The sequence below is a fragment of the Schistocerca cancellata genome, chromosome 8, assembly GCF_023864275.1.
Source record: "Schistocerca cancellata isolate TAMUIC-IGC-003103 chromosome 8, iqSchCanc2.1, whole genome shotgun sequence".
NCBI classification, from domain to species: Eukaryota; Metazoa; Arthropoda; class Insecta; order Orthoptera; family Acrididae; genus Schistocerca; species Schistocerca cancellata.
Window position 1 is genome coordinate 362520431 of NC_064633.1, and position 144179 is coordinate 362664609.

Genomic DNA, 144179 nt, shown 5'->3' on the forward strand with positions numbered 1-144179 from the left:
TTCCAGTATATGAGTTACTACTCTTTTTATCTTATTTACTTCTCATTTAAATACCTTTATATCTGTCTCGAAATAATTAAACTTAATTACTATATCAATATTAAAGTTACCTTTCAACTTCGTTAGACCTTCGTTATTCATTTACTGGTTCATTAACAAAACAGTTCTTTAAACACCATTCTAACATAACTAGGTCTGCAAGTAATTATTCTTAACACAAAATTTAATTTTTCATTTCAGGACACTCGGACTGCACAACATTTGGAAAGGACCCTGTCTAAGTTAGTTGTGAAGATAATTAAATGATAGGAAAGTTCTGGTAAAATTTAGGTTATTATTGAACAGTCCACTTTATGGTCCATACGAATACAGTACTAAAAGTTTCAACCTGCTTGTATCGATGCGGCGGTTGGTGGGCGGCGAGATGGCGAGGCACAGAGCACACATACAACCACAGCTATGGCTCTTGACGTATTGGCACTTTAATTCTTCTTAGTGTCGCAATACTTTTCCATTTAGTGCCTATGGAATTTTGCCAAGCTGTGAGGGCGTTGGAACAGCATACCCGAGGCTCAGTGAAACTACGTCTTCCAGGAGAGACTCCTCGCTCCAGAAGGTGTTGCTCAGACCAATGCCAAACTCCAACTACTACTGCTGAGCCCATTGTGCCATGCAGTGCCCGTGCGCATTTTCCCGCGCTCGCCTGCCAGCCACCTTTTACCGCTCCCTGACGGGCCGGGTATTCACCCAAGGTTTTGCATTCTACACATTCTAACACATTGCCTACCTATGGACCAGACGCATATTTACAATTTTAAACATCTTACAGCAGTCTCAACATTTGTTACATTTCAATTCTATTACAATATTGCTTGACATTTGACATAAACATTAATATTCACATTGAAACTTGTTTACAGTTTTCTTAACACAATGACATGAAACAAAAAAGAAATGAAATCAGGACATCAATTACACTAGTTTATCGAAAAATCAGATGGAAAAAAATTTACTTATATGTACAATAGTACAGCGTCATTGTTGTTACAATATCGTATTATTCATATGAATATTATTCCAAACAAATTAATCAGGTGTAAGACGGGGTGAAAACGTTGGCACTAAAAATGTTGGTCCAATGTGAGGGCTAATTAACATTGGCCCTAATCTTGGTACGACTCCGTTTTTGTCGGTATTTCGACCTAACATCAAAGAACATTTGGGCCAGTGTAGATACGAAGACTATACATTGTCGCCAAAGTTCTTTTGGTTCTCATTTTGAAACTCGAGGCTTGATTTCCTCAAACCACGATATCTCTGGAACAGTGGAGTAACATGCAAGTTTCTGAGCTTTTGGAACTTTATCACCAAGAAATAGATGTAAGGATGTATTTGGCTACGATTTTATATCTTATTTACAACTTACAGAATTCGATATGAAGTGTTATAGCCTACCAACTTCTTTCATATGTTTTCCTACCTTTTTGTCTTGCAGTGATGAGATGTAATTATTCACACTCAAAACTAAAAGTGCATTGGCCACGATCATTGCATCATACATATTTACATTGGCTCTATATGAATTCAATTGAAAGGCAGCCTGAATATGTGGGCGTTGTACTGTAAATAATGACCACTGCTGGCACCAATGTGCAGACAAGGGGTAATGGAGATTTGCATTACAATATTGTTTGAAGTTTAACAAGTGTATAGTTATATAATGGTTTTCATAAAGTTAATATGCTCCAGTGATTAAATTTAATTCTCACATTTGGATTGATACAAGAAATGTAAGGTGAAAATATCATTTTTAATATAACATTTAGTAAGTGTTTACAAGGTGTTTTCACAGCCAACTTTAGCAAATACATGTTTTCAATGTCAGATCTGAAATCAACATAAAAATGCATTATATTATCTCATGCAAACTGAAGCTAAGGAATCAGGGTACTATTAATGTAATTTGCTTGAATTGTTGTATAGCATTCCGAGAACACAGCATCCTTTAGGCACCTTATATGAGGCGAGTAGACAGCAATTCTTTGTTGATGGCGCTAAGCTGCCCTTCCTGGTCTAGTTCAGCTGTCCCTACACAAGTACCATATGGGGTAAGCTTTAGCTGCTCCTGACATTTAGTGATCCAGTGTTCTCTTTGATCATGTACAGTGCTTATGATCATCGCTAGAATGTAAATTTCTTTTGTGAGCCTGAGTAGCTTATTACAATCTACAAAAGCATCACATTTTAACTGTGCATCTCCACTAACGACTGGAACTTGTCTCGCTGATGATGGTGAGGTGACAATGCATTCACCAGCAGATACACATCCAAAGCTATCTTTGTTATATGTGCTTGTTGGAGTAGCTTCGTCAACAGTAGCTCTGATCTTCCATTGTCTGATTGCTTGTGATGCAAGAAGTCCAATCCAAGAGTTACATGACAACATTCTGTTAAAACGACAAATTCGGAGGGTTTTGTTCTGCCATAATAGTTATTCTCGCAATAAATGTTCCTGTCGGCCAGACGTGTTTCCCATTTATGACCTTCAGCACGATCACTTTCATATCGCGAAACGAAGTCTTCTTTAGCTGGCGATGATATGCATTCTACATTAGAAAAAAGAAGCTCCTGACCCAATTAGCACCTGGACTTCATGACTGTCGATGATGATGTCAATGAGATTTCACATCATCATGGTAACTGTCGTAAATGGAGGATTTTCATCTGTAGTGGCCTTATCTCAACAGATGGTCGTTTCACTTAATGAATTTGGCTGATTACCTATGCACGGAAATGTACCTCTGTACAGAAAGGGGGAATGGTTTTGATGTATTGAGGAGCAACCTCGTCCAGGATTTGGTGACGAGCTTTGGCCAGTTGACTATTATCGTCTGAAGTTGTTTGTTGTTGTAGTCTTCAGTCCAGAGACTGGATTGATGCAGCTCTCCATGCTACTCTATCCTGTGCACGTGCCTTCATTTCCCAGTACCTACTGCAACCTACATCCTTCTGAATCTGCTTAGTGTATTCATCTCTTGGTCTCCCCCTATAATTTTTACCCTCCACGCTGCCCTCCAATACCATATTGGTGATCCCTTGATGCCTCCGAACATGTCCTGCCAACCGATTCCTTCTTCTGGTCAAGTTGTGCCACAAGTTTCTCTTCTCCCCAATTCTATTCAATACTTCCTCATTAGTTATGTGGTCCACCCATCTGATCTTCAGCATTCTTCTGTAGCACCACATTTCGAAAGCTTCTATTCTCTTCTTGTCTACACTATTTACCGTCCATATTTCACTTTCATACATGGCTACACTCCACACAAATACTTTCAGAAACGACTTCCTGACATTATATCTATACTCGATGTTAACCAATATCTCTTCTTCAAAAATGCTTTCCTTGCCATTGCCAGTCTACATTTTATATCCTCTCTACTCTGATCATCATCAGCTATTTTGCTCCCCAAATAGCAAAACTCATCTACTACTTTAAGTGTCTAATCTAATTCCCTCAGCATAACCTGATTTAAATCGACTACATTCCATTATCCTTGTTTTGCTTTTGTTAATGTTTTTCTTATATCCTCCTTTCAAGACATTGTCCATTCCGTTCAATTGATCATCCAGTCCTTTGCTGTGTCTGACAGAAGTACAGTGCCATGTGCGAACCTCAAAGTTTTTATTTCTTCTCCATGGATTTTAATTCCTACTCCAAATTTTTCTTTTGTTTCCTTTGCTGCTTGATAAATATACAGATTGAATAACATTGGGGAAAGGCTACAACCCTGTCTCACTCCCTTCCCAACCACTCCTTCCCTTTCTTGCCCCTCGACTATTATAACTGCCATCTGGTTTCTGTACAAATTGTAAATAGCCTTTCGCTTCCAGTATTTTACCCCTGTCACCTTAAGAATTTGAAAGAGAGTATTCCAGTCAACATTCTCAAAAGCTTTCTGTAAATCTACAAATGCTAGAAACGTAGGTTTGCCTTTCCTTAGTCTATCTTCTAAGATAAGTCGTAGGGTCAGTTTTGCCTCATGTGTTCCAACATTTCTACGGAATCCAAACTGATCTTCCCCGAGATCGGCTTCTACCAGTTTTTCCATTCGTCTGAAGAGAATTCGTGTTAGTATTTTGCAGTCGTGACTTATTAAACTGACAGTCCGGTAATTTTCACATCTGCCAACACCTGTTTTCTTTGGGTTTGGAATTATTATATTCTTCTTGAAGTCTGAGGGTATTTCGCCTGTCTCATACATCTTACTCACCAGATGGTAGAGTTTTGTCAGGGCTGCCTCTCCCAAGACTGTCAGTAATTCTAATGCAATATTGTCTACTCCTGGGGCCTTGTTTCGACTTAGGTCTTTCAGTGATCTGTCAAACTCTTCACGCAGTATCATATCTCCCATTTCATCTTCATCTACATGCTCTTCCATTTCCATAATATTGTCCTCAAGTACATCGCCCATGTATAGACCCTCTATATACTCCTTCCACCATTCTGTTTTCCCTTCTTTGCTTAGAACTGTGTTTCCATCTGAGCTCTTGATATTCATACAAGTGGTTCTCTTTTCTCCAAAGGTCTTCTTAATTTTCCTATAGGCAGTATCTATCTTACCCCTAGTGATATATGCCTCTACATCCTTACATTTGTCCTCTAGCCATCCCTGCTTATCCATTTTGCACGTCCTGACGATCTAATTTTTGAGTCGTTTATATTCCTTTCTGCCTGCTTCATTTGCTGCATTTTTATATTTTCTCCTTTCATCAATTAAATTCAATATTTCTTCTGTTACCCAAGGACTTCTACTAGCCTCATCTGCAGTTAACTGGTATAGATAGGACTCTTATGACGGTTGACATCTTGCGGAGTAACAGTAGTCGAACACTTGTCTTCTTTCTCTGCACTAATGCACGATGTGTCTAGGGCACCCAACTGAGTACAGATTCGCATGTTGTTCTCCGTCCTTCGTACGTCTGGTCTTCTGTGGGGCGTTGGTTGTACTTGGCTTGATTAGATGCTGGGTTGTCGTTTGGCTTCGCCAGCATAAGCCAGAGTTGGTCGAGTCCATTCTTCATTTCGCTTGTAACTGGCGGGCAAGACTGCTGCCAAAGATCCGTACACATCTAACTCTTGACAGATGGGGTCGACGTTTATAGCCGCTATCTCTTGTGTACTCGTTCCGACAGTTCTTGTTCCCATAAAATGTTGTATCTCTTTCTGTACAATGCAGCATATGAAAGAGGCGAGATCATGGTGATATTACACAAATGTCATAGATACCGCATTAGGGATCAGTCACACTTCTTTCGTCTGACTCTTTTTTTGTTGCATTTCTTTGACGCATTGGCACCACTAGATGAATTATTTTTATTATTTCTAATTACTGTGACAGTTACCACAAGGGCTTCGTACATGTCCTTTGCAACTCCTTTTATCAGTTGCGAGATTTCGTTGGCTTCTGTCATAATAAGATTCTCAATGTTGCAAAGGGCCAAAACATTCAGTATGTAAAACTGTGTCGTTTCGCCATGACGTTGGGGTATGTTCTTCAGTTGTTCTTCTACTAAATGGATTTACTGTTGATTGCCACCAATGTTTTATTCTGTTTTGCCTGGAATTTATCCCAGCTATCGAACTTATCCTCGTTGCCTTCGAAACACTGTTGAGCTGTGATGTCCAAATAAAAGTATACATTTGCCAGGCACATCATATCATCCCACCTGTCGTATTTGGTGACGATTGAATCTTTTCAACTATTTCGTCGGGTCCTAACCAGTATCTCCAGAAAACAGATGGATGCCTGATGCCCAGCTGACTTACTGCTGTTTTGGAACCTAACTGCCTGCTGAACACACGAGTCTGAGGAATAATGTATTGCTAGTATTCCGGTGCCTGTACATGTAAGGGATGATTTTTAGTTAATTGGAGTCACGTTTATGTAGACATTTTTAAACACGAAGCATCTATACCGAACAATGTCAGGTGAAAAGCAAAATGGAGTCCAAAGTCTTGAGTGAAGACAACACTTAGAACTGAAAGCATGTTCATTAATGAGAGCCGGAACAGAACTAATCTCCTGGGCAGAGAGTGTTGATGTTTATTCAAAGATCAAATATTCTATAATGTTGTTACTTATACAAACATTAAATATTCCAAAATATACAAACATTGAAATGGGCATTCTGGTTTGAACTGGCAACCCCTAACCACTACAATACATTATACTGCTTGTGCCACAACTCTAGGATATTAACAGGATGGTCGGATACAGTAGGAAAAGCTTGCAAGGCTAATGCAGGTTAGGCTGTGCTGTGAAATAATTGTTAAAAATCGTTTCTGAGTTAATTAACAATGAAGTTAGCCAATTAGGCTTAGGCGCCCAAATTCAAGCTGCCCGCCAGTTACAGTTGGTTTCAGTTGCCCTCAGTAGCGTAGGTGGTAGCGCACGTGACTGCTCAGCCTTTGACCCATGTTCAGTTCTTACTACCGTCTCATGTTCAGTTTTTGATTCGCTCACTTGTCAAGTTTTAGGAAATCAAATCAAGTACTCGTTTGGCGACACCGTCTCTGCCAGGTCACTTGAATTTGCGTCTGCAACAGCCTGATTGGCTAACTGCAATCCTAATTGGCTCGGAAACGGTACAACATATCGAATTTTTTCTTAACAATTATTTTTTCTTAATAATTATTTTTCAGCACAACCTACCCTGCAACACCCCTACAAGCTTGGCATACTGTTTCTGACCATCCTGTACGTTGTGGCACGACAGTCATGTATCGCCGTGTGATATTTGATTATTTTTCAGCTTATTTCTTGACTAGTTTTCAGGAGAGTATATGGCTTGCCAACTCAGGAAGAATGTCTCATAATTTATTGTTAGAAACGATTTGGGCTACGTGTTCAGGGTGCGGTTTGATTTGAACACTGGAGGTCTTTAGAGAAGAGATGTGGCTCACCAGGGGACTGTTGTTTGCGAAAGTCAAGTTCAGTAAACCCTTACTCCGTGGTTCGTTGGCAAACGCTTATGGCTTTCTTCTTTGAAGGCAGTCTGCTACTAAGCCAAAAATGGTATATTTCTATAGGGTTCCCCTCCGTTCACGTAAATAAAGCCAAATTCTCACTGGTCACTTTGACATTAGCTGGAAGTGTTACTCACTGAATTTAAGCATATTACTAAGCGGAGGAAAAGAAGAAATATAGCCAGGATGTTTTAGAACCATCTCACAGAAATTCCTGAAGGAACCCAGATACACAGGATTTATGGTCGTCATAGTAAAATACAAGGTGATCAATTAGTTTTTAGTGCTAAAGAAGAAAAATGTTTTTACAGAAGTTCGTAAAGCAAATTTTTGATCACATTTTCTTGTCCTTAAAATTTATTTGTATGTTACTTTCAAATTGTATTAAAATTTAATTATTAAGCCACAGTTATTTTTCAATTATTGACAAAGTTTCAGAACAGTCACAGTCACCCTAGAGTCACAAATAATCCGCAATTATTACATAACAGACAACGTCACTCCCAGTTGGGACTGAAAAGGAATGATACAGCTGTTTTAACTGTAATATCTGTTAGAGCAAAAAGTATCAAAGTTCAAAAACATATTACTGCAGCTCCATACCATTGCTGAATACCAAAGAAAAACCATCACATTAATTTTATTGGTTTCAGGAATATTGAAGTTTAAAGTCCAAAATCAATTAACTTCACCCCGTTTGACAGTACTACTAATCATCCCTTTACATACGATCTCTGACGCTGTTCATCTTCATCTTCTCTTCAGGTATTAGGCAGGAATTGCCTGTTACGGTACCAATCTCTGTCGGGGTCTCCCTCTGTCTCTTTTCCCATGACACTTAAAATTTCTTGCCTTTAAGGGAAGTCTCTCATTCTCCATTCTTTTAGATGTTCGTTCCATTTTCTTCTGTAGTCTCGAATTTTATCATTGAGCTAAATATTTGCAGCTCTTCGCTGTTCAAAGGGTTATTACTGTCATAAAATCACTGTTCAGTACGTACTCTGGTCTCAGGTGCTAACAGAAGATGTGTACACCTGAGGGTTATTCGGAAATTTGAAAGTCTGTCACATCTCGCGATTATTCCCTGTAAACCACTCTCCTTACTTCTTCTAATGTTGTCCATTCACTGTGGTGGAGGCACTCAGTCATGACCTCGTATAGAAATGGTGCTGTAATTGTAGTAATCATAGGAAGTCTTTAAATACTTTGCAGTAAGGAGCACAATATTTTTTCTTTTTCAAGGTATGCCTTTTATTAATTCCTGCAGTTTTTTATCATAGCACCGTCAATACCACACATGGTGTGGTGCACAATATGTTTAATCCTAAAATTCGGAACTCACTCTCAAATTAAATCTTTAATCAGTCCAGGCTCACGTACACATCCACACTAATCACTGGCTATCGACTAAGATTTTTTTATCTAGGGAAATAATTAATAACCGACGCTACTTTATGTTGTGGCTCCCTACAAGGAATGTCATCAGAGTTTCTGTCATCACATGAGAGCTTCTGGGGCAAGTGTTTTAGCCAATCACAGCAAAGGTTTTCACATGCAACTACATACAGGGTATAGTAGAACCTTGTTTGACCAACAGCAAACAAAGACATTCTTCCCAAGCGGGTGACGCCATCGCGCATCATCAATGTGACATGCTTGAAACTCCACGACCCTCTTGCCCAGAGAGCAGGTCTTGTGACATTATTTCACCGTATTCCAAATATTCAATATAAATACGACAACACGATTAATTTGACTTAGAATATTTGTAATGTAAAAATTTTTGTCTTTTGATAAGTATGAACAAAAAATTAATAAAATTCGAAAGCAACGTCCCCCAAACTACCGCCACCTGTCGGCTAGACCTTATACCTTCATATAATGTTGTGAACCAAATTGTTAGTTGACATCTGCATTAGGCATACATTTATAATACTGTCACTGAACCTTGTTTAGCAAGTTCTACGTTATCTTTGCTGAGTGAACATTTTTAAAAATATTTTTAATTGTTCCTGTTTTGTAGGCTGATGTTGTTCAATAAATATCTGTTGCTCTTCATGTTTCTTTAGTCTTAAATACAGACATATGATGAGAACAGTAGCCAAAAGAATGAAGACATAAACAAATTTATTAAGGGATTCAGACGGTTTTATCCACAAAATATTCACAATGACCATGGGCACAAACAGGAATTGTTTTCCTTTATTAACAAATCTCACTTACATCTTTGAGTCACTGTAGACATATTTTCATTCATTTAAAACAGGGACAGCGCTGCTGTCAGCACATTCTAAAGATTTTTTAACTAAATTTTTCTGCGAGAATAAAGCACTGACAGCACTGCCGTAGCAATTCAGGAAGTTCCTTTTGTTAAAAGTCAGATGTGTTACAATCTGTTACACCTATCTCAAGTATGCCTTGGGCCCCACGAGGCTCTTGATGCCGTCTCCGATAAGTTTTTCGCCCTCCGCGTTTGCTTCCTCGTAGCCCCGGAATGTGCTTCTGCAGCGTTTCAGCCAGTCACGAATCTTCGGATAAGCACTCATGTCCACTCCTATCGCCTGTTGAACAGAGAAATATGTAATGACAATTCTGCTCATTAAATTGATGAACAGTTATCACTGCTGTTGCACATGTAGTGTGAAGTAATGACAATTAAAATAACAGAGAAACTTTAGGTGTAAAGTTTTACGTTTTGATGTGTTTCTTAACATAAGAGACAATTAGTAAATACACAGTTGCATTCCATTAGGCTGTGTGTCTGAAGTCATTACTTGCCATTTACTCGGTGAAATTACTATATCATGTGGTTATAATTAAAGTGCAGGTGCTCACAGATGTCCAGTTTGGGCTGTAAGCAACGTATGACAGCGAAACTTAGATATACTAATGTGTTAATGCGGAATCTCGGTGTTTATGATGTCATATCTCCTGATCTACGTGAGATAAAGTGAGAAAAAATATGTACATTCAGTGGCATAAGTGGATACTGTCGACAGAATGTGTTGCGCATTGAGTTAGAAGCAAAGAAGTAATAAATTTAAAAGTCATACACAATGCTGCGCCGCGCGGAATTAGCCGAGCGGTCTGAGGCGCTGCAGTCCTGGAGTGAGCGACTGGTCCCGGCGGAGGTTCGAGTCCTCCCTCGGGCATGGGTGTGTGTGTTTGTCCTTAGGATAATTTAGGTTAAGTAGTGTGTAAGCTTAGGAACTGATTACCTTAGCAGTTAAGTCCCTTAAGAAAACACAAACACACACACATTTTTATAATATGTGTGGATTATTACAAGAGCATAAATAATTTTGGACGAATGGGGGAGGGAGGATTGCAGTGGCAGTTGGCGCGGACGGATTCGGGCAGCCCGGTGAAAAAATATTTTAGGAGCTAATCGACAGAATGTGTTCTCATCACATGCCCCTTTTGCTCTCCGCAAATTTCACCCCATCTTTCCGTACCGGAACTGGTTTCCATAACTGAATACCGCCCATGTGACCAGATTAGGCGATATTTTGCCATTTGGGCATGATAGAATACTGAGTAAATTTTTTAAAGAAATGCAACTATCGCCTTTTGGGCGAAGTTTTTATTGATTAACGTGATTTTTGAGCAACAGAGAAAAATCGAAATGTTTTCATGCAATGATTTTAATTATATGTTATTTTTAATTTTATGTACCACTCCACTGCTTTGTGAAATACTGAAATACCGCAGTCTCAAAGTTCTACCAGCCACCACATAACGACTCCAGTACTAACATTAAATTGTCGTAGATAGGTAATTAGGCTATTACAGTAGTGTGTACTTATTTTTGACTCAGCATAACGCCAGCAGACGAATCAAAAGCGGTTTTCCTCTTCTATCTTGTTACAAACATATCCATAATTAGAAACCATCACAACAGCACACAGTACAAAAACTATAAACGGTATCGCATACATTAAATTCAACAGCAAGTAAGAACTGAACTGATTAGCAAAACAACTGAGATCAAACAAGACCATCAATAGGTCTTGACTAAAATGGGGCTGGGCGATAGCCAATACTGCTACGGATGTATAGGTAGTTTGAATCTTTAGTTGGCCTTGCTGACTATCGATAGTTGTATGATTAAAAATCAAAATATCTTTCAGTTTCACTACATGGCAAATAGGCCATGTGCAATTTCATTTAGCTCATTTGGGGAGGAGGGGTTCCGGACGCACTGGACCCTCCTCCCCTTTAGCTACGTACTTGACTGGGAGAGTAACATGGGGTGTTACCTCATCTTCTATGATTACAGTGGCTTAGACGCAGCTGCTCTCTTCCAAAGCAGAAACTGTAGCACGTACATTAAATTCAACTGCAAGTAAGAGCTGAATTGATTAATAAAACAATAGCTGAGCTCAAGCAAGGCCAGCAGTTTGTCTGGTTTAAAACGGGTATGGGCGATAGCGAATAGTTCCATGATTTTTTTTTTCATAATGCGGGGCCACAGTCATAATATGTTTCTTTAAAGTCAGTACCGCCATTAGAGTGTTGTTTATTTACAGTGTTATATTCACACTTACACAATCATTATTTCGGCTTCAAAGTGCCATTATCAAGTGTTTTAAGTGTTATAAATTGCCTGGGGTGGCGTACTGTCATATTAAAAGAATGCTGTTAGACACATTGTCTAAGAGTCGATATTTCTGGCAGAGCCTACTGTTTTGTTTCATTACTGTGTACACCATCTTGACTGCAGTCAAGAAATATCGACTCTTAGACAATGCGTCTAATAGTGTATTTTAATACGACAGTATGCCATCGCAGGCAATATAACACTTAAAACACTTGATAATGGCACTTTGAAGCCGAAATCATAATTGTGTAAGTGTAAATGTAACACTGCAAGCCGGCCGGAGTGGCCGTGCGGTTCTAGGCGCTACAGTCTGGAACCGCTCGACCGCTACGGCGCAGGTTCGAATCCTGCCTCGGGCATGGATGTGTGTGATGTCCTTAGGTTAGTTGGGTTTAAGTAATTCCAAGTCCTATGGGACTGATGACCTCAGAAGTTAAGTTCCATAGTGCTCAGAGCCATTTGAACCATTTTTGAACACTGCAAATAAACAACAGTGTAATGGCGGTACTGACTTTGAAGAAATAGTGCTATGGATGCACAGATAGTTTAAATTTATCGTTGGTCTTGCTGACTATCAATAGTGCATATCGCTTTTTCGTTGTACGATTAAAAACAAAAATATTTTTCAGTTCCAATACTTGGGGACTAGGCCATGTGTAATTTCATTTAGGTGATGGAGGGGATGGGTGTCCTGACATTCTGGACCCTCCCCCGCCCCCCTCCTTTAGCTACGTCCTTGAATGGGTGAGTTACATAAGGTGTTGCCCCATCTTGTTTGCAAACCGTGATTTAAACACAGCAGCGCTCTTCGAAAGCAGAAATCACACGCTCTCATGATAACGTGCAGATGTCATGGTCGACCTGACACGTCTTCTAGGTGTATTCCCTTCAAAGGGGAACGGACTGAGATTAAACGTGCTTCTGAATTCACACCAGATAGTCACCTACGGCAAGTGCAATGGCTCTTGTGCACAACAAAGGCTTTAACAGTACCCCAAATTCAGCAGTTCTGTGTGTTCACTGCAGCCTGTAGTTTAAAATGTGCCTGGCCACATACCATCAACCTCGATCCGTGCCAGAAGCCGGAGAGCAAAATCAGAACGTTGTCGTGGATCATAACGTTTCAATTGCTAGACCACGTGGATCTTCTTACCAGTGTGATATAGACCGCAGAACGTTCCATACTGTTGACGATTTCGTGATACTGCACGAGCACTAGCACTGCTTGGGGCACATGTGGTGTGGTCAGTTACAGCAACACCAACCTCGTCAATAACTTAAACTGGGATAGATGGCACCTTCCTCTTCCAGGTGCCACACCATGCTCGCCCGAGTTTTCGAATTTCATTGCAATCTTTTTTAAACCACTTAACTACATCGGTCCTTTCCTCAGAGATTTCAGACGGCGACACTTTCTCGAAGTAGCACTGTAATTGCTGCCGTTCACACAAAAGAGTGTCACTGACAGTACGCAGTCCCTCTTCTCGATAGCATAATGTTCACTCACGTTATGGCTTGTCAAATGACAGCGTGGATGTCACACCGTCATACAAGCAGTGCACAGCGTCAGATCTGCACCTGGTGACCAAAATTTGAACTAATTATTTCCCAGTGTAAATCGGTTCCACATAAATGCATTAGCATATATACCAAATTTCGCCGCTATACGATAATGATTGCCCACACTGGATCTCCACGAGTAGCTGCACTTTAGTTATAACCACCCGGTACGTCAGTATTAAAAACTCACACAACCAGTCAGATACTGTAATAATTTGTTCTCTCTGCGGTGGAATTCATCCAGCTCCCGTGGTATCCTTTATTAGTAGGTTTATTTAAATCAAGATTACAATATTTGTATGTATATAGTCGCCATGTCATTTGAAATTGTATAAAAAATAATTTTCGAAATTCACTAAAACTTCCTGTTGGTTAGGATATGCCACCCATGCAGGTGCGACAAAGTACACAAAATATACCCTTGATGGATGTAGGAAGAAGCCAGTGTAAGTCTATGCGTGACGTACTATGAACAATGAGACATCCTCCACATGTCTGAATATCGACAGTTACCCATTAGTTTTAGTTCCAAACACTCCAGCTATGTAATTAATATTTTACATGACTCCCTTTTGCTGTTACTGAAACATTCAATCTCTGGGGAAGATTTTCACCATGTTTAGCTTCACCTCACATATAGGATTCACATACCCGTCTGATTGGTCTTCACAAAGTTTATGTTCATCATTTCCATGGAAAACCAATGTTCCACCTTCCTTTTAGGTTGCAGTTCAATCAGTTATATCATTGTTATTAGCCAGTTACTTCAGTTCATTTCAGGTGTTTTCATTCTTTATTAAATTTCTACTTCTGCAGCACTTCTCTCTCCTCGATAATCAAATCTCTGCTTCCTATGCTTTGCTCTCATCTTTATTTTTATTTAGGCAACTCTCGCTTCCATAAACATAGTTTTATGAAGTTTAATTTTTATAAAGTTCCCGGTCTTGTAGCTAAGTGTTACGTTTATTGCACCACGTATTTCCTGAAATCTGGGCATCTTTGCATGTATATCATTAACAAAATCATAACAGCAGAGACGTATTTCGTTGGTAATTCTATTTCCGACCATACTGGGAATATACCGTGAAACACTGTAACTTTATTCTTATGTAACGATGTTTCAAGACTATATTCTGTACATATATGGTTTAGCAGATGTACTGCTGATTTGAGGTGACCTTCAATTACTTTTGTTATTACTTTATCCTCTCCAAAATCAAATACTGGTACATGTATTCCAGCGTCAGAAATATCAGAACGGTTTTCACTGATAACTTTCGGCTCGTTCATTACCAGTGCAGTGGTCCTTACCTGAAATTAACACATTTATCCTTCTCCATCATCCTTGAACGTCTCTAACATCATCACGGAACCACCCGGTATATACAGGGTAACAATTATTGAAGAACAATAAATAAAATCGTCGTAAATTCTGAACCGTTTACGTTAGGAGTTCAAACTGGACGGATGGCCGCGGGGAATGGTGAGAATCAGTACGCGCTGTATGGTTTGGTTTAGCGACGAAGCCCACTTTCATTTGGATGCAAAATTGGCGCATTTGGGGGACAGAAAATCCGCACTGCGCGATCGAGAAGTCTCTTCACCCTCAACAGGTGACTGTGTGGTGTGCAATGTCCAGTAACGGAATAACTTGTGCGATATTACTTGGTGGCACAGTGACTACCGAACGGTACGTGAAGGTTTTGGAAGATGATTTCATACCTGTAATCCAAAGTGACACTGATATCTACAAGTTGTGGTTCATGCAAGAAGGAGCTTGACCCCATCGAAGCAGGAGAGTATTTTATGTCCTGAAGGAACACTCTGGGGACGGGATTCTGGCTCTGGGGTACACAGAAGCCACTGGCATCTGCCTCGATTGACCGCCATATTCTCCCGATCTGAACACATGCAACCCCTTTTTGTGGGGTTATATTAAAGACAAGGTGTACAGCAATAACCCCAAAAACCATTGCTGAGCTGAAAACAGTCATTCAGGAAGTCATCGACGGTATCGATGTTCCGACATTTCAGCGGATCATGCAGAACGCTATTCGTCTGCGCCACATCATTGCCTATCATGACAGGCATATCGAACATGTCATTACTTAAATGTAAATATCTGTAATGAAGTTTATGCGTTGAATAAAGTGTGTGGACGCCGTAGTTTGTAACTAATTTAAGTTTTTTTCATATAGTTCAATAATTGTTACCCTGCATATACATTTACAGGCGCCGGAGCCTGTAATTTTGTCACTCTGTCCCCTCGACAACACCTAGAAGTGTGTAACATGAATTGTGAAACACCTTGTATAAATACAATGTTAGTCCACTTACAGAAAAACAATTACTAATTTTTAAGAACATTGTATTTCAATTTCCAGGTACCAAGATTTCTCCATTAAGCCTGATTATAGTACTCGGCAAAAAAAATTATTTCCGCTTCTTGGATACATAATGGAAGATCAATAAGATGTAACAAGAATTGTTCCGGTATCGTCCTGTGGCGCCCCTACAGTGGTTTCTTTGTTCCTCATCCTGACAGACCGAGGTGGCGAAGTGGTTAGCACACTGGACTCCCATTCGGGGGGACGACGGTTGAAACCTGCGTCCGGCCATCCTGATTTAGGTTTTCCGTGATCTCCCTAAATCGCTTCCAGCAAATGCCGGGATAGTTCCTTTGAAAGGGCATGGCCGACTTCCTCCCCCATCCTCTCCTAATCCGATGCGACCGAAGACATTGCTGTTAGGTCCCCTCCCCCAAATCAGCCAACCCATTCTGAAAATAATGTTCCACTGCGACCAGTCCTTGCCTTTATTAATGCGACCTTCTGCACGTAGGACGATGAAAAGAAAAAATATAGCGTACTTGGGTGTTTTTCTTTCAAGAAAATCATTTAAAAGTCAGTAGTACACAGATTTTTGATAGGGTCGGAACTGGGACGTTTGCATAGCTACTTAAAAGTCCCCATTCGTCTTCCAAAATATTAAAAAGACTCCATATCCCTGGTCTACTCCTCCCCCCTTCCCCCCTCCCGTCAAACCATCAAAAGTGCGTTCTTGTTTCCAGTAACTTTGAGGAGAACGCAAGCAATGAGCCTGGCCTAGTATTATTTACATTTATCTTAGCACTTTTTTTCAGGAGATTTGACAACAGTATGCCTCAGTCTATCTGTGATAGCGATGTATTGCATATTTTGTGTATTTGTAGAGAATAATTTTAGTAATACACATGAAAAACCTTCAACAAATGTGGGTTTTTGCTTTTGAGAGAGTTAATTATATTTTTTACTTTTTATTAGTAGAGAATCGAGTAACTGTAAGATATTGTACGAGCCGGCCGGTGTGGCCGAGCGGTTCTAGGCGCTTAAGTCTGGAACCGCGCGACCGCTACGGTCGCAGGTTCGAATCCTGCCTCGGGCATGGATGTGTGTGATGTCCTTAGGTTAGATAGGTTAAAGTAGTTCTAAGTTCTAGGGGACTGATGACCTCAGATGTTAAGTCCCATAGTGCTCAGAGCCATTTGTTGTATGTATATGGTATTGGCCATGGCTTCTGGTACGTATTCTGTCGCTGTATCCTTTGAACTGTCCAAATTAATCTTCCGCAGTACTTCTAGGACATGATTAATTCATATGTAGCACATCTGAGTGCCTTCACATTATTCCGTAGCTTTCTTTGTAGTAAATAAATTCTCACATTCCTTAACTGATTTTATGGTTTCGCTTTTAACTTTGGCCATATATTCAACTGCGGTAACTGAATTGTTAATCATTTTCATTGAGGCTTCATAGTATATCTTGTAACATGAGACCAGTCCTAGTTCTGCGCTTGTCCGAACTGTTTAATGTAATTTTCTTTCCACATTTGTCATCTACAGTTTTTACAACTACATAACTAACGCTATGCATTTTGAATAGCACCAATGATTACAGTTTGGTCGCATATAGTACACTCATGGTTAGCGGTTACCATAAGAAGTTATTCGTATAGGTGCAGACTTACCACATACGAGTACATAAAGATTCTAAAAAGGCACCCTTCTTCGAAGAAACATTCCAAATCTATTCATCCAGAGAAACTTTAATGAACTGAGACAAACTCCTCAACATACACAAGCTTCTTATGAAGCTCATTTGTGGGTACCTAACAGATTTGTGTGTGTGTGTGTGTGTGTGTGTGTGTGTGTATGTGTGTGTGTGTGTGAGTGAGTGAGTGAGAGAGAGAGAAAGGGGGCGGGTGGGGGGAGGAAGAGAGAGAATAGCTCTGTAACATTATCTTGGAGCAATTAACAATTATAGTTCTGATCTCCTCAATATGTAGCTGGCACAGTGGTTGTTGTTCAGAAATTAGGCTTACATTCAGGAGCATGATAGTTAAAATCTGAATCCAGCCACAATGATTTAGGTTTTCCGTGATTTCCCGCAATTAATTAATGCCAATTTCAGGATGGTTCCCATAGAAACATGGCATGATTTCCCTTCTCATCCATCTCCTGTCCGAGTTTGTGGCCTGTTTCTAATAACCTTAACATCGACTGGACATCAAACATTTAAATTCCTGTTTCCGACCTTCTCCTGCTTCATCCAACCCAAGAAATTTCCAAAACATTTTGCATAGTTCTGTTCGACTGAGATCAATTAAAATGTCATTGTGGCTCTCACCAATAATACTACGGATCCTTAAATATGTGGACCTGATACTAATCTAAATACTTCCGATTATTTCTATTTGTGATACCCTTACCATCTCCTCCTCACCCATAGAGGAGACAGACATGTCTTACCTAACTGATAGTTATTTCCAGTTCATGTACATGTGTTTGGGTGAAATTGATCCAGGCATGTAACTCCTCTACCGTTACCCACAACCTCTACTAGTACTGATCTAGCGAATCTCATCCCCACAGTATATTTTTCCAGACAGTAAACCTCTTGCGTATTAAGATTGGTTAAAATTGTTCGACACGTTCCGGAGTTATAAGATGGTATCCAAACGTACTCAAAATTTGAATTTTGAAATGGTTACGAGTACGCAGAAATACCACTCTGTTTCTCTTCATACATCTTTCTTGAATCAGTATCATCAGCGACTGCGAGCAGGTTGGTTTAGGTAGTTGTTGGCGATAGGATTTTCATTGTGGTTTGCGACGGCTGATCTGAAAGTGCAACTTGTCTGTACAAATTTTTGTTTTTAAAATTATAAAAATCACTACAGAAACGGGTCAAAACATTTGGAAACAGCGCCTTAGGCCAGAAATAGTTTTGTGACTGGCACAAGCATTACAAAAACGGGAGAATATCGCCCAATGATGACGATCCCTTCGATACTTCTGCAATCGCCATCCACGGAAGTGAAGGTGTGGTACTGCCAGATTGTAGACAGGCTGTCTAAGACCTCTTTAACATCTGGGACCTGAGGTAGTGTACGTTTGAGTGTATTCTGTTAGTAGAACTGACATGAGAAGAATTGCGGCGCAGTTTGTGGCACGATGGAGACAAGCTGACCAGAACACAACGCGTGGAAGTCTGTAGAAGGGAACGTAAACAGCTCCTTGGAGACGACTCAAACTTTCTTTCAAAGGTCATTATCAGCGACAGAAGTTTTGTTAATGGCTATGACTCCGAATAAAAAAAAAACAGCAGATGTAGTGTAGAAGTGCTCCTTAATCATGGCCAAAAAAAACTAGACTAGTCGACAGTAAATTTAATTCTTTGGTGATGTGGTATATTGACGAGAACCTTCATAAAGAATTCGTTCCTCCGACTAGGTGGTGAATAAAGTGTTCTACCGCGACGTTCTAAGATGATTGAGGAGGGAGATAAACAGAAAACATCCATATATGTGGTGTACGAAGGACTAGGTTCTCCATCAAAACAAGCACGACCGCATACAGCCTACGTAATTCAGCAATTTTTCACTAAAAAGAAGGTAACAGTTGTTCTCTACGTGTCTTAATCTCCAGACTTTGCTCCGTAAGACATCTTACACTTTCCCAAAATGAAAATCAAACTGAATGGGCAGTGATTTTGTTTAGTGGAGGAGGCTTAAGCAGAACCGCAGAGGGTACTAAACATGCTAATAAAGACAGGCATCCAGGACGCATTTCAAAAGTGGCAGATAAATTGGTATTGAGCATAAAGATGTACAATAAGGTCTAGGTAAGACATAATAATTTTAATCAACATACAAATACATCGGAAACTTTTTCATAACAGCTCGTATTTCCATTTTTCTAACAGAAGTACTGCTCTTCAAGATAATAACAGAGTAACGCCACTGAGTTGTCATTGTGGTGCAGCTTACCTCCAGACTGGCAACTGTAACCGAGCAGGATATGTCGGCCACGGTCGCATGGTCTCCAGCTACCCATCCAGTTGGCTCCAGGTACTTCTCCAGGTTTCCAAGAGCCTCGTATATGGCATCTCTCGCGTCCGCATCCACATTTCTTTTCCCCAGGAAGAAAACCGGATACTGCAATTGATGAAAGCGTCAGCAATATAATGTACAGGTACACAAACTTCGGAACACACAGTAATGGATATTTATAATGACTGGACACTGTCGATAAAAATACAGACATTCACACGAAATCAGAAAATAGGAAACTTCAGATTCTACATTTGCACAGTGTGTCTGTTCTCATCGTAATTTATTCATAATCTACTTTACTGATTTACTTATTACTTTATAACTACACCCTCCGATACAAGTAACTAAGCTGGCCACGTGAGCACATATATCGTTGCTAATGTCAGGCTGTTGGTTTCGGGGTGACCATATGGGACGTTATATTCCTCCTTATGTGAAAGGGATGGATAGAAAAAGCTATGAATATTGAGTATCTTCTATGAAGCAAAAAGAGGATTTTGACTATGTATATCATACATTTGAACATAATTAGGTAAAGACATTCAGCTGTTTCAGTCTTTCTTAAATGGATAATAGAATACAGACCACAGCCTTAGCTTTTTAAGTCACTGGAAATGAGCTCGCATCTCCCTCGAGTAATGAAACATGGAGTGTTCCTCAGGGTTCCACGCTAGTGCTGCTTCTTTTCCAGATATACAATAGTTATCTGTCTTAAACTGTAACTTGCAACTGCTAACGCTGGGGCTGTTTTGTTTGTGAATAACACAAATATAACTGAGGATGATTCAAATATGATCTGTATTCTGTAATTAATAATGTCCTTCAGAGAAACAGATATTGATTCACAATTGAAAAACTGAGTTTTAATTGAAGTATAATACAGTATACCCGATTCTTAACTCTGGTGGAAGGATTGTATTCACGACTTCTTGCAAAAGGCGAATGCAGCTGCCTTAACTGTAAGGTTATTAGCACCAGTGATACGCAGAAACTATTTTTCACACTATCATTTCTTGATGTAACATACTAGAATACTTTAGGTAGATTATCCCATGACAAAAATATTTTAGGTCACAGATCATATATGATGTTAATTAACCGGACTCATGTAGGACTGTTTAACAATCTCGATGTTCTAGCGCTGACATCACAGAACATACGCTCCCTTACAAAATTTGTTGTTGGATCTGTGAACTTTTTAAAAGAGAATAACAGTAACAATGCATATACAGTGGGAAATGTCAAAGCTACTGTTTTAAAGAGTAATCGGGATTCAACCTTCGCTGTTGGCACAATAAGTTCATATTTGTCAATGAAAAACATAAATAGTGGATATTCGCCTATATTGATTTATTTCGTGAACAATTTTTCTGCTTAAAAGGGCATCCTCAGATAATACCGAATATTATATAGCCCAAATTAAGATGGATGGATCAGGTAAGTAAGAAATTCTGAGAGGAACAAAGTGTGAACGTTCTACGGCATTAATGTATTTCGTGAACCGATTTTCGGCTTCAAACGGTATTGTCTGAGGAGAAGAAAATGCCACTTATATTACTTGCCTCTCAGGTTTGGTTGTCTAACGGTAAGTCGCGTGCCTGGAAACCGTGAGGTCTCGAAATCGAATCCCAGTTGGACTACAGAATACTTCAGACTCCCTTTAACATACCCATAACCTCTCAGTGATGTGAAGTTTCAGCAGTAACGACAGGTGATTCCGATTCCACGTTAAACTATAGTTCCACACATGACGCCGAAGTGACGAGCAATTGAAAGACTTCCACCAGACTGCTGCGCCAGAATTATCGTCATCATTTGTCTACGGCACCAAAATAAGTAGAGCCGGGACCGGTTACATGAGCAGGTACCTGAATGAGAAATTGATTAATTCCTCTAATCAGCCTAACATACGTCCGCCCCTGGTAGCTGAGTGGTCAGCGCGACAGAATGTCAATCCTCAGGGCCTGATTTCGATTCCCGGCTGGATCGGAGATTTTCTCCGCTCAGCGACTGGGTGTTGTGTTTTTCTAATCATTACCATTCCATGCCCATCGACGCGCAAGTCGCCGAAGTGGCGCCAATTTGAAAGTCTTGCACCCAGCGAACGGTCTACCCGATGGGAGGCCCTAGTCACACTACATTTACATTTTAGCCTAACATGTGAGGGGCGCTCAATAAGTAATGCAACACTTTTTTCTGGAAGTAGGTTGGTTGTATTCAGAATTGGCACACGCCATGTTATTACCTTCTCTTTTGGTTACAAAACCCTATTTTTTAACATAAACTCCTTTCAATATGACGGTCTTACGCTACCTTACAGGGAGGGCCTGCACGCCCGCACAGTACTGCGCTAATGGTCGACGTCCGAGCTTGTGACGATGTTCGACAAACGATTGCCACGATCAGCCTCGTTACATCCAAGATGGCCCTTCGTGGTCTTTTATGACCTTCTGTTGGGCTGCGAGTAGCCCAGCGGACACACACCTTTCAGTACTCCAACTGTTGGATGAGTTCATTTGAGAGGCGAGCTGTTTGATTGTGATTCATCGATCACCTCGAATGAGAGTGGTCGCACATCCCAACATTGCAGGGGTCACAGCTGTGTGCGGCCGGGCAGCGCGCGGGAGGTCAGACAATCTTGCATGACCTTACTGTGATAGACGGCAGATGCCTCGCCAAAGATTCACCAAGCTTTTGTTCACTGACAGGTCCGTAGTCATCCTGAAAGCGCCTATGAATATCTGCGATGCTCTGGTTTTCTGCTAAAGGAAACTCAATGACAGGTCTCTGCTTGGAATACACCTCCGTTAGAAAAGCCATTATGAAGGCTACGTACAGCGCCGTCACCTATCGGAACTTCATTAAACTGTAGGGGCGAAGTTGATGTTCCACAACAAATTCTACATTTCTTCAGCACCTGAAATTTGCCAAGAAAAAAATTGTTCCATGTGTTACTGAATTTGTCTCTGTTCTAAAAGGAGGGAAGGCAACGGCCTTGCCATAGTGGATACACCTATTCCCGTGACATCACCGAAGTTAAGCGCTGTGAACATCCAGCCGCCATGCGCTGTTGACATTTTTCGGGGTGCACTCAGCCTCGTAATGCCAATTGAGGAGCTACACGACCGAATAGTAGCGGCTCCGGTCAAAGAAAACTGTCATAACGACCGGGAGAGCGGTGTGCTGACCACACGCCCCTCCTATCCGCATCCTCAGCTGAGGAAGATACGGCGGTCGGATTGTCCCGATGGGCCACTTGTGACCTGAAGACGGAGTGTGTGTGTGTGTGTGTGTGTGTGTGTGTGTGTGTGTGTGTAAAGGGAGGGAAAACGGAGACAGGACGCAATGTCCCTTTGTTCCATTTTTGGGGATGTTAAATGAGACATTAGTCTTTTATGACTGGTTTGATGCGGCCCACAAAAAATTTCTCTACTGTGCCAACCTTTTCGTCTCAGAGCAGCACTTGCAACCAAAGCCAAAAGTTATTTGTTGTATATAGTCCAATCTCTGTCTGCCTGTACAGCTTTTACCGTCTACAGCTCCCTCTAGTATCGTGTAAGTTATTCCCTGATTTCTTAACAGAAATCCTACCACCCGGCCTTTCTTCTTGTAAGCTCATTTGTCCGTCGCTGACATAGAAGACCGAAAACCTTCTTTCCTTCTCGTCTGGGCAAGCTGTGCAGTGAGTAGAGTACATGTAAAGCTTACTGGGACAGGGTAAATGCCAGCTACAATGAGGTCGATAATTCGATTATAATACTGGCATTTTAATTTGATATTCCCCACAACTGACAAAACTTACACAAAAAATGTGAATTTCTTTGTCCACCCACACACTCCTGAGAATGACACATTAACAATTTGCAATTACACGCCCGTTTCACTGGCAGCTCCGTTCATAAATACTCGGCACCTCGCAAGGATAACTACCAGATCAAGAATATTAGGTAAGTTGATGGAAGTGGTTAACCGTTGGTGAAAATCTCGCTTCTGAGCACACAAAGAGCTCTAACCGCAGAACTCTGCACGGAACACGCGTTGGTGCAGTGCTGCGATACAGACCGTATAAGAGGATGGCCAAGACGCCGTCTCCAAGCCCTTACCGCTCGATGGTTGAAGGCAAAGTCCTCTCTCCCCACAATTCACCCGTCTCACACGCGTAATAAAACACGGAGGAAGAATAACCCGTTTCGGCCAATGTCGAACGCTCTATCATCGCCGCGCGGGATTAGCCGAGCGGTCTGAGGCGCTGCAGTCATGGACTGTGTGGCTGGTCCCAGCGGAGTTTCGAGTCCTCTCTCGGGAATGGGTGCGTGTGTTTGTCCTTAGGATAATTTAGGTTAAGTAGTGTGTAAGCTTAGGGACTGATGACCTTAGCAGTTAAGTCCCATAAGATTTCACACACATTTGAACATTTTTTGCTCTATCATCGCCGAAATCCTTCCAACGGCATTTCTGAGATCTACCCAATGATCGAGTAGGTCATATTGCCCCTAGGCAAACGAAATTCCCGTCTTCGCCACGTGTTGCCCAGCACAGGTGGCTCCGGATGCCGGGCTATCCCCAAAAGCGCCGTATTGTTCCGCGTTTCCCGTGACCGCTACCTGCCGCCCACGGCGGCCCGGCGAGCTACGGCTAGCTGCAGACTTAATATTCCACAATTCTCCACTTCCGACACTTTTCACCAACGCTTTAAGTTAGTGACTTAATCATGTAGACATGCAGGGAATACTGCTCGAGAGTGCCTCATATTTACCATAATTCAATAGAGTCACCATCTGATGCCCTTGCCAGTCCCCCTATTATTAAAATGTTGGTAAGCTAACGTGTAAGTGCCCATGTCATGGCACCCTACATTCTTGTCAGTGTTTTCCATGTATTCCTTTTCTCACCGTTTCTGCACTGTATCTCCTCATTCCTTAGCTTATCAGTCCATCTTATTTTCAACATTCTTCTGTAGCAACACATCTCAAATGCTTCGATTCTCTTCTGTTTCCCTTTTTCCTCAATCAATGTTTCACTATCATACAATGCTTTGCTCCAAACGGACATCATCAGATTTTTTTCCCCTCAAAATAAGGCCTATGTTTGATACTAGCACACTTCTCTTGCCCAAAAATGCCCTCTTTGCCAGTACTAGTCTGCTTTTTATGCCCTCCTTGCTCCGTCCGTTATTGGTTATTTCGCTGCCTAGGTAGCAGAATTCCTTACTTCAACTGCTTCGTAATCACCAATTCTGATGTTAAGTTTCTCGCTGTTTTCATTTCTGCTACTTCTCATTCCTTTCGTCTTTCTTCAATTTACTCTAAAACCATCTTCTGTTCTGATTAGACTGTTCATTCCATTCAAAAGATTATTCTACACTTTCACTGAGGGTAGCAATATCATCTGCAAATCTTATCACTGACATGTTTCCACCTTGAATTTTAATTCCACTCTTGAGCCTTTCTTTTATTTTCGTCATTGGTCCATCAATTTACAGATTCAACAGTAGGGGCGAATGACAAAATCGCTGACTTAGGCCTTTTTAGCGTGAACACTTCGTTCTTGGTCTTTTATTGTTCCCTCTTGGTTCTTGTACACGCTATGGTTCAAAAGGCTCTGAGCACTATAGAACTCAACTTCTGAGGTCATCAGTCCCCTAGAACTTAGAACTACTTAAACGTAACTAACCTAAGGACATCACACACATCCATGCCCGAGGCAGGATTCGAACCTGCGACCGTAGTGGTAACGCGGTTCCAGGCAGTAGCGCCTAGAACCGCTCGACCACCCCGGCCGGCTACACGCTATGTATAACCCATCTTTCCCCATAACTTACCCCTATTTTTCTCACAATTTCTAAGCTATGTATTACCCATCTTTCTCCATAAATTACCCCTAATTTTCTCATAATTTCTAACATCTTGCACCATTTTACAATGTCGAACGCTTTTTCCAGGTCGACAAATCCTACGACAATGTGTGAACATAAATTCTGCGTAATGCTTCTGTTCGCAGTTCCGACAGCAACCAATGTTAAAAATCACTTATGCTCCACGACATACTCGAACGAAAAAGACGTCCACAAAAAACTCGCCCTACAAGGGAAAGCTTAAGACAACGCTCTACATGCAGCCACCTCGGTCAACGTCTGACCACAATCTCCCAACGTTGTAATCGTCTTTCCCACAATCTTAGTTACTAGTACCGTCAAATAATTTCTGAGTAGTCACAAATTCGCCCCGATACCCTCTGTAATAAAAAACTGAGTGATCGGATCAACGAAGAACCTGAACGGGTGTCATCGGACGTTCGCCCCGAACAAATTCAACGAACAATAAAGAGCAAAAATGAGATTAAAAAAAATATAGTTGAGTGGTCAGCGTGACGGATTGCCGTCCTACGGGCCCGGGTTCGATTCCCGGCTGGGTCGGAGATTTTCTGGGCGTTATGTTCTCTTCATCATCATTTCATCCCCATCCGGCGCGCAGGTCGTCCAATGTGGCGTCGAATGTAGACCTGCACCAAGGCGGCCGGACATGTCCCGCAAGGGACCTCCCGGCCAATGACGCCAAACGCTCATTTCCATTTTTTTTTATTGCGATCCTAGTACCATTTCCGGAACCACAGTACCGTAGCGTGCTGCTAGAGGTGCCTAAACAAAATAACGCAGCCCACTGATAAAATGGAGATCAGTCATGGCAGTTTTTATTGGCTCCACTAGTGATGTGCTGCCGGACTGTGGTGTAGGAATTTCAATGTGTACCACGAATGCAGAAATGTACCTACAAACAAACAAAAAATTAATCATTTAACTTTATTTTCTTTTCGAGGTACTAATTTAAACCTCATGACAACCCCTCCAACTAAGAGAACTTACAGTGCTGTTTCACACAGATCAGACCTGGCCAACATTTGCACTCTCAGAGGGCGCTCAGTTGCACGAGCGCGCTTGAGTCTGCTGAGCGCTCCAGCTGAAACGTCCCCTTAGAAAAATTATAAATGACTGCTTAAACTGACACACAATATTTTTAGCGCAACACAATCTGACTTTCAAAAATCCCGACAAAAGAATGGCCCTGACTAACATTAACCTATACCTTTCACAAATCACTTACCTCACCAAAAATCTTCGTTACTCGAACTACTGCAATGCAGCGAGCGCCACTACTGCCAGCTAAATAAAAGATACAAACTACTGAAGGCACTAACTACTAATAGGCATAGTTAGCAAATGAAAGATTTTGATAGAGAACAAACAATGTATTTACCTCAATAGTGTTGAAAAATCATAATATACATAGCAGTTCATGACATCCAGTCTTACAAATTTCAAAACTCCGCCATCTCTCTCCCCACATCCACCACTGCTGGCAACACTACAATGGCAGACAACAATGCAAACTAGCCACAGACTGCACACAGCACAGCCAGTGATTTTTCATATAGAGCGCTACGTGGCGTTACCAATAAGAAAACCTAAACAGCCTACTTACACAGCTTACCCCACCGCTTTGCTATTCTGAGCAGCTGTGAGTGAGACGGCTATACTACTAAAGGCTACACATGCAGGAAACTTAGGAAGGCGTGTTTGCAGCAAAGTGTAGCTACCTCTAAGAGAAGAATATTGCAGCATGCTTTTATAAGCAGGCATTTATGCTGTGTGTGTATTTTTAACTTTTTATTTTTCTGCCAAAGCAATTACTTTTATTCAAATATGGCTCTGAGCGCTATGGGACTTAACAGCTGAGGTGATCAGTCCCCTAGAACTTAGAAATACTTAAACCTAACTAACCAAAGGATATCACACATAAACATGCCCGAGGCAGGATTCGTTCCTGCGACCTTGGAGGTCTCGCGGTTCCAGACTGAAGCGCCTAGAACCGCTCGGCCACTCCGGCCGGCTTACTTTTATTACTGGATTAAATAACTGTTATCTAATGCTATTAAGGTGACCATATATACAAAAAGCATTATATAAAGGCATTTATCTTTACGTTGCGATAATGAATTACAAATGGGTCCACCTTTTTGCAAGTACACAAATTATTGTTTTATCACCCAAACATGTTTCGCCGGTTGTGGCATTCTCAATGGCTTTTTTCGTATTTTATTTTCCTTTTGCTTTACATTGTGTGTGTCCTGTACCTGCCGACCAAAATGAGCCACAGGTGTAAATTAGCACACCATGTCATCATTGTAGTATTTGGATAGTCCTGAGCTGTCACAAGTTTGTTTGTTCCAAATACATTTTTGTGTAGTTGAGCTGAACGTTTTCTCCTGCTAGTTTGTAAACACTGAGTCTCACTATGTTGCTGTGGCTTGAACACATGTGTCCTAGCCATAGCAAATTAGCAAGATGCAGGAGGTCACAGCACAGGACTATCCAGACACTACAGTGACGACATGGTGTACTAACGTAGACCTGTGGCTGATTTTGGTTGGCAGCCACAGGAGACACACATTCTAAAATAAAAGTAAAATAAAATTTAAAAAGCCACTGAGGACCCCACAACTGTTGTGAAACATATATGGCTCATAAGACAAAACAATAATTTATGTAATTGCAAAAAGGTGGACCCAAGCACGCGAGCACGCAAGCACGCGAACGGAACTCAAAATCTAATATGATAGTTACGTAGTAATGTTTGTAAATCTACACAAGTTTTAACTTTAGAACATATAATAATTCTGGAAGTATGGTTCGTGGTACAGTCAAACACACGGAGTTACGCAGTTATGACCTATTATGACGTGAACGCTGGCGGGACTTAGTCACTTTCATAAGAAAAGAAAAAAGTTCACACTGATTGTTGAACCGAACCTCAAAATAAGTTTAGCGGCTTGTCTGTGCAGTTGAGGATACTGATTTTGGGGTAACACTTTATAAAAGCGTTGTAAATTTCTGGATTGGACAAACAGGTTGCTGATCTGGGTGCTTCACTGTACATCTATCACCCCACGTCGGAAGTAATGAGGTACATCAACAGTGAAAAGCGAAAGTGGCCTGACAAATAAATCGAAATCCATCTACATTTGTGCAATTTCTTGGATTCTCTTTGAGAAGTCATAGTGAAATTTTCAATTACTAAAACGTAGTCATCATGTCTGGTCCACGAATGACTGCCTGTCGCGCGGAGTGCCCGCGCGGTTAGAGGCGACATGTCACTGAATGCGCGGCGACTCTCGCCAGAGGGTCGAGTCCTCCCTCGGGCACGCGTGTGTATGTTGTTCTTAGCATAGGTTAGTTTAAGTTAGTTTAAGTACTGTGTAAGTCTAGGGACCGATGCCCTCTGCAGTTTGGTCCCTTAAGAACTCATACACATCTGAACATTTTGAATGACTGCCTCGAGTTACAGGAAATGTTTCACTTCATGAACTTGAAGTTGACATTTCCACAGGATTGCTTTTTATTGATATCACTAATCTTGTCCGCCATTTCTCTTACCAAATGATTCTTCCCTTGCATTAAGACACTCAATGAATTCATATACGTTATGTAATCAAAAGTATCCGGACACCTGGCTGAAAATGACTTATAAGTTCGTGGCGCCCTCCGTCGGTAATGCGGGAATTCAATATTGTGTTGGCCCACCCATAGCCTTGATGACAGCTTCCGCTCTAGCAGTCATACGTTCAATGAGGTGCTGGAAGGTTTCTTGGGGAATGTCAGCCCATTCTTCACGGAGTGCTGCACTGAGGAACGTTGTCGGTCGGTGAGGCGTGGCACGAAGTCGCCGTTCCAAAACATCCCGAAGGTGTTGTATAGGATTCAGGTCAGAACTCTGTGCAGGCCAGTCCATTACAGGGATGTTATTGTCGTGTAACCATTCCGCCACAGGCCGTGCATTATGAACAGGTGCTCGATCGTGTTGAAAGATGTAATCGCCATCGCCGAATTGCTCTTCAACAGTGGGACGCAAGACGGTGCTTAAAACATCAATGTAAACCTGTGCTGTGATAGTGCCACGCAAAACAATGGGTGCAAGAGGCCATGAAAAACACGACCACACCATAACACCACCGCCTCCGAATTTTACTGTTGACACTACGCACGCTGGCAGATGACGTTCACCCACACGCTGCCATCGGATCGCCATATTGTGTACCGTGAGTGATTCGTCATTCCACACAACATTTTTCCACTGTTTTATCGTCCAATGTTTACACTCCTAACACCAAGCGAGGCGTCGTTTGGCATTTACTGGCGTGTCGTGTGGTTTATAAGCAGCCGCTCTACCATGAAATCCAAGTTTTATCACCTCCCACCTAACTGTCATAGTACTTGCACTGGATCCGGATGCACTTTGGAATTCCTAGAGAGATGTCTGCCTGTTACACATTACGACCCTCTTCAACTCTAGGCGGTCTCTGTCAGTCGACAGTCAAGGTCGGTCTGTACGCTTTTGTGCTGTACGTGTCCCTTCACGTTTCCACTTCACTTTCACATCGGAAACAGTGGACTAGGGATGTTTAGGAGTGTGGAAATCTCACGTACAGACGTATGACACAACTGACACCCAGTCACCTGACCACGTTCGAAGTCCGTGAGTTCCGCGGAGCGCCCCATTCGGCTCTCTCAGGATGTGTAATGACTACTGACGTCGCTGATTTGGAGTACCTGGCAGTAGGTGGCAGCACAATGCACCTAATATGAAAAACTTATGTTTTTGGGGCTGTCCGGATACTTTTGATCACACAGTGTAATTAGTGACGTCGATCATAAAAGACTTTGTCACCACTCTTCTCACTGTAAACTCAGTTTTTTTTCCCTAATTGCCGCTTTCAGTTCAGGCTGCATTCACTGTCGTTCATGAGAAGGCAAATGAGTCATATCCTCTTTCTGGCTGGTGCTGTAATGACGATCCAGTGAATGTTTTTCCTCGTCATAATAGTGCCACGTCATATTAAGCGTGTAGCGTGGCCTTTAAAGCATTCGAAAAAATAATGTAATTTCCACTTCTCACTGCCATACATGCAGTTGTAACCACATGGCAGACAGTTTCAGGCTTGTTTTTAGAAAGTGAGCCTTTCACCTTGCATTTTATACCATACTGCTTCTCAAAGGAAATGTGGCTACACACACATAAGACGTGACTGAATTCCAATGCGTACCAAGCAACTCGTGGCGAAAAATAAGTGACCCATGCGCCACCACTGTGAGATTCGCACTCTGTCTTCCCATGACCACGCACTTACCCACAACAACAACGACAACAACAATGCACTGCACAAGCTCCCACCAACCAGTGAGTTTACAACTATGACTACAAGTCTATTCACCGAGAGCTGGGACGAAACATAAACAGTGTCACGTGAGTGACTACGCTAGTTTCCAGAGAAAGCATTCGGTGTTCACGTGATACATAGGGGTGTGGAAAATCCTTGGCGCACGCTTTGCGGCTGGCGGCGTTCAGCTGGCTGCCGAGATGTTACAGCGGACCGTGAGAAACCTGGGCAACAATGTACGAAATAAACTTAACAATAATGTTAAAATAATGTTAAACTGAGTTCATTCTGTCGAAGCAGATTTATTTTCATTCAGGTTGCTAACGAAACGCTCCATTCACACACAATTGTTAATTTTAATAACAATACCAGTAATAATAATGAGAAAGGACGAAACAAGGTTCACTCAGTCGAACTTGAACTGTTTTCATTGAGGTTTATAACAAACCGCTCTTCTCTCTCTCCTCTATAATGCAGTCTAATTTCCACATTTGAGTTTCCACTCGTAAAGGACAAACGGTTGCACCCATCGCATTCGAAAAAACTACAAAATTAAATTCAAACCTTTCTGAAACTTTTCTCGCTTACACCCCAACAAAAAAATTTAAAGGGGAAAAGTTTGTCGCGTACTATATTTCGGATGATGATTTGGTAAAAGTTCTGCATCAGACGTGAGATTTTAATTTATTACTTCACAATTACTGACTCTATTGCGCAGAAAATTTGCGGACGTCATCAACATATAGTACTGAAGGCAATTATAAAATTATTTTGCTGTGCGACACACAGTTTAGGAGATATGGCGTGATGAATATAGAGTAACGCGAAAAAACAACTTTTCCTGAAAGCTTAAATATTTCTCTTTTTCAGTGACAATAAATTTTAATGTAATGTAAAAAAGGGGTCGGTAGGTAGTTCTCGGATCATTTTATCATGCTCAGGTGCCAAATTATAAAAAACACGACTTTCATTTTTTAATTTCTGACCTCACTGCCTTGTACACCCCTCGACGGGAGCGCTGTGGTCACGCGCCTTGCTGTGTTTACAATACGTTTCTTGTTTCGGTGAATGGAGTATACATACATATTCCGCAGCAATATGGTGCCTGGCAGAGAGCACTTTGTACCACTGCTAGTAAGTGCTATTCGACTTGCAAATGCCGGCCGAAGTGGCCGTGCGGTTAAAGGCGCTGCAGTCTGGAACCGCAAGCCCGCTACGGTCGCAAGTTCGAATCCTGCCTCGGGCATGGATGTTTGTGATGTCCTTAGGTTAGTTAGGTTTAACTAGTTCTAAGTTCTAGGGGACTAATGACCTCAGCAGTTGAGTCCCATAGTGCTCAGAGCCATTTGAACCATTTTGACTTGCAAATGGAGCGAGGGAAAAACGACTGTCTGTATGTTTCATAACAGCTCTAATTTCTCTTATCTTGCCTTCGTGACTCTTGTTCGAGATGTACGTATGGCAGTAGAAACGTTCTTCCGTCTGTCCCAAATGCCTGTTCTCTAAACTTTCCTGGTAGTGTTCCGTGAAAAGACAGACTTCTTTCCAGTGATTTTCAGTTGAGCATACGGAGCATTTCCACAATACTCGTGAGCTGATCGCAAATATCGGTAACAAATCTGGGAGGACGCCTCGTAACAGCTACTAAGTCTTGCTTGAATCTGACCTGGTGGGGATCCAAACAGACGAGCAGTACTCAGCAGTTCGTCGTATAAGTGATCTGTAGGCGTTCTCCTTTATAAATGAGCAACATTTTCCCGTAATTCTCCAAATAAACCGAAATCGACCGTTTGCCTTCCCTACAGCCGACCTGACGTGCTTTTTCCGTATCACGGAACGTTACACCAAGAGATTAATCGACCTGACAGAGTTTATACTGTAACATTACAGGATCGTTGTCCTACTCATCTGCATTAACCCAGGAGTGGGCGCATGGGGTACACCTGTCAGCCAGCGGTTTTACACTGTGATTATTTCCGTTACATTTAAAGTTGCAGCGTTCCCACGCTCAGTACCTTTCAAATTGGTGCATTGTTGAAGTTCCGTTTGCAGTTAACGTCAGTTGAACAGCTAAACACAGACACCAGGACGTTGAAGTGAATTGGGGTACAACTGTCCACCACGCGCCTATCTACGTAACAATTTTTTAAGGTAGGTGTTTTCCTTTTTTTAACATTTTTCAAAGTAAATTCGTTGTAAATACAATATTTACAATTTTTATTAATCTGAATAAAATAACTATGTTAACTAAAGTGATTACTTACGCGGTCTTCAACATGCCTATAATTTACAGAAACTGATACTCATAAATATGTTTTTATTTTAGTGATGTCAGATCCGAAGAAAAGAAGAGGGGATGTGCCTTCCGACCCTGAAGTGTGGATGAGGTGCTCGAAGAAGATGCAGAGAATGATGAAAATGACGTATTTGATTCTGAAGAATCTAATTCAAATGAAGATGGTCAACTAATGGAAAGCGATCATGATAGTGAAACTGAACAATCTGCAGATGAATACGATAGTAAGAACTGTGAGTCTAGTATTTCCTTATATCTTGGGAAGGACGTAGGGGGATGGGGTCAAATGTTAGCTCCGAGTAACAGCTGGAAGTAGACTAACTACGCTAAAATCGGGAGAAAAAAGCTGGACAGAAGTCGGTTTCGCGTCTCGTACAAGATAAATTATCACTCCTATCCATAGATTATACAAGAGTACAAGAACATCTTTTTAATCTAGTCTGTTTGTTCATTATAAGTGTAACACTGAGAATCATAAGCGCCCTATTGTTGTCACTGGTAATATCTACTTTTTTTTAGACCCATTTACATCATATTAAACACGCTCGGAAAAGAGATTGTTTTATTGAGACAGATTCTGCATTTCCAGAATGCTGAAAGGCGCTGACACAGTGCAGCATCGTCAACTGCTAATAAAGATTCGATCGTACGGAGTATCTTCATAGACATGTGATTTCCTCCAAGAATATTTGACTAATGGAGTCCAGTATGTTATACTGGACTGTGAAAGTTCTACAGAAACAAAAGTAACATCACGTGTGCCCGGTGAAAGCGTAATAGGACCTCCGATGCTTTCAATCTACATGAACTGTTGAATAAATGAACTACTTACCAGCTAGGATCAGCAGCACTATAAGGTAGTACAGAAAAGTATCATCGCTGGACAACCGTAGCAAATTTCAGAAAAATCTGAACAAGATTTCCACTTGGTATAATTAATGTGTACAAGGTGGATACGTATAATGCTCAACAAATCGATTTATTTCTTTAAATTTTCATTAATGGGTAACTCGCTAAGTCGTTCCTAAGCTTCAACAAGGTCTGCCTTGGTTGACACCGGATATTAGCCGGATGCCAGCCGCTTCACGCTCTATTCACGTGATATGTGAACTTGTGCTGACAAAGTAACGCCATGGACAAACATCGCTAACGCTGTCAATCAACTATACAGGACGAAACCAATCACAGGAACAGAATCGGTCACGTGGGGTCCTGGGGGCGGCCTGAGGAGTGTGGCCAAGTGAAGTTCCCTGTTCGCAGACAGTTCAGACCTTCCTTCCGCTCCTCTCCAGCCATGAGGGCCCCACCTTGTACAAAAGATTTCGGACTTCATGTGATTCAGTTTCAGTAGTAAACTTTGGCATTTCTGGTTCCACACCCTGCAGCCATTTCCTAAACAGCGGAAGCCCAACCGCTTCTGAAGTCCATCCTACCGGCCAAATCTTCAAGCACTTGCACAGATAGCAGCGCTCATTAAAGCTGGACACGTGTGAGATAATAGCCTCAATAAAGATAACGAATCCGATATTATCCGATTACAAGGTTAAAATGCAATGCATGTGTAAAGGAAATCACATAATAGGCAGTAGTCCGACCAGTTCTAGTGTACTGGTGCAGTATTACATAACAGGCGGTAGTCCGACCAGTTCTAGTGTACTCGAGCCGTATTTGGAGTATGCGTGACAACAGACATGTAACAAATCCAGACATGCGTTGTCTGTATCGTAATAAGGTCGGTAGGCCCGTACCCAAGTGTAACAGAAAGGGTCGGGGAACTTAAAAGAAAGAATGACGTCATAGCTCTAGCGAAACACTGTTTAATGAATTCAGAGAAGATTTATTTGCAGAAGACTGAGCTATAATGATGCTGCGATCATAATACACTGCATAACAAAATATGTGAAGCACCCAAAAGACATGGTCGGATGTCTTTAGCTTCGTATATGTAGACGTCATCGGCTGGTATTTGATAGGTAGAGCGGGCGCCAGACTGCATTAGTGTTGTTACCAGTCCCGGTAGGGTACATAGTGGCGTCAACAGCTTCAGATATTGAGGTACAGGTACACAGATGTGCCCCATAAGACATGGTCGGATGTCTTTAACGTGGTATATGTAGACGTCATCGTCGGGTATTTGACAGGTAGACGGCTTGGGGTACTATGGGACTTAACTTCTGAGGTCATCAGTCCCCTAGAACTTAGAACTACTTAAACCTAACTAACCTAAGGACATAACACACATCCATGCCCGAGGCAGGATTCGAACCTGCGACCGTAGCGGTCGCACGGTTCCAGACTGTAGCACCTGGAACCGCTCGTCCACTCCGGCCGGCTGACAGGTAGAGAGGGCGCCAGAGTGCTTTAGTGCTGTTATCAGTCCTGGTAGGGTACATAGCGGCGTCAGCAGCTTCAGGTATTGAGGTACACAGATGTGCCCCAAAAGACATGGTCGGATGTCTTTAACGTCGTATATGTAGACGTCATTGTCGGGTATTTGACAGGTAGAGCGGGCGCCCGACTGCATTAGTGCTGTTACCAGTCCTGGTAGGGTACATAGCGACGTCAACAGCCTCAGATATTGAGGTACACAGATGTGCCATGAACTCATATTAGACAGCGTTATCAGCACTTGCCATAGTTTGAAAGGATCCGCACCGTAGGTCCCAGTTGGTCGAATAGTGCAACATCCACATTTGTGGGAGATTAGAATGTGACAGTGGCCCATTGCTGGTCTGCATCGGAACGTGAGGGCTGCATTCTCGTCGTCAAGGCTCCGGTCGGCCACGGCTGACCACCACGTGGGTGGATCACCGTACTGTGTAACAAGCTAACAGTAGCCTCTTCACATATGCAGTTGCCATCGTAAAACAAGTTACAGTCTGTGTCATCCCGCACCATTGGTCAGAAACTACCAGCAGCCGGACTGGGCAGTTACTGTCCCAAGCGAAGGATGCCGTTAATACCACAACACAGACAGCTGCGTCTGGAGAGGTTCAAAAATGGTTCAAATGGCTCTGAGCACTATGGGACTTAACATCTATGGTCATCAGTCCCCTAGAACTTAGAACTACTTAAACCTAACTAACCTAAGGACATCACACAACACCCAGTCATCACGAGGCAGAGAAAATCCCTGACCCCGCCGGGAATCGAACCCGGGAACCGGGGAGCGGGAAGCGAGAACGCTACCGCACGACCACGAGCTGCGGACCCTGGAGAGGTTCCGTGGCCAGGAAACATGGACTGTTGATGAATGGCATCGCACTGTGTTCAGCGATGAATCGTGTTTCTGCAGTACCCAGGACGATCATCGTCGGCAGTTACGGCGGCGACCTGGGAAGAAGTCCCACACCTCCAATGCTTTGGCGAGACACAGTGGTATCCCTCGTGGCGTCACAGAGTTGGTGATTAAGGAAACTAACGGTAAATCGCGAACATCTTGGCTTTGCCTGTGTTACCTCTTATGCGATAGTATTTCAAAGACTCTCTTCCACGGTTCACATAAACTTGACCATTTGTGCTGCCTTTTTTTTTTGTATAAATTCTGTATCCCCTATTAGTACTATCTGATATGGTCCCTGCACACTTGAGCAGAATACAACAGTGTTTTGTAAGCGATCTATTTTGTAGACTGACTGCATTTTCCAAGTATCCTGCCAATGAAACGAAGTCGGCTGATTGCTTGCATTATAAACGACTGAGCTACATCTACATCTACGTGATTACTCTGCTATTCACAATAAAGTGCCTGGCAGAGGGTTCAATGAACGACCTTCAAGCTGTCTCTCTACCGTTCCACTCCCGAACGGCACGCGGGAAAAACGAGCACTGAAATTTTTCTGTGCGAGCCCTGATTTCTTATTTTATCGTGATGATCATTTCTCCCTATGTAGGTGGGTGCTAACAGAATGTTTTCGCCATCGGAAGAGAAAATTGGTGATTGAACTTTCATGAAAAGATCCCGTCGCAACGAAAAACGCCTTTTTTTTTAATGATTGCCACTCCAATTCACGTACATGTCTGTTACACTATCTCCCCTATTTCGCGATAGTACAAAACGAGCTGCGCTTCTTTGTACTTTTTCGATGTCATCCGTCAGTCCCACCTGATGCGGATCCCACACCGCACAGCAATACTCCAGAATAGGGCGGACAAGTGTGGTGTAAGCAGTCTCTTTAGTAGACCTGTTACGCCTTCTAAGTGTTCTGCGAATGAATCGCAGTCTTCGGTTTGCTCTAATACGATTATTCCATTTCATATCCCTATCAAGCGTTAGTCTCTGATATTTGTGTCAGTGTTGATTCCAATAGTGACTCATTGCTATTAGGCCCGTTTCCCACTGGGATACTGGTGACGGTCGCCAGTGATGGTCACCAGTGACTGTGATGAACACTGTCGGATCACTGGTGCCCGACACCGCAGGTATTGCTAGCTGATTAGTTAGTGAAATGGACTCGTACAGGGGTGGCAACTAAATTTCGCTAGAGTTTTATGGTCCGAAAAATAGGTGCTAAATTTAAAAAAAGAACATACTACTTACCAATTTTGTTTTTCTCACCCATGCTCTTCTCACTGAAATCAGGCACAAACTTCGTTATAATTTCTTGCCATGCACTCGTCTTCATCACTTTGTCGCTATAGTCAACGCTTTTCGCATCCCAAATAGCAGGACGGTTTTCTACTTCACTTATAAAATCTTCTGTGTTAATCAAATCTAAACTCATGGCTACAGTGTGTACAGTATGATGTACAATGAATGTTTCGCGTCACTGTCTCAGAAATTACTGCCTGTCGTTTGGCAAATCTGCAGCGCAGTGTCTGTGATCTGTGTCCCAGTGACTCCAGTTCAAACTAATGCATGTCCGGCGGTGACTGCTGTGATCACAGTGACCCTGTCCGTCACATGTGGCGAGGCTGAGTCACTGCTGGGTCACAGTGGCTCGGTGAGGCAGTGTAGTGTCCCGGTGTGAACGCTCCAGTTCAAACTATTGTATCTCTGCCTGTGACCGTCGCTGGTGACCCCTCCACGGAACGCAACCAGGAAAGAACTGGTGAGCTCATTACGGAAGACACGCGTGTCACAGTGAACGAAATCGCTGCTAAGCGTGCATTAGGACACAGTGCATGCGCAAAACGATACAAAGCTTAAGTTATTGCAAGTTTGTGTCCGATGGGCTCCACGATTATTGTCCGAAGACGGTAACCTACAGAGAAGAACCATCGGCCAAAATCTTCAGAGATTTCAAAATGAAGGTGATGATTTTTGGACGAGTATTGTGATAGGCGACGAAAGCTGTAAGGATGGGAAGCTAACACTACGAGACGGCGAAGGATATTCAGAAAGCAGGGCATCACTGTCTTCATGCAGTTGGAACATAGTTCTGTCGGAAGGGTATGTTCAGACTTGCAGAACATTGGCGAAACCGTGTGCAAAGAAATGGAGATTATGTTGAAAAGTGAGAGAAATATCTCTAGATTACGATGATGCACTTGGCTTCTTTTAAAAAAATTAAGAGATTTAAAAATTGTTGCTTTGTTGCTCACTACTTTTAGCATGATAATTCCACGTTTTTGCTTTCGAAAGTGAAAAGTTTGATACTTTATACTCTTGAACTTTTACAGGCAGATTCCAATGTTCGCATCACTTTGAAATTTTAGCAAGATTCATTCAAATAACTGTTCGCTTCGTTCATAACATGTTTTGTAACAAAACCTTGCAAAATCTATATAAACACACTTACTGTTGTAGCCCTTAGACGAGGCAAAAGTATTGTCGCTTCGAAATACAGTCTCTGGTCGACCAGCGCCCTCTGCTTCACATCCTTCGGATAGAGAGATTCATCCTTTCCGTAGCGTGACACCAGGTAAGTGGCGATTACGTGGCTGCCACAAGCGGAACGTTATTACAGTGTTACAGAGATTATGAGAATGGAATAATGGAGTATATGAGACGACACAGAAAATCACCGCTGGACATACCTGTCGTGAAGAATCAAACCATTGTCGTCCATGGCTGGTACCGTGTGTTCTGGATTTATCTGAAATAGAAGAGGCAGTATTTAGTAAAAATCAGAGCTTTGGGGACTAACAAAGTCAAATGAATACTAAAATACTAGACTGTTCCACTGGTTCAAATGGCTCTGAGCACTATGGGACTTAACATCTGAGGTCATCAGTCCCCTAGAACTTAGAACCACTTAAACCTAAATAACCTAAGGACATCACACACACCCATGCCCGAGGCAGGATTCGAACCAGCGACCGTAGTAGTCGCACGGTTCCGGTCTGAAGCGTCTAGAACCGATCGGCCACAGCGGCCGGTTGTTTCACTAGTGACTGGCGGAAATCTCATAGCATGGCTACGACAGCTTGGTGTCGACAGTGATTCACTACCAGACATGGATGTAGCTGCAGAAGAAGAACGCAGCTCGTGGCTGCAAGAAACTCTTTATTGCTGTTTATTTACGGTCATTCAGTCTTCGATGGTGCTAGTGTTGATCCCTGGCGAGCACGACAGATACACCAACACCTTATCTCTCGGTGTGATTAGCTTTCAATCTGCTCTGGCCAGCAGTGGCGCAGGCCGCGTGCTGCCGTTACTACTGTATCCGAGTATGTGTCGAATTTCCCACCTGTAGCACGATGGCCAAGAGTCGGCTGCCGTCACCGGGAAAGCGGCAGACAGCATCTTGCCCCAATGTCACAGAGCAGAGGAGTCCTCGGTTTGGACCTTGGCACATTCAGAGATGCATGGATCCCAGCATCGCAGACCTTTGAAGGTGGCAGAGTGCAGAGCTGCCCACACACCCAGTCAGGCAGCAGTCGAAGGCTGGTGCTAGAGAAAGATGGCTACCTTCCATTCCTGGATGTTTTGGTTAAACGGAAAGGTGACGGCTCGGTGGGACATTCTGTCTATCGTAAGCCCACTCACACTGATTTGTACTTGTATTCTAGTTAAATAGAGAAAGATGGCTGCCTTCCATTCCTGGATGTTAAACGGAAAGGTGACGGCTCGGTGCGACATTCTGTCTATCGTAAGCCCACTCACACTGATTTGTACTTGCATTCTTCTAGTTTCCATCATCCATCCCAGACCATCAGTGTACTTAAAACCCTTGTGCATAGGGCACATTCGGTGTCGGATGCAGAGAATTTGCCTAAAGAACTTGCACATTTAAGGGCGGTGTTCAGAGGCAATGGATACTCGACCCGGCAAATTAACAGGGCCTTCTCCACTAGAGCCAGGAACCGGGAAGTAGATACAGAGGAGAACGCGCCAGCCAAGTCCCTAGCTTTTCTTGCCTTCGTTGGAAATATCTCCTTCAAGATAACGAGGATTCTTAATAACTTTCATGTGAAAGTGCTTTTTCGTCCACCTTCGAAGATTTAGGATTTGCTGGGATCGGTGAAGGATGATTTGCTACTGCGGGAGGTGGCAATTTACAAAATACCGTGTCAATGTGGTATGGCTTATATACACTACTGGCCAGTAACATTGGTGCAACACGAAGATGACGTGCTACAGACGAGAAATTTAACCGATAGGAAGAAGATGTTGTGATATGCAAATCATTCAGAGCATTCACAAAAGGCTGGCGCCGGTGGCGACACCTACAACGTGCTGACATGATGCCTCGTGTAAGGAGGAGAAATGTGTACCATCACGTTTCCGACTTTGATAAAGGTCGGATTGTAGCCTATCGCGATTGCGGTTTATCATATAGCGACATTGCAGTTCGCGTTGGTCGACATACAGTGACTGTTAGCAGAATATGGAATCGGTAGGTTCAGGAGGGTAACACGGAACGCCGTGCTGGATCCCAAAGGCCTCGCATCACTAGCAGTCGTGATGACAGGCATCTTATCCGCATGGCTGTAACGGATCATGCAGCCACGTCTCGATCACTGAGCCAACAGATGGGGACGTTTGCAAGACAACAACCATCTGCACGAACAGTTCGACGACGTTTGCAGCAGCATGGACTATCAGCTCGGAGACCATGGCTGCGGTTACCCTTGACGCTGCATCACAGACAGGAGCGCCTGCGATGGTGTACTCAACGACGAACCTGGGTGCACGAATGGAAAACGTCATTTTTTCGGACGAATCCAGATTCTGTTTATAGCTCCATGATGTTGCATCCGTGTTTGGCGATATCGCGGTGAACGCACATTGGAAGCGTGTATTCGTCATCGCCATACTGGCGTACCACCCGGCGTGATGGTATGGGGTGCCATTGGTTACACGTCTCGGTCACCTCTTGTTCGCATTGACGGCACTTTGAACAATGGACGTTACATTTCAGATGTGTTACGACCCGTGACTCTACCCTTCATTCGATCCCTGCGAAACCCTACATTTCAGCAGGATAATGCACGACCGCGTGTTGCAGGTCTTGTACGGGCGTTTCTGGATACAGAAAATGTTCGACTGCTGCCCTGGCCGGCACATTCTCCAGATCTCTCACCAATTGAAAACGTCTGGTCAATGGTGGCCGTGCAACTGGCTCGTCACAATACGCCAGTCACTACTCTTGATGCACTGTGGTATCGTGTTGAAGCTGCATGGGCAGCTAGCTGTATCTGTACGCGCCATCCAAGCTCTGTTTGACTCAATGCCCAGGCGTATCAAGGCCGTTATTACGGCCAGAGGTGGTTGTTCTGGGTACTGACTTCTCAGGATCTATGCACCCAAATTGCGTGAAAATGTAGTCACATGTCAGTTCTAGTATAATATATTTGTCCAATGAATACCCGTTTATCATCTGCATTTATTCTTGGTGCAGCAATTTTAATGGCCAGTAGTGTAGTAGGACAGACAACGCGTACAGTGGAAGAGCGTTGTACAGAACATCAACGCTGCACGCGCCTACTGCAACCCAGTAAGCCTGCAGTTGCGGAATATTGTATTTCTAACGGACATTCAATGGAGGACGATAAAACTTCGATTTTGGCCACAGCAACATCTTTTTGGGACTCCATTATCAAAGAATCTGTTGAAATAAGCATTGCGGGAAATCTAATGAACCGTGACAGTGGTTACCAATTGAACAACGCATGGAATCCCGTCATCTCCTAAATTTTCTCGAGACGAAGACGCCAGAAGACCTCGATAGCTGCGGCCAGAGACAATACCGACGGCTCCTGAGTATTGCAGTTCCGCCAGCGAGGGCGCTATCGCTGGGTGGTGTGGTCCTCCTGTGTCCGCAACTGCAACGCATGCGCGGCAGTACTATCAGCTCATTATGTAAGACGCAGCGGAGAACGCCTTCGTGAGTCCTCATTCGGCTCACCTGAAGATGGCTGGCAGTTGTCCAGCCGAAATATCGTGCAATGAAGTTTACGACGACCGGCTGCAAACCCGAACTCATATTGAACACTGTATATGTGGCTCATACACGATGATGCACCAGAACATTTTCGCAGCAACGTGCATGTGCATTTGAAAATGCCGTCCAAGACAGTTTCGATTGGTCGGAGAGGCCCCACAGCTTTGCCTGTACATTCTCCAGACCACATTTGACTAATGTTTTCACTAAGATTCTTCAAGGAACTGATGGTCGACGTCACTCACGTCGTATTTTATAACATTACTGATACTGTCAATAATGTTTCAAATTTAGCATACTTCATGTGATTCATTCATTTAGGTACTGTGAAATGGTAATCATAATTATTTCTAAAGAAATAATGAAGTATGTGTAAAACGCGATGATATGAGTTGTACATCCTCAAGCTGTCTCGTACGCAACTCTTTAAAAAGAAGTCATGGTGACAACAAACTGAGTTACGTGACGTAGTACGAAAACAATGAGATTTATAAATAATAACTAGGAGGAAATACATCAGTCATCGACTATTTAATTACTTTACTAAAATACATTTATAGCCTTCCAGTTGAATTAAAAATGATGCACGAACAAAGCAAATTTTAATAAATTACAGTCATTTCCATCTTTCTACTTTCTCCATGGGAGAATAAGTAAACATGTAAACACGTATGTGTGTGTGTGTGTGTGTGTGTGTGTGTGTGTGTGTGTGTGTGTGTGTGTGTGCGCTTCAAAAACGCAGAACTAATTTTGAAATTTATATAAATACGACACGTTACTGTAAATAAATAGCACACAACCATAAGAGAATGAATGAGCCACTTAATACGGATCTGGTGTTTAGGAGTCTTGAAGGACACAACGAATATTTACTACACTACCAGTGTCTTACCTTAAGATACTCCTCTTGTAAGTGCTCATTCTTGAACAGATCGATGATTTTGACGGTGACATCGATCCCAAGAGCCTTAGCAACAGTCAAGGCTACTCTGGACGGTGGGCTGGGAGAAAAGTGATACAGAACTACAGGCATGATTCACGGGTCGTCTGAAAACAAGCAAAATATATTATCCCTTTATAAGAAAGGTGACAGGAAATTTCTAAGTAACTATCACATAATTTCTCTGCAACAACTTTGTCCATAATATTTCAGAAGGTAATGTGCTCAAGAGAGGTATAACACTGAAGTACAGACAATTTATTTATGGAGTCACAGTTGCGACTTTAACAGGATTGCTCAACTGAGAACGGCATTTCTACATTTACTCACCAAGTACACACTGAACACAACGAAAAAGAAAAAAAAAACGCACTACGGCGGAATTATCCGAATGGGAGGAAATCGGTAGAAGTGATGTACACTACTGGCCATTAAAATTACTACACCACGAAGATGATGTGCTACAGACGAGAAATTTAACCGACAGGAAGAAGATGTTGTGATATGCAAATGATTAGCTTTTCAGAGCATTCACACAAGGTTGGCGACGGTGGCGACACCTACAACGTGCTGACATGAGGAAAGTTTCAACCGATTTCTCATACACAAACAGCAGTTGACCGACGTTGCCTGGTGAAACGTTGTTGCGATGCCTCGTGTAAGGAGGAGAAATGCCTACCATCACGTTTCCGACTTTGATAAAGGTCGGATTGTAGCCTATCGCGATTGCGGTTTATCGTATTGCGACATTGCTGCTCGCGTTGGTCGAGATCCAATGGCTGTCAGCAGAATATGGAATCGGTGGGTTCAGGAAGGTAATACGGAACGCCGTGCTGGATCCCAACGGCCTCGTATCACTAGCAGTCGAGATGACGGGCATCTTATCCGCAAGGCTGTAACGGATCGTGCAGCCACGTCTCGATCCCTGAGTCAACAGATGGGGACGTTTGCAAGACAACAACCATCTGCACGAACAGTTCGACGACGTTTGCAGCAGCATGGACTATCAGCTCGGAGACCATGGCTGCGGTTACCCTTGACGCTGCATCACAGACAGGAGCGCCTGCGATGGTGTACTCAACGACGAACCTGGGTGCACGAATGGCAAAACGTCATTTTTTTGACGAATCCGGGTTCTGTTTACAGCATCATGATGGTCGCATCCGTGTTTGGCGACATGGCGGTGAACGCACATTGGAAGTGCGTATTTGTCATCGCCATACTGGAGTATCACCCGGCGTGATGGTATGGGGTGCCATTCGTTACACGCCTCGGTCACCTCTTGTTCGCATTGACGGCACTTTGAACAGTGGACGTTACATTTCAGATGTGTTACGACCCGTAGGTCTACCCTTTATTCGATCCCTGCGAAACCCTACGTTTCGGAAGGATAACGCACGACCTTATGTTGCAGGTCATGTACGGGTCTTTCTGGATACAGAAAATGTTCGACTGCTGCCCTGGCCAGCACATTCTCCAGATCTCTCACCAATTGAAAACGTCTGGTCAATGGTGGCCGAGCAACTGGCTCGTCACAATACGTCAGTCACTACTCTTGATGAACTGTGGTATCGTGTTGAAGCTGCATGGGCAGCTGTACCTGTACACGCCATCCATGCTCTGTTTGACTCAATGCCCAGGCGTATCAAGGCCGTTATTACGGCCAGAGGTGGTTGTTCTGGGTACTGATTTCTCAGGATCTATGCACCCAAATTGCGTGAATATGTAATCACATGTCAGTTCTAGCATAATATATTTCTCCAATGAGTATCCGTTTATCATTTGCATTTCTTCTTGGCGTAGCAATTTTAATGGCCAGCAGTGTAATTGTCGTACCGTATAGCGGGCGACAGTCAGGTGGCATCCCACCATTGTCCAGGGCATCTCCATACACGTCTTCAGTCTGGAATCTCCTTGTCTGAAGTAGGATTGTCTCTAGTGATGAGCCCCGATGACCAGTGAAGACAAGTCTGGAGACGTCCCAGACAACGTTGGGATACGAACCAGACTCTCGTCCGCCATATGGCCCGATAAGCAGGAGTCGTGGTCTGGGGTGCCATTTCTTTTTATAGCAGGACCTCTTTGGTTGTCATCGGCGGCACACTTGCAGCATAGCGACACGTCAACAGTATTCTACACTCCCTTTTGTTGCTCTTCGTGGTAAATCATGCAAGGGTTACACTCCGACAAGATAATGCCCGCCCGCACATGGAAAGAGTTTCTACTGCTTATCTTCGTGCTCGCAAAACCTTACCTTGACCAGCAAGGTCGTCAGATCTCTCAATTGAGAATGTTTGGAACATTATGAACAGTGGTCTCTTAACCATTTCGGGATTTTTACGATCTATCGCGTCAGTTGGACAGAGTTTGGCTGGATATCCTTCAGGAGGACATCCAAAAACTCTATTAATCAATGCCAAGCCGAATAATCGCTTGTATAAGGACCCTGGGCGGACCAATGCATTATTTACTTGGTCCATTTGTGAAGCTCTTTCTCCTGAATAAATCATCCAATTTTTCTGAAATTGTTTGTCTGTACGTGTACATCACATCTACTGATATCCACCCCATTCAGACAATTCCTTCGTGGTGCGTCTTTTTTTTCTTGGAGTATATTGCAAGCTTGATATATTTGATTCTTTTATGATCTTGCCAAGACATTTTACCTCGCAACAAGAGCTCATATTTTATGAAATATATGATGTTGTGAACAACTAGTTTGAATAAGTAAGCAAAAAGTTGTGCAGAATACTTATAACACCGCTAGAAGGAAACAACAAAATGGTTCTGAGCACTATGGGACTTAACTTCTGAGGTCATCAGTCCCCTAGAACTTAGAAATACTTAAACCTAACTAACCTAAGGACATCACACACATCCATGCCCGAGGCAGGACTCGAACCTGCGACCGTAACGGTCGCGCGGTTCCAGACTGTAGCGCCTAGAACCGCTCGGCCACCCCGGCCGGCAAGGAAACAACATTTTGGTGACAGCAAAGACGCCGTGAAGGGTGTCCCAAGGGTTACATTTCAGGTGCGTTGTTACTGCTTACATGAGAGACTAACCTTCCAATTAAAAAAAAATCACGAAAGTTAACATTTTTCCAGGCAACACAGGCATTACGAGCTCACCGGACAAAAAAAATCAGTCACTTCCTTAAAGAAAAAAATAAAAGGTCACCGGTGGCTTTGGAACACTGTGGATGTCACAGAACTATTAACAGGTGGACATGTGACCCACAACAACTAGCGCAAATCTTGACACTGAAGTGATGTGTATGTGCCCAATGAATTGTATGAAATTTACACAGTAAGACAGGTCGACGTCGAGATGTGAAATAATATCAGAAAGGAGCTGACGTGTTTGGAGGCGCTTATGATCACACCGTGAATGAAGCTGCCAGATTTAATTGTGTATCAATGCAGAATCCCCAATTTGTCTACGAGAAATGATAAGAAGAGCAGTCAAAAAGCGAACAGGGACCAGAGGCGGGCGTCACGCCTTGTCAATGAGAACCAGTTATGAAACCGACAGAAATTGCTGTGGTCGGTGAATTCGAGCCCTTCTCAACCAGCTTGCGAAAGAACATCGTGAAGGGAACTGCATGCACTAGCCATTAGGGAATCAGGTACCTTGCAAAGGGCCACTGCTCACAGCGGTGCATACAGCGACGGGTCTTCAACAACACAGAAACTTTATAGTATTTGAGAATAAAATTCAGTCATCATTTGCACAATTATTTTTATTTCACTTTTTGAACAGATTAATCTACCATCTTTAGAAGCCTACAAAACCTGGGATGTTATAAATCATTAGAACTTGGCCATACACTTATGTAAAGCTTGCTTGCCCGCATCTCGTGGTCGTGCGGTAGCGTTCTCGCTTCCCACGCCCGGGTTCCCGGGTTCGATTCCCGGCGGGATCAGGGATTTTCTCTGCCTCGTGATGGCTGGGTGTTGTGTGCCGTCCTTAGGTTAGTTAGGTTTAAGTAGTTCTAAGTTCTAGGGGACTGATGACCATAGATGTTAAGTCCCATAGTGCTCACAGCCATTTGTAAAGCTTGCTTAATATTAAATTTGTTTCGCAGATGTCAATGTTTTCTTCACACACACATAAATCCATGACACACCCAAAAATGCACATATTGTATATGATAATTATAAATACTATAAAAATTGTAAGTAAGGTATATAGAGGCAGTTTATGCAGGATGGTCAGAAACAGTCTGAAAAAGCTTGTAAGGGTGTTTCAGGGGAAGCTATGCTGAGAAATAATTGTTACGAAAGAAATTCGATCCGTTGTCCATTTCCGAGTTATTTAGCATTGAATTTAGCTAATCAGGTCGTTTCGCGCGCAAATTCAAGCTTGCACGCGCTAAACTGCGATCAGGCACAGATATCGGTGGGTCCGTGAGTTACTACTTGCTCAAATGCTCATTACCATTTCAAATTTGCCTTTTTCGGAAGTGATAAATTTAAGCTAGGTGAGCAACAGCTACGTTTGTACAGTTTGAAGAAACAAAACGGAGAACACGTTTCGCAATACTTTTTCCGACGGGCTGCTTAAATTTGTGCGCGACGACCCGATTCGCTAACCTCAATGCTAAATACTAACTCTGAAACGGCACAACATATAGAATTTTTCTCTTAGTTATTTCTCAGTACAGCCTCTCCTCCGACACCTTTACAAATTCTTCAGACTGTTTCTGACCACCTTGTACATTGTATTGTATTGTATTGTATTGTATGTGAACTGGGGGCCTAGAAACGACGGAGAGGCTCCGCCCCCGCCACAGCTGCAGTGGTCCACAAACCCACCACGACTACCGCGGTCCACTTCACCCCTCCGCCGCCTCACACCGAACCACTCTTTCAGGGTTATTGTGCGGTTCGGCCCCCGGTGGACGGCCCCCAGGGAACTCCTCACACCAGACAAGTGTAATCCCTATGCTTGCGTGGTAGAGTAATGGTGGTGTACGCGTACGTTGAGTACTTGTTTGCGCACCAATCGCCGACATAGTGTAGCTGAGGCGGAATAAGGGGAACCAGCCCGCATTCGCCGAGGCAGGTGGAAAACCGCCTAAAAACCATCCACAGACTGGCCAGCTCACCGGACCTCGACAGAAGTCCGCCGGGCGGATTCGTGCTGGGGACCAGACGCTCCGTCCCAATCCGGAAATCCGTGCGTTAGACCGCACGGCTAACCGGGCGGGCTACCTTGTACATAGTATATTTGAAAAACTTGGCACATAGTTCCAAATAAGCTATTGCTGACTTTAATATCTGTAAGGAATGGGTTACAGAATGAACCTCTTGGAAGAGACTGAAATATATAAACATTCCTACCTAAATTCCAAACATTTGTTGAACGATCAGCTTGCATTGAAAAATAAACGCTATTTTCATTTTATATCAGCTCTTATAAAATGGAGAAAACTAGCCCATTCTTTGAGATATTAATATCAGCAATAGCTTATGTCGAACAATGTGCCAAGTTTTCCAAATGTATTATATATAACATCCTTCATATATTTTATGATTTTACACGCTTTTACACACGTTAGTTGCTGCTATGTCAACATTTCCACTACATAAATAAATGTGATTCATTTACTGTAGATTATCAATCTATCTTCATAATTATCACATACAATACTGTGTGCACAATTTTGGACATGCCATGACATTAGGCTTTTGTGAAGAAGATACTGACATCTGCTAAAAAATATTAAGTAAGTTTTTGTAATTAATTTCTTATACTTTACATAATTCTATGGCCAAATTCTAATGGTTTACAATATCCCAAACTCTGGAGGCTTCTGAGGATGACGGATTAATCTATTGAAAGCCGTAATGCGCAAAAAAGTAACTGTGCAACTCGTGACTATTTTATTCTGAATTACATACCACAGTTTCCGAGAAAATAAATGCTATGAATAAAATTATAAAACTAGATAATAGCTGACTGATGCATGTGTTGTGATTCGATGATTCATAATTTAGCCTCTTTTCAAATAAAGTAAGGAGTCAAGGGTACCAATCGTGTAAAAAATCGTTTAAACCTGTGTGTGCATAAAGGGTGTAGCCCGGGCCAGAGATTGTCTGGAATGTTGTCCGGCTGTTTTCTTGTACCGTGACCTGGGCAGATAAATTCAGATTACAGTGAACCTAAACCAGGAAGCTAACTTCAGCATTTCGGTAATCAAGCGTTGACCTTCCTTCCACATCATCATGATGAGTATGCTGCGGACAGCCGCGCCTTCCAAGATGACGACAGCCATGTTCGCAGGGCTGCACGCACGCGTTCCTTGTTTGATGATCACTCAGGTAACATACCACATCTCGAATTACCCGCTACATCAGCCGAACTTAATCCCAAAGAAAATTTCTCGGACTGCACGAATGCCTGGTCTCACAGTGATTTTAACGAATGGAATTTTCTCTAGCTTCCAAAAAAATGGCTCTGAGCACTATGGGACTTAACATCTGAGGTCATCAGTTCCCTAGAACTTAGAACTACTTAAACCTAACTAACCTAAGGACAGCACACACATCCATGCCCGAAGCAGGATTCGAACCTGCGACCGTAGCGGTCGCGCGGTTCCAGACTGAAGCGCCTAGAACCGATCGACCACACCGACCGGTCTAGCTTCCAGCTATGTCAAGCGGTTAAGTATCCAAGAGATGTCGGACAAGTGTTCATTGGCCGTTGTCAAGTGGTCACTACTTAGGCGAGGTGCTTTCGCCCGAAAGTTCATGGATATCACCTGACGCGACTGTGCTACAGAATCTAATCATCAATGAGTGGCTTGAGCTGCATATTGCAAAGAAACTTGTGGACTCTCTTCCTCGCTGAATTGCGGCTACTATCAAGGAAAGAGAAGGTCTTACCCTGATGGCCCTTTGGGGTGATTAACTTTTACTTAGTTTACTTACGAGGGAAGCTCAATAAGTAAGGGGACACTTTTTTTCTGAAAGTAAGTTGGTTTTATTCAGGGTCCCAATGCGCCATATTACTCCCCACTCTCGTGACTAAAAAACCCTATTTTCCAGCATAATCTCCGTTCAATGCGACGGCCTTAATCCACTTTACTGGGAAGGCATGTATGTCCACACGGTACATGATACTGGTCGACGTCAGAGCCAATGTCTTGATGCATCAGTAACCTCCCCATCATCTACTTCCAGCAGAGTGCATCCTTCATTGGGCCAAACAGATGGAAACTGGAATGTGCGAGATACGGGCTGCAGGGTGGATGAGGAAGAACAGTCCATTGGGGTTTTGTGAGCTCCTCCGGGGTGCGATAACTTGTGTGAGGCCATGTGTCGTCCAGCAGAAGGAAAAGTTCGTTTCCGTTTTTGTGGCAACGAAACGCAGAATTTGTTCCTTCAGTTTCCCGAGAGCATCACAATAAACTTCAGAGTTGAACATTACCTAACCCCTTCAGAGTCCCAGAAGACAGTGACACAGTGACCACGACTTGACCGGCTAATGGTGCGGCTTTGAACCATTTCTCTCGAAGAGAGATGGTGTGACGCCACTCCACAGTTGTCGATTTTGTCTGATTCGATGTGATGACCCCATGTCTCATTGCTTCTGACAATGCTCGACACAAAACTGTCGCGGTCAGCCTCGTAAAACGCAAACAATTCCGCACAAATGGTCTTTTGTTGCTCTTCATGTTCTTCTGTTAGGCAGCGAGAAACCCAGCTGGCACACACCTTTGTGTACCCTAATTGGTGCCCGCCCGATTAGTCGAGCAGTCTAACACAGGGCTTTCTGGAGTGGGAAGGAGCGCCTGGTCCCCGGCACGAATCCGCCCAGAGGACTTGTGTCGAGGTCCGGTGAGCGGCCACTCTGTGGATAGTTTTTAGGCGGTTTTCCAACTGCCTCGGCGAATGCAGGCTAGTTCCCCTTATTCCGCCTCAGCTACACTATGTCGGCGATTGCTGCGCAAACAAATTCTCCACATACACGTACATGCGTTCCCTGGGGCGGGGGGGGGGGGGGGGTCTCACAAGGAGCCGAATTGCACAATAACCCTGGGTTTCGTTGTGGGGCGGCGGAGGGGTGAAGTGGACTGCGGTAGTCGTCTTGGTGTTGTGGACCACTGCGGCTGCGGCGGGGACGGAGCCTCTCCGTCGTTTCTAGGTCCCCAGTCAACATACAATACAATACCCCAATTGGACGGCGAGTGTGTCTGTACTACCAACAGAGACAACCAGCTGTCAAGTGAGATGTTCGATTGTGATCCCTCGATCACCTCGAATGAGAGTGTCCGACGTTCCAACATTGCACGAGTCACCGCTGTGTGCGGCCGGCACGCGAGAGATCGGACAGATTTGTGCGACCTTGCTACGATGATGACAAACGCCTCACCCATCGACTCACCGTGCTGTTGGTTCACTGCCAGATCTCAGTAGACATTCTACAAGTGCCTATGAATACCTGCGATGCTCTGATTTTTTGCCAAAAGAAACTACGTGACAGCTCTCTGCTTGGAACGCACCCCCTTTACAGACGCCGTTTTCAAGGCTACATATAGCGCTGCCACATACTGGAACTTCACCAAACTATAGAGGCTGACGCGCGAATATTCCGTGACGAGCAAGAAGTAGTATTTAACAGGTGGATGACATCGACGATGGAAGGAGATACAACAGACTGAAGGAAGAAGCTGAAGACAGGGAACATTGGCATCAGAAGTTTGACATACGAAGACACGGACCTTCCACTAGCATAACACTACATAATAATAATAATAATAATAATAATAATAATGTAAATAAAATTGATTTTATTTACTTCTTTTAGAATAAAATACAGTATACAAAGCGTAAAGTAGTTCCTCCAGGAGTTCCAGAGTTATGCTTAAATTTCATCCTTTTTCATTCTTTATGTCCACCCCCATTCCTAGACGCGTGGGGTAGCCCTGGTTCGATGGTATTTTTTACAGGTAGTAAGTCATATTTGTGCGAAATTTCGTTGAAATTATTCTACGCGTTACAGAGTTATGCTAACCCCTCGTACACCTCCATAGCCCATAATATGTAATCCCGTATAAGGTGTGATTCAGTTGTCACACAGGCGAAAACGCTCAATTGTCACACAGGCGAAAACGCTCTGAGGAAATTTTATTCTCTGAACAGCCAGCGAGTATTTGTTTTTCTCAGCCATTCTCTCACTGTGAAGGTTTTGACCTGACACATTTATGATTCTTTCTACTACGTTCTTCAGACCGTTATATCTACATCGTCAGGTCGATTTAAGTCATTTAATATGGCATGTGTGTCTTGTAACTACAACTTATGTGCAGATTTGCCAGTGTCTTTCAATGATCACAGGTTGCTTTTACAATCTTACCTACGACCTAGTCCGCCCCGGTAGCTGAAGGACAACGAGACGGGTTCCCGTCCTAAGGGCCCGGGTTCGATTCCCGGCTGGGTCGGGGATTTTCTCCGCTAAGGGACTGGGTGTTGTGCTGCCTTCATCATCATCTCATCCCCATCCGGCGTGCAGGTCGCCCAATGCGGCGTCGAATGTAATGAGACCTGCACCAAGGCGGCCGGACCTGCCCCGCAAGGGGCCTCCCGGCCAACGACTCCAAACGCTCATTTCCATTTACCTACGACCTATACCCTCACACAAAACTCGTACTTACAATATATCCATGCCTTATAAACTGATATAAATTCACTTCATGGTGGAGGTATAATCCTCCGAAATATGTACTGGAAAGTATAATATAAAAAATGTGACTCATTAGACTAAATTGTGGTTTCCATTCATATTCATAACGGTCATGGTCAAACCAAACCTAAAATGCTCACTTTGAAATTATTTTTTTCTTCATTTTGTTTATGCTTATTTCCAGTGGTTGAGTCGATGTAATAGCAGACGTCAGAGCTTAATCCACCAGACGTCCCATAATTCTCTTTCAGGGTTGTAGCACGTTTTAATTGGCTTTTAGTAACCAATTCAGCGTCCAGGTCATAGAATTAACTTAACCCCTTCAGCATTAACTAACTCCAAACAAATTAATTATTGTATAAATACAAAACTCAAAGTGTATTTTATCAAATGGCAATATATTTGAGTGTACGGAAGTCACCTTTATATGGGTAAGGTACTAGTACCAGCATTACAGGCCAAACAGTGTACTTCTTCATTTTTCTTTACTCTCATGTAGGTCATCTCTTTGAGACCTTCATGTACTGGCACAGCCTGGTTTACCCGTTTTCATTTGGAGAACTTATTCCAAAATCGTTTCACTTCGTCAGAAACATAACGCTGATTGGGCGATATTAACATTTACAGAAACCGTTATTACAATAAAATCAAGGCCACCGTGTAGCGTTCCGCCCCAGGTCTTATCATCAGCTTGGGTGAAGATGTGTTCTAAGCAGTTCAATCAGTACGTTGAGGACAATTTGGTTGAGGTCTACTAAGTCAGCCTTAAGCGAGTCTGAGGGAGAAAGTCTCCTAGGATGCTTAGTACAGGTGATTCTGGAGCGGAGAGGAGAAAATTTGATTCATGGGAAGTGCAAACACAATTTAAGAACAATTTATTTTCCCACTATTATGTTAGGCCCTTCCAGTAACCCAAGGTTCATGAGTTCTACCTTACGATATCGGAGACAAACACTCCGCTTGCAGCTCGTTCCGAAAATACCCAGTCAACTACCTTAACTACAATTGGAGACAAGTGCGAAACAGCGTTTGTCCCTCTTCATATACTGACATAAAATATCATCTACTAGCTCCGCGCCGCGGTGTTATCCGAGGTTAATCAGCAATTTGTAATAAACTGTTACTCCCGAAACTCACTATCCAAGCATATGCGCCATCACAAAAGTTATGTCTTGGAAGTCTTGCGGCGCAAATCATTTGCGACCCAGCAAACCGCGCGACACCAAAAAAAATCTTCTAAATTTTGGAATAATGGGAAAACCTGACAGCTAATATCATTCGCAGCTCACTAGTTTACTTCATGGAAAACATTTTTATGCGACCGTGTAGCGATTTATAATATGTCCCAGAAACAGGTGTAACTAATTTCAAAACTGTTTGCGATATGCTTAGCACGGGAAACCTCATAATTGTCTGGGTGTGCATGGAGAGCCACAAATATACTGCAATACGTCGCTGTGAGCAACTTTCCGAAACTTGTTTTTCTCCGTATATATGTAGAGAAAGCTGAGTATGTCAAGGTATATACAGAGTGTACATAAAGACCGGGAACACTTTCAATTATTTATTGCACAAGAACCAAACATTGTACAGATATCATACATATGTCATTTTGAAGAGAAACCCTGAAAGTTTTTATCATGTATACCCCCACAACGTAGTTTGGTAATTTGCCGACAGTCAGCGCTAGTCGCAAACACGGCGAGTTCAGGTGCGGAGCAAGCTTTCTGTGTGTTGGAGTTCGAGAAAAACACGTGTGCTACAGCTGTTTAACAGATGTTTGTACCGTAAGAAGCCACCAACAAGGAAGGCCATTTACCACTGGCACAACAAATTCGTTACGACGGGTTGCTTTGGCCCGACAAAGAGAAACGAACATTCCAGTGTGAGTGAAGTGAATGTGGAGCGCGTACAAGAGACATTCATAAGGAGTCCAAAGAAATCGGTGCGTCGTGCATCCCGTGAACTCGAAATGGTTCCAATGACAGTGTGGAAAGTCCTGTGACAGAAGCTCTCTTGAAACCATTAAAATTGGAGTTAGTGCAAGAGGTCAATGACGACGACAAACACAAGTATTTTGAGTTTTGTCCGCAGTTGCAAAAACTGAATGAGGATGGAGATGGCATTGTTCATCGCTTAATTTTTAGCGACGAAGCCACTTTTCAGACTAATGGGAAAGTGAACAGGCATAATTGTCGAATCTTGGGTATAAAGCATCCACACGAATGCACTGAATTTGAGCGTGATTCCCCAAAGGTAAATGTTTTTTGTGCCTTGTCACGTCGAAAACTGTATGGACCATTCTTCTTCGCCGAGAGCACTGTCACTTGGACATGTTGCTGCAATGGCTGATGCCTAAAATGCAATCGGACTCTCCGTTCATCTTTCAGCAGGATGGGGCTCCACCCCATTTTCATCATGAAGTTCGTGGGTACCTGAACACCGAGCTGCCGCATCGATGGATCAGCCGTGCTACAGAAGGGGACAGCTGTTTCATGAAATGGCCTCCCCGATCACCAGATCTCACTATGTGTGACCTTTTTCTGTGGGGACACATTGAAGATCTGGTTTATGTACCGCCTCTACCACATGATGCAGCAGAGCTCCAGGAGAGAATACCGGAAGCGACTGCCACAGTCGACGATGCCATGCTGGGACGGGTGTGGCAAGAATTCGATTAACATATTGACGTCTGCCGGGTCACTCATGGTCCGTACATCGAACGTTTGTAAAAAAAAACTTTCAGAGTTTCTCTTCAAAATGCAATATGTACATCTGTACAACGTTTAGTTCCTGTGCAATAAGTAATTGAACGTGTTCCCGGACTTTATGTACACCCTATATTTTTCCAGTCTTCTATCAGTCCATCTCCTCCTTCCCCCCCCCCTCTCTGTTCATCTCCTCCACCCCCACTCTCCATCGATCTCCTCCTGCCCACTCTCTGTCCATCTTTTCCTCCTCCCTCTCTCGGTCCATCTCCCTCTCTCATATCTCTCTGTCCATCTCCTCCATCTACCCCGCTGTCCTTCTCCTCCACCCCTCACTCCCTGCCCATCTCTCCTTCTTTCCTTTCTCTGCCCATATTCTTCTGTCCCCACCCCTGTATATCTACTCATCTTTCTCTGTTCTTTTCCTCATCTCCCTCTCTTGTTCATATCCTCCTGCCGCATTTGTCTGTCCATCATCTTCTGCCCCCTCTCTGTGTCCATCTCTTCCTGCTCCCATTTGTCTCCACGTTATCATCACACCCCAATAAGGGGCTGGCGGTTCTTATCTTCACAGGACATCTTTCCATTTCGTAGCTGTCTACCAAATTTGGTTGAAATCGTTCTGGGGGTTTAGAATGACATTCTATCTGTGGTTTTGCCCACATATGCACTAGGTAAATCTGTTTCATGTAGGAGTATATTTAATATATTTCACACGTATTTGTACAAATAATTCATATTTCATCCGTATATCTAGCGAATTTTGCCGTGCAATCTGATTTTCAGGTAGGTCAATGTTTATGACGTCATATCTCCTGAACAATGTGTCGTACAACGATATAATTTCTCTGGTACATCCAGTGGTACATCCGTTTAGTGTCTGCGCAAAGCGTTCTGTGAATAGAGTTCGTAGTGAAGAAGTAGTACATTAAAACGTCATGTATGATGCAGCAGTTTTCACGCATTACAGTGTTTATGACGTAAAATCTCCGGAACTATCTGTCGTACGGAAGTATAATTTTGCTGGATTCAGTGGTATATGTGAATACTGTATGCAAAATGTCTCTTGAATACAGGATAGAAAAATAAGAAATTAAAACATTGTGTTTCATGCAGCAGATTCCTGCACGAACAGTGACACTGCACAAGCGATAAACCTTTTTCCTTCCATCATTTTGTGGGGGCTGTCAGCGAGAAGAAGTTTCGTAAAGGTTTGGTATAATCTGTAAAATTTGTTAGAAGGCACTAAGCGCTCTCATTCTCAAACACTGGAAGAATAAAGTATGGGTATTCGCGCGTCGTGGGCTACATTTCTGTTTCACCCCAGGAGTATAAAAGGTAGCCTTTGTGTTAATTCAAGATGTAAATTATCTCCATTTCAAATATTAACCAAATCTGCCCAGCCGTTTGAGCATGGGGGACTAACAAATGTATTAACACAAACACATTCACAAACTTTCCCATTTACAATATACACTCATTAACCAGAACATTATGACCACCGACCTATTATCGATACAAACCCGTCCAGGCGACAGCAGCGTTACCTGACGAGGAATGGCTGCTAGTCAGACACATGCACAGCGCATGTTGTGCAAGTGGGCGTGCTGTCCGTGTGTATAATGGGGACGGCGCGCAATCCATTTGAGTTTTACCGAGGACGGATCGTGATGGCCTAGAGGCTTGGGACGACCATTTCCGAAACTGCACGACTCCACGGATGTGCGCGGAGTGCTGCGGTCAGTGTCTTCAACACGTTGCGAAACCAATGTGAAACCATGTCCACACGTCGTGGGGTTGGGCGGCAAACCACCATCACAGATGTCAGACATCGTAGGCTGGGCAGACTGGTAAAACAGGATAGGCGGTGAACTGTGGCTGGACTAACATCAGACTTTAATGCTGGGCAGAGCACAAGTGTGTCTGAACACACAATGCACCGAACACCCCTAACGATGACCCCGCCAATGTTAACACCACATCGTCTCACGAATCCTGATGCCTTCTTCATCATGCCGATGGAATGGCGTGAATCCGTCGTCTTCCAACGGAACAGCCCCTTTGACACCTGCACTGGGAGACGGAGACAAACAAACGGCGGCTCCATTCTGTTCTGGGCATCCATGGTCCAGTGGAGCTCGTGCAAGGCACCACGACGACCAAGGAGTATCGCACACTGGTTGCAGACCACGTACACCCCTTCATAACGATCATGTTTCCCGACGGCAAAGGCACTTTCCAACAAGATAATGCACCATTCCATGAGGCCAGGAGTGTGCTGGAGTGGTCCGAGGAACACAGCGGCGAGTTCGAGTTGATGTGCTGTCCCCCCAACTCGCCTGACCTGAAACCGATCGAACACATCTGGGATGCCAATGAACGTGGCGTCAGAGCTCATCGCCCCCCCCCCCCCCCTCCCGTCCCCTCCCCAGAATTTACGGGAATTTGTGACTTGTGTGTGCAGATATGGTGTCAAATCTTTTCAACGACCTACCAAGGCCTCATTTCTTCCATGCCACACCGCTGTTATCCGTGCCAAAGGTGGCCATAACGGCTATTAGGTAGGTAGTCATAATGTTCTAACTGACCCTTTTATATAGGATTACTCGTTGCGATTGTCCACAATGTGATACCTTAATCAAACTGAGAGGCAAGCGAGAGACAGCGCTTGTTCTTCCCTACAGTCTGACAAACAGAAAATACCAAACACTATTCTTTGCTACCAGAGACAAGCTCTAACGTTTTATTCTTCTTTAGCAGGCAGAGACCTCCAGATAATAACTGTTGTTGAATACTCACTGGAAACTACACTCCCGAAAATGGAAAAAAGAACACATTGACACCGGTGTGTCAGACCCACCATACTTGCTCCGGACACTGCGAGAGGGCTGTACAAGCAATGATCACACGCACGGCACAGCGGACACACCAGGAACCGCGGTGTTGGCCGTCGAATGGCGCTAGCTGCGCAGTATTTGTGCACCGCCGCCGTCAGTGTCAGCCAGTTTGCCGTGGCATACGGAGCTCCATCGCAGTCTTTAACACTGGTAGCACGCCGCGACAGCGTGGACGTGAACCGTATGTGCAGTTGACGGACTTTGAGCGAGGGCGTATAGTGGGCATGCGGGAGGCCGGGTGGACGTACCGCCGAATTGCTCAACACGTGGGGCGTGAGGTCTCCACAGTACATCGATGTTGTCGCCAGTGGTCGGCGGAAGGTGCACGTGCCCGTCGACCTGGGACCGGACCGCAGCGACGCACGGATGCACGCCAAGACCGTAGGATCCTACGCAGTGCCGTAGGGGACCGCACCGCCACTTCCCAGCAAATTAGGGACACTGTTGCTCCTGGGGTATCGGCGAGGACCATTCGCAACCGTCTCCATGAAGCTGGGCTACGGTCCCGCACACCGTTAGGCCGTCTTCCGCTCACGCCCCAACATCGTGCAGCCCGCCTCCAGTGGTGTCGCGACAGGCGTGAATGGAGGGACGAATGGAGACGTGTCGTCTTCAGCGATGAGAGTCGCTTCTGCCTTGGTGCCAATGATGGTCGTATGCGTGTTTGGCGCCGTGCAGGTGAGCGCCACAATCAGGACTGCATACGACCGAGGCACACAGGGCCAACACCCGGCATCATGGTGTGGGGAGCGATCTCCTACACTGGCCGTACACCACTGGTGATCGTCGAGGGGACACTGAATAGTGCACGGTACATCCAAACCGTCATCGAACCCATCGTTCTACCATTCCGAGACCGGCAAGGGAACTTGCTGTTCGAACAGGACAATGCACGTCCGCATGTATCCCGTGCCACCCAACGTGCTCTAGAAGGTGTAAGTCAACTACCCTGGCCAGCAAGATCTCCGGATCTGTCCCCCATTGAGCATGTTTGGGACTGGATGAAGCGTCGTCTCACGCGGTCTGCACGTCCAGCACGAACGCTGGTCCAACTGAGGCGCCAGGTGGAAATGGCATGGCAAGCCGTTCCACAGGACTACATCGAGCATCTCTACGATCGTCTCCATGGGAGAATAGCAGCCTGCATTGCTGCGAAAGGTGGATATACACTGTACTAGTGCCGACATTGTGCATGCTCTGTTGCCTGTGTCTATGTGCCTGTGGTTCTGTCAGTGTGATCATGTGATGTATCTGACCCCAGGAATGTGTCAATAAAGTTTCCCCTTCCTGGGACAATGAATTCATGGTGTTCTTATTTCAATTTCCAGGAGTGTATGTTGTCCTCGCTTAGATGCGTACAGACTTCATGTACTTTTATTGCAACGAGTCTCTCTACTGTCACTTTGAGAATCAGTTGTGATATGACTTTCTACATCTCAGTTGTAGTACTGACTACCTTGGCCCTGTGCGCTAGACACTTATATACAGTTTTTTCAGGGCTCTTGGGCGAGTTTCTCTCGTAGCATTGCTTTCCCCTGACTCTTCCCTACTTTCCAGAGGAGTACTCATTCCGCTTTTGACCTGCTCGCCTGTTAGCCTGGCAGGCAAGGTGGCGCCGCACGTTATCAGCAGAACGAGTAGGCTGCTTTACTCCCGTCCAAGCAAAGCTGTGCCCAACCCAAGCAGGCTAAAGGAGACTTGCCCGCCTGCTTGTTGGTCTTCCCGCTGTGCTAGACTACGTGCCAGTTTATCCTGCACGCTTTTAGTGTAGTGTTACGAGTAGGGTTCGGAAGTTGTTGAAAAGCCTTTTTTTACCTAAGTGTCAAAAGACGAGGCTCAATGAAATATACACTCACTTCGGGTCATTCAAAAGCAGAAAATAGTAAATTGTTCTTATCCTTTTGTCCCTTCTCGGCATATTTCGATAAGAGCGGTTTCCTCTGCAACTTCACCCTCTTTCTATTAGTACTGGTTCTTCTCAATACGAACCATCATCAGGTCACTTTTAATATATGTGTTCTGTAGTAGGCAGAGCCATCTCTGAAAGTCAAAATCCTTTGCATCTAAGAACCTGGAGATATCCATTATCTTCAATGCCAACTAAAGTAAAATTTTGACAATCTAGTTTCTATAACCTTAGAGTGTTCCAGCAAAATATGACCCAAATTACACCAATTTTAATTATTTTTTCCAGTATTTGTAGTGGGAGTTCGCTGAATTTATTCTAAGTGGCAGAAGTAGTTCACTCTAAATACCCCAAATGCATTTTAGTAAACATGAAGTTCATTGTTCATGTTATGTTAAGCTAAAGAGTAAATGTCTGAAAGAAGATGCTTTCCTTTATACGAATGCAGTGTCTCTTTCATGCTAAGCTTTCTTCACACTATGTTGCATACTCCGAGAATGTGATTTTTTATATACACTGAACCATATTTTTTTCCTATTTCAATCACAGTTTGCCTGAGTAGCCTGCAGTCCTTAGCACACATTTGCACACACTTTTCCTTTTTCAAAATATTGATGGAGTGAGGAGACTGCTGGTCAAATTTACAAACATGTCGTAACATACTCGAGAGTCCCGAATGAGTAGTTGGTAGCCTTTAAAACAGTTTGCATTGGGAAACACATACCTATTAATTTGAAGCTGCCTCATAAACTCATGAAAACTTTCCCTCTGCTGGACTTGGGCTCTGTCTCGTGACTGCTATGTACTCTCCAATTCTTAATTTTTCCTCAGTCTCCCTAAGCCTGGTTTGTTCACTTTGCTGCTCCCATCGTTATGAAAAATGAGGTGCATTGACACTATCTATTTGGTCTGATACCGCAACCTGAAGTCAGGAGCACCACACTGAGCGGATCCCGCGAAGCTTGCCAAGCATGCGGAAATCCAAGTTGTCCTGCTCCAATCACTGTGCTTCAGTGCACATGTACTCTCGAGTCTCCGTTGCGGCTGGTTGAGCTCCTTCAATGGCTGCGGCGGAGACAGAGACAGGTAGGCCGCAAGGAGAATTTGTACACCTCTGCTAATTTCTGGAAGTGTCCAACCTCGGTTGAAATGATTCTTAAACACGAACTACCATGATATCATTCCCGTGTTTGCCTCGGCTGTCTGTCCACTGTAACAGCTATTGCATGCGGACATGTTATTGAAATGGAAATGGCTCTAAGCACTATAGGACTTAACATCTGAGGTCATCAGTCCCCTAGACTTAGAACTACTTAAACCTAACTAACCTACGGACATCACACACATCCATGCCCGAGGCAGGATTCGAACCTGCGACCGTAGCAGCAGCGCGGCTCCGGACTGAAGCGCCTAGAAACGCTCGGTCAAAACGGCCGGCGGACATGTTATTGCCCTGCAGTGGCTGTGGATGTAAACGCACCACTTTCGCCTCTGCTTGTGGACACCGTTACGTTTGTCCCAGTTTCTGGTGGCCCTGTCTCACACGCATCGTGCTTTCCCAGGGCTGCGCCTGTGCGTTGTCTTAACTTTACTGCTTAATACAGTTTCTTCTTGCCTTAGCAACCATGGCAGCTGCAGAAATTTTGTAAACACGTCTACGTTCCTTTGGGGAGGGGGATTATCTTCTACAAAAGGTTTGTATCGTTCTTAAAGATAGTCGTATTACTGGCGTCAGAGAGAACCCTTCTGCAGACTCAGAGAGTTGGTAATAGCGAAATTCAAACATCTGAAATTCCAAACATAGTAAATAAAGGCAACTTGACAAACCCACTTAGTACAGAATAGAATAATATTAACGGTCTCGAAAACAAAGTAAAAATTTTTGTGTTTTCACATAAATCAAGACGAGAAAAAAATTCCTATGCCTCTTTGACAATCACCAAAAAATAGAATACACTACATAAACGTAGAAGGGAAATCCGTTGACATAATAGGCTTTGATATAAGGCACATTGTTAAAGACGGGCGCCTTGTTACGGCCCGGCGGCGATCTGTGACAGAACTGACGGCAGAGTACTTTGTTGTTAAGGGCACAAGTGTTTCGGAGCCCACCTTTCAGCGCACATTGTTGAACGTGGGGCCCCACAGCTAACGTCGGTCGAGGTGGCGGAGCGGTTCTAGGCGCTACAGTCTGGAACCGTGCGACCGCTACGGTCGCAGGTTCGAATCCTGCCTCGGGCATGGATGTGTGTGATGTCCTTAGGTTAGTTACGTTTAAGTGGTTCTAAGTTCTAGGGGACTGCTGACCTCAGAAGTTAAGCCCCATAGTGATCAGAGCCATTTGAATTTTAACCCACAGCAAACGTTCCGTACTTGTTCCCATGTTCACCCAACTATATCGGCATATACGTTTACACTGGGCACAATATTATAGAGACCGAAACGTGGATTAGTGGAAGCGTGTCGGCGGGTCGGGTGAATCACGTTTCTTGTTACATCAGGCCGATGGTTGGGCCCACTTACGCAGTTATCCTGACGCAGGCGGGAACGACGGCTTCGGAAATGTGTTCGGACGAATAGACGTGCAACCGTTAAGCAGCTGACCTCCCAGATTAACCAAGGAGCTACCAACAGCGTCTCCTCAGCGGCTGTTCAGCGAACGATGCTGCAGCAGGTGAACGCTGGAATTTGCACGCCAATACTGGAACTGGATGTTCATTGAGTGGCGACAGGTGGTCGTTTCAAATGAATCACGTTCTGTGCCCCATCGGACAGATGGTCGTTGGCGTGCACGGTGAAATACATCTGAAAGCAAACACCCTGCAACAATCGTCAGATGGGTCCAGACAGGAGAACATTCGCTGGATGATCTCGTCATTCTGGAAGGCACAATGGACCAACACAGGTTTGCATCCGTACATGATGTTTGGTTTTTCTCGGGACGGTGGCATCTACCAGCAGGGCAATGCAAGATGTTACTCAGCTCTCAGAGAACGTGCGTGGTACGAAGAGCACATGCCGCGCGGTGTCGCGGTCTGAGGCTCCTTGTCACGGTCCGTCCTGCTCCCCCCGCCCCCTCTCCCCGTCAGAGGTTCGAGTTTGAGTCCTCCCTCGGGCATGGGTGTGTGTGTTGTCCTTAGCGTAAGTTAGTTTAAGTTAGATTAAAAGTAGTCTGTAGGCTTAGGGACCGATGACCTCAGCAGTTTGGTCCCATAAGAGCTTACCACAAATTTCCAATTTTTCGAAGAGCACCAGCATGAGTTTACAGCGCTATTCTAGCTATCAAACTCTCCGGATTTAATCCCATTCGAGAATCTGTGGGACCACCACGACTGGGCTGTTCGCCTCATGGATCCTCAGCCGAGAAGCTGGCCATGGCACTCAAGTTGGATGGTTGCACATCCCTGTTGGTACTTTCCAGAACCTCACTGACACTCTTCCTGTACGTCTCGCAGCGGTCCGCGCACCAACAGGTGGTTATTCAGGCTTCTGACAGGTGATCACATTAATATATACGGACACTGTGCAATGAATAAGCTAGAGCTTCCATAGGATTTATGATAGTCATCGAAGGCACCATGAAAGCTGTGGACTACGTGAATAATGTTGTGGACATCTCCACCCCTTCGTGACTTATGCGTTCCCAACGGCGGTGGTATCTTCCAACAGGTTACGTGTTCGCGAGAGAGGGCCAGAATCGTGCTACTGTGGTTTCAGGACCATGGTAGCGTATTCACGTAGTCTCCTTGGGCACCCAGTTAGGCAGACATGAACCGACGGAAAATATCTGGGGTCCTATGGGACATCAGTTTCGTACCCATCGACGAGTAATTTACGGGAATTGCTTACAAAGGTGGACCAACACGGTATTAAGCAGATGGTCGTAATGATTTGGCGTGTAAGTGAAGGTATTGACTGACACAGGTTGTATAAAAACTTGTTACATTGTTGGTCTTTACTTTGCTCTGAAACATAAAAAGCGTTGCTGGATAGTAGCTCTCTTAACCGGATAATAATCTTGCTACCGAGATGACGGGACGAACCAGCACTTCAAAATGCGTTTTTCTAAGTTCCTCACTTCGTGCCACATCCATCTGCCCATTAAACTTAAATCATTGAATGTTGAAATATTTGACAACCGTGAAAGTACAGCGACCAGAGGTGATTTAAGTACTCACTTACGGCCGAATGAACTCATGAGACATATATTGGTAGCGGCTTCTTTCACCCTGGTTTGCAGGCTGAACGATCATTAGCCCTGTCTCAGAAGAGGTCATCGTTTCTGGAGTGGCAGTTATCATATAAGCTCTCCACTTCATTAGGCCGCTTGGACTGAAAATAATCATGTCTGATTCGTTGACTGTACTACTGTCGGTCTCAGCATCACAGCAATAACGACTGATCTTCTAAACACAATACAAATGGTGCTTGACCTACAACGATGTGGAACTACGGTGAAATTGTTAGAGATACCGACTAACTGAGGTCTCCAGTATTATGAGTGCTTGGACCACATTGCAAAGGACGCATCGCACGACGTGCACTTACTTACCCTCAGTTTCAATGCATCTCACGACATCGCAGGATCTAAAGCAAGAAGGGTGTCAAGGCATACTTTGTCCTGACATGGAATGACAAGTTATAAGCAGACGCAAAGTATTTTTTTCTTTCTTCTAGTAAACATCGACACGAATAGGAATGAACTCCAAATGGATGTTGAACATCGTATTTCAAGATTTTGATCCGGTGACACCTGGGTGATGGTAGATGTACTGATCGTGGATTGAACGCCATCAGCAGATGGCTTAATGGGATGGCTACCAAAGCGCTACTTGTGTCTACCCTTTAAAGGGGAATGAACCTGGCAGTAAAGCTCGGTATGGTGCAGACGTGTAGAGTAAGTGGGCACCGTGCCACGAAAACGCACTCGTGCTTTCTACTGGCAAGTTAGCGAGTTTGAGAGAGGTCGAATGGTGGCCTTTCGAATGGTGGGATCGTCGTTTCGTAGAATTGTCACACAAGTTCTACACGCCACGTCGGGTGTGCCGTGATGCCGGCAACAGCGAACACGTGCGCGTTCCCACATTCGTAGACGAGATAGTGGACGTCCCTACAGTACAGGCGCCCACCGAGACCGTTGTATAATTAAGGGCAGCAATGGCAGCTTCCACAGCACATATATGATCAAACATGACCACGTAAGAATCAACATGATCTGTTGCGAATCAGTTACTAGCAGTGGGGACCATTTTGCGCTGCGTGATTGGTGCCGTCAGAGAATCACCTGGAGAGCGAAATGGCGCGTTGTGGTATTCAGTGATGAAAGAAGATGCTGCCTCCATGCAAGTGGTGGTCGTTTTCGCATACGACGTAGACCTGGTGAATGCTGTCTCGAACAGCGCGTTCGTCAGAGACACAGTGGTCCCACCTCAGGCCCCGCGATCTGGGTTGCGATAAGATACAACCATTGTTGGTGTTTGTGGTGTAAACGCCAACCGGCGCTAGATACATGCGGAATGCTGTTCGACCAGTTCTGCTGCCCTTCTTGCAACAGTAAGATGATGTGCTATCACAAACGCATAGCACTCTCTCACACACTGCGCGCGAAATTCAGTATACTCTACAAGACGTGCAGCGGCTCTTCTGGCCACCACGACGCCAGACTTGTCTCCATTCGAGCATAGGACGACAAGTGACTCGCGCGACTCGTCCTCCTATATCTCTTACACAGCCAGGCCCGACGAGAGGGAATGGCAGGGTGAGGAGAGGGTGTTAAAATCCCAGGCCAAAGCCTAATTGAGGCCCAGTCTATCAAGATTCGTATCCTCCAGGGTGCTAAGTTGGCGAATATCAGACTGCTATTATAAAACAAACTTTATATCATACAATACATAAAATAACATTACCCCAGTTCCACTGTAAATAAACTAGCTCTTCCTTTAGACTTCTGTTCTTCAGCTTTATGAGTCATACACGACAATTGCATACAATTCTATTTCGTGTTTAACCACGAATGGTTGAAATGGCTCTAAGCACTATGGGGCTTAACATCTGAGGTCATCAGTCCCCTAGACTTCGAACTACTTAAACCTAACTAACCACGGACATCACACAGATCTTATGCCCGAGGCAGGATTCGAACCTGCGACCGTAGCAGCAGCGCGGTTCCGGACTGAAGCGCCTAGAACCGCTCGGTCACAGCAGGCGGCAACCATGAACGCTCAATATTTTCATAGCCATCGTGCACTAAAACCACCTTGTGATGGAGTCCAAAATGCGCTTTCGTTAAATGTTGGAAATTCCAACAAATGTACACATCAACAGTTGTGAAACTTTGTTATAATCTGATAAGTTTGCCAACAACATTCAAAGATAAGGCACTTCTGATTCCATCGAAGGTTGATTTTACATGAAAGACGAATATATAGAAAGTATTTTGCAGTCACCAGTTAACACAAAGTAAAATATTTCTATTTGTGTATATTTGTCCTGGAAGAAGTGTAAAAGTGAAGAAATGAAATGACATACTGGTGCTCGGAAGTAAAGAGATAATTTTCTTATTTGTTCGTCCGTAGAATAGCCAACTTACATGAGAACTCTTTTGTTACTTGATGTGACGTTATTTCTTGGTCAAAGATGCTTAACCTTCAGAGGTTCCGCTCAGAAAATTGGAGATCCAAATAATGGAAGTTTCTTCGGAATATTAGAGTCACTATGATCTATTTCTTACAAAACACATTAGGAAGATCTGATACCGACAAGCGATTACAAGCGCATTAACTGTCAAGTGATTTTCAGAATGAATTTATTTGCAGTTGTGCCCATCACGTCACGGGCGTCATCTTGGAACCGAGAGAAAATAATTGTTGATGCAACTCCTGACTGAAGTCATACTGAAAGAACATCATTTAACTTGCGTTATATTTATTTCAAGAAGGAAATTGATAAGTATGAAATAAATGAACGGTTTTTGGAATTTGTAAATTGTAATCAGAAAATGAGAATTGCTATTGCTCGTTTGATTCGATCAACACTTATGAAATACTCAGTTCCTATTAGTGAATGCTGCGGACAAGGTTATTATAACGGAAGTAATATTAGGGGTTCTTATAAAGGAGCCCAGACACTTCTATTCGTGAAACCGTCTTGTAAAGTTCTCTCTGTGTGGTTGTCATATCATTATTCGAAGTACATGTGGTTGGGACTTGTCATGAAGAAGATATTTTTTCGGTGTGATTCAATTTCTTTACAACTTGTTCAGTAGCAGTCCACAGCGATGGGAAATTCTGAAACAGTATGTATTCCATGTCTGATACCCGTTGGAGTGCTTGGGTTGACTCTGCAATACCAATTTCAGCTCACTTGGATAAGATTGCTATTGCTGCTGAAACTCTCACTACGTTAAATTTGTCAACTGAAAGACGTTCTGTGGTACCGCGTATTTTGCTTGTTTGAAATCATTTAAGTGTTTCATCATGGAAACAGTTTAGCAAAGTTATTGATACCAATTGACTACAGAAGCAAAGTACTACAAGCTCGAAATATTACAACTGACAATGAGGTAAGACTCTTTGAGAACTTATTAAATGACGTAAAATATCTCCGTGAAAACTGGGACGCCATTCTCCCTGATCTAAAGTTGTTGCCAGTGCAATTAATATCGATCCTGAATTTCTGGAGCTGCGCACTAAGGTGAGGAAATGATTTCATGATGAAACCAGGAATGAAATGATAGAAGATTTATTCAAGATAAACATATTTTATATTATTATTGACAATTTAGTGTCTAACTTGAAAATCCGATATGAAATTGCGAAGATTTTACATGAAACATTTGGACTGTATGGAAAATAGTCTAAGGTGACTGACGATCAGGTCGCTCAGGCATGTGAGTCACTTATCAATGAATATCGTAATGATGTTACAACATAACAGAAGAAGAAATTAAATATTTGACAACAATTAATACTTAAAACTTAGAATACATTGCTTTGGAAACATTAGACCTCTAGAATAAAATGTACAAGGTTAAAATTTCAATCTTGTTGCTGAATGTATGTGTAGCTTTGCGCATCCTTTATGTTTCCTGTGATCGTACTTGAAGCAGAAAGGTTCGTGTTAAAAACTGTCTCAGATCAACTATGCATCAACAGCTTCTCATTGTTTCGGGGATCTTGGCAGCTGAGTATAATTTGGCAAGGCACCTAGACTCCGATGCTGTGATTCAAACGTTGCTGAAGGAATGGCTCGCAAAGCACCATTGACAGCGTTGATTACAGGCAAGGCCGTTGCACGACTCACAGCCGTTTACATGCGAGACTGCTGATGTCTGCTTACTGAAATGTGCGGCCATGCCAAGGAACGAGCAGGGGCAGGACATTCCATATTACAGCGTTACTGGCAAGACATTTCGTTGATGTACAAATCCGTCCCAACGAGGTCCCAGCTAGATATGGCAACCATAGTTTTGGGGATTACAAGTCAAACAGCTAGACTGTTACAAACTAGAGTTGTGTTCACGCAATATGCGGCGGCAGCCGCTATCGATGACGGTTCCGCGCGAGGTCGGAGTTCATCGCCGTCGCACCGACCGAGGCCGAGTCGAGTCTGTGGCTACAGAACGGATCGTCACTCACCGTGATCTTTAAAAGTGCAGTAACTTATGATTTATTTTGTTTGTTCGAAATTCGTGAAGCGTTTGGTGTTTTTTGCAAGTGGGTCTATACACAACGTAAGCTTCATGATAAATCGGAAATTTATGAGTGACTGAGGAAATCGAAGATGTAACGGTAACTTTACACCGTTCATGGTCAATCAGTGGCATTTGGCTACCTTAAAATAGCCTGATCGTCGTCAAAATCCTTACAGCAAACTCTAGGTGTCTCATGAGTATATTTTCGAAATGCAGCCTATAGCACGACCACCATTCATGCAAACGACGAGGCATCTGGCCGTCTTAAGATCGTCCGATAACCATCCAAATCTTAAAACAAATTCAGAATGTGTTACTGGTGTATATTCAAATTTCAGCCTGTAATGTGGCGTCCTTTAATGTTCAAGATGAGGCACTTCGCTGCCATAAGATTGCCAGATCGCCGACAAGCCATTACAGCAAATTCCAGTGTATCATCTTCAGAATTTCATGTCAAAAGACTAGAAAATGCTCGTGAACTGGAATTTGGCTGACTTACTTTCGCCCGATAACTGTCAAAATCTCTACAGCAAATTTCGGAGATTCGCAAGTCTGTTTTCCAAATTTCAAAACAAGATATCCAAAATTGCTGCCTGTAGCGTTGTATGCAGTCATGCCCTTGAACAGACTTTTGGTTTACAATCAACCACTGGCTCTCAAAATTTATAGTGTGAATTTCGGACGATTCACAAGTATATTTTAAAAGTTTCAAATGGGGCGCTCAAAAAGAAACGAGCAGGAGGCATAATTACATAAACCAGTACCTGTATGTTAGAAGTATTGACCCTGACTGCTGAGGCACTTGTCCCATTGTGACACAAGGCGGTGAATGGCTGTCTCATATAATTCCCAGGGCTGCGATGTTAACCAGTCCCGCACGTACAGCTGGACGTCGTCGTCCGAGGAGAATCGTTTGCCACTCAGAGCCTTTTTTAAGGGGACCAAAAATGGCGTAATCACAGGGAGAGAGGTCCGGACTGTATAGAGGGTTCCTTCTATACTAACTTTCAACTCGGTTAATTCGGTTCGGCATACCCGTCGCTACTCACCGGACGCACCGCGCTTTGCCAATCCTTATTTCTTGGTTTTGCGCAGCACAGCATAGCCATTGTGGACGTGGCTTAATATGGCGCTTCTTAAAATTCAACGTCCTACGGACGCCTAGTCCCTCGTGAAAATATTCCCCTGATGCCTGGCCGTTTCCACCTCTGAACCACTGTTGCCGCTTTCTACTGTAGACCAGTCAAATTGCAGAAATACCTTGCAAAAGGTGGGGTAGAAGAGTTTCAAAAAAAATGGCTCTGAGCACTATGGGACTTAACATCTGAGGTCATCAGTCCCCTAGAACTTAGAACTACTTAAACCTAACTAACCTAAGGACATCACACACATCCCTGCCCGAGGCAGGATTCGAACCTGCGACCGTAGCGGTCGCGCGGTTCCAGACTGAAGCGCCTTTAACCGCGTGCCACACTGGCCGGCAGAAGAGTTTATTTTTTCAACTCGTTCATATGGTTGGAAATATTAGAAAACGGAGTTTTGCCAACAAAATTTCGCTTGGGAAAACTTTCTGCAATCAAAAAACTTGAAAAATTTCGGCCTTTTTCCCGTTTTTCAAAATATCTCAGTTTCATTTGTTCCTATCCCTTTAACGTCTACTTTTTTTTAAAGAGCACAAAATTCTCTACAAATTTCATTCTTGCCATTTTTTTCTTCTCCCAGTATCTAAGGCGCTACAGCGCCTCAAAAAATACCAATGTTTCAAATTTTGAGCAAAGTGGCAAATTACATAATTTTTGAACACTGTTATTTCAGTTTCTATTTGTGTGGTATAAACATATTACTCATCATGTTATTCATTGGAATTTACCATCTCTCTGCTGCAGGGCCAGGACAAACAGCATCATATTCAGTAACTACGAATACATTCACGTCGGATTGCGTGAAGTTTATTTGTTTTACAATATGTAATACGATTGCATGCAGGTGCCGTACATTTTCTACAGTTGATTGACGTTAATGATCAGTTATAAGAAAAAGTATGTAGGAATTGTTCTTTAGCGGACAAAAGTGTATTTGTTCTTTGGCGGGCGGAAGGCAATTATCTCTAGTGATTGTTCACAGCGCGCTGACAGCTATTAGCACACAACAATAAGGGTCCTACAATTTGAAGTCGCTTCCATTCAGTATATGTTGTGGTGCTGAAAATGAGTATGTCTGACATGAATTTGTGTTTCATTTGCGAAAAATCTGTGCTGGGTGGTGGATGCAATATGAAAAAGAAAGGACTGAGCACACTTATCGATTGTAGTGCTAAACGCAGGGAGTCTGCTCACACCCGTTTTTTGAAAACGCTCAGTGAAGTGATGGTGCATGACGCATGCTACAAGAAGTACATTAATGAGAGAATGATAGCAGCTAGCCTTCGACATCCTCAGGAACCAACAGGCGTGCTACGTCGGTCGCAGGAAAAAGGTCAGTTCAAGTTCAAAGAGAAATGCTTCTTATGTACAAAAGGGAGTTCTGACGACTTTTTAACCAAGCAGTTAAGACTGCCATATGCCAAACGAAATTTTGATGGAGGGTACCTTATCCACAAAGTGACTTGGACTCGAAATGTTTGCTTCAAGTCAATAGCCCAATGCTATGTTTCTTACCTGCAACGTCAACTTGTATCTCAATTTGCTATTGTATTTGATGGGTATCCATGTGAGGGAGACAAATGTAGCACAAAGCGTGCTGAGAGGATTCGTAGGGCCAAACAACATTCTTCGGTTGACGTTGTGGTTGAATCAGAGATGGTGAACCAAGTCCCTCAGAACAAGTTCTTGTACAACGAACGAAACAAGATGCGTTTGATCACACTTCTTAAAAAGGAATTTCTGGAATGTAGCATTGAAGTGCACCAGGCACAAGAAGATGCTGACGTTATGATTGTAACATCTGTCATTTCAAGAACCAAAGATTTTGGAAGTGTTGTCATTGTAGGAGAAGTGTTGACCTGCTTGTGCTCATGACCGGTTTGGGGCAAGGCATTGAAAACTTGTTTTTCTTAAAGCCAGGAAGAGGAAATGCAGAAGACAAGTGGTTTTCCACTGCATCTTACAAGTTTGACAGTGAATATATTCTGTTCGCTCACGCCTTTAGCGGATGTGATACAACATCCGCTTTTTTTGGTCAAGGAAAAATTAAGTGCTGCAATATTGTTGCGAAAAATGAACACCTAACCTCAGCGCTTTACATGTTCAATAAACCACATGCTACCCGTGAAGTAATAATAGCAGCAACAAAACAGGTTACTATCGCATTGTATAGTAGAGGTGTCAGCAGTACCCACACACTAGACCATTTGCGGTACCAGCTATTCGCCAATTCTGCTACAAAAAACAAACTGAATCTTGCACGGTTGCCACCTACACTAGCTGCTGCACAACATCATTCATTGCGGACTTACCAACAAGTCCAAAGTTGGATGGGAAACTTGAAACTCCTGAGAAATGGGGCGGGAATAACAGTGACCACGGTCCAATACCCGTTATAATGAGCCAAGATGCAGCACCTGAAGCACTTCTTCACGTTGTTTCATGCTCATGCAAGCTGAACTGTGGCGGAGCGTGCTCCTGCAGAAAAGCGGGTTTGAAATGTTCTTCAATTTGCAAGAAATGTATTGGGGTCAACTGTGAAAACGTGCCAAAATTTTTATATGAAGACAGTGAAGATGATGTTATGGAGGATGTTGAGGAAACCGCTGACGAAATCAACGAACTTGCTGAGGCTGACCCGCTGTTTAAAGAAGAGGTCAATCTGGGATCAACTCTAGGTACAGACCCTGAATCCGTAACTCAAGGTATTTCTGGTGACACTGAGGAACCTGGCCCATCAAAACGTTGGAAGTGATGCTCATATCTGTCTCAAGTGCGCTAATTTGCGATATTACAAGTATTACACACCCAGAACTGTCAACATTTTTTAGTAACTGACAATGCATTTTAATTGTAATAAAGCTACAGAGAAATTGAATACTTGAAAGTGAGGTGGTAAATTCCAACATATAACATGATGTATAATGTATTTAAACTACACAAACAGAAACTGAAAAAATAGTGTTCAAAAATAAGGTATCTTGCCACTATGCTCAAAATTTGAAAAATTGGTATTTTTTGAGGCGCTGTAGCGCCTTAGATACTGGGAGTAGAAAAAAATGGCAAGAATCAAATTTGTAGAGAATTTTGTGCTCTTCAAAAAAGAAAATAGACGTCAAAGCGATAGGAGCAAATGAAGCTGATTTATTTTGAAAAAACTGATTAACGTCCGAAATTTTCGAAGTTTTTTGACTGCAGAAAGTTTTCACAAGAGAAACTTTGTTGGCAAAACTTGGTTTTCTAACCTTTCCAACAATATGAACGAGTTAACAAAATAAAATCTTCTACTCCACCTTTTGCAAGGTACAGGCTTTTTTTCTGAGAGTTTCACTGGACTACTAAGCAACAATCCATGTCTGATAGTCTGTTCAGATAGCAACACCTTTCGAGGCACTCTGTTATCTGTTGTGCAACAGATGTCGTAACTCTTCTTTACTAATTCATATCGTGCGGTCGATAAACCAGATAATGAATGCACTCAAAAATTCCCTCCACAGTTCGGCGACATTACACATTTTCTGTTCGACAACAATTTGACATTATGCATTTTCTCTTCGACAACAGTTTATGAGCTCTAGTCTGGGTTGACAGGTGTTCGGATTTTTACGAAACTGTTCGGCATTTCACCCCTGTGTTCGATAGCAAAGTATGAGCGGTACGGAATTTTTTGAATTCCATTCACTTCGCGAATTTTTTTACTGATTTGCAAGATCAAGTCAATAATTGAGTGTCGATACGATAAAATCAGAATTAGGAATTCGTTGTAATTTGACGGTTACAATATGCAACGACTTTTAGCACAAAATTAAAGGTAACAAAAATTTATTGAAAGCTGTAAATAGCTTTAGTAAATATAGGTCAGCAAATCCTTTCGCCAGGCAATGTTTGGTAATTTTCTCAATTTATTCCGGCAACCCTAGCACTAATAACTTTCGTCATTAATACAATATAGGTTGCGTTGTCTCCAACGACGTCATTTTTCGATTCCTGTCACACGAAGAGCGTAATTGTCCACAAATATGTCAAGGATTGTAATTTGGATAAGTACCTAAAGACAATGACGGAAAGAAAAAGCGCAACACCAAGGAGCTGTGCGACATAAACAAACATTGGTAGGCGTGTTTCTACATCTAACAGGTGCTGCCTATTCAACTCTTTTGCCAGTAACATGACTGGCGCTAGTAGCGGCACTATGAGGATGCAAATCACGTTTGCTTTAAATACACGCTGTAACGCCCGTGAGCGTTAGTTACCTCTGAGATTGGATTGGTTGGCTGGCTGGTTAATTTGGGGTAGGCGACCATACAGCAAGGTCATCGGTCCCATAGGATTAGGGAAGGATGGGGAAGAAAGTCGGCCGTGCCCTTTCGAAGGAACCATCACTGTAAATCAAACCCATGTCATGTCTAGTACGCAACAAAAGCTAAGAATTGTCTTACTTGTGTCTGTAAGATTAAATCAATAATTAACCTCTACCTAACTTGGGTCTCCTTCACGGTGGCTCTGCAACAGCCAAATTCAAACCATAGTTACTGAAAATTTATACGCATTGACATGCCCTTTTGATAACACATTCGGATGTTGTTTCCCACGAAACCCCATGCAGTTTCATTGACGTTAAGTAACGTGTAAGGCAAAATGTGGCTTCTAGTTCTACAGCTACATCTATATCCGCAGTGCATGGCGGAGGATGCATCGCACCGAGATTAGCAAGATTATCTCTCCTCTTTCCTGTTAAATTCGCATATTGAGCGAGGGAAAATGACTGTCTACATGTCTCTGTACATGCCCTCATCTCTCTTAACTTTAGTCTCATAATCTCTAAGCAAGACTCGCGATGGTGGCAGCCACATCTGTATCGTATTTGCGAAAATGCTTTTATTGTTGAACATGTCCTACATAACACGAATCAACGTAATGGATACAATGCTAACACGTGGGTTGGAACTTAAATAGTGGCAACTATTTATTCACAACCGATACAAAGAGTTATATGTTTGCACCTGTTACTGTCCTTCAAAGTAGTCACCAGCGTTATGAAGAACCCGTTGCCAGCGATGTGGAAGGCGTACAACACCGTTAGCAGAGCCTGTTCTGTTGATGGTGCGAATGGAGCGGTCTACTGCTTGTTGAATCTATGAAACAGTTCTGAAGCGAATGCGACGAAGTGGTTCCTTCATCTTCGGAATCAAATCAAAGTCACAAGGACTTAAGTCCGGGAAGTATAGTGGACGGTGCAGTACTTCCCAGTCCCATCGACCGAACAGAGCATCCACAGCTTGCGCTGTATGCGCCCGCGCATTGTCGTGCAAGTGTCGCCGCTTCTTTCGCAAAGCTGGTCGCAGGTGATGCTCCAAAAACGAACAGTAATACCGTGCATTGACGGTCTGCCGTGGAGGAACGTAATGCGTTAGGATAACACCATCACAGTCGTACACGAAAATAACTTTAGACCGCTCCATTCGTGTCGTCAACAAAACAGGCTCTGCTAACGGTATACTACGCCTTCCACATTGCTGACAACGGGTTCTACACACAACGCTGGTGACTACTTTGAAGGACAGTAACAGGTGCAAACATATAACTCTTTGTATCGGTTGTGAATAAACAGTTGCCACTATTTAAGTTCCAATCCTCGTACAATCCTCCAACTGTTTAATCCATACTTCCAACAAGCCCGTTGCATTTTAGCCGCTGAGCGTCAGGCGTATCTTACAGCTTCTGAGTCGCTTTAAGACTCACAGTGACGGTGTCTTGTAAATGCTGTACGAGAGAGAGAAGTCGTGACTTTACACGTAGAGCGTTGTAGGCTTTCATTAGGGCTCGACTTTATTATGATTTGCGACCCTATTCGATGGTAACAGGCACGTGCAAATGTTATAAAATTTTGCTCTACACCGAACTAGAAATTGCTTTTTTTTCTTTCTTCGTCGAGTTAGTATGTTTGTTACCCCTTGACGCTGAAACGGTTGGTGAGATTTGGGTGAACTTTGAAATGGAGGTAGCCAATATCCTGAATTAACACATAGTCTACCTACCTTTTATTCCGAAAAAAATAATCGCTGTTCTCGTGGGATGATCAACGTGAATACTGTTCCCGTCGGATCGGTAACGTGATTAAAAGTCATCCATGAAAGCTACCTTTCAAATGAATGCTCTAAGTTTAGCGTAGAGATTAGTATTTTCCCTTAAATAAAGAATGAGTTGTGAGCGATACATATTCTGCCAGCTCACATCGTCTCAAAATTTGGTGATTTTTTTATGTAGCGCGGTTTGCTGGGCCGCAAGTGGCCTCAAGTACCTCCACGCGATAATTTTTGTCGTGCTGAATACGCGTGGAAAGTGATTTTAGGCACTAACATTTCTTTATAAACAACTGTTTAACCGCAGGTAACACCGCGGGACGCAGCAGGTTTACAGTATAATCTTGTTGATGTGCGGGACCACATCTTCCAAATATTTCGTGAAGGAGAACATTGTCTGTTGTAGGCTGTATATTTATATTGTTTATTTGCTAAATAATAGTATGCCCTGTATCGAATACAAACCAAAAAGCAGTAAAATATGTAGAAGATTAGTAAACAGTGAAACTCCAGGACGAAGATTCCGTCTTTTCACTCCAGGCCTACCTCATACCATGCGCGAAAGAACAGCAAAGAGAATAAATGATTTAAATATGCATCCTACAACGGACAATGAAATTTTTCCAGTTACATTATAAAGGACGAACACACTGTTAACGGAGATATTTGAGTGACTTACGTTCCAAGTTGTTCACAGCTGCAGGGACACTTCTTGCAGTTGCGTGCGCTGCCGTTTGTCTAGCAGGCAGTCAGACAGAGATTGGAGCACTGCAGACACGCCTAGGCCGCTGGCATGTGCTGCTATCGCCGCTGATTTGTGGACTGTTATATAGCGAGATCCTAAATTGAGAAACGCTGTCTCACGCCGGGATGATAAAAGGAATCAGACGACATGGAGTTTGTACAGTGATTCGGCACAAAAACTAATGGGAGTAACTGAAGCTGTTGTGAGGCGTTAAGTACGTGACATGTCAATGCACCGATTCTTCTTTTTTTCGGGATGGGGAGGGGGGGGGGGGTGGAGGCAGGATGGGGGAAGGGATTTTATCTTCTCGCTTTGTCTGTACGATGTCTGGTTGCTGTTTACATGACTCAACTTCACAAATCGCACTTCAAGCCACGAGCAGTGTGGGGCAGTGCAGCGTGCGTGAAACTTGCATACCGTTTGACATTTCGTGTGACATTGTGACAGTCATTTAGGATCAGTCTCACGTGATGACCATACAAAATTCATCTCATATTTGAACTGAATGTCTACGGCAAAGTAGTCACCAATCGGCTGTAAAAAATAACGCAGTAAATCCTCTGTGAAGATCGAATCTGTTTATGGACAGTATGCTCCTGCTCGGACAACGTGCTTACTCTTAAACAATAAATGGAGAAATACGGAGAATTCAACGGAAAAACTGACGTTGTCTCTGTAGCTATTTTTCGTAAATTTTCAACACTATTGAAAACAGAATTCTTATGGCAATGCTTTGAAAGTAGCTGGATTCTCTTCAGCATCTCATACGACTAGCACAAAACATTGCCTGAGAATCCAGACAAACGAGGCGAATAATACATGGTTGTACTTTGACACCTTCGTTATTTTACATGTATTTGGATAAATTGCCTTTTAGTCTTCAGTCTTCTGACTAGTTTGGTGTGGCCCGTCACGAATTTCTCTCTTGTGCCAACCTCTTCATCTCAGAGTAGCACTTGCACCGTACGTTCCGAATTATCTGCTACATGTATTCCTATCTCAGTCTTACTCTACAGTTTTTGCCCTTTGTAGCTCCCTCTAGTACCATAGAAGTCATTCCCTGGTGTCTTAACAGATGTCCTATCGTCCTGTCCCTTCTCCTTGTCAGTGTTTTCCACATATTCCTTTCCGATTCTGCGCAGAACCATTTTTCCTCAAATTAAGGCCTACATTTGATACTGGTACACTTCTCTTGGGCAGGATGCCCTTTCTGTCGGTGCCAGTCTGCTTTTGATGTCCTCCTTGCTCCGTCCGTCACTGGTTCTTTTGCTACCTAGGTAGCAGAATTCCTTAACTTCATCGAATTCGTGACCACCAATAGTTATAAGTTTCTCGCTGTGCTCATTTCTGCTACTTCTCATTACTTTCGTCTTTCTTCGATTTTCAATGCATATTCTGTCCTCATTACACTGTCCATTCCGTTCAGCAGATCATATTCACTTTCAAAAAAATGGTTCAAATGGCTCTGAGCACTATGGGACTTAACATCTGTGGTCATCAGTCCCCTAGAACTTAGAATTACTTAAACCTAACTAACCTAAGGACATCACACACATCCATGCCCGAGGCAGGATTCGAACCTGCGACCGGAGCGGTCACGCGGTTCCAGACTGAAGCGCCAGAATCGCACGGCCACACCGGCCGGCTCTTCACTTTCACTCAGGATAGCAATGTCATCAGCGAATCTTATCATTGATATCCTTTCACCTTTCATTTTAATTCCACTCCTTAACCTTTCTAGATACGAGAGTACAAATACTGTCTTCACATAGGTATTTTTTTAACTGAAGACAATTACTGGGTTGGTGCATAACCTCGCAGCCTCTTTCCATAAGTTTAAAAAGCACGACATGCACACATAACAGAAACTTTAGTCATCAATAATACATTATCATTCACTATATACATCTCCCAAAGCTGGGGTAAGTTTTCGATTCCACGACTGTAGAAGTCACGTGGTTTTGTGGCGAAGAACTCGTCGATCCATGTTTGGAGCGCATTTTCATCCGGAAAGGAAGTTCTTTGAAGATTGTTTGATAGAGAGCGGAAAAGGTGAAAATCCGAGAGCGCAACATCAGGTGAATAGGGTCTGTGCGGAATGACTTCCGTACCCAACTCCTGTATAGTACTGAACTTGCAGGATGCGGGCGGGCATTATCATGGAACAGCAACACTTCACGTAGTCCTCTTGGTCTTTGTTCTTGGACTGCGTCTGTAAGACGTCTCAGTTGTTGACAGTAAACGTTACCAGTGATTGTTACACCTCGGGGAAGCAATTCGTAAGACACCACACCTTCGTTGTTCCACCAGGTGCATAACATTAACTTTTGTGGATGCGCGCAGGTCTTTGAACGGTGAGTTGCTGCTTTGTTTGGGCCCAAGCATTCCTTTCTTTCATTTACGTTAGCATGAAGACACCACTTCTTGTCCCCAGTAATGACACAAGATAGGAATGGCCGATGTTGTTCACGAGCCAGTTGATGAACAAGCTGAGACGCGCATATGGCCACCAGCTGATTTTTGTGATTTTGGCCCAGAGCATGCGGAACCCACACATCCGATTTTTGAACCTTCCCCAATGCATGCAAATATCGCATGATGGTGGAATGATCACAATTCACCACATCTGCCAGTTTTAGAGACACTGCTGCGGATCATTGTGGATTAACGCATTTAAACGATTTCATCAAACCCCGAAGGTCTTCCTGAATGTGGAGAGTCACTAAGGTCAAAACGATCCTTCTTAAAACAAGAAAACCATTTTTTGCCGTGCTCTGTGCACTGGCATCATCGCCATACAGTATGCAAATGTTTCTGGCTGCCTCCGCTGCTGTCAGCCCTCTACTGAACTCAAACAGATGAATATGTCGGAAATGTGCCGATTTCTCCACTTGATACTCTATATTTTGGCGTCCACGGCTCCACTCTCTAGCTCCGTTTGATAATACTGAAACTCGGAAAGCAACAGTAAACAACAAATAACAAGCGACAATCGATAAATAAACCCATAGCAACAGGAATACAACATGGAAAAGAAAAAAAACAATACAATATATAAAATCTTTTACAAGAACTGTTATTTGTCGACCATGACCTGGTGCAATTTAGCAAGAAGCACTGACAATGCGCTGTTGATGATTTTCTACATGTTACTCATGATAGCCGACTGTGGCTATTTGAAGATGCTTTGGTTGTACACTACTGGCCATTAAAGTTGATACACCACGAAGATGACGTGCTACGGACACGAAATTTAACCGACAGGAAGAAGATGGTGTGATATGCAAATGATTAGCTTTTTCAGAGCATTCACACATGCTTGGCGCCGGTGGCGACACCTACAACGTGCTGACATGAGGAAAGTTTCAACCGATTTCTCATACACAAACAGCAATTGACCCGCGTTGCCTGGTGAAACGTTGTTGTGATGCCTCGTGTAAGGAGGAGAAATGCGTACCATCACGTTTCCGATTTTGAGAAAGGTCGGATCTCGCTTTGGTCGAGATCCAATGGCTGTCAGCAAAATATGGAATCGGTGGGTTCAGGAAGGTAATACGGAACGCCGTGCTGGATCCCAACGCCCTCGTATCACTAGCAGTGGAGATGACAGGCACCTTATCCGCATGGCTGTCACGGATCGTGCACCCACGTCTCGGTCCCTGAGTCAACAGATGGGGACGTTGCAAGACAACAACCATCTGCACTAACAGTTCGACGACGTTTGCAGCAGCATGGACTATCAGCTCGGAGACCATGGCTGCAGTTACCCTTGACCCTGCATCACAGACAGGAGCGCCTGTGATGGTGTACTCGACGGCGAACCTAGGTGCACGAATGACAAAATGTCATTTTTTTCGGATGAATCCAGGTTCTGTTTACAGCATCATGATGGTCGCCTCCGTGTTTGGCAACATCGCTGTGAACGCATATTGGAAGCGTGTATTCGTCATCGCCATACTGGCGTAACACCCGGCGTGATGGTATGGGGTGCCATTGGTTACACGTCTCGGTCACCTCTTGTTCGCATTGACGGCACTTTGAACAGTGTACGTTACATTTCAGATGTATTACGACCCGTGGCTCTACCCTTCATTCGATCCCTGCGAAAGCCTACATTTCAGCAGAATAATGCACGACCGCATGTTGCAGATCCTGTACGGGCCTTTCTGGATACAGAAAATGTTCGACTGCTGGCCTGGCCAGCACATTTTCCAATTATCTCACTAATTGAAAACGTCTGGTCAATGGTGGCCGAGAAACTGGCTCGTCACAATACGCCAGTCACTACTCTTGATGAACTGTGGTATCGTGTTGATGCTGTATGGGCAGCTGTACCTTTTTTTGTTTTTTTTTTTTTTTTGTTTTAGGGCGCAAAACTTCTATGGTCATTAGCGCCCAGCCCGTGACTTAAGACAGTAAAAAACCGAAATTGAAACCCAGCAGCAATGGGAACAAAGTCATAAAATTGGAGAAACTAAAAACAGAAGGAATGCTTAAAAATCCACTACAGAAAGGGGGTGGTTGTCCCCAAAAAAAGCTTCAAATGACTGACGTCATTTCACTGTCACTAATAAACTGGAGAACGCGGAGGGCTGAGCGCGTGTCATCTGCTAAAGTCGACGATAGAACAGGCAATAGCTGTAGACGGGAGCGTAACGGATTAAAATAGGGGCATTCAATTAAAAGGTGTCTTACCGTCCACAACTGAGAGCAGTGGGGACAGAGTGGGGGAGGATCGCCGCTTAAAAGATGTCGATGGCTAAAAAGACAGTGCCCTATCCGGAGTCTAGCTAAAATTACCTCCTCCCGACGACGCGTTCGGGAGGAAGAGGTCCAAGCGCAAGGAAGGGCTTTCACTTCCCGCAATTTATTACGGAGAAGTGTTGACCAATGCGCATTCCATAAATGAGCAACTTTGCGACATAAACCGCTCCGTAGATCGGTGAAGGGAAGCGACTGAATAGCTGGCCGAGGAAGAGAGACTGCAGCCTTGGCCGCTATATCGGCCGCCTCATTCCCACAGATACCAGCGTGTCCCGGGAGCCAGAGGAACGCCACCGAGGCGCCCCCCAGGTGGAGCAAGCGCAGACAGTCCTGAATCCGGTGGACCAGAGGGTGCACAGGGTAAAGAGCTTGGAGACTGAGGAGAGAGCTGAGAGAATCTGAGCAGATAACGTACTGTATCCGCTGATGGCGGCGGATGTAGTGAACAGCCTGGAGAACAGCGTAAAGCTCCGCAGTATAAACCGAACACTGATCGGGAAGCCGAAAGCGATTTGGGGTGTCGCCAACAATATAGGCACTCCCTACACCTAACGATGTTTTCGAGCCGTCGGTGTAAATAAATATGGCGTCCGTCATTTGTGCACATAGAGCAGCAAATGCCCGACGATAAACAAGTGTAGGGGTACCATCCTTGGGAAATTGACAAAGGTCACAGAGCAGGCAGATCCGGGGACGGAGCTAAGGCGGTGCTGTACCCCAAGTTGTCAAGAAGGTTTTAGGAAAGCGGAAGGAAAGAGAATGGAGCAGTTGACGGAAGCGGACTCCCGGGGGTAGTAGGGAGGAGGAGCGGCCTGCATACCCTACATCAAGGGAGGCGTCGAAAAAAAGGTCATGGGCTGGATTAGCAGGCATGGAAGACAGATGGTTAGCATAACGACTCAGGAGGACTGCTCGCCGATTGGACAGCGGAGGTTCAGCAGTCTCAGCATAAAGGCTTTCCACAGGGCTAGTGTAAAAAGCTCCAGACACTAAAAGTAATCCACGGTGGTGGATAGAGTCGAGACGCCGAAGAATAGACGGCCGAGCAGAGGAGTAGACTATGCTTCCATAATCCAATTTCGAGCGCACTAAGGCGCGATAGAGGCGGAGAAGGACCACTCGGTCCGCTCCCCAGGAGGTACCATTCAGGACACGGAGGGTGTTAAGCGATCGCAGACAGCGAGCCGAAAGATAGGAAACGTGGGAGGACCAGCACAGTTTTCTGTCAAACATAAGACCCAAGAATTTAGCGACATCTGAAAACGGAAGGTTGACAGGACCTAGATGTAAGGAGGGCGGAAGAAACTCCTTACGTCGCCAAAAATTGACACAAACGGTCTTACTGGGTGAGAAACGGAAGCCGGTTTCGATGCTCCACGAGTGGAGGCGATCGAGACATCCATGAAGACGTCGTTCAAGAAGGCTGGTCCGTTGAGAGCTGTAGTAGATCGCAAAATCGTCCACAAAGAGGGAGCCCGAGACATCAGGAAGGAGACAATCCATAATTGGATTTATGGCGATGGCAAACAGTACAACACTCAGCACGGATCCCTGGGGTACCCCGTTTTCTTGGGAGAAAGTACGGGAGAGAGTAGTGTTCACCCGCACCCTAAAAGTGCGCTCTGCCATAAATTCGCGAAGAAAAAGGGGCAGCCGGCCTCGAAAGCCCCAAGAGAACAGTGTGCGGAGGATGCCTGTCCTCCAACAGGTATCGTATGCTCTCTCCAGATCAAAAAATATTGCTACCGTTTGGCGTTTCCGGAGAAAATTGTTCATGATATAAGTGGAGAGAGCAACAAGATGGTCAACTGCAGAACGATGCTTCCGAAATCCGCATTGGGCTGGTGTTAAAAGACTGCGGGATTCCAGCCACCAAGCTAAACGGTAATTCACCATACTCTCCAAAACCTTACAGATACTACTCGTGAGAGAAATGGGGCGATAGCTAGAGGGGAGATGTTTGTCCTTTCCAGGTTTCGGAACGGGAACGACAACAGCTTCCCGCCACCGTCTGGGAAAGGTACTGTCGGTCCAAATTCGATTATAAAGGCGAAGGAGGTAACGCAGACTATGGGTTGATAAATGCAGCAACATTTGGACATGGATACCATCCGGTCCTGGGGCGGAGGAGCGAGAAGAAGAGAGTGCATGTTGGAGTTCCCGCATGGAGAAAACAGTATTGTAGCTTTCGTGATTTTGAGAGGAGAAAGCAAGATGTCGCACTTCCGCTGCAGGTTTCTTCGGGAGAAACGCTGGCGGGTAATTTGAAGAGCTTGAAATCTCAGCAAAGTGCTGACCCAACGAGTTAGAAATTGCGACGGGGTCCACTAAGGTATCATGCGCGACAGTGAGCCCAGAGACCGGGGAGAAACTAGGCGCGCCTGAGAACCGCCGAAGCCGACTCCAAACTTCCGAGAGGGAGTGAAGGTGTTAAATGAGCTAATAAAGAATTTCCAGCTTGCCTTCTTGCTATCGCGGATGACGCGACGGCATCGCGCACGGAGCTGCTTATAGCGGATACAGTTGGCCAAAGTAGGATGGTGACGGAAAATGCGAAGAGCACGTCGCCGCTCACGTATTGCGTCACGGCATGCCTCGTTCCACCAAGGAACTGGGGGGCGCCGGGGCAATTCGGAGGTGCGTGATATTGAACATTCCGCAGCTGTAAGAATAACGTCGGTAATATGTGTGACCTCATCGTCGACGCTGGGAAAAAGACGGTCATCGAATGTCGCTAGAGACGAAAAAAGTGACCAATCGGCTTGGGCAAATTTCCAGCGTCGCGAGCGCACATATGGCAGTGGAGGCTGCAGTCTAAGGACACATGGAAAGTGGTCACTCGAGTGTGTATCATCAAGGGCGAACCATTCGAAGCGCCGAGCTAGCGGAACAGTACCGACCGCAAGGTCCAAATGAGATAAATTTGTCGTGGAGGCAGACAAAAATGTGGGGACCCCAGTGTTGAGGCAAACTAGATCCGCTTGGTGGAAGACGTCTAGCAATAGAGAGCCAAGTGGACAAGGATGTGGAGATCCCCAAAGCGGGTGGTCGGCATTGAAGTCCCCAACCAGCAAATAGGGGGGTGGAAGCTGACCAAGAAGATGAAGGAGATCAGCTCGTGCCATTGGTGTGGATGATGGAATGTATACAGTACAAAGAGAGAACGTGTATCCAGAAAGGGAAAGACGGACGGCGACAGCTTGGAAGGAACTGTTTAAGGGGATTGGGTGATAATGGAGAGTATCATGGAGAAGAATCATGAGTCCTCCATGGGCTGGAGTGCCTTCAACAGAGGGGAGGTCATATCGGACGGACTGAAAAAGAGGGAGAACAAAGCGGTCATGGGGACGCAGCTTTGTTTCCTGAAGACAGAAGATGACCGGCGAGTAGGATCGTAAGAGGACCGACAATTCACGGATATTCCAGTGGATAATGGACATAGGGTGAACAGAAAATGGAGGAATGTGACCAAGGGTGCTGTCAACTCAACGACTGCTCAGAGCTTGCGACCGACAGCATGGAATGGCATTCAGCCGAAGGCAGAAGATCCTGATCCATAGGTTGGTCAGGAGCAGCCCCTGCCACCAGCGATCGGCCGGTTGACCGGCCACCAGCAGTGCGCCTCGGCGACACAGAAGACGGCCGAGGGCGATTTCCGCCAGGTGGTGCTGTAGAAGGGACACGCCTTGGCGGAGAAGGAGAGGAACTGAGTTTCTTTGTAGCCTTCTTCGAAGTATGATGTTTAGATGAAGGAGGAACCGATGGTTGTGAAGTTGCGGTACGTAAAAACTCTTCACGAGTATGCTCTTTTTTCGAAGACTTGGCGTCCGACTTTTGGGCTCGAGATTTAGCAGAACCCGACGAAGGGTGAGCCATAGAGTGGGCAGGCGAAAGTGGTGAGGTTGAACGGGCGATCTTTGCGCTGGCGGATCTGACGACCGTGGTACTAAAGGTGAGGTCGCAAGTCTGCGTGGCCGCCTCCTTTGTTGGCCGAGGGGAAGCAAGGACAGTGCTGTATTTTCCTGTCTGAGGCACGGTGGGCTGTCGACTGGCGAATAATTTTCGAGCAGCAAAGGTCGACACCTTTTCCTTCACTCTTATTTCCTGGATGAGCTTTTCGTCCTTAAAAACAGGGCAATCTCGAGAGGAAGCAGGGTAGTCACCCATACAGTTGATGCAGCGAGGGGATGGAGGTGGACAAGCACCCTCATGGGCATCCTTGCCACACGTAACACATTTGGCCGGATTGGAACAGGACTGGCTGGTGTGATTGAACCGCTGACATCGATAGCAACGCGTAGGGTTTGGGACGTAAGGGCGAACGGAAATTATCTCATAGCCTGCTTTGATTTTCGATGGGAGTTGAACTTTGTCAAATGTCAAGAAGACAGTGCGGGTTGGAATGATGTTCGTGTCAACCCGTTTCATAACTCTGTGAACAGCCGTTACGCCCTGGTCAGACAGGTAGTGCTGAATTTCTTCGTCAGACAATCCATCGAGGGATCGTGTATAAACGACTCCACGCGAGGAATTTAAGGTACGGTGCGGTTCCACCCGGACAGGGAAGGTGTGGAGCAGAGAAGTACGCAGCAATTTTTGTGCCTGGAGGGCACTGTTTGTTTCTAACAACAGGGTGCCATTCCGTAATCTGGAACAAGACTTTACAGGACCTGCAATTGCGTCGACACCTTTCTGAATAATGAAAGGGTTGACCGTGGAGAAGTCGTGACCTTCGTCAGACCGAGAAACAACAAGGAACTGTGGCAACGATGGAAGAACCGTCTGTGGCTGAGATTCAGTATACTTACGTTTGTGAGCAGACATAGTGGAAGGTGAGGAAACCATTGCGGAAGAATCCTCCATGATTACCGGCGTCTCCGATGGCGCGCTCCTCCCTTGTGGGGGCCCTCTCTGAGGGCACTCCCGCCTTAGGTGATTGTTCACACCTCAGGTCACACCTCCCGACAAACGGACAGAGGGACCAGTCGGCACTTTCGGAAGGTATCAGCTCGGGTAATCACCCCTCCCTGGGCCTGGCCGTTACCAGGGGGTATGTACGTGTCCTACCTGTCTACCCAGGGCGGGGAATTACGCGTTACCCCGTCACCGGCTGCGCACAAAAAGGCGTGGGTCGGCCTTCAGACACGCACAGGGAGGAAGAAAGAGAAAGGGAAAGGAAAGAAGAGAGGTCTCAAACGCCGCAGCGGAGAAAAGGGTAAAGAGAAGAGGTAAGGAAAAGAGAAGGACAAAGGAAGGAAGAAGACATAAAAGCAAGGAAGGCGAAGAATGCATTACATTTACGAGCGTCCGTCTCGGGACGTAGGCACAAACCATACTCCCAGATGGGGAGAAAGGGAAGGAAAGAGCCAGAGGTGAGGGGAGGAGGGGCGAAGATAGGGATGGGGAAGGATGCAGAAAGGGAAGGTATGCAGCCCGGAAAGGAAGGAAGGCCACATTAGCTCGGGGTCCCGTGCTCGCTACGCACGTATCCACAAAAGAGTCGTGGACCCCCTGGGGGGGGGCAGCTGTACCTGTACACACCACCCTGGCCAGCACATTTTCCAACAATTATTTCACTAATTGAAAACGTCTGGTCAATGGTGGTCGAGAAACTGGCTCGTCACAATACGCCAGTCACTACCCTTGATGAACTTTAGTATCGTGTTGAAGCTGTATGGGCAGCTGTACCTTTACACACCATCCAAGCTCTGTTTGACTCAATGCCCAGGCGTATCAGGGCCGTTATTACGGCCAGTGGTGGTTGTTCTGGGTACTGATTTTTCAGGATCTAAGCACCCACATTGCATGAAAATGGAATCACATGTCAGTTCTAGTATAATATATTTGTAGAATGAATACCCATTTATCATCCGCATTTCTTCTTAGTGTAGCAATTTTAATGGCCAGTAGTGCATTATGTTTCAATATTTACGATGGAGGCAATGGTTTAATAGTGGACGTCAAGTCCGAAACTAGTCACCGCAAATAAAGGATATTTCTCACTGCAACTTCGACAGAATTACAAATAAGATTTTCAATAAACGTAAGTTGCTAACCCATTTTTCCTGCATCATGCTGGAGGTTTATGAATAAAATCTTTTAATGGAATCTAATAACTTATTTACATTAGTATTTATTACAGTTATCTTGTTTTTGTTGGGTGGGGAGTCGTCATCGGCTCCATAACACTACAATCCCCAATTTCCACCCTCACCACAACCCCCAGTCTCTTGGATCCGCACCTGGGAGCGAGTCAGTTTACACAATACGTACACGTGATTAATTTCAATGAATGGCTACACACGAACCATTTACAGGTTCCTAATGGTACAGTGACCTAAATTTATCGTTAATGAACATGTTCTTCGGTGCTACTCATGCATGCAACTACAATTTGTTAAAAACAGGTTTTTCTGTGGTCTACCAGTTTTTTTGCAAAAATTCGTCTATAAAATAGAAAGAATTGCAAAGAACAAAGTCTTTTAGGTTACAATTAAAACTTGCGACATTACCTTCCAGATATTTTATGTTATTGGACAAATGATCAAAAATTTTCGTTGATGAATACTGAACTCCTTTTTGACAGGTTTTATAACGCATAATAAAAGTATTTTTTCTTGTAGTGTTGTAGGTATGGACACTTAACTTACTCTTCTCAAATTGTAATTGATCATTTATGACGATTACATATAATATTCAACCTTCTTTCATGATTCTTAAACATATATTTATGAAAGAAGGTTGTATACCTGGAAGAGGCTTGGAGACACTGGTAGGTTTCAGATAGATTATATAATGATAAGACAGAGATTTAGGAACCAGGTTTTAAATTGTAAGACATTTCCAAGGGCAGATGTGGACTCTGACCACAATTTATTGGTTATGAACTGTAGATTAAACCTGAAGAAACTTCAGAACGTAATAATTTAAGAAGATGGGACTAGAATAAAATGAAAGAACCGGAGGCTGTAGAGAGTTTCAGAGAGTGCATCAGGGAACGATGAACAAGAACAAGGGAAAGAAATACAATAGAAGATACAATAGAAGAAGAATGTATAGCTTTGAGAGATGAAATAGTGAAGACGGCACAGGATCAAGAGAGTAAAAAGACGAGAGCTAGAAAAATCCTTGGGTAACAGAAGAGATAATGAATTTAATTGATGAATGGACGAAATATAAAAATGGAGTAAATGAAGCAGCCGAAAAGGAATACAAAGGTTTCAAAGACTAGAGCGACAGGAAGTGCAAAATGGCTAAGCAGGGGTGACTAGAGGGCAAATGCAAGGATGTAGAGACATGTAATACTAGATGTAAGATAGATACTGCCTATAGGAAAATTAAAGAGACCTTTGGAGAAAAGAGAACCATCTGCATGAATATCAAGAGCTCAGATGGGAAAACAATGCTAAGCAAAGAAGGGAAAGCATAAAGTTGAAAGAAGTATATCGTCGATGAAGAAACAATACCGCGTAAGTAGTAAAATAAGAATTTTACACGAGAGACAAAAAACTGTCTAAAATGCCTAATACATTTCACAGCGGCGCTAAATTTGCATCGTAACAGTACAAGGAAATATTGGATCAAATAAAACTGAGAAGCAAAAAAAAAAAAAATCGCTTCAGAAAGCTTAATTACGGCACATACGCGGAATTGTCTCGGTATTTATGCTATGATCTGTTACTTACACGGTATTTGTTTGTCAGTCTCCCAGCACATTTAAGTTGGTATTTGGTGCTGAGAAAGCTAGTAAGAACACGTTTTGGAGCATTAATCATTTTTTACTGAAAGATTGCATAGAAACATTTTAAATAAATATACTGTTTACATAGTACCGATAATGTCTGCACATTTCTTCACGAAAAATCCTAAACACCCCTCAAAGCAGAGAATTACACTGCACTGGTACTCGTCACACAGTTACCCCCGCGATAATTTTCATTCATAAGGAATGTTGTCATAATAACTACGACAATCTTTAGGAAGAACAGATTAACATGATGCAACCAAATCACCTTGCGTTTCATCGAATCAGTAGCATACTGCTTCACGATTTTCTAAATTATACATTGTAAAGTTATGAACATCCAACTTTATTTTATAATAAACTGCACTTGCACTTAAAAATGGAGCTCCTTTCACGGCCTGCAAGTCCAGCTTCTGCTGGGCTTCTTTCTTGTCAGCATCTTTTTGCATCCTTGCCTGCTCTTTCCGTTCTGTGTGTTGCTTCCACGCATCTTCACCTAAGTTACCGAGCCTGTAACTACAACACAAGTCGCACCGGTCTTTCTTGGGGAAAAATAAGATAATATTGCCATCTTCTAAAATCAAGTTAAAGGTAGCCCGACTTGATAGTGAAACCTTCTCTGCATGACATTTTTCCACATAGAGTCCATACAGCTGTTGTTTGGAATGTAGAATAGGCTCAAGGTATAACTTCGAGGAGTATTTCCTGCAGTAGTGTGATGGAAGTTTCGGCAGAGAGTCCAGGAATTCTTTCATGAAGGTTCTCTCACCTTTCTTCTTCGTCTGTTTGATTCGAGGTCGTGACGATTCTGTATCAGGACTCATCCCATGTGTGGAATTACCCAGCCAATGTCGGACAGTCCATCCTTTAATCCCAAGAGTACTGAGAAACATCTTTTTGCATGCTTTATATTTCCCCAGCTCATTTTCCAAATGATAAATGAGTGTCCCTTTTCTCCTGGATTCAACAGTGTTCTTCCCTGGACGTTTGGTTGGAATTACGTCCACAAGATTGATAACGTAAAGCTTCCTCTGATCCCATGACATCGTTTCCCAAAATATGTTAAATACTGCCTGCCTATCATCAGCAGAAAATTGATGAGACTTCCTTTGAACAGATTTCTGACACATCTTCGAAGTACATGTAGAACCTAATTTTCGTGCCTCTCTCGGAGTATCATGAGTGATATTACCAATTCGACTTCTTTTGTATCCAATTCTTGTCCACGCATTTTATTGGCATTTTTCTTCCAATCTTCAGGATGTGGTTTAGACTTCCTTTTCCTGTCACTGCTTACGTTATCATAAAATTCTTGGCCTTCACTGTCAGCATCATTATTGCTCCCATGATCGTCCGATAATTTGTCCAGAGTGCTTGGCAAACAATGAACACCATCGCATAGCAATGAATGTGAAGTGCTGTCGTCTCTAGTGGAAACTGTGGCTGTGGTTTCATTTTGAGCATTGTTGGATACAGCCACTGAAGTTTCTAGATGGAAAAGCAGACAAAGATGAAGCTCAAATTCATGTATTTATGAGAACGACGGCATCAGTAATACTATTAACAATAATCTCAAGAAAATTTACCCGCGTCATTAGATGTTGCAGGAACCCCATACACGAAATTAATTTTTCTTTGGTAAATGTAACTTCAGCGTTACGACTTTTCTCGCCTGTTGTTTGTTCTGCATTTATGGGAGATCCTACAAGAAAGTGGACAGTCTAGAAATCTTTGGCAGAAATGAATAAAGCACAGAACGAGTGAAGTGGGGGCGTTCTAATTTATATCACAATAAGACACTTGCCGGGCTACTAAGATTCAAAGGTGAATAATAAAACAATTTTCTTACCGCTGTCAGTCACTCTGAGAAACGATTCTCCGCTTTCATGGGCTGATTTCAGCTGAGAAACAATTTCTACTTCAGTAAAAAGATCGTCATCTATATCGCTGTCCATTATAACGAATGAAGCTACAAGCATGGAACCACTTTCAAGCACTGTTAAATACGTAATAAGGCAGTAACAATGTGCTGTGGCTGCGCGCGCTTTTGTATTTATGCGATATTGCTTACAGTATTCATAGATTGTGGATATGCGGTATTTAATTATCTACAGTTCCGCGGTATTGCCATCTATTTATTTGCTGTGTCACATACGCGGTATTGTTTTAGATAATTTTTTCATGGTAAATAATTAAAAATTCGGCATTATGGCGTTAAGGGCGGATGCGCGTACGCTCAACGACATCATCTGACTGAAAAACGAAAAATCGGCAGTTTGTCAGTTACGCGGTATTGTTTCTTCATCGACGATATGCAGGGTCAATACAAGAGCAATGTACTTGAGGGCAGTATTTTGGAAATGGGAGAGGACGTAGATGAACATGTGGTGGGAGATAACGATACTGCGCGAAGAATTTGACAGAGGACTGAAAGACCTAAGTCGAAAAAAGGCCCCAGGAGTAGACAACATTCCATTAGAACTACTGATAGCCTTGGGTGAGCCAACCATGACAAACGTATTCCATTTTGTGAGCAAGGTGTATGGGAGAGGAGAAATACCCTCAGACTTAAAGAAGAACGTAATAATTCCAATCCCAAAGAAAGCAGGTGTTGAAAGGTGTGAAAATTACCGAACTATCAGTTTAATAAGCCACGGCTGCAAAATAGTAACACGAATTCTTTACAGACGAATGGAAAAACTGGTAGAAGCCGACCTCGGCGAAGATCAGTTTGGATTCCGTAGAAACGTTGGAACATGTGAGGCAATACTGACTCTTCGAATTACCTTAGAAGATAGATTAAGGAAAGGCAAACCTACGTTTCTAGCATTTTCAGACTTAGAGAAAGCTTTTGACAATATTGACTGGCATACTCTCTTTCAAATTCTGAAGGTGGCGGGGATAAAATACAGGGAGCGAAAGTCTATTTTCAATTTGTACAGAAACCAGATGGCAGTTATAAGAGTCGAGGGACATGAAAGGGAAGCAGTGGTTGGGAAGGGAGTGAGACAGGGGTGCAGCCTCTCCCCGATGTTATTCAATCTGTATATTGAGCATGCAGTAAAGGTAACAAAAGAAAAATTCGGAGTAGGAATTAAAATCTATGGAGAAGAAATAAAAACTTTGAGGTTAGCCGATGACATTGTAATTCTGTCAAAGAGCTGCAAGAGCAGTTAAACGGAAAGGAGGATATAAGATGAACATCGACAAAAGCATGACGAGGATAATAGAATGTAGTTGAATTAAATAGGGCGATGCTGAGGGAATTAGATTAGCAAATGAGGCACATAAAGTAGTAAATGATTTCTGCTATCTGGGGAGCAAAAGAACTGATGATGGTTGAAGTAGAGAGGATATAAAATGTAGACTAGCTATGACAAGGAAAGCGTTTCTGAAGAAGAGAAATTTGTTAACATCGAGTATAGATTTAAGTGTCAGGAAGTCTTTTCTGAAAGTATTTGTGTGGAGTGAAGCCATGTATGGAAGTGAAAAATAGACGATAAATAGTTTAGACAAGAAGAGATTAGAAACTTTCGAAATGTGGTGCTACAGAAGAATGCTGAAGATTAGATGGGTCGATCACATAATTAATGAAGAGGTACTGAATAGAATACGGGAGAAGAGGAATTTGTGGCACAACTTGACTAGAAGAAGGGATCTGTTGGTTGGTAGGACATGTTCTGAAGCATAAGGGGATCACCAATTTAGTATTGGAGGGAAACGTGGAGCGTAAAAATCGTAGAGGGAGACCAAGAGATGAATACACTAAACAGATTCAGAAGGATGTAGGTTGCAACAGTTACTCGGAGATGAAGAGGCTTATGGAAAGCTGCATCAAACCAGTCTCTGGACTGAAGACCACAACAATATCTACTTGAGGAGGTCCTACAAGATAATTGCAGCTGAACACCACTTATTATTTTCACGATCAGTACGCTTACTGCTTGTATCTTTGCTAATCACATGACAATCATCCAGAATCATAAAGGTAAACTGCAGAAGTAAATGTACATTGTAATCGAATTGTGTAGAAAATACAGTGTTAACTTATTGACAGAGAAAAACAAGGGTCTTTGGTTTCGGGGGAAACCAATCAGTCAGGTGTAAAGGGGTGAGATCTTTACCAAGTGTCACATTTCAAACAATTTGGATGTAATATCAGCTATCAATCTGAAGAAGACTTAAACGAGGAGGAGAGATTAGGAGCGCCTGTGGAAAATTATCTAGAGTGCACGATGGTATATTCTTAACCTATTATAATACCACCGGAACAGCGAGAAAATTTTCTTTCCTGCTACGTCTGAAAGCTCTGTTGCAAAGATATTCTTTTAAGATCCATAGTTCCTCGACCCCCCCTTCTGAATTCGCCTCTGAAGATAATGGCAGTCCTTTCCCTGCCTCGCGGAAGTGAGAACTGAATTCTCTCAGCAAACTATTTGTCAAGGGTCGGGGTAAACAGACTGGACTGTGTCAACACCACTTGCAACGGGAATTGAACGTCTTCTCCACGACTGAGGTCTCTAAGTACAGAGAGAAATGGAAACATCACGCTGACAGAATGGAGGCTCTGAGATATCCCAAGCGTCGTCATCAGTTGTCAAGGGTCGGGGTAAACAGACTGGACTGTGTCAACACCACTTGCAACGGGAATTGAACGTCTTCTCCACGACTGAGGTCTCTAAGTACAGAGAGAAATGGAAACATCACGCTGACAGAATGGAGGCTCTGAGATATCCCAAGCGTCGTCATCAGAATCTGTCGGAAGGAGAGATTAGGAGCGCCTGTGGAAACTTTGGGGCGATAAATTACCGGAATATCACATAAAGCCGCCAACGGGCATTTTTCCTTATACTTACAAGGAAGAAGAAGAGTGGAAAAGAAATCAAGTAACATTGCGAGACATCAAGAATTTAAACATAATGTTTATATACAAATTGACAGAAATTCTCTTAGATTTTAAACGTGTTATTGATATTTTCTGGTCATCAGACTTCTGACTTGCTTGAAGTCTGTCTTGCCTGAAGCGGCCCACAACGGATTCCTCTCCTGCGCCAACCTCTTCATCTCAGAGTAGCATTTGCACCCAGCTTCCTCACTTATTTGTTGGATGTATTCCAGTATAAAGTTTTACCCTCTACAGCTCCCTCTAGTAACGTGGAAGTTATTCCTAGATGTCTTAACATGTGTCCTGTCATCCTGTCCCTCCTCCTTGTCAGCATTCTCAAAAGTTCCTTTTCGCACAAATCTGCTGATAACCTATTCATTTTTTATCTTATCCGTTCACCTAATTTTCTACATCCTTCTACAGCACCAATTCCTTTTTCTCTCTTTTTTCCTGTTTTCCCATAGTCCATGTCTCACTTCCATATACAGCTGTGTTCCAAACATATGGGTAATAGTGGAGACACATTTTCACTCCTTTGCTAATACACCCGAGGATCAACGTTTGCGACAAGTTTGAAAGGTGTGAAGGAAGACCAGTGGCAAAATGAAGTTTCAAGTCTATACGTAACACGTGCTCAGATGTCGTAATTTTGTCAGTGCACTGCGCGTTAAAGACAGGAGTTCCGGTCCGGCATACAATTCCAGCATGTCACAAATTTTCGGTTGTGGTTATATTTGACGCAATTGTCACCTAATGAAAGTATAAACACATGCAGCTGCCTTAGGTAACTCGTAGAATATCCGCAAGAAATTGCGGAAATCCCTTTTTCACCTGTCAACGATGCCAGTGAGATGCGGTTTCCCCGTGTTTATCGTGATTCCTTTTTCTTTGAACAAGTCCACAACAGTACATTTCAAACTGTGTATGTCGCACGTGAGCGTAATATAGAGCTTTTAAGAAAGGATATTACTTCCTCTTGCCAAGAGAGGCAAGCGCTCCAAAATACATTCATTATCGCCGTTTGGTGACGCGCATATGCACTTGGGCTAGGATATCAGTGATATATCGAAGTATCGATATACTGGATTCACTTATGCGATATTACGAATATTTGTTCATTGCTAACATCGATATTTTGTGGCGATATAATCGGATAATAATATTATCACCACCACCATTTAACTCACCATAGAGAAAATTGAACTCTAAGTTCTTTTTAACACCGAAATATTTAAGACATAAGAACGATACCTACAGTTTTTTTTACTTTTAAGTTTTTTAAGAAATTTTGACTGAATTTTGGGTTTTCGTAACCTCCTGTAACTCGAAAGTAAAGTTGGTAGAAATGTCTGAAATGTAATTCTCAAAACCTCTTCTTTTTGTGTTGTTCGTGAATTGCTGTATGTTCATATTAGTGATTTTGGAGTGTGAAGATAAAAAAAGGAACGTGGCTCTCAAAAGTGATGTGTGGAAGCATTTTAAGTCAAAAGACAGTAAAAGTGGGAAGCACAATTATTGGGTGGAAAGATATTCCTAGCTTGCATTATACATCATAGATATCTCTATTTATACGTAAAATAACGTATAATTAAATTTGGTAATCCTTAACTTCTTTTAGGTTTATAAAAAGCAATCCTCAAATTTTGAATAACATGTGTAATCATAAGTTGCAATCATAATTGCAGAACTAAATTTTTGCCATCCATATATCAAATGGTTCGAATGGCTCAGAGTGCTATGGGACTTAACATCTGAGGTCATCAGTCCCCTAGAACTTAGAACTACTTAAACCTAACTAACCTAAGAACGTCACACACATCCATGCCCGAGGCAGGATTCGAACCTGCGACCGTAGTGGTAGCGCGGTTCCAGTCTGAAGCGCCTAGAACCGCTGGTCACAGCGGCCGGTTCGATATATCAAAACATCATTAGTTTTGAGTCGATTAATATATGATATTGTTAATTAGTATAGCTATATAAGCTTGAAGCAAATATCTATATTTTTCTTCCGATGTCGCATCCCTAATATGTGCATCGCGCGCACGTCTGGTAACCGCTACAGTTGACCATTGCTGCTGTCTCTGACCGAGATGGCGCAGTGGTAAAGCACCGATTTCGCATCCGAGACAAGTGCGGGGACACACAAGGACGTAGCCAAGAATTGGTCAAAAGGGGACCTTAAAGAGACTCGTTTATTCCGAAAAATTCCAAAAGAACGACAAACCAATTTATTCGACAATGTCTCGCAGTTTTCACCAATCAGAGATGTAATCTCGTTACTGAGGGCTGTTGTGGATTTCGGCAAACCACTAAGAAGCAGTGACGTTCTAATCTCTCTTAACCCTCCAACATCATTTTACACTCCTCTTCTTCCAGTCTGGATCTGAGTTGAGGAACTGATCAGGAAAGGACGAGCGCTAATTTTTTGGGACTCCGTGATTAGTACTGATAGTTTTTGGAGTAAAGAAATTTCTGTTCAACGGAGAATGTAGGGCAATTTTTGGTAGCAGATGATCTGGAATTATTCAGCTATACACTATTCCCAATTTCCATATCACTTCTCACAATGAAGGAAAGATTATTTTCTGCATTACAAATGTCTCAGCTGAGAAATGAATGAGTCTTAATGAATAGATTTGGATTATTACTTACACTATTGGCCATTAAAATTGCTATACCAAGAAGAAATGCAGATGATAAACGGGTATTCATTGGACAAATATATTATACTAGAACTGACATGTGACTACATTTTCACGCAATTTGGGTGCATAGATCCTGAGAAATCAATACCCGAAACAACCACCTCTGGCCGTAATAACGGACTTGATACGCCTGGGCATTGAGTCAGAGCTTGGATGGCGTGTACAGGTACAGCTGCCCATGCAGCTTCAACACGATACCACAGTTCATCAAAAGTAGTGACTGACGTATTGTGACGAGCCAGTTGCTCGGCCACCATTGACCAGACGTTTTCAATTGGTGAGAGATCTGGAGAATGTGCTGGCCAGAGCAGCAGTCGAACATTTTCTGTATCCAGAAAGGCCCGTACAGGACCTGCACAATGCGGTCGTGCATTAACCTGCTGAAATGTAGGGTTTGGCAGGGATCGAATGAAGGGTAGAGCCACGGGTCGTAACACATCTGAAATGTAACGTCCACTGTGCAAAGTGCCGTCATTGCGAACAAGAGGTGACCGAGACGTTTAATCAGTAGCACCCCATACCATCACGCCAGGTGATACGCCAGTATGGCGATGACGAATACACACTTCCAATGTGCGTTCACCGCCATGCCGCCAAACACAGATGCGACCATCATGATGCTGTAACAACAGAACCTGGATTCATCCGAAAAAAATGATGTTTTGCCATTCGTGCACCCAGGTTCGTCGTTGAGTACACCATCGCAGGTGCTCCTGTCTGTGATGCAGCGTCAAGGGTAACTGCAGCCATGGTCTCCGAGCTGATAGTCCATGCTGCTGCAAACGTCGTCGAACTGTTCGTGCAGATGGTTGTTGTCTTGCAAACGTCCCCATCTGTTGACTCAGGGATCGAGACGTGGCTGCACGATCTGCTAAAGCCATGCGGATAAGATGCCTGTCATCTCCACTGCTAGTGATACGAGGCCGTTGGGATCCATCACGGCGTTCCGTATTACCTTCCTGAACCCACCGATTCCATATTCTGCTGACACTCATTGGATCTCGACCAACGCGAGCAGCAATGTCGCGATACGATAAACCGCAATCGCGATAGGCTACAATCCGAGCTTTATCAAAGTCGGAAACGTGATGGTACACATTTCTCCTCCTTACACGAGGCATCGCAACAACGTTTCACCAGGCAACGCCGGTCAACTGTTGTTTGTGTATGAGAAATCTGTTGGAAAGTTTCCTCATGTCAGCACGTTGTAGGTGTCGCCACCGGCGCCAGCCTTGTGAGAATGCTCTGAAAAGCTAATCATTTGCATATCGCAGCATCTTCTTCCTGTCGGTTAAATTTCGCGTCTGTAGCACGTCATCTTCGTGGTATAGCAATTTTAATGGCCAGTAGTGTATTTATCATACAGCTTTTAGTTCCAGGAGTCTCCAAAAAGAGGCTCAGATGGTCTTCAATGCAGCTCTTTTCATTTAAACACACGGCTGCTGTTGACTAGGAGGAATTCAAGCAGCACACTTAAAAAAATCATTTAGAAACCAACGAACTACAGAATGTGATGTCAGCACATACATCTTCTGCTCTCTATAAACCCCTCCCTATTGATTTGTACCGAAACTGGTTTTGATAAATGAGTAGAGCCCGCGCAGAATACCGTGGACAGTAGATGCGCAGTCACCAGGGCTTGCGTGGAGAGGGTGGTAGTGGTGGGGGCTGAGGACTGGTGCTTTAGGGGAAATGCCGAGTGCTGGAGGGGAAGTGGCGTTCGAAACCGAAGCCTACAGCAATTTTTGTAACTATTAAGTGGAAATCCCCCACTCTCACATTTGCAAGGCGACCTTTCAGAAATGTCTGTCACCTCTGCTTTCGTTAGTACTAAAAAGAATTCCGCCTAAAATGCAACGATTTATTTTCGCCTGGATTGTTAACCATTTGCAACTTTCAGAATAGTGTCACGAGTGGTGAATTTTGACTAAAACCTACACATTTCTCTTGTTGCCATGTTAAAATTTGCTTCTTTTGCCAAAACACAGTGGAGTCTACACAGTCTCACCTCAATAAAATGCTGTGCAGACGCTGTTGCGAGAGAATTCTGAAACAGTGGTTTATTAAGTTTATTAAGTGCTAAGCCAAATCAGTTTTATCAAGATTGGTGACAGAGACGTCGACCCAAGTCTAAAGAAAAATTCTGTATGTTAGCTACAAGTCATATGCAGCAACACATTATGTAATATGCACCAAATGCAAAATACATTGTGACCCTGTTTCTCATTGCAAACTTTTTCGAATTTCACGCAGTGTCTTTCTGCTGTGTAAATATCAAAATAACCATGACCATTAATGAAATAATGGGAATGATTTTTTTTACCAAATAGTTCCTATAAAATCGTTTGCAAAAGACTGCACGGCGTGCGCCTCGATTCAGTCACTGCCGATTGGCCGAAAGGTAACAGTCTCGGCCTCCCCTTCCAAACAAACGAGTGAGCTCCCCCTGCTCTTTGGACGAAAATTGGTCACTGTGCATCGGCCACCGTATTCTGCACGGACTCTACTGCTTGGGTGATCAGATTGGGCGTTATTTTTCCATTTGTTGTTTTTCCCTCACATCAACCGATGTTGGTTTTAAGTTTTCATCCATGTTGCAATGCTGAACACGTTCAGACACGCCGGTGTTCTCATTCCCTAGTACCAAAGGCCGCGGTGTTAGGTTCCTAATTTCTTCCACTTAACTTAGCGTAGATCAGGTTTTCCCAAATTGTGTCGCGCTGTTTCACCGTGCGACACAGAGATTGCGGCGAAATTCCATTCCATACAGAGGTCGGATTACTATGTAATATGTACTGTACGTATTAGCCCACACGTTTAATTTGAATTTTATGGCTACATCTACATACGAACTCAGAAGAGCGCTGTGAAGCGAACTGCAGAGGATCTATACTTCTAAATGACTAACCCGTATTATGGCACCCAGTATCAGTTGAAGACGGTCTCTCTAATGTCATAATACACTCATTAAGAGGTGTAATCTATTCTTGAAGTTTTAACACAGTAATACCTGCACTGTAGTTAGAAACTGTATGTGCGTCTTGAGACAGATACTACACGCGCAAGCTGACACTTGGCGCGGCGCGGGTGGTTGCGACGGTAAAGGCATTTCACATTCACAGTTTCTCCCGCGACGGTAAAGGCATTTCACGTTTACAGTCGCTCTCATCAGCCACCGCGAGGAGGGTCAACTTCGTTTGCGCGAATTATAAACTCACTGCGGGTAAACACCCAGATTTTTTTCTTCTAGCTATCACTCTCCCACATCCCCCCCCACACACACACACACATACACATTCAAAATGATGAAAGAAAGAAAAAAAGTTTCAATTACTACATTTTCGTTTTTCATGCAGTAAAACTTTAGCATCAGTTTAATTACTTATTTACTACTAACTCTCGCAACACATTTTGCGGGCAATACCCACATATACTACTGAATATACCTCCAAAATTAATATTGTACGAGACATAGCTCAGGAGATACAACGTCATAAATATTGAGATGCTTAACAAACTAACTTTTGCTTAAAACAGTGCGCAAATTCCAGACTATACTCGCACAGTGTTTGACAATGAGTGCAGTTTGCGACTTTTAAGCTTTAAACATACCGGTAATTTCAAATCTTTTCTAATTTTTTTGCGTTTGCATGCGTAACGTCAAAATGTAACATACTGTCTCATCTGTAAAGTAATCACAAGTCTGAAGGTATTATAAAAGTTAGATTATTTGAAGAATAGGGGTTTATTGGTACTTACTGTTGGAACTTACTGTTTGATCACGGTAAGTCCACGGTTCGCGCGGTGGCTGTCGGGATAGGAGGCACGCCTTGCCCGCGCAGTTTATCTGTGGAGGGAGGCGGTGAGGGGAGGGCAGCGTCGACTCTGTTCTGCAGTACTGGCAACATTAACCGTGTGTTTTGTGCTCATATGATAGCTGACGTGACACACGCACCAGCGCTTGGAGACAAATGAATATCTTTCCACTAGTGCCGATTTTCTCCGCTACTGGCAGCACCAGACTTGTGTCTAGTACCTGACGAGCATCTACAGGCCCAAGTTCACGAAGCATGCCAAGCTTTGGCGGGACGTACGAACTTAAGTGGAATTAACCCGTGGCGCAACACGAAGGCGACCGGATCCGTACATCCTATCACTACATTGTAATGCTACTTGTAGTATATATAAAAACATTGAAATTAAATACAACTGTAAAAATGAGATTGTTTACTTACTGTGTTATATACTCCTCTGCTGGAGACAACCTATGAATTCAAAATCGTCCTAGTCAAAGTATCTTCTGCTAACATATCAATGGCACTCGAACTTCTTAAAGTTGCTTTGTACTGCTTTAATTATGAGTATAGCTGGAAATTAAAGTTTAATAAAGAGGAAAAAAACAGTACTGCGAAAATTTTAGTTTTTAAAATCTATAAAGGGAAATACACATCTTTTATGTCATTGTCTGAAGTGTGATAGCACAAGCAGAATTACGATATGAACTGTAAAACACTAAGAAACGTTATAAACAAAAAATTATATAAGATAAATCTGCATTGTGTAAAAGTCAGTTCCATTGGCACTCTAATAACAGAGAAACAGCAATGTCTTGCGCCTCACCTGTACATGATTTTCTGAAGTCCTTATGGTTGTGGCGCACTATTTTTCTCCTTTTTTATGTACTTTGTCCCCTTCTTAAGGCAACAATGCAAGGGCCAATTCTTTGATGTCTGAGTTAACAAAAGTTAATGTAATTTTCAGGCTTGACATATGGCATTTTAAAACCTCCATTTACCTTGGAGAAGATATTGTGTCAATCACATCAGCAAATTATTGCTTCATTTTCTATTTCTGACGATTTAAATCTGTTGCTCAATACTCGTGTTTTCTCTGCTGAGTTCGAACAACATGGTTTCTTTCTGGCTTACCGATACCCCTTCTTCACACGTGTCTAATGTATCTTTTTGGATGTCATCATTAACAGCACAAAACTTATTGACATATGCTGAACTGGATGGCTGGCTTATTTTCTGCAGGCAGACACAATGAATATTCTTAAACATGTCCCATCTGATGCCGGAGCATGTATATTGAGGAATAAGGCTTGACATGCAGTACAAATCAATTTGCAGCTAAAGCTGTGCAAATATTCCTGAACGAAGTAAGTTACATTCATCTCAGAAGTAGATAGTACAAACTAGACTTTTCCTCCTCCTACTGTGTTCATGAGCCAACTTTGCACTTAAGTTGTGCTTTCTGCATATACCATTGAGTTTACCTGTGAGTTTTCACTTTGTCAGAATAGTCCATCTTGTAAACAGAAAAGGGAAATGTATCTTATAGCTGGGAGGAGTAATGATAGCAAAACAGTGAAACATTATAAAAACTACTGCACTGTATTAAGAAAAGTTATTAAAAAGTCCAGAAGTATGTGCACTATGTCTGAGATTAGCACATCTGATAATAAAATTAAAACTATTTGGACTATTGTGAAAAAGGAAACAGGGCAACCGAGAGCACAGGAAGACTGTTTTTCTATCAAACACAATGAAAAGTTTGTTAACAAGAAATAAGAAATAGTAAACATTTTTAATGATAATTTTTAAGTGTTGTAGAGAAAATAGGATCCAGCTATTCAATAGAAAATGTGAGGCAGTATATGGAAGAGGCAGTACCTATGCAATTTGATAAAATTCAACCCACCTCTCCTACTGAAATTAGGAAAATAAGAAATTCACTCAAAAGTAAAAGCTCACATGGAATTGATTGCATTTCCAACATAGTACTAAAAGCTTGTTCCCAACAAATACATAGGATTCTCAGCCACATATGTAGCAGCTCACTGAAGCAGGGCATTTTTCCAGATAGACTGATATACGCTATTGTTAAACCATTGCATAAAAAAGGGGATAGATCTGATGTTAACAACTACCACCCAATCTCACGTCTGACAGCTTTATCCCAAATTCTTGAAAAAGTAATGTACTCAAGAGTAGCATCACATATTTGTAAAAATGAAGTAGGCCTACTAACAAAATGTTTTCAGAAAGGCTTTTCAACAGGAAATGCTATGTATGCTTTCACTGATCAAATATTAAATGCATCGAATAACCGGACATCACCCATTGGGATATTTTGTGATCTCTCAAAGCCTTTTGATTGTGTGAATCTTGAAATTCTTCTAGATATACGTAAGTATTGTGGTATGAGTGGGACAGTGCACAAATGGTTTACTTGCCACTCTATATTCATGAAGATGCAAAGCTAGTTCTTTTTACTCATGATACAAATATAGTAATCACACCCAAGAAGCAAGAATCAGCTGAGGAAATTGCAAATAATGTCTTTCAGAAAATTATTAAGTGGTTCTGTGCAAATTGACTCTCACTAAATTTTGAGAAAACACAGTTTATACAATTCTGTACAGTAAATGGCATAACACAATTGATAAATACAGACTATGAACAGAAGCCTGTTGCTAAGGCAGAATACTCACAATTTCTGGGTGTGTGCATCGATGAGAAATTGAACTGGAAGAAACACATCAATGATCTGCTGAAACGGTTAGGTTCAGCTACTTATACTATTAGGGTTATTGCAAATTTTGGTGATAAACATATCAGTTAATTAGCTTACTATGCCTATTTTCATTCACTGCTCCCATACGGCATCATATTTGGGGCAATTCGTCAAGAGAGAAGGTATTCATTGCATAAATGCATGTAATCAGAATAATAGCTGGAGCCCACCCAAGATCACCTTGCAGACATTTATTTAAGGAACTCAGTATATTCACAGTACCTTCAGAATACATAAATTCACTTATGGAATTTGTCATTAATAACCCATCCAAATTCAAAAATAACAGGGGAGTGCATAACTACAACACTAGTAGAAAGGATGATACTCACTATTCTGGAGTAAATCTCACTTTGGCACAGAAAGAGGTGAATTATGCTGCCACAATAATCTTTGATCATTTGCCAAATAGTATTAAAAGTCTGACAGATAGCCAACCACCATTTAAAAGCAAATTAAAAGAATTTCTGGATGACAACCCCTTCTACTCAGTAGTTGAATTCTTAGATATGAAGTAGTAAAAAAAACAAATTAATTATTTTGTGTAAAGAAAACTTATGTTAAAGTGACACATTCCGCATAATTACAAAACGTCATATTCATGATCTATGGAACTAGGATTAATGTATGTATCATATAATTTCTCTGACGGGACTCATTAACACCAGAACAGCGGAAGTTATCAAAATGACCTCTGTCGTCATACTTTTTTCTATGTTGTCATATCCAATTTGTATACTCTATTAAAGAAATTAATTATTTATTAATAATTATTGATTTACTAATTTTTTTCTCTTTACATGATGTATCAGGATTTACAAAATATTTATATTTTCTTTGACATTTCATTGTATATACCTAGAGCGATGGAAGGGGTCAAGCTGACCCGCCTCTAATTTCTGTTCCAAAAACATGTAAATTAATATAACATGAAGGGGCAACAGTCAGCAGCCATGCAGAGCAGTTGCTGCTCATTGCTGCAACTTGACGTGTGTAAATTCCAATCTATCACAGTTTCTATAGTGTCATTCAGGTAATAGTCTTTGTCCGTGAAACAAGTTTTCAAAAATCTATCGTCAGCGTGAACTTTCTGATGAACAAATGTTAAATCTCTTAGACAATTCTGAAGTTGAATTGGAAATTGGCTTCACTGATGAAGATGATGATTATGTACCTGAGACATGAGAAGATGAAGACATTGTGAACGAGTAATAATCAGTGGAAGAGGATAGATTCTTGTCAAACATCACGTCTTTCATCACAGCAGACACAGTTGGATGTGTCTACAAAGATATTTGCTAGGGATGGAACCTGCGGGAGATCGTCAATTTCTCATCTCCTGGAAGAAGGTCAGCTGTGAACTTTAGGAGAAAACAGAATCAAATGCTCAAAAAATACTAAAAACAATGTGTACTTTGACAGTATCACTTGACAAAATGGAGAAACTGATAGGCATAATGTATGCTCGGGATGTCATTTGTACAAAAGGTAAGTCTGTGGATGACCTATGGTTGCACTCTTGGGGTCCTAGTTTTATCAAGGACATTATGACAAGGGACAGATTTCAGAAGCTTCTCAGATATCTCCATGAAAAATCGACCCGAGCGAAACATCTAATATCCAACAAATTCGCTCTTGTATCTGAAATTTGGGAAAAGTTAATTGAATACAGTACTTGTTCTTATTGCCTTGCAGAAAAAATAACCACTGATGAGCAACTATTACCAAGCAAAACAAGATGCAGGTTCATTCAGTTCATGTCCAACAAACCAGACAAATATGATCTGAAATTCTGGTTGGCTGTCGATATAACAACAAAGTACATATATTATGCTTTCTCATGCCTTGGCAAAGAGGATACATATAGTGAGAACAGTCATTTAAGAGTACTTTGCTCTGCATTTCAGTGAGCCATCTGTAAATCAAGGAAGAAATGTGATGACACACAACTTCTTTATGTCCCTTCTAAGAAACTCAAAGAAAAGAAAACTTCATTTCTGGTTGTAACGAGCAAGATCCATTGTGAAATCCCCGAAGTAAGGAAGCCCAATGCTCTGCCACCATCCTGCACAACAGTGGCAACGCAGACTGCACCATGACTGTGTACAAAGGAAAGAAGAACAAAAATGTCATTCTTCCGAGTACACTGCATGCTGAAGTGGCAACAAGCAAGGACGGAAAGAAGACACCTGAAATCAAAAATTTCTACAATGCAACAATGAATGAGGTGGACACGGTTGATCAAATGACTGTAAATATACTACAAAGGTTGCATGTAGGAGATTGCCAATACATGTCTTCTGCAATATCTTGGACACAGCAGCAATAAAGCAAGGGTCATGTACAACATAGTAACGAACAAGAAAATGGAAAGGGAGAAGTTCTTCAGCTGGTGAATGAACTCAAGGGAATGAAAGAGCAAGAACATCAGGCAAAGGAAGAGGATATGGGACTGAAATCACCTAGAAAGCAGAGGAAGTGCCAACTCATCCTCTGCAAAGGCAACAATAGCAGCAAAAGCTGCATGAATAACCACAAAGCTGTGTGCGGAAAATGTGCGCGTAGAATAGAAGTCACCTGTGCTAAGAGCATCTAGCAGATTCCAATTACTTGAGTGAAAAGCAAGAGAAAACCTTATGCAGAACACATGTTAAAGTAATATAGGCCAAACATACTAAATGTGTCTAGAAGGTTGTACAAGTAGTTAAAAAATGAAAATCTACAATTAAGGAAACATGTTAGCATTAACAACAATAAATTTATAAGATATTTTGTTGTTGAAATAAACAAATAATTATTAATTATCATGTTAACTATTTACTGTGATTACTAGAAAAAAAGCTCCGGATTAACGAACACTAAAACAAAATACTTGTTTAAGACAAATATGAAAATACTTTATGTGGGGTCAAAATCACCCCTTCCCACTGTTTTAGGACTGTCACAAAATCTGTCATATTAGTGTTTATGCATGCATGATTTTTCATAACATACGCCATGTCTTTGGAGCTGTGAGCCTTTTGTTATAATAAAAAACAAACACGTCTAGATCACAACTTTTTATTTTCCAACTACCGGTCTCAATCTGCTTTGCAAAGTTCAGTTTGTCAACAGCTGTGTTCATAGTCAGCAAATAAAAAGTGTTGGCCCAGACAATGTTTGTTTGTTTGTTTGTTTATTTACTATGGATGGATTTGCCTAGATGTTTCACTTTTTTGGCATGCAAATATAAGTAATTTATTGCTCGGTGCATTCTTTCAACATGCATGTTTGTATTAATATTGCTGCTGGATCTGCTACAGAATGTTCAAAACCTGTTGTTTTTAGAATAACAGTTCTTGGTGATAGTACCCAAACTCAGCTGAACAGAGTCTGAAATTAGTCACTCCAGTGCTGAAGGAAATACATGCTCAGAAGCTATAACTTCTCCTCCTTGCGAACTTCTCTCTAGCATATAAACTTCAGCTTATGTTTCCTTCAATTTGATTTTAGTACATGTATTTTTTCCCGTGTTCTCTCAGTGTGCCATGAAAACTACAGTCTTCTCACTGGTTCTTCCATCTGTGAAAGCCCAGCATTATAAAATGGCTCAGCTACATCTGAGGACATATTTTTCTACATCAGCCTTTATTTCATTAAAAATGATAGCATCTTTTGATTAACTCTGTTTGTAATAAGAACAGCACTAGGGAAACCTTGTCTCATTTTGCAAAACAAAAGAAGTGTAATTAACTCAAAACCATAACTATTTGTCCCACGAGTTCCATTGATGCAAATACGGTCGCTACCTTACTTCTTCCGAATTTCACACTGAGCATTATTCACAACAACGAAGGGAAAATCTTCCTTGCTCGGGAGTGGATGACGTTGGATGCTTGTATCTAGTGGCTGGTACAGAGTGATTCAAAAGAACATTTACAAAGTGACATGGCACATCAGGTATACAACAAGGATTTGTAATATCATAGGAACAAATGGCTGCAAAGGCCATTCGGGGCTACTGTGTAGTGGCGTTGCAGTTATTTAGTCACATGCTACTAATGGACACCCACTACAGAAGTTGCTAAAAGTTTTGCCAGAGGTATCAAGACACATCTAACACTGACACTGTATTGAATGGCACACCCTCTCAAAAATACTTCTTGTAACTCGAAGACATCCTAGCAACAAATCCTACCCACTAGGTCCTCCGGTGGTATAACAGGTGCTTCATACCCCCAAAGGAAAAAATTGATTGGGTGATCATGGTGGCCATGACAACTGGCCCACCATGACCAATCCAGCAACCAGGAAAGGTTGCCTACATATGTGCCCTCACTTGTCTGCTGAAATTGTCATGCTGAAATTGTCACACTGAAATCAAATGCAGCTACAAATAGGCATGGGAACATCATTCAGCATATCTAGCAGAACCTCTTGCAGGAAAACAGATACATGTGACCATCAAGTCAGTCCAGGAGAATGTATGGTCCATTTAAGCATTCTCTGACAATGCCAGCCCATCTGTTATGGGTAAATTTGCATTGTGAGGCATGGCTACATGAAGCAATTGAGTTCACATCCATCCACTTATGTAGGTTGTGAACATTCATCACACCATGAAGAGAGTACAGAGCCTCAACAGTGAAGAGGAAAATCGCTGTGAATCTTTGGTCTGCAGTGGATTCCTGCAGAAACCACTGCATAAATCCCATGCACTTGTTATAGTCCCCCCGGTTCCAATACCTGTACACATTGGAAATGAAATGGATGCAGTCATTCACTGGCACAATGCACAAGACAAGTGGTTGTGGGATATCAGTGGTGTGAGATACACATTGTGTACTTATTGACAGAGTATGCTGCACCCTTTCAAGAATGCTTTCTTCTGCCGCAACTGTCTGTTATTTATTGGCGACCAGCATCTGGCTTGTAAACATTGAATGAACTGGTTTTGCACAATGTGCAACGCAAGGCAGCAAATAATGTGTGGCACAGCAACTTTCTACAAGGATGTTTCAGATGATACTCTCTCATGGCTTCTCACCCATTGTAGTTGGCCATGTAATAAATCAAATGCATCTCAGCCATTTCACAGTACGTGTAGCTACCCATGTTACTTTCAACGCTTCCATGGTGTGAATGGCGATGGTCTCTGTGCACTCTGCCCATGAATGTATAGCAATGCCCTCTTGTGACCCATTGCACCGTCTTGTCGTGTTAGTAACCCCTCAGTTCCTATGTGATTACTGATCCCTGTACAGCCAATGTACCATTTCAGCTTGTAAACATTTTTTTGAGTCACCCTGTAGAACAACACACGAGGCCCATCGCTAGCACTATTTTCACTTATTCAAACTTCTAAATTGGTGTCGTAGTCTTTATGTCTTGTGACATCAGAACAAATTTTTAATGCTGCTCAGTGTCGTGTAAATCTTTTTTGTTGTCACCATATGGATTTTCTTTAGCTTGGGATTGGACAAATTGTCTCTTATTTTATGGAGTATTGCATGTAATGGAATTCTGTTTGGAAGGTCAACACCTAATGTGTCTCCTTCTGTCAAACCTAAATGACTGAAACATTTTGTTGCCCTACATGTGTGACCACGTATTTTATTTTGCAACTACCAGCTCCAGCTTTGATTGCTTCAATGTTGGATGGACAGACACCTGCTCTGCTGTTAGTCCCTTGAGTTTACATGTAGCATATGCCCTTACTTGTAGACACATTGCCCTGAACAATGACATACGAAGAAGTGCCATGTGACATTGTTGGTTGGTTGCTTGATTTGGGGAAAGGGACTAAACATTGAGGTCATCGGTCACATCAGATTAGGGAAGGATGGGGAAGGAAGTCAGCCATGCCCTTTCAAAGAAACAATCCTGGCATTTGCTTGAAACGATTTAGGGAAATCACGGAAAACCTAAATCTGGATGGCCGGACTCGGGTTTCAATCGTTGTCCTCCTGAATGCGAGTCCAGTGTGCTAAAGACTGCACCACCTCGTTCGGTGTGATGTTGTTCAAAGTACTATGCAAATCACACTTTTTGATACAGAGTAACAACATGTTTCTCTCAGTCTACTGCTTCGAGTCACATAATTCCTGAAATGGTGCAGATTCAGTCTTATGATGCAGTTAACAAATTGTGTTTCATTGTCAGGTGACAATAAAAGCATTTCTTTGAAAGGACTGAAGTGTTGTACAATGGACACTTCACTTTCATACGACATTTTTGTTCTTGTGTGCTGTGAGAATATCACGACATACATATGAACTTTCTGACTTGCTTAGTTTTGTTATCTTTGCTGTAAAAATTTAAGTTCAGTGTGTTTCCTTTTCATTTCTTGTACCTAATGTTCTTGTATTCTGTACATTCTAAAGTTGTGATGACATAGAGGTTTCGGAGCTTGCTGGGCTGTCAAATATGAGCATGAAGCTGTGAAGTACAGCAACAAGAGATCTGTCCATCATTTCCAGCAGTTCATCCACACTGTGCCTTCAATTATGGGCACCACAATTTATGCCCACCCTGACACAAATGTGGCTCCTGCTAGTGGAGAACATATTTTGGGACTAACAAGTGATCAGAACAATTCACCTTGGTGATATGTAATTTGGACCAACAAAACACAACATTGGTGCCGGGCATTATAGTTCAGTCTCCACCAGACAGAGCTTCCAACAAACTGAATGATGAGCTGATATCCCACAACACGAAGTCCACCAATCTCAGAGTCATGAAAATACTACCATGAGAAACGTGGTAAGAAGATCCCCTCAGATTTCTGGTGATACGTATGTACTTTAGTGAACAGCACTACAGTGTCTGACATTTTGTTACTACACATTTGGCAGCAACAACTACCAACCAAGTACGAGCAGTGTTGTCTGTTTTCTGTTGTGCACGCTTTGATGTAACACCATCTCTTCCGGTACTATGACTTCTACGTTGTTCACAGCACCAGGTCAGTACTTTTCTTTAAAACTGGGTGTAGCATATAGTACAAACATACAGTATCAGAACGTTTTAAAGGATGGTTGTCACAGTGGCTCCATGGTTGAGTGGCCTAAAGCACAGAAAGGTAATTTGAGGACCCCAGTTTGAGTCCTGCTGGTACCACCTTTTTTTCATTTTATTTTATTCCTTGAAGAGTTGAGATATTAATTATAAAATTTAAATATATTTAAACAGTTCAATTTACATATGTAAAATTGATAGGCCTATATGCACTTAGTTATGTTTACTACCAACATAAGTTAAAAGGCTGTAGGCCACCATATTGTAACACATTGGTATAATTTTGCATGAGCCATCACTGCCTGAAAATGTAACTCGTGTTAAAATATCAACAGTGTGGAGGATGCTTGAAAAATAGTAGTCACTTTTGTTTTCATGTCAAAAATGTGGTTTATGTTTTACAAGTACCACAAGTTCAGTCTTCCTGTATCATACTGAAAACGCAAAAGTGATCCCTTATAGAGTCAACAATGTTAGCTTTTCTTTGTCATCATCACCACCACCTTTAATAACCAACACAGCTTGTTTATGTTTTCCATTAGTTTCTCTTGAGCCAATTACAAAAACTGTCATGACTATTTTGTTGGTGATGGTTGCTTGTTTTCCGTGAGTTTTATGCCTAGAGAGTTCAACGTGGAACCACTAGTAGTTTCAGCCTGCAAAAAGCACATCCTTTGCCATGAGAACAACACTAATTATATTACACAGCCATACAGTTTTCCTCACAGAATGACTGACTTGTATCCATATTTCATCCAGCTATGCTACAGGTTAGAACTGTACTTTAACATTGTGTCTTAAAAATCAATAGCACCAAGCAGTGATGTCACCATATTCCACAGTAACTCTGACATTCATTAATTTTCTTGTGAGAAGTTGTACTGCCACTGAATAATCTGGCCTTATAAAAAACAACACAGTTTATTGATTTTTTAAAAAATTGTTGGATGTTCTTATTTTTTATATCCTCAGAAAACTGCCTCTTATTGATATGTATCCAAGTTTGTTACTCATTCTGTGTTGCTTTTTTTTAATAGGGTGTCCTTAACTTAGATGAGCAAATTATTCCTGACTCTGTATAACTTTTGCTTTGCACACTGTCATTGCACATTTCTACGTTTCTTCAAGGCATCCATAGATTCATCAAGTGACTTTTTTAGAAGCCACCACCATGCTGCCTAAGTATCACAAATTAAAGATCTGGTAGGGAATATGAACAAGTTTGAAGAAAACTAAGACAGTTACTTCTAGATGGATCATTTTATAGTATAGAAGACTTTCTTTCTTAACCACAGTGCATATCTCCTTAGTATGCTCAAATCTATTTTTGTGGCCTATATGGTGGATTCATCATTAGTTGCTAATGTACAATGTAACTTAAACTCAAATTTATATATTTCTGTGTATTCTTAGTAAAGTAATGCATGGTAGCTTATATTTGGTACTATCATAAGTTCAGTGCACTTATTTACTAAAAAAAAATTGTAAAAACTGTCTCACTCTATACCCACTGATCTGCTCATGTATGGGTCTATGGAACTTTAAAATAAATGAATTCTCTTTCTTGAAATATTGCCATGCCGAGCATCCAAATTTATCTATCTGATCATTTAAAAAGTGAGCAGACAACTTAAAATTTTCAGTTAGAAATGTCGCTTTGCTGTTTATTTTCATGGCTATCTTCAGGCATAATGTTGCATAAATAAATGTGCTGATCAGAAAATGTGCACAGTGTAAAAATATTACAACAGTTACATTACTGGCAGTAAGGATCATCTGCAACTCATAGGTGACCAGCACATGATGTAACAGATGCCTATGGCAACAATGATTGCAACAGAATATATTCATTACTCAGCCAAGGACCAATGGTGAAAATCTAAAATGACCAAATGTGGAGGCTGCTGAGCTACACAGCGCAGAATCAAGAAACTTGGAGGTACAAAAGGTTTGACAAATTATTTCCAGCAATACCTTACCCAACAATCCGAATGCGACAGTGACTAGTGTGCTTAGTCCCATATCAAATACTGATCCTGTGAATGTGTTCCAGCAGCATATGTACATAATAAATCTAATCCTATTGGAACTTTTGCTATATTACTGAATCGTTCAATACCATCAAAGTTTAGCCAGGCTTGAGTTGATTTTCTTACATAAATCATGTAGGTCTTATCTGTAGATGTCCATAGAGATTTCTGACTGTCAAATACAATTTTTTCATCAATATTTTTTATTATTTATAAATCAATATATTTTCAGGTATGGATCTCACACCATGAAAATTAGCGGTCAAAATTTTAAAAGTATATCATCTGAAAAGAAGTCTACATTAGAAGCAATAATTTTTATTCTTCAATGTTATATGCAAGCATTATCTGTCTCCATTTATAATTTTATTAACATTACTATTGGTAATGAAATCAAATTTATAATATAACAGGAAATTTCTATTTTTCATATTTTCAAAACTTGTAGTCTTTGTTATTAACCATCTGGGGTACACGTCTTAAGTAAATAGTTATTTTCAGAAAGCAATATATAAATTAAAAATGAGAAGCAATTTCAATAACAAAAGCTGTCTTAATGTTAATTTGATTGACTACCTGTTCTTTGGCACCAACTGCAGCAGAGTTGAATTAGCAGAGTTACAGTTTGGTTTTGTACTTCATGGAATTGATCCAGGGTACTCGCAGCTTACTGTCAGATAGTTTGGGATGAAGGTTTTGAAAGATGTGATAAAGAAATATTTTCTACATTGTGTATTTCAAAAAGTGTAGTAATTATGAAGCATGTTTGTTCAGGTGTGAAGAGACAAATTAACACTGATTGTGAACAGAAATTGTTAATTCTTCAGTCAAAGTTAATGGTAACACCCAGGACCTCTTTTTGTGGAATATTATGCAGCACAAGCAGAGACCTAGATGCTGAACCTATATTAAAAAATTAAGGACAATTTCTCAGGTTAATGTAATGCAACCAACTAGTAACCCACAACACGAGAGACATTATGTAGCAATGTTATAATGAAGAAATAATATAACATTCATTGTGGTACATCTAAGCGAGGTGCATCATAACAGCTGCAGACAAAGGATGTTTTAAGATTTTTGGGGAAGGAAATAATTTAGGAAAACTTCACCCTACAGTTATCTGAAAACTACTTCACAGCTCAAAGTCACCATCTGCGAATAATGCCATTACTACTTGTAATTGTAGTATAAGAAATTTCAAAAAGAATTGAAATAAGCCAAAAATTCCAATATTTACTGAACACAAGTGTATATTAGGAAAACCATCTGGATGTCTGTAATCCTATGCACAAGGTTCATAGTCATAAGAGTCATCGTGAAGACCGATATAATCATAATTGAAGATGGCAGAAAATAAACAAATCTGTGTTACTGATTTCAAACTTGCTTGCTGACATTCATTCTCAAGATTTGCCAACTTCTGTCATTGTTCAGAGAAGGAAGGAAGGAAGGTTAGGGTTTAATGTCCTGCTGACATCAAGGTATTCTAGATGGAAGACAAGCTTGAGAGATGAGGATTGAAATCAGCCACACCAGTTTAGTTGAGTTAAACATTTACAAAGGAACCATCCTGGCATCTGTCTTACATTATGCACGGGATATAGCACCACCATATACATCCACTGAAAGGCAGTGCTTTTAATGTGTACACTTCAGAAATGTTGATGAACAATGCATGAGCCAAGATAGGTGTTCTAAATGAGGTGGTTCCCATGCAGTTAACTCGTGAGAGGCCTCTTATGTTAAATGTGTGAACTGCAATAGTCATTTTGCTACAGTTGGATCACAAGTACAATTGAAACATATTTCAGGAATTAAATGTTATTCACAACATCTCATTACAAGAAGATCCTTGGATACTTGTTCATACGCTAAAGCAGTTATGAGTGCTCAACTTTACTTACCTCCTCTGATCATCACAGCTAACAGGCAAATATCAACTGTCGCATCAGACATATAGTGTCAGCACCGTTCCCAACAATGCAGCTGTTACACTTTGTATTTACCTGTGCTGGTGTGCCTTTCCATGTGCCATGAGCGAATCTTATGAATCGGCTGTAGGAGAGGAGATCAATATGGTGTCAAGTAACATCCAACACAACATTCACTTGATCTATTCCTAGCAATTTATGTTGTTTCCAGCTGTCGAAAACCTCTCCTTACCAATCACACAGAAAATGGCACAACCTACCACACCTCATTATACAGATCAAGCGCACATATTGGATAACAATGTGGTCCAAAATAAAATGCAAGAGCTCATTGATAAGAATGAAATTTTGATTTAGCACTAATACATTAAGCTGCCCTTGACAAGCTGGATCTAAATGCTGTGACACTCATCCAAAATAGTTTCATTCATAAACAATATTCATCTTTACCAAAGAAATGCAGAAAAAGGGAGATATAACACAGAAAGCCTGCTTCTCATGATGCATACCATTTACACATCATCTTGATTACAAAGACATAGTTCAAGCTAAACACTCACTTTTGTTCTCCTGGTGTAACACACTCTGAGAATACTGGATTTAAGAAAAGATTGTACCATCCTATTCACCCGTGAAAATTTAAATACCAACAATTAATGGTACTCTGTTTGCTTGTGGTGACCCATATAAAACTACCAAATGGATCTTTTAAAACTGGGAAGCGTTGAAAGACAGCATGTGTTTGGATCATTGTCCACTTCTGATCTCATTGACAAGTTATTCCCCCCCTTCCCCTTTCCAGATAGCAGTACCAGGCAATTGGAACATTTATATTAATGTCTGCATCCATGTCCTCCAAGTCACTGTGAAGTGCGCTGCAGATGGTGCTTCCCACTGTACCACGAATTAGAGTTTTTCCTCATTCATTTTGTCTATGAAATGCTGGACGAATGACTGCTTAAATGACTCTGTGTGCACCATAATTGATCTAATCTTGCCTTCATGGTCCCAACAGGAGGTGATGAGTAAATTCCATGTTTAATACTAGTTTTTAAGAGAGCTTTCACAGGATAGTTGACATCTAACTTCCTGCATCTGCAGGTTCATGTTTTTCCATGATTGGAAGGTTATTCAATGTGTGTGAAAGAGAAAAATAAGCCTTTTTCTCATCAAATGTTTGGCACATGATGGTCTGTCATCTCACTGGAAAGAACTGTAACTGTAATTCCAAGGGAAAGTTGTTCACTGGAAATGTAGCTAAAACACAAATGCATTGAGGTCAGGATCAAATGATTCTCAAAGCTAGTAGTGCTTGGAAGTCATTCTGCACCTTGTCCAACCAACCACGGTACTAATGTGATAAATGTACCGCAGAAAGTTAAGGAAGTTCAAAATCAAGAAGTATGCTCATAAAATCAGAGGTATAGTCATGGGCTGGATAGAAAACTTTGCTGACACCATAACCCTAACATCCCACAACCCACAAACCCTGCAATGGAGGCAGTAATTAAGAGTGGAGTAAGGCAGAGTTGCTGACTATTCCTCACATTATTCAATCCATACACTAAATAAGTAGTGGCCAGGGAGGAATTTGGAAAGTGAATTAAAGTCCAGGGAGAAGAAATATCAGAACACAAATAAAAAAAGATAGTGGATGCACGCCTGGAAAATGATGGAATATTTGATCCGCTGGGAACTTAAAAAAAAAAAAACACAAAACTTAAAGGTTTGTGAATGACCTTTCATTCTGTCAAAGTTGACACAGGACTTGGACGATCAGTTGAAAAGGATGGGTAGTAACATGAAAAGAAGTTATAAGGTAAATGTCAACAAAATAATATAGAACATAGGTAATACAATGTAGCCAAATTTAATCAGGTAAAAGAAAAGTAAAGTCATATGGGATGATTGGATGAGAGACCGAAAGGTGTGGGTTCACCCTCCTAATTGGAAAAGCTTTTCTTCCTTCTCAAACACTGGCACCATACCTTCACAAAGCCTGAGAGTTGTGTTTAAGTGTATTTGTTGAATATAAATGACTGTGATTGCTGCATAAGTGTGTATGTTGTGGTACTGCTATTTTTGTGTTGTACGCTGATGAGAGAAACATGTCTGATTTACGCATTTATATTCTTTGGCATAAACAGTTAATTTGATAATGGAGGACAGTATGTTTGTGTATGTGTGTGTGTGTGTGTGGGGGGGGGGGGGGGGGCTTAAACACTATCAAGGGAGATCAAGGCTTCACTACAGTTAGCAGTTTAAAGTAGATGAAGGTTGCAGTAGTTACGTAGAGATGGAGAGACTTGAATATGATGGGCTAGCATGTAAAGCTGTATCAAACCAGTCTTCACTAGTAAGACCACAAAAACAACACTTTTTTTAAAAAGTAATAGGTATTATGTTTGTCTTGTACCTTCTACAGACAAAGTGGAACAGGTTTGTCATGGTTATTCCAGCTATCTTAAAAATTCTGAGAAAATGTTATCTAATCCTGGAGCATTGTATCAGTTTAAGTCACTACTCTGTCAACTTGTTCACACAGTATTGTGTCTATCTCAATTTCATCCTATTCCTCTTTTGTTCACAGACTACTACCCTTTGGTTTCTTTCTTTTGTATAGGTCTTCTAAGTTTTACTTCCACTTTTCAGCATTTTCTTCTCTGCTAAATACAGGATTGCCATCTCCGAATCTTTATGTTCATAAAGCTGCTTCTTTTTTCATGTCTGTCATGCTGTAGACTAGATTTTACTGTCATAATACTAGACAATTTGCTGTTGCAAACAATATGCTGGAAATATCACCTCACCTCACAAATCCAAAGAAATGAAATGTACTCACAAATGATTACTGCCCCCTAGATTGCAGACGAAGTCAGGAGACCATACAATATCAACAACCTCGACTGCATGATTTCTAAGACTAATGTATGATACAAACACACGTGCACCCTCATCATCTCTGTCTCTCTCTCTCTCTCTCTCTCTCTCTCTCACGCACACACACACACACACACACACACACACACACACACACACACACACACACATTATGCCTACATAAAATATCTTTTTATGAGCATACAACAAGTGATAAACATCATGCATGTGGACACCCATACTTGGTGGGACGTGCACTACCACAATGCTTACACTACTGGTACAGAGTGCATTAGGCTATAGTGCTATCTCACCGTGGAAAAAAAGCAGGTGGATCCTTTTCAGTTGTTGTGTTTTTCTTCCCACCAAATTTTTTTTCTCAAATTTTGTTATAGTTTCAGTACTGTTCAATACATTTGAGTATTGACTCAGGGCTTATCCAACTAAATTTTATTATCTATTGCTTTTTTTTGTTATCAGGATTTAATGAGCTAGCTAGTTTCTGTAAAAATCATGCTAATTACAAAATAATAGTAATCTCAGACTTCATCGTCATTATTCATATGTAAACTATGTAAACATACACCCAATTGCCAACTTCCTGATAAAGTAGATGACAAAGCTATGTGAATAACTATTGTATTTATACAATCAATGACGAAAATATGGTAGCAACATTTGCACCCATTTAGTTTCAGAGTAATTAACATCCCTGATTAAAAAAAAAAAAAAACAATGTTGCTGAAATAGGATCTCATATTCAGGCAAATTAGCCAGCATAATTCAATAGACATTATTTCTGTTTCTGAAAGTTCACATTCAAATGAATCTTCTTCCACCATTCATTTACGCAGTAATGTATATCTTTACTTGTAATTTATGAAAATTAAGCAAACAACAATAACTACATTCTGCTCTAATTATTGTAAACTTACAAACAAGGCATGTTGGGAGCCATATTAAGTCAGTCTGCAGTGAGTCTGAAATGAGTAGAAACTACATCTGTCAACACGGGGAAATGTGCTGTAGTTATTGTAGTATAAATTACAAGTCACAAAAAGCACAAGAATTTATTTAGATTTTCCATCCATGGGTTTATTCAATAATCCAGGGATTGTTTTAAATAATTAATTGGACTGTGAATGTGTAATTACGTTCATGGACTGTGTTAATCTTATAATAATGTCTACTGATCACTTGACAATAGGATCAGATTGTGAATTGTGTTATTTCCCAATTATTACTGTGTGCATCATGTTCGTACTAATTTTACTGTTAGATCTGAAAGACAGTGTATTAAGAGTATCATTCTGTGATGGTGTTAAATATTAGTTTACCACACTGTACTTTTGTGATTAATAATACTTCAATGTCAGGTTAATGTACTCAAACAATCACATTATCAAACATCAGCCAAATGCAGTACATGGATACCTGCTTATCTGTGTATAATTTAAGTAAATGAGACTCAAGCTGGTCATAAGCACTAGCTCACTTGGCAATAAAAGTGCAATTCAGGTGTCTGAATTGTAATCTTGGCGTGGATAATATTATTTAAAATAGTCTACCGGTACTTTCAACTACCAACTTTTCAGCCAGATTTGAAGGAGGCACAACTACTGTGGGCATTTTTGTACAGGTAATGGATAGGCTACAACCACAGTGGCATCAAATTAACATTCATCAAAATAAGACCAAATATAGTACCGCTACATTTCCAATGTTGATGCTATAGCACATTATAAGAAATACTGCAAAATATTAAAGACTGTAATACGGATGTCAAAGCAAATATATTACAAGGAAAAGATAGTCATATCAGATAACAAAATAAAGACAATATGGGATATAGTGAAGGAGGAGACCGGTAGAACCAGACATGAAGAGGAACAAATAGCATTAAGAGTAAATGATGCATTGGTGACAGATGTGTATAGTGTTGCAGAACTTTTTAACAAACATTTTATAACTGTTACTGAAAAGATGGGGTTGTCAGGTTCGGTAGATGCTGCTATGGATTACCTTAGACCAGACATTTCAAGTAACTTCCATAATATGAATTTGACCCTCACTACCCCAACAGAAATAATGTCCATCATAAAATCTTTAAAATCAAAAACATCTAGTGGGTATGATGAAATATCAACAAAGTTAATTAAAGAATGTGATTCTGAGCTAAGTAACATATTAAGCTATCTGTGTAACCAGTCGTTTATCAGTGGAATATTTCCTGAATGGCTGAAATATGCTGAAGTTAAGCCACTGTTTAAGAAGGGAGATAAAGAAATAGCATCAAATTTCCGTCCAATTTCACTGTTGCCAGCATTCTCAAAAATTTTCGAAAAAGTAATGTACTGTCAAAGTCACAGTTTGGATTTCTAAAAGGTTCTGATATTGAGAAGGCTATCTACACTTACAGTGAAAATGTACTTAATTCATTAGACAAAAAATTGCAGGCAACTGGTATATTTTGTGATCTGTCAAAGGCATTTGACTGTGTAAATCACAATATCCTTTTAAGTAAACTAGAATATTATAGTGTAACAGGAAATGCTGCAAAATGGTTCAAATCTTATATCTCTGGCAGGAAACAAAGGGTGTTATTAGGAAAGAGACATGTATCAAGCTATTAGGCATCATCCAACTGGGAACTAATTACATGTGGGGTCCCACAAGGTTCCATTTTGGGGCCCTTACTTTTCCTTGTGTATATCAATGACCTTTCATCAGTAACATTACCAGATGCCAAGTTTGTTTTGTTTGCCGATGATACAAACATTGCAATAAATAGCAAATCAAGTGTAGTCTTAGAAAGATCAGCCAATAAAATATTTGTGGACATTAATCACTGGTTCCTAGCCAATTCTTTGTCACTAAACTTTGAAAAAACACACTACATGCAGTTCAGAACTTGTAAGGGGTGTCCCAAGAGTATATGCCTAACATATGATGACAAGAAGATAGAAGAAGTGGACAGTGTTAAATTCTTGGGATTACAGCTTGATAATAAATTCAACTGGGAGGAGCACACCACAGAACTGCTGAAGCGTCTTAACAAATCTCTGTTTGCAATGCGAATTTTGTCAGACATAGGGGATATAAAAATGAAAAAGCTGGCATACTATGCTTACTTTCATTCCATAATGTCATATGGGATTATTTTCTGGGGTAATTCATCAAGCCAAGCTAAAGTTTTCCGGGCACAAAAACGTGCAGTAAGAATTATATGTGGTATGAACTCAAGAACATCCTGCAGAAGCCTGTTTAGGGAACTAGGGATACTAACTACAGCTTCCCAATATATTTATTCCTTAATGAAATTTGTCATTAAAAATATATCACTTTTTCAAACCAACAGCTCAATTCATGGAATCAATACTAGAAATAAGAATAATCTTCACAAGGATTTAAAGTCACTTAGTCTTGTACAAAAAGGTGTGCATTATTCAGGAACACACATTTTCAATAACTTGCCAGCAGCCATAAAAAGCTTAACAACCAATGAAATTCAGTTTAAGAGAAGCCTAAAGGATTTATTGGTGGCCAACTCCTTCTACTCCATTGATGAATTTCTTAGTAAAACCAACTGATTTGTATATAAGTACAACATAACTTCTGCACAATTTCAGTGCAGTAATGTGTTCACTGAAAATGTGTGTGTGTGTGTGTGTGTGTGTGTGTGTGTGTGTGTGTGTGTGTGCTTGTGTGTGTGTGTAAGTGTGTAAGTATAATCTAACTTCTGCACCATTTCAGTGCAGTAATGTGTTCATTGTAAATAAGTATTACAGTAGTTGTATTACATGTTTCTTACCTTATAAATAAATAAAAAACTTTTTTATTTTAAATTCAGTGCAATAGTATTTGTAAAATGACACTTAGTGTTCATTAAAAAATGACGATCATTCCACTTGGGACCTGTGGAATGGTACATTAGCTTATTTGTTTTAGTTGTAAATATCTGTCATGTATTGTTGTTTTTCTGACATGTTCCACATCCTGGAGGACCTCCTCACTACGGATCAATTGGAATGAAAGTAAATCTAATCTATTTGTACTGGAGCAATGACTTCATCACCTGACAAAGCTCTGCTCTTGAAAACAGTGGAAACATGCCAGTTAACCTGAAGAATGGTTTGCATACCACAGAGTTCTACTAGGCAAGGCCGTAGTGGAGGTGGTATGTCCTTGTCTTCTTCCAACTTTGGAACTGGCTTTAACAAGGACTATGAACTACAATCCAACTTATTATTTTTCATTTTAATAAAGTACTGTCATAGGTGAAAAAATCAATAAGTGACAAAAAAAATAAATATATATATATATATATATATATATATATATATATATATATATATATATATATATATATATTTGGACTAATTGCATACTCAACCCCACACATTCTGATTTAGAGTCTTGCAATTACAGCCTGAATCACACCAATGTAATATCTGCATATTCCTTACTGCTCTTCTGTATATACACTATTGTATAACCACAAGAGAATGAACCAATTCAGTTTAGAACAAATTACCACATTTATAATATGCATTACCTTTTCCCCCTTAATAATCTGAAATAATTTTATTTATTGACCATTATCATGATGGATAATATTAAGTCTTTCCAAATTTTTTATAATTCAGCTGGGGAAAAAACTGAAGCAAGCAAGCTTAGACAAGAACAATTATATTCTTTTATTGAATTTTGAAATCATCAAAATTATTGCCTTTAATATTTTGATGATTATTGGGAAATGTGAATCACACAATGTGCAAAATAAGTTACAAAAATTAACATTTTCAAAATACATTTCATTTAAATATTTCTCTCTCTCATTCTCTCTCTCCCTCTCTCTCTGTCCCTCTCTCTCCACCCCCCCCCCCTCCCTCCCGTCCTCCCCCCACCTCTGACTCATATTTATATATATATTCTCATTTGTTCACTATTATTTACAAGTATACTGTTGAAATATCACAGAATATTTTATATGTAATTTGATTTTCCAAACTTACTGTATATTTAATACACAGATCACATAGCAAAGCTGTAAGTTTTGTATCAATGTACAAAATTTTATAAACATATGTAAGCATACATTCATTCATCGCAATATAAACACAGAAGCACATAACATTCGGCAAAATATAACGCTCTGTTGGTTCTAAACATTAAAACTGGCCTCATTATTTATAAAAGTTACTTACTAAAAGAAAACATTACACCATTACTCACACTGAAGGTAAAGTGCAAATGAGTGCTGGGACAGAGATGATTGTCATTGGAGCCTTAGAACTTCCCAGCCTATTTTCAAATTCCATGATAATGAAAGACACCTTTCTGTATTATTCCAACATAATCCAATAATTGATACAATGTACAAAATTATGTAGGATAACTGACTACAAAATGTGCCCTTATAATCTTGACATTTAATACAAAACAACTGAAAAGTGAATTCCAAAGTTACAGTTATCTCTTCCTCTTTTGTGTGTCCTACTCACTTGCAACTCTAACTACAATGTAAGTGGTTTCACAGTGGTTCACCATTAATTGTAAGACATATTTTGTGATTTTTGTGCTAATGGAAATTATTTGCCTTCCATGGCTTGTGTAATTTAATCACATGATATCCTGATATTGACACAGTACCTTTTTCCCATAAAATTGAATGAATCACAATGCAACAACACCACTTTTTCTATGAACCAGAAACAGTATGTCACCAACATCTGATCCAACCACTTGAATGTGAAAGCTTACAGTCCTCTATCACTGTTGCTGCCTTCAACCAATACAGAAAATATCAATTTTAAATTGTAAAAACTGTGATGAGCAGCAAGCACTGGTATGTTCTGAATGCGGAACCTGTGAACAAAAAATTATATTCATGTGCCAATAGCTCTGGCTAACATTTTTCTTGCAGACTTTAACTACAATCAAGTTACATTTTACAGTTTATTTCAGCTTGGAGTGTCAAATAACTTTTCAGTGAATATGAAGAAAGTAAGTTTTGTAATAAAACCAGGGCATAAAGTCATACACTGTATGTTAGCACTCCTTCAGATATTTCTTTTCAGTTCATTACTCATGTTAGTTGGTATTTGTTCTTGTAATCTGCCAGAGGAGCACAAAGAAAGCTGACTTCTAGATGAGGTTTCAGGTCGTCTTGAGATGATACAATGAATCAGCTCCAACAAGGGAGCATCATTCTCTGTACGTGGGTAATGTCAAGAAAGAGCAGACTGTTTTGATGCTTATAAAGAGTTTGATCTATAAATAAACATTCTGCAGTAAAGCAGTCAGATTAATCAAAACAGAAGAAAGTTGTCAATGGTCTGAGTCAGGAATTGAGGAACCAACTGAAATCAGCACCCAGTGTTTCACTGCTTTCAAAATAAATACAAAAGACAAAACAAGAGAACAATCAACCAAAAAACAAGAACAAATGAAAGACACAGCAATAACTGTCATGCTGAAGGACAGTTACTAGAAAATTCATAAAAAACAACAATCCCTTTCACATACAAAATACTGATGTCCAATTAACAAGCGGAAAAGAATTGGTATTTGGTTTGTCAGCTTCAGTGACAATGACAAGAATTCAGATGATTTCGAAGCATCAGGATGCCAAATATATCCAGGTGGGGTGATTGCACAGAAACCTAAGTGATTCAACTGCAGCAAAGAAAAGTCTAATACAGTTGAAACATCAACATCAGTCTAAGTGAGCATTTATGCGATTTTGTCATAAAAAGTGAATCTTAAAACTCTTAACATATTCAGTGTATTTTAAATCACCATAATGTACATTAGTCCTTAAAGTTATTGTCTAGAATGTGATAAAGAGTGCCAACAACAGTAAGCTTACACTAAGATGACAAAAGTCTTGGGTAGCGATATGTTGTATATAAATTTTAAATTGTAAAAACTGTGATGAGCAGCAAGCACTGGTATGTTCTGAATGCGGAACCTGTGAACAAAGTACCTAAGAAGGTTTAGAAGGGTAGTGCTTTGGCAGAGATGTCGTTTGTACTCAGGTAATTCAAGTGAAAAGGTTTCCGATGTGATTATGGCCATATGATGGGAAATAACAGACTTTGAACATGGAATGGTAATTGCAGCTACACACATTGGACATTCCACTTTGGAAATCACTAGGGAATGCAATATTCTGAGATCCATCCATAGTGCCAAAGTGTGCTGAGAATACCAAATTTCAGGCATTATCTCTCACCATAGGCAATGCAGTGGCCGACGTCCTTCACTTAATGACCAAGAGCAGCGGCATTTGCGTAGAGTTGTCAGTGCTAACAGACAAGTGACACTGCGTGAAACAACCACAGAAATCAATGTGGGGCATTTGGTGTTAAGAGGGCTATGGCAGCAGATGACTAACGTGAGTGCCTTTGGTAACATAACGACATTGACTGCAGTGCCTCTCCTTGGCTCATGACTGTATTGATTGGACCCTAGACAACTGGAAAAGCATGGCCTGGTCAGATCAGTAACAATTTCAGTTGGTAAGTGCTGATGTTAGGGTTTAAGTGTGGTGCAGGCTCCACAAAACCATGGATCTAAGTTGTCCACAAGGTACTGTGTAAGCTGGTGGTGTCTCCATAATGGTGTCAGTTGTGTTTACAGAGAATGGACTGGGTCCTCAGCTCCCACTGAACCAATCATACACTAGAAATGGTTATGTTAGGCTAGTTGAAAACAATCTGCGACCATTCATGGACTTCATGTTCCCAAACAATGAAATTTTTATGGATAACAAAATCATTCATGATTGGTTTGAAGAACATTATGGACAGTTCAAGAGAATGATTTGGCCACCCAGATCTCCCGACATGAATCCCACGAACATTTAAGGGACATAATCGAGAGGTCATTTCATGCATAGAATCTTGCTCCAGCAATACTTGCATAATTATGGATGGCTACATAGGCAGCATGGCTCAGTATTTATACAGGATGACTTGCTGGGCCTATGCCATGTCAAGTTTCTGCACCACACTAGGAAAAATGAGGTCCAGTGCAATATTAGGAGGTATCTGACGACTTTTGCCACTTCAGTGTATTACAACAGACTAAGGCATAACTATCCAACTTGTTATTATACCAATCATGATGCTAATATTAATTTTTGCTTCTTTTATGATCTACTATTATTAGAAATACGTTAATGCATATTATGCATTACTATTGTTTAAAAATTTCTTCTCAATAGCTTGCATTTTGCTTCTCTTCCTTCATTTCATTACACAATGATACAGATAATAAAAGGGAGAGAGAAAAGCAAAGTCCAAGATAGTGAGATGTAATTCTTGAGAAATAGTATTGGAATTACAAAGATGCACATATTAATGATCAGGAAATTAGTGGAGGAGGATAGGACAGAGGAACCAACAATTAGATGTTATGGACTTGTTAAGCAAATAGAGGAGAAGAGGATGTCCCAAAAGAGAAAAGGAAGGAAAAAAGACCAAGAGGTAAATGGTTGAAAGGAGTGAAAAAGTGCATTTGATACAGAGGAGAAGACTGGATTGAGGTGGAGACAGTGATGGTGGAAAGGCAGAAGACAATGGAGACGCTTGATTCCAGACAGACTGGTAGTTGACTGTAAACTGTACAAGAAGAAGAAGATGATGAACAATAATACATATGCTATACAAATAAAAAATTATGAAATTATTATTCATGAAGTATTTCACTAAGTTTTTTGTTCACAACATAATTTACAGTCTGCTGTTGACAATAGTACTGTCACATCAAAACCACAACCAAGTACAAAGCCAGAGTCATTAATGAAGTTCAACACTTAGAACTGGAAGCTCATTTATTATAAACATTAGTGTACCCCCAGAACACAACTGATCTCCTACACAGAGAGTATAGCTATTTATACAAACATCAATATTCCACAATATACAAATTTTACAAACAAGAGATTTTTCAAGAATTTTCCAGAAGAAGTACTAAATAAAAAATAATTCCTGGTGGTCGAGTTTGAACTGGAAACCTGTAGCATGCCAGCCAGTGGTGCTAGCAACTATATTCCACAGTAAGTACAACAACTCTTGGTTCCGTCTTCTGGAGAAAAAACAACCAGCTGTTTCAGAAGTTCTCATTGGTGCTCATTACAACGTCCTGGATCTAGATCTTACAATGATCCTCTGTATGGCGGATCTCATGCATCCTCGCATTCTGGTAATGTTGTTACATCCTCTTCACTACACTGAGGCAGCCCTGCCTGTCAAAGCTTCATGATCGTCGAGTGGGTCTTCAATTTCTTGAACCTAAATTTGTGCTTCTCAACTCTAGTAGGGCACGATAAGGAGTTCTGTCTTCCTGGTAAATAGTCATAATCCTCACCTTCATATGTGAATCCAACAAGCGATGAAGGATATGATATGGCCAAAAGTACTGCTTTAGTAACATTTTCAAAAGTCCCACTTGCTGCACAGGTGTATGGACCAAGTCTCTCAGGGTGTCCAGGGTTCGTATGCAAGCCAACTGCTTTGTTTCTTCAGCCCTGGTGATGAGTCATCCTGAGTACATCACAGTTGAAACAGGAACAGAATATCCGTAGTCTTTCAGGCCTCACAACGCTGGAGCAGAAAGAACTGTGTGAAATCTGCAGTGCTTTGCTTTGCCGTGTAGAATGCAAATCTCATGATGGGCAGTACCATATTCCAGTTTGTCTGTTCAACCTCAATATACATTAAAAGCATATTTACCACTGGCTTGTTAAAGTGTTCTGTGAGGCCATTCATCTGTGGACGGTAGGCAGTAGTGGTTCTGTGGCTGATGTCCCAACATGAAATTACTTCCGATACTGCTCTTGACTAGAAAACTTTTTCATGATTACACATCACAACAGATGGTGCTCCGTGCTTCAAAACCACATCTTCTACAAGGCATTTCACAATTTTCAGAGCTCCAGCAGTTGGCACAGCTTTGGCGAAAGTACAGCATACGAGTTAGCCAATGTAGACCATTATCCATCAATTTTCTTTTGACAACTTTGGAAATTGCCTCCCACCCCCCCTCAAAAGAAGCCAACTTCAGTTCAGTGGAATGAGATTGGTACCTGGTGACACAAAGTTATTGGCATTCCTTACAGTGGATCACCTGTCACTAACAGATTGGTTGAAAAATGGAAATTTGTGGTAAGTTCTATGGGACCAAACTGCTGAGGTCATCAGTCCCTGAACTTACACACTAATTAATCTAACTTAAACTAACTTATGCTAGGGACAACACACACACCTATTCCCGAGGGAGGACTCGAACGTCCGACAGAGGGAGGGAGTCATGTGAACCGCTACAAGACGCCTCAGACAGCGTGGCTACCCTGCCCAACAGATTGTTTGAGACATGTGTCTGATATGGTCTAGAGACTTCACAAATCCCAGATGACCAGATGTTGGACGCATCAAGGAAATACTTCAGGAGCACTGGCCATAGATAAGCTGGCATGACAAATCACCATTCCACCCGACCAAATCATAGTTCCTCTTATACACATCAAATTGTAGTTCCTCTTATACAATGTTCTGTTTATTAATTAGATCCTTCTTTGGTAAGTTTTTCATTCTTCAAGGCTTCTACAGCTTTCAGCAATACCGGGTCTTCACTTTTTTCAGCAGCAATGTCGTCTAATGCAGCAATGACAGATTTCTTCTACACTGCTGTCTTCTGCCATAGGACCCTGTGTTTACATCTGTTTTTTGCATACCATTGTGTTGTCATACTCCTGAAGCCTTAGTGCCCATCATGCCAGTCTACCTGGCAGATCCTTCAGGCCAGTCAGCCAGCATAGGGAATGGTTTGGTGAATAAATACAGTCAGAACCTGTTGGTGGATTAAACAGCTGCAAGGCATTCTTTCTCAATTGTAAAGTAGTTCATCTTGGACTTGCAGAGTAATCTGGAAGCATAAGATATCACACTTTCAGCATCTTCCTGATTGTAACATATCACTTTGGTGAAGTGATGTGTTGTACAGAATTTACCACAATGAAGATTGATGATTGCTACCATAAAAGATTGATTTAAGTACCGAATTCAGCATAAAATGCGATTCACAAGTTTTGTTTCTTTCTGTGCATGTAATCTGGAGTTGGATGGACACAATGTATCTGCAAGCCATGTTGATGACAGCACTCTTCTTACTACACTTTGTAGTATCCATCAGTTGGTGGTTTATTCCATGTTGTTGGATCCTGCCATGGAAGGGCAATGTAAGTGACAGAGTGACATCACTGATATCTAGGAGAGACTTACAGAACAATATGTCAGCTGTCAGTCGAGAGAGAATGAACGTCAATTACTATCTATTGAAACTGTATTGAGTGCATGTACTGATACAGTCATTCGTCATAGAGTACTGTGTGACGTGTTCAGCTATTGTAGTGAATCATTCAATATACTGATAAAAGGAAGAAGGTCTCTATGTCACTCTCCTGAGAGAGTTTTTCAGCTTCCAGTAGCGTAGAAATCGCAGGAAGAGATGAAGGCTACATTAACAAAGATGTACACGGTTATTCCAACATTGCAGTTTGAACACAAGCAGTCTGAATTATTAATTAACAGTGACTCGAAGTTTATCCATGAATATATCACATAGCACAGCATGCAAAATAACACCTCATATGCTAGATCTGGAGATAATGTTGGCACTTCTTTAAGGACAATGAAGGATTTCTCTTGTGCTTTGTTCCAGGAAAATTTGGTGTCTCTCTGCAGTATTTCTTGCAAGAGACATTCCTCGGTACAGAAATCCTTTATAAATTGCCAATAGAACAAGTCACAAAATCTGTTAACTGCTTAATTTTCTCTGAATCAGGCCAGACTTCAATGCAGTTCACTATTTCTTGGGCAGCAGAGAGGCCCATTTCCGACTTCCGATGGAGGCCTGCAGCCTGAACACACTACAACACATTTCTTAGGTGGCTCAGATACTCTTCAAGCATCTTCAAAAAAACGATATTGTTGTTCCGTTAGCACAGTCACGTCATCCATTTAATGTGTCAAAGCAGGCTGTCTATCATATATTCAAGGGTGGCGGAAGTGTTACATAGTCCAAATGGCATATCTTTGAACTCATGAAGGTTGGCAGTAGTTATGGAGGTATTCTTCTCCCAGTCAGCCTCAATTTGCCAGTAACCTGCTCCATGTCCATAGCTGAGAAATATGTTGCTACCTCTGAACAGTCGAGGATGAGATCAATACATGGCAATGGATAGTTGTCTTTCTTCATGGTCTGTTGAGCCATTGCAGGGTCTACACATGGACAAGGAAAAAAAATTCCCGGGTTTTTCCCTGATTTCCCAGATAAAAATACATGTTCTCCTGCGTGAAAATACACCTTTTCCATGTTAAGTGACAGTATACTTTTCTTCGTAACTGTAAAACTTCTCAATCCTTTGAATGGTTATGGTTTTATGCACTGGTGTAGAACTTCCTTGCACTTGAGAAAACAAAACTCAAGAAAAAAAACACATTTTGGAAAGATCTTTAATGTGCACCAACATGTACACTACATATTTTCGTATTACGAAATTATAAATTCAAATTCCACCAAACACTGCATGTTACTTTCCGAAGCATTGAAATCAAGACTGCAATGCACTTTTTTAAGCCAGTCATAACTCAAGTCATGTGATCTCGCCAGCTGATGACAGCGGATATTCAAAACATAGGATACATGATGTAGGCAGCCAATAGCAACATTACTGTTAAGCAGTGCGAACACACAAATAGTAAAATTTAATGGTTTAAATTAATATACATAGTGCTGCTACAAGAAAAAAAAGTTTCACATATAATATTGGTCTCTAAGATTAATAAGCTGCAAGAGAAGCTAAGCTTTCACATATACTGTTGATCTTTTTTGGTGTGTTACATTTAAGATAAATCACAAATTTACCAGCAAATTTTTTAACAAAAACATAAATGTCTGATCTTCTGGGCTTGAAATTCTTCTAAATGGTCATCCTCAAAGAGTTGATTTTTAAATGAGAGTCAAACGCTCTGTGATTTAAGAAATCCATCGTACATTCTTGCACATAGTTCATCTTACATAAAAGGAAATTTACTTTGAAAGCAACGCTTTTCAAACAACCATTCACAATATTTTCCTGCGACTTGTTAGAAACAGGTTCATTTCAGCAGTTGCCAGAGCGCGCCAGGTAATAGGCATCACCGCGCTTGCACAGCTACAATGACGCAGGAAGCCTGTTGTTCATACCTGTAAAAATGGCTCTGAGCGCTATGGGATTTAACTTCTGAGGTCATCGGTCCCCTAGAACTTAGAACTACTTAAATCTAACTAACCTAAGGACATCACACACATCCATGCCCGAGGCAGGATTCGAACCTGCGACCGTAGCGGTCGCGCGGTTCCAGACTGTAGTGCCTAAATCACTCGGCCATCCCAGCCGGCTACCTGTAAAACACTAAAGATCTTACATTTTGTCATAAAAGAAACAAGACATTAGAGGATACTCCAAGAGCATCAGAATTTCGTGAACCATACTAAAATGCATAATTTGGCTTAAAGTGCAAATTCATAGTCCAGATTTGGGGGTAAATTTTCTTGGAGTACCTGCACTGTATTATCTCGTGTTGGTTCTCTATTATTGCATAATGCCACACGTTCTAGAAGATGAAAACGTGCACTTGAAATGCAGTGAACAGTTGAAACTAGCCACTAGCATGGAACTAAGCACTTCGTTTCAAATAAATTGACAGCCTCAGTGGAAAAGATTAATAAAAGCCAAATTTCTTTAGCAAACCGACAAAAATAACTTCATTGTTCTACAAGGCAATTAATGCTTGACTGCCAGAAAGTTGAAAATAGCTTGACTGTCAGAAAGTTGGAAATAAAATAAAATCTGAAACTAATAACATATTTTAGTCTTCCACAATTATGTGAATGTATTTTAATTCACTTGATAGCTCCTGGCCACAGAAATCCATTTTGTTTTCATTTGATGTGAGCGCAATAAATGAAGAGGAAACAGCAAAATCACTAAACATAAACACGGGTCACGTGGAGACTATCCACCTCCCCACATCAACTCAGACTGCTCTGTGCATCAGCCCCGGATCTACGACATTTCCGGACCAGGGCAATACTAGATAGTGGCTTACCCCCCCCCCCCCCCTCCCCCGAGTGAGGTAGGATGCCGAAAATTTAAAAAAATCGATTTAAAAAAAATGTATATGTTCACTTTTTAGCACACATCTTTCTGAAGACTCTGACACATAAAACATATGTATTTGAGGAAATGGTAGACATGTTATTTGGTCTTAATTGTGCCATTGTGCAGTGCCACACCTCTTTACACAACATTGTTCTATCACACGTCACAGTATTTCGCTTTGTGGAATTCAAACATGTAATATTTTTTAATGGATGCCATCAAATTATATTCAGGACAGTGGAAATTAAAATGTCCTGTGGTGCCTCTCCTGCTTCCAGTCGGCTAGCCTGACATCCTACCCCTGTTAAAACAAACTCGCAATTAATACTGGATGGGATTATTTGTAACTGGGAGATAAAGAATTCTTCAGACAATTTGCACTCTCTATTGCCTATTAGCTAATAACTTGCTATTTTGTGTGACATAAAATTAAGTATAGGGTACACAGAACCAGTAAAGACATGAGACAAGCAAGACAGTACACATTTCTTCAATCCTTAAGACCTGTCATTTTTTTCTCTCTAATCTTGCTGCAGCTTTACATGGCATGGTTTTCTTTCTGGAAAAGAATCTATTACCTCATCAAAGTTCGTCAAACGTTTTGCTACATGGAAAAACGAAATGTCGTTCTCTAATACTGAAAAAGCTGTTAATACAAATAGTACCCAAGACAGGTATGGTTTCTCGATTTGATTAAGTGTATTTTGTCACTTTCTGTTGGATAAAATGAAATAGGCCTGCCTAATATCGCAGCAGTTGCAACACACACCAAATAAACAAGACTGTTTTGGCACAAATCATCATTTTTATAACACCACAGAATATAATTCATGAAGTACCAATATGAAATGTCTATTAGGCCTACTACAAGCAAAAAGCTTTAAGTTAGGAAATAGTTTCACAGTTCATTCATACACTCCAGCTTCTCAAGCATCAGATTGAAAAGTAGTAGTATAAAATTTTTATATAAATTTGGAATCATCATATTCTTCCTCAATTAGTGTGTGTCCCCGTTTCATCTCCTTCCTTGTTCTAATAAACAATCTTATCATCACTAATTCTGTAACTATTCCTTCCAGTGTCAAAACTTATTCTCAGGTTAACTTTACTAAGCCTGCCACAATCACCAGTTTAGTTATCCTCCATTTATTCTCCGGTTAGGCACTATTCCACATTCATATCATGCATTTTCCGTGCTGCTCCTTGAATAGAACTTAGCGGCTGCTACCCGAGGACTGTACAACTGGCCCTTACTAATGTAGCCAAAAATTTTCTGTCAAAATTTCATTTTCTTGGATGCAATGAGAAGATAATATGTAAACTTTCTTACATGTTATTCCTGTTAGTCATTTATTTCTATTCTGATAGTCTGAATCTATGGATTTCGCTAGTAATTATAACACCACTGATCATTCGCAAACCCAACCAACCACATAACCAGCAATTCGCATTAACCCATTCAGCTTTATTCTGCTCAGCTTGTATAGCCCTGTCCCCTTTTGTCTGCTAGAAATTTTATTTCTAGATGCAACGGGGATTCCCCTGGCAGACTCATTATGTACACTATACATGCATACAAAAATCAACTTATGATTCATTCAGAAATCAACTTAGAATGTGTTAAAAAACCAACAGGGATGCGTTTCAAAATCATATGAACAATCGATAGACCAACATGTGCTGGATGGTAGGTTTTTTCCCTCAAGAATATGAATTTGGTGCTCCCCCCTTCCCTGAAATTGCCGCCCGGGGAAGATACCCCTGTTAGCCCCCCACCCCCCTAAATCTGGGCCTGTTGTGCATGCATGAATCTGGCAGCTTGGGAGCACCAGTAAAATTTTTACGGGTAGTATGGCTACTTGCTGCTACTGCTTATAAAGCTAACATCCACACTTTTGTAGCCAGAAGCTGGAGAAGGTACTACTCACACGCAACTCAACTGTGCACGTGTACTAGCTCACTTGCAACTGCTCAAACGAATCTAATGTAAACAATTGTGATGTCACACTCATCGGAGGCAATTTGTTTTTATGAAGCACTGCGTAGTCTTCCTAGAGCGTTTGACACATTTTGCTCTTGACAGATGCTTGTATGAGCACTGTGATTTGTTGTATGTGGTGCATTTCCTTTGCAACTAAAGTTTTATTTTCGTCCCCCCACCCCCCTCTCGTTCATGTTTTATTGCTGCAGTATTATTCTGCAGTAGCGAGATACAATAATATCCTTTGTTAAGAGTACTGGTTCTCACCAGTCAAAATTACAAAAATTTAACTGTAAACTAAAACAATGAGAAGTTCCCAGAATTCTAAAAAACTCCTAGGTTTTTTTCCGGTTTTCTTCTGGATGAAAAAATTCTCGGGTTTTTCCTGGATCTCCTGGTTGTCCCGGGTTGTATACACCCTGCATTGGTAATTGATGCAGGAATGCCGCATGCCATCCTCCTCCTCCCCAACAATCACAGGAGATAATCAAGGACTCTCTGAAGTTTTAATGATGTCATCTTGTAGCAGCTTCTTCAGTTCCTCCTGGACAATCCATCGTTAAAACATCCAAAAATTGATGAAGAGTGACTATTACTTGCTAACATTGCTCCTCCCTATGTATACTCCTTTAGGGATTAATTGTGGCTGCTTGTGACAACTAGTGATACAAAGTTCTCCTTGACAATCCACGATGCTTATGATCGTCACTGGCATGTACCTTTCTTTTGTGAGCCTGAGCAGCTTTTTGCTGCCAACAGGAAGCTTCACAGTTTAAATGTGCATCCCAACTGATGATTGGAACTTGTCTCATTGATGTTATCCCTATCATCAACTTCAATGGCAAGCAACCACCCAGAGCAACCTTTGTTATGTGTACTTGCTGGAATAACTTCATCAATCTGGAGCCCTGATCATCCACAGTCTATGATTTATTTGTGATGCCCACAAGAAGTCACACCAGAAAATAACTTTATGACTAAATTCTGTTGAAACGACAAATTCACAAACTGAAGGGCAGTGTTCTGTCATTGACAGTTATTCTTGAAATACATGTTCCTGTCAGCTGACATGTTTCCCTCTGCAATCTTCAGCGCAATCACTTTGGTCTTCTTTTTAGCTTATGATGATGAGCAGCCCCCATTCAACTACCACCCAGACTGGCTGGCCACTGATAATGATGACAGAATTTCCTGTCATCTTGGTAATGTCATTCAAGGAGGATTTTCATCTGTAGCAGTCTCACCTCCTTATGTAGTCATGTTGCTTAGTTTTCCTGAATTCAACAGCTAGGTGAGCAGGTGTGTCAATGGGAAATGGTTATCACCTGTCGTGGAGCAACCGCATCCAGGGTTCAACAGTTAGCTTCATCCCACATGTCAACTACAATCATTTACAGCTGGCGCATGAAATGTACTCTTGTGACGGTTGGTGTTCTGCAATGCAATAGTCATCGAACACTTGTCTTCTCCCTGAAATAGTGTACTATGTGTCCTCCAAATGTCTCTTTGCCTGCAGGGCACTGTACTAGCCAGAGATATTGATTATACTGGCTTTGGCTGGATGCCGGGTTGTTGTTTGACTGTTGCAGCATAAGTTCAAGTTGGACAAGTCCGTTTATATGGTGCACTTGACTAGTGGCATAGATTATGCCCAAGATTGATATACCTCTTCTTCATGATCCTCCTGTCATATATCTCCTATCATATGGGGTTGACGTCCATGGTTTCAATCTTTTGTGTACTTTGTCCAACCATTCTGGTTGCCATAAACTGCTGTATCTCTTCTGTTACTATCTGGCATATGAGATAGGTCTTCCGCAATTGCTATAGGGATCAAATTGGAGGGTGTTCATACTTCTTACAGCCAACTATTTTCTGTTGCACTTCCTCGATGTGCTGACACCACATGATGAATTCTCTTGGCAATGTGAGATCCTTTATAAGAAGAGCTTGGTACATGTCTTTTGAGACTCCTTTCACCAAAAGTAAGATTTTGTCAGCTTCTGTCATATTCAGATTCACAATGTCACAGAGAACCAAGGATTCTGTACATATGAGTGTGTCATTTCACCAAGACAATGGGCCCTGTTCTTCAATTTTTCTTCTGTTAAGGGGACAGAGCATAACTTAATCATAGCTAACACTTGGTTCAAGAATCATGAAAAAAGGTTGTACACATGGAAGAACCCTGGAGATACTAGAAGGTATCAGATAGATTATATAATGGTAAGACAGAGATTTAAGAACCAGGTTTTAAATTGTAAGACATTTCCAGGGGCAGATGTGGACTCTGACCACAATCTATTGGTTATGAACTGTAGATTAAAACTGAAGAAACTGCAAAAAGGTGGGAATTTAAGGAGATGGGACCTGGATAAACTGAAAGAACCAGAGGTTGTACAGAGTTTCAGGGAGAGCATAAGGGAACAATTGACAGGAATGGGGGAAAGAAATACAGTAGAAGAAGAATGGGTAACTTTGAAAGATGAAATAGTGAAGGTAGCAAAGGATCAAGTAGGTAAAAAGACGAGGGCTAATAGAAATCTACTTTTTTTTTCTACATTTATACTCCGCAAGCCACCCAACGGTGTGTGGCGGAGGGCACTTTACGTGCCACTGTCATTATCTCTCTTTCCTGTTCCAGTCGCGTATGGTTCGCGGGAAGAACGACTGTCTGAAAGGCTCTGTGCGCACTGTAATCTCTCTAATTTTACATTCGTGATCTCCTCGGGAGGTATAAGTAGGGGGAAGCAATATATTCGATACCTCATCCAGAAACGTACCCTCTCGAAACCTGGCGAGCAAGCTACACCGCGATGCAGAGCACCTCTCTTGCAGAGTCTGCCACTTGAGTTTGTTAAACATCTCCGTAACGATATCACGGTTACCAAATAACCCTGTGACGAAACGCGCCGCTCTTCTTTGGATCTTCTCTATCTCCTCCGTCAACCCGATCTGATACGGATCCCACACTGATGAGCAATACTCAAGTATAGGTCGAACGAGTGTTTTGTAAGCCACCTCCTTTGTTGATGGACTACATTTTCTAAGGACTCTCCCAATGAATCTCAACCTGGTACCCGCCTTACCAACAATTAATTTTATATGATCATTTCACTTCAAATCGTTCCGCACGCATACTCCCAGATATTTTACAGAAGTAACTGCTACCAGTTACTTCTGCTATCATATAATCATACAATAAAGGATCCTTCTTTCTATGTATTCGCAATACATTACATTTGTCTATGTTAAGGGTCAGTTGCCACTCCCTGCACCAAGTGCCTATCCGCTGCAGATCTTCCTGCATTTCGCTACAATTTTCTAATGCTGCAACTTCTCTGTATACTACAGCATCATCCGCGAAAAGCTGCATGGAACTTCCGACACTATCTACTAGGTCATTTATATATATATATATATATATTGTGAAAAGCAATGGTCCCATAACACTCCCCTGTGGCACGCCAGAGGTTACTTTAACATCTGTAGACGTCTCTCCATTGATAACAACATGCTGTGTTCTGTTTGCTAAAAACTCTTCAATCCACCCACACAGCTGGTCTGATATTCCGTAGGCTCTTACTTTGTTTATCAAGCGACAGTGCGGAACTGTATCGAACGCCTTCCGGAAGACAAGAAAAATAGCATCTACCTGGGAGCCTGTATCTAATATTTTCTGGGTCTCATGAACAAATAAAGCGAGTTGGGTCTCACACGATCGCTGTTTCCGGAATCCATGTTGATTCCTACATAGTAGATTCTGAGTTTCCAAAAACGACATGATACTCGAGCAAAAAACATGTTCTAAAATTCTACAACAGATCGACGTCAGAGATATAGGTCTATAGTTTTGCGCATCTGCTCGACGACCCTTCTTGAAGACTGGGACTACCTGTGCTCTTTTCCAATAATTTGGAACCTTCCGTTCCTCTAGAGACTTGCGGTACACGGCTGTTAGAAGGGGGGCAAGTTCTTTCGCGTACTCTGTGTAGAATCGAATTGGTATCCCGTCAGGTCCAGTGGACTTTCCTCTGTTGAGTGATTCCAGTTGCTTTTCTATTCCTTGGGCACTTATTTCGATGTCAGCCATTTTTTCGTTTGTGCAAGGATTTAGAGAAGGAACTGCAGTGCGGTCTTCCTCTGTGAAACAGCTTTGGAAAAAGGTGTTTAGTATTTCAGCTTTACGCTTGTCATCCTCTGTTTCAATGCCATCATCATCCCGGAGTGTCTGGACATGCTGTTTTGAGCCACTTACTGATTTAATGTAAGACCAGAACTTCCTAGGATTTTCTGTCAAGTCAGTACCTAGTATTTTACTTTCGAATTCACTGAACGCTTCACGCATAGCCCTCCTTACACTAAATTTGACATTGTTTAGTTTCTGTTTGTCTGAGAGGTTTTGGCTGCGTTTAAACTTGGAGTGAAGCTCTCTTTGCTTTCGCAGTAGTTTCCTAACTTTGTTGTTGTACCACGGTGGGTTTTTCCCGCCCCTCACAGTTTTACTCGGCATGTACCTGTCTAAAACGCATTTTACGATTGCCTTGAACTTTTTCCATAAACACTCAACATTGTCAGTGTCGGAACAGAAATTTTCGTTTTGATCTGTTAGGTAGTCTGAAATCTGCCTTCTATTACTCTTGCTAAACAGATAAACCTTCCTCCCTTTTTTTATATTCCTATTTACTTCCATATTCAGGGATGCTGCAATGGCCTTATGATCACTGATTCCCTGTTCTGCACTTACAGAGTCGAAAAGTTCGGGTCTGTTTGTTATCAGTAGGTCCAAGATGTTATGTCCACGAGTCGGTTCTCTGTTTAATTGCTCGAGGTAATTTTCGGATAGTGCACTCAGTATAATGTCACTCGATGCTCTGTCCCTACCACCCGTCCTAAACATCTGAGTGTCCCAGTCTATATCTGGTAAATTGAAATCTCCACCTAAGACTATAACATGCTGAGAAAATTTATGTGAAATGTATTCCAAATTTTCTCTCAGTTGTTCTGCCACTAATGCTGCTGAGTCGGGGGGTTGGTAAAAGGAGCCAATTATTAACCTAGCTCGGTTGTTCAGTGTAACCTCCACCCATAATAATTCACAGGAACTATCCACTTCTACTTCACTACAGGATAAACTACTACTAACAGTGACGAACACTCCACCACCGGTTGCATGCAATCTATCCTTTCTAAACACCGTCTGTACCTTTGTAAAAATTTCGGCAGAATTTATCTCTGGCTTCAGTCGGCTTTCTGTACCTATAACAATTTCAGCTTCGGTGCTTTCTATCAGCGCTTGAAGTTCCGGTACTTTACCAACGCAGCTTCGACAGTTTACAATTACAATACCGATAGCTGCTTGGTCCCCGCATGTCCTGACTTTGCCCCGCACCCGTTGAGGCTGTTGTCCTTTCTGTACTTGCCCGATGCCATCTAACCTAAAAAACCACCCAGCCCACGCCACACAACCCCTGCTACCCGTGTAGCCGCTTGTTGCGTGTAGTGGACTCCTGACCTATCCAGCAGAACCCGAAACCCCACCACCCTATGGCGCAAGTCGAGGAATCTGCAGCCCACACGGTCGCAGAACCGTCTCAGCCTCTAATTCAGACCCTCCACTCAGCTCTGTACCAAAGGTCCGCAGTCAGTCCTGTCGACGATGCTGCAGATGGTGAGCTCTGCTTTCATCCCGCTAGCGAGACTGGCAGTCTTCACCAAATCAGATAGCCGCCGGAAGCCAGAGAGGATTTCCTGCGATCCATAGCGATACACATCACTGGTGCCGACATGAGCATCCACCTGCAGATGGGTGCACCCTGTACCCTTCATGGCATCCGGAAGGACCCTTTCCACATCTGGAATGACTCCCCCCGGTATGCACACGGAGTGCACTTTGATTTTCTTCCCCTCCCTTGCTGCCATATCCCTAAGGGGCCCCATTACGCGCCTGACGTTGGAGCTCCCAACTACCAGTAAGCCCACTCTCTGGGACCGCCCAGATCTTGCAGACTGAGGGGCAACCTCTGGAACAGGACAAGCAGCCATGTCATGCCGAAGATCAGTATCAGCCTGAGACAGAGCCTGAAACTGGTTCGTCAGACAAACTGGAGAGGCCTTCCGTTCAGCCCTCCGGAATGTCTTTCACTCCCTGCCACACCTTGAGACGACCTCCCACTCTACCACAGGTGAGGGATCAGCCTCAATGTGGGCAGTATCCCGGGCAACCACAGTCATAGTCCGATCGGGGGATGCGTGGGACGAGCTGGCCGTCCCCGACAAACCCCCATCCGGACCCCCACAGTGGTGCCCATTGGCAACAGCCTCAAGCTGTGTGACAGAAGCCAACACTGCCTGAAGCTGGGAGCGAAGGGATGCCAACTCAGCCTGCATCCGAACACAGCAGTTGCAGTCCCTATCCATGCTAAAAACTGTTGTGCAAAGAACGTCTGAACTAATCTACAGAGAGCGCAAACAAATCGACACAAAATTTAAATGGTTATTAAAATACAAGAGTGCCTAGTAAATGCAGTAATGCTGCCACTTGTGCACTGCTGACACACTGCTCGGCGGCGGAAGGAGACTACGCGATTTTACACTATTCAGGTACTAAAACGCGATGCTACAACTCTCAAATACTATAATACGCCAGAAATTTATGAATTAAACAATGCAAGTACCAAAAACACGCAAAGAAATTAAGAATTAAACTATGTAACAAATGAGTGAGCTAGGAGTATATGACTTGCTGCTGCAGCTGCTTATCCAACGGCGGCAGGGAGCACACTGACTGTGACCAACCGACACTGGCCGTTCAAAACAAAAACAGAAGACAGACGACTACGCGAATTTACACTATTCAGGTACTAAAACGCGATGCTACAACTCTCAAATACTATAATACGCCCCAAATTTATGAATTAAACAATGCAAGTACCAAAAACACGCAAAGAAATTAAGAATTAAACTATGTAACAAATGAGTGAGCTAGGAGTATACGACTTGCTGCTGCAGCTGCTTATCCAACGGCGGCAGGGAGCAAATCCTTGGGTAACGGAAGAGATATTGAATTTAATTGATGAAAGGAGACACTATAAAAATGCAGCAAATGAAGCAGGCAAAAAGCAATACAAACGTCTCAAAAATGAGATTGACAGGAAGAGCAAAATGGCAAAGCAGGCATGGCTATAGGAAAAATGTAAGGATGTAGAGGCGCATATCACTAGGGGTAAGATAGATATTGCCTACAGGAAAATTAAAGATACCTTTGGAGAAAAGAGAACCACTTGCATGAATATCAAGAGCTCAGATGGAAACCCAGTTCTAAGCCAAGAAGGGAAAGCAGAAAGGTGGAAGGAGAATATAGAGGGTCTATACAGGGGCGATGTTCTTGAGGACAATATTATGGAAATTGAAAAGGATGTAGATGAAGATGAAATGGGGGATATGATACTGCGTGAAGAGTTTAACAGAGCACTGAAAGACCTAAGTCGAAACAAGGACCCGGGAGTAGACAACATTCCATTAGAACTACTGAGAGCCTTGGGAGAGCCAGTCCTGACAAAACTCTACCATCTGGTGAGTAAGATGTATGAGACAGGCGAAATTCCCTCAGACTTCAAGAAGAGTATAATAATTCCAATCCCAAAGAAAGCAGGTGTTGACAGATGTGAATATTACCGCATTATCAGTTTAATAACTCACAGCTGCAAAATACTAACGCCAAATCTTTACAGACGAATGGAAAAAATGGTAGAAGCTGACCTCGGGGAAGATCAGTTTGGATTCCGCAGAAATGTTGGAACACGTGAGGCAATACTGACCCTACGACTTACCTTAGAAGGAAGATTAAGGAAAGGCAACCCTACGTTTCTAGCAGTTGTAGACTTAGAGAAAGCTTTTGAAAATGTTGACTGGAATACTCTTTTTCAAACTCTGAAGGTGGCAAGGATAAAATACAGAAAGCGAAAAGCTCTTTACAATTTGTACAGAAACCAGATGGCAGTTATAAGAGTCGAGGGGCATGAAAGGGAAGCAGTGGTTGGGAAGGGAGTGAGACAGGGTTGTAGCCTCTCTCCGATGCTATTCAATCTGTATATTGAGCAAGCAGTAAAGGAAACAAAAGAAAAATTCGGAGTAGGTATTAAAATCCATGGAGAAGAAATAAAAACTTTGAGGTTCGCCGATGACATTGTAATTCTGTCAGAGACAGCAAAGGACTTGGAAGAGCAGTTGAATGGAATGGATAGCGTCTTGAAAGGAGGGTATAAGATGAACATCAACAAAAGCAAAACGAGGATAATGGAATGTAGTCGAATTAAATCGGGTGATGCTGAGGGAATTAGATTAGGAAATGAGACGCTTAAAGTAGTAAAGGAGTTTTGCTATTTGAGGAGCAAAATAACAGATGATGGTCGAAGTAGAGAGGATATAAAATGTAGACTGGCAATGGCAAGGAAAGCGTTTCTGAAGAAGAGAAATTTGTTAACATCGAGTACTGATTTAAGTGTCAGGAAGTCGTTTCTGAAAGTATTTGTATGGAGTGTAGCCATGTATGGAAGTGAAACGTGGACGATAAATAGCTTAGACAAGAAGAGAATAGAAGCTTTCGAAATGTGGTGCTACAGAAGAATGCTGAAGATTAGATGGGTAGATCACATAAATGATGAGGAGGTATTGAATAGAATTGGGAAGAACAGGAGTTTGTGGCACAACGTGACTAGAAGAAGGGACCGATTGGTAGGACATGTTCTGAGGCATCAAGGGATCACCAATTTAGTACTGGAGGGCAGCGTGGAGGGTAAAAATCATAGAGGGAGACCAAGAGATGAATACACTAAGCAGATTCAGAAGGATGTAGGTTGCAGTAGGTACTGGGAGATGAAGAAGCTTGCACAGGATAGAGTAGAATGGAGAGCTGCATCAAACCAGTCTCAGGACTGAAGACCACAACAACAACAAGCGGACTTGTCGTCCATTGTCACCAAAAAGTCTCTCTTCAATTTGGCCTGACATTTTTTACAGCCACTGAGCTTGTCTTCACTGTTCTTGAACCATTGCTGGGCTGTGTTGTCCAAGAAAAAGAACACAATTGCCAAACACATCATGTTATCCCACATGTTGTATGTAACAACTTGGTCAAATCCTTTCAGACATTTTGTCAGGTCTGACCAGTGTCTCCAGAAAAAAACTGATGACTGCCTGATGTGCAGCTGACTTACTGCTGACCTGGAATCCATTGTTATCCTGAATACACAGACCCTGAGAATGATGTATTGCTCATATTCCAGTCTCTGTACGGGTAAGCAATGGTTATTACATTTGGAGCCATGGAGGTGTACGTGTTTTAAAGTACACAGCATCTCCATGAAACAATGACATATTGAAACTACAATCAAGTCCAAATCCCAAGGAAAGGCCATCAGTGCAATTTAGCACTTAGAGCTGAAACCAGGTTTATCACTAATAATAATGTGCAGCCAGAACTGAACTGATCTACAGGATAGAGTCTGCACCTGATTGTACAAACTATGAATATTCCAGAATATACTAGCATTACAGAAATGATAAATACAAAATACTAAATAATTACTAGTGGTTGGGTTTGAACTGGTGAAGCACAGCATGCCAGCCAGCAATGCTAACCATTATGTCACACTGCATGTGCCATAGCTTGTGATATTATGAATACTATTGTAAGTTTTAATGTGGGCAGTACATAGCAGCTGCTTCAAATAAGTTTTCAATGCAATAATATGGAAGGGATGGATGCTACTCACTCATCACATTGAGGAAATGTTGAATCACATATTGACAGAATGAAAAAGAATATTACAAATATTCAGCTGTTGGACAAAGTCTTTTGTCACAATTAGAAAACAAACAACCAAATGTAAACACTTACACAACACACACACGCTGTGATCAGTCAGCTCACTGAGGACAACAGTCACCACAGATTTTGTATTTTATATGTGTGTGTGTGTGTGTGTGTGTGTGTGTGTGTGTGTGTGTGCACGCACACACACTCGCATGCATACGTGGTTTCTAGGTATGAAGAAAGACTTTGTCTGGAAGCTGAACATTTCTAGTATTCGTTTTCACTGTGCCTGTCTGACTCAATGCCTCCTTTACTTGGTGAGTAGCATCTATCCTTTCCTTACTATTCTATTCCAGCCTGGACTTTCTGAAATGTGGGCCCTATGGCAGTCATGGAAGACCACCACAACCTCCCATCTCTCATACGCCAGATAGTGAGGGAAGAGATAAAG

General features: G+C 42.1%; 2 protein-coding genes across 5 annotated transcripts in view; both read right to left on the reverse strand.

The window, feature by feature from the left end:
- Positions 1-9217: 9217 nt before the first annotated feature.
- On the reverse strand, positions 9218-101185 carry LOC126094913 (glutathione S-transferase D7-like). Of its 3 annotated transcripts, none has more exons than XM_049909557.1 (6): positions 101069-101185; positions 43288-43442; positions 39046-39104; positions 38808-38949; positions 19494-19661; positions 9218-9588 (listed from the first exon to the last, which is right to left on the reverse strand). In XM_049909557.1, the coding sequence occupies exons 2-6, from the start codon at positions 43426-43428 to the stop codon at positions 9430-9432; spliced, it is 669 nt and encodes a 222-aa protein (XP_049765514.1). In that variant the 5' UTR covers positions 43429-43442; positions 101069-101185; the 3' UTR covers positions 9218-9429. The 3 variants fall into 3 exon arrangements, with proteins under 3 accessions (XP_049765514.1, XP_049765513.1, XP_049765512.1); XM_049909556.1 differs by having other exon boundaries at positions 101056-101167; XM_049909555.1 differs by lacking the exon at positions 101069-101185 and adding an exon at positions 77133-77286.
- Positions 101186-122624: 21439 nt separating this feature from the next.
- Positions 122625-144179, reverse strand: part of LOC126095005 (nischarin) — a 94735-nt gene continuing 73180 nt past the window's right edge. The window contains exon 6 of one of the 2 annotated variants that reach the window (XM_049909662.1): positions 122625-123586. The gene's annotated coding sequence lies outside the window, so the exon portion shown is untranslated. Of the gene's footprint in view, positions 123587-124609; positions 124692-144179 lie in introns of those variants that run through there. The other variant, XM_049909663.1, reaches the window with a different exon arrangement.

What these genes read in the sequence shown, in the direction of transcription:
- LOC126094913 (XM_049909557.1), bottom strand. Translation starts at nt 43,428, where the DNA reads ATGCCTGTAGTTCTGTATCACTTTTCTCCCAGCCCACCGTCCAGAGTA. An exon ending in CTCGTCTAAGGGCTACAACA is followed by an intron (nt 19,662 to 38,807) that starts GTAAGTGTGTTT and finishes CATCAATTGCAG; the next exon opens with TATCCGGTTTTCTTCCTGGG. An exon ending in TTACAGTTGCCAGTCTGGAG is followed by an intron (nt 9,589 to 19,493) that starts GTAAGCTGCACC and finishes TCTGTTCAACAG; the next exon opens with GCGATAGGAGTGGACATGAG.